This window comes from Gasterosteus aculeatus, chromosome 14, assembly GCF_964276395.1.
Source record: "Gasterosteus aculeatus chromosome 14, fGasAcu3.hap1.1, whole genome shotgun sequence".
NCBI classification, from domain to species: Eukaryota; Metazoa; Chordata; class Actinopteri; order Perciformes; family Gasterosteidae; genus Gasterosteus; species Gasterosteus aculeatus.
Genome location: NC_135702.1, coordinates 66412 through 206619, shown reverse-complemented (window position 1 = coordinate 206619; position 140208 = coordinate 66412). Strand labels below are relative to the sequence as shown.

The 140208-nt window shown below is 45.2% G+C and overlaps 10 protein-coding genes and 1 pseudogene across 39 annotated transcripts in view; 7 read left to right on the top strand and 4 right to left on the bottom strand.

Annotated features, from left to right (window-relative positions):
* ppp3ccb (protein phosphatase 3, catalytic subunit, gamma isozyme, b) overlaps nucleotides 1–4007 on the top strand; it is a 9913-nt gene extending 5906 nt beyond the window's left edge. The window contains exons 9-15 of one of the 7 annotated variants that reach the window (XR_013452587.1): nucleotides 1–67; nucleotides 153–230; nucleotides 738–822; nucleotides 1577–1674; nucleotides 1991–2017; nucleotides 2805–3612; nucleotides 3704–4007. The exon at nucleotides 1–67 is cut by the window's left edge and continues 59 nt beyond it. Coding sequence is in view for 3 of the 7 variants with exons in the window: in XM_078088527.1 (XP_077944653.1) it covers nucleotides 1–67; nucleotides 153–230; nucleotides 738–822; nucleotides 1577–1674; nucleotides 1991–2017; nucleotides 2796–2980 (540 nt within the window). In the remaining 4 variants the exon portion in view is untranslated. Of the gene's footprint in view, nucleotides 68–152; nucleotides 231–737; nucleotides 823–1576; nucleotides 1675–1990; nucleotides 2344–2795 lie in introns of all 7 variants that reach the window. The other 6 variants (XR_013452586.1, XR_013452589.1, XR_013452588.1 and 3 more) reach the window with 6 other exon arrangements.
* Nucleotides 4008–4378: 371 nt separating this feature from the next.
* Nucleotides 4379–12885, bottom strand: dmtn (dematin actin binding protein). Of its 11 annotated transcripts, none has more exons than XM_078088517.1 (14): nucleotides 12700–12885; nucleotides 10199–10272; nucleotides 9656–9799; nucleotides 9203–9247; nucleotides 8168–8276; nucleotides 7220–7264; nucleotides 7000–7128; nucleotides 6749–6846; nucleotides 6563–6668; nucleotides 6427–6482; nucleotides 6238–6283; nucleotides 5154–6131; nucleotides 4999–5079; nucleotides 4379–4907 (listed from the first exon to the last, which is right to left on the bottom strand). In XM_078088517.1, the coding sequence occupies exons 2-14, from the start codon at nucleotides 10253–10255 to the stop codon at nucleotides 4849–4851; spliced, it is 1953 nt and encodes a 650-aa protein (XP_077944643.1). In that variant the 5' UTR covers nucleotides 10256–10272; nucleotides 12700–12885; the 3' UTR covers nucleotides 4379–4848. The 11 variants fall into 11 exon arrangements, with proteins under 11 accessions (XP_077944643.1, XP_077944640.1, XP_077944650.1 ...); XM_078088514.1 differs by having other exon boundaries at nucleotides 10199–10307; nucleotides 12700–12841; XM_078088524.1 differs by having other exon boundaries at nucleotides 5154–5221; nucleotides 10199–10307; nucleotides 12700–12841.
* Nucleotides 12886–14335: 1450 nt separating this feature from the next.
* Nucleotides 14336–18134, top strand: pbdc1 (polysaccharide biosynthesis domain containing 1). The gene is made up of 6 exons (XM_040197737.2): nucleotides 14336–14903; nucleotides 15393–15458; nucleotides 15935–15994; nucleotides 16875–17015; nucleotides 17695–17806; nucleotides 17887–18134. The coding sequence occupies exons 1-6, from the start codon at nucleotides 14874–14876 to the stop codon at nucleotides 17997–17999; spliced, it is 522 nt and encodes a 173-aa protein (XP_040053671.1). The 5' UTR covers nucleotides 14336–14873; the 3' UTR covers nucleotides 18000–18134.
* Nucleotides 18135–18776: 642 nt separating this feature from the next.
* Nucleotides 18777–38302, bottom strand: xpo7 (exportin 7). 4 transcript variants are annotated; one of them, XM_078088511.1, is made up of 28 exons: nucleotides 37990–38302; nucleotides 31638–31784; nucleotides 31440–31533; nucleotides 30920–31086; nucleotides 30584–30649; nucleotides 30395–30499; nucleotides 29457–29622; nucleotides 29250–29323; nucleotides 29058–29177; nucleotides 28835–28981; nucleotides 28465–28637; nucleotides 27971–28164; nucleotides 27722–27827; nucleotides 27406–27541; nucleotides 25291–25364; nucleotides 24574–24654; nucleotides 24030–24093; nucleotides 23836–23944; nucleotides 23656–23762; nucleotides 22067–22155; nucleotides 21666–21773; nucleotides 21504–21586; nucleotides 21183–21397; nucleotides 20979–21117; nucleotides 20739–20896; nucleotides 20516–20623; nucleotides 20206–20333; nucleotides 18777–20031 (listed from the first exon to the last, which is right to left on the bottom strand). In XM_078088511.1, the coding sequence occupies exons 1-28, from the start codon at nucleotides 38020–38022 to the stop codon at nucleotides 19938–19940; spliced, it is 3285 nt and encodes a 1094-aa protein (XP_077944637.1). In that variant the 5' UTR covers nucleotides 38023–38302; the 3' UTR covers nucleotides 18777–19937. The 4 variants fall into 4 exon arrangements, with proteins under 4 accessions (XP_077944637.1, XP_077944638.1, XP_077944639.1 ...); XM_078088512.1 differs by having other exon boundaries at nucleotides 20516–20614; XM_078088513.1 differs by lacking the exon at nucleotides 37990–38302 and adding an exon at nucleotides 37281–37456.
* A 19727-nt stretch (nucleotides 38303–58029) lies between these two features.
* Nucleotides 58030–93091, top strand: gfra2b (GDNF family receptor alpha 2b). Its single transcript, XM_040198242.2, has 10 exons — nucleotides 58030–58732; nucleotides 60564–60860; nucleotides 70588–70665; nucleotides 78115–78314; nucleotides 78933–79120; nucleotides 86840–86949; nucleotides 87331–87471; nucleotides 87820–88004; nucleotides 90279–90326; nucleotides 91336–93091. The coding sequence occupies exons 1-10, from the start codon at nucleotides 58693–58695 to the stop codon at nucleotides 91459–91461; spliced, it is 1413 nt and encodes a 470-aa protein (XP_040054176.1). The 5' UTR covers nucleotides 58030–58692; the 3' UTR covers nucleotides 91462–93091.
* Nucleotides 93092–101039: 7948 nt separating this feature from the next.
* dusp11 (dual specificity phosphatase 11 (RNA/RNP complex 1-interacting)) lies at nucleotides 101040–106214 on the bottom strand. Of its 6 annotated transcripts, none has more exons than XM_040197239.2 (10): nucleotides 105794–106214; nucleotides 105593–105646; nucleotides 104490–104565; nucleotides 104282–104413; nucleotides 104091–104214; nucleotides 102554–102614; nucleotides 102439–102485; nucleotides 102285–102360; nucleotides 102111–102200; nucleotides 101040–102032 (listed from the first exon to the last, which is right to left on the bottom strand). In XM_040197239.2, the coding sequence occupies exons 2-10, from the start codon at nucleotides 105616–105618 to the stop codon at nucleotides 101372–101374; spliced, it is 1293 nt and encodes a 430-aa protein (XP_040053173.2). In that variant the 5' UTR covers nucleotides 105619–105646; nucleotides 105794–106214; the 3' UTR covers nucleotides 101040–101371. The 6 variants fall into 6 exon arrangements, with proteins under 6 accessions (XP_040053173.2, XP_040053174.2, XP_040053170.2 ...); XM_040197240.2 differs by having other exon boundaries at nucleotides 101040–102029; XM_040197236.2 differs by having other exon boundaries at nucleotides 102111–102215; nucleotides 105794–105912.
* Nucleotides 106215–107380: 1166 nt separating this feature from the next.
* Nucleotides 107381–111146, top strand: LOC120831648 (caspase-3). Of its 2 annotated transcripts, none has more exons than XM_040197248.2 (5): nucleotides 107381–108848; nucleotides 109726–109965; nucleotides 110206–110369; nucleotides 110467–110593; nucleotides 110731–111146. In XM_040197248.2, exons 2-5 carry the CDS (start codon nucleotides 109770–109772, stop codon nucleotides 111006–111008), a joined length of 765 nt encoding a protein of 254 aa, XP_040053182.2. In that variant the 5' UTR covers nucleotides 107381–108848; nucleotides 109726–109769; the 3' UTR covers nucleotides 111009–111146. The 2 variants fall into 2 exon arrangements, with proteins under 2 accessions (XP_040053182.2, XP_077944635.1); XM_078088509.1 differs by having other exon boundaries at nucleotides 107638–107941.
* A 602-nt stretch (nucleotides 111147–111748) lies between these two features.
* Nucleotides 111749–118255, bottom strand: LOC120831649 (transcription factor 7-like 2; annotated as a pseudogene). Its single transcript, XR_013452585.1, has 12 exons — nucleotides 117073–118255; nucleotides 116801–116870; nucleotides 116522–116664; nucleotides 114279–114356; nucleotides 114043–114160; nucleotides 113890–113962; nucleotides 113740–113814; nucleotides 113487–113600; nucleotides 113232–113394; nucleotides 112559–112666; nucleotides 112432–112480; nucleotides 111749–112343 (listed from the first exon to the last, which is right to left on the bottom strand). The product of XR_013452585.1 is annotated as a transcription factor 7-like 2 (transcript).
* Nucleotides 116549–128098, top strand: LOC120831650 (drebrin-like protein B). 4 transcript variants are annotated; one of them, XM_040197256.2, is made up of 14 exons: nucleotides 116549–116690; nucleotides 121059–121114; nucleotides 122259–122371; nucleotides 122474–122548; nucleotides 122626–122766; nucleotides 123649–123726; nucleotides 123803–123924; nucleotides 124087–124141; nucleotides 125891–125984; nucleotides 126083–126247; nucleotides 126881–126934; nucleotides 127073–127137; nucleotides 127636–127705; nucleotides 127886–128098. In XM_040197256.2, exons 3-14 carry the CDS (start codon nucleotides 122276–122278, stop codon nucleotides 128020–128022), a joined length of 1152 nt encoding a protein of 383 aa, XP_040053190.2. In that variant the 5' UTR covers nucleotides 116549–116690; nucleotides 121059–121114; nucleotides 122259–122275; the 3' UTR covers nucleotides 128023–128098. The 4 variants fall into 4 exon arrangements, with proteins under 4 accessions (XP_040053190.2, XP_040053188.2, XP_077944632.1 ...); XM_040197254.2 differs by having other exon boundaries at nucleotides 127070–127137; XM_078088506.1 differs by lacking the exon at nucleotides 116549–116690 and adding an exon at nucleotides 119957–120165.
* Nucleotides 128099–132029: 3931 nt separating this feature from the next.
* LOC120832139 (cytochrome c oxidase subunit 5B, mitochondrial) lies at nucleotides 132030–133715 on the top strand. Its single transcript, XM_040198204.2, has 4 exons — nucleotides 132030–132298; nucleotides 132969–133039; nucleotides 133143–133242; nucleotides 133319–133715. The coding sequence occupies exons 1-4, from the start codon at nucleotides 132202–132204 to the stop codon at nucleotides 133429–133431; spliced, it is 381 nt and encodes a 126-aa protein (XP_040054138.1). The 5' UTR covers nucleotides 132030–132201; the 3' UTR covers nucleotides 133432–133715.
* A 3613-nt stretch (nucleotides 133716–137328) lies between these two features.
* Nucleotides 137329–138954, top strand: LOC120831899 (cytochrome c oxidase subunit 5B, mitochondrial). Its single transcript, XM_040197777.2, has 4 exons — nucleotides 137329–137504; nucleotides 138179–138249; nucleotides 138353–138452; nucleotides 138529–138954. Exons 1-4 carry the CDS (start codon nucleotides 137372–137374, stop codon nucleotides 138639–138641), a joined length of 417 nt encoding a protein of 138 aa, XP_040053711.2. The 5' UTR covers nucleotides 137329–137371; the 3' UTR covers nucleotides 138642–138954.
* The last annotated feature ends 1254 nt before the right edge of the window (nucleotides 138955–140208 follow it).

Below are 140208 nucleotides of genomic sequence, written 5' to 3'. Positions count from 1 at the left end.
CATCCCTACTGGCTGCCCAACTTCATGGACGTCTTCACCTGGTCGCTGCCCTTCGTGGGGGAGAAGGGTGCGTCGCCGTGGTTACCGTGGTCACCATTGACCGGTCAGGTTGTCTCGCGGTTGATGTTTGTCCTCTGCTCTGAACTCCTCAGTCACAGAGATGCTGGTGAACGTGTTGAACATCTGCTCCGACGACGAGCTGATGTCAGAGGGAGACGACACGTGTGAAGGTAACAGGAAGTGACATCATCGTTGTCTTTTGTCTTCAGGAGCAGCCGCCAACCCAACCTCTGCGTTCATGATGACAGTACATTTCCTTTAATGAATTAGTGTCCCAACACGTCACCAATGGGAGTTTCTATAGTCAATGATGGTTAAACCTCAGTATTCGGCGCTCGTGTCATAACGGCCGGGCTCTGCTGATGGCAGCGTTTAGTGTAAAACGTGGTTCGTTGCCATGGTGACCTGTAGTGGAGCAGCAGCCTTTATCACTGAATATGAGTGTGACGTGTTAACGGGACATGAAGAAGAAACGTTCAGCTCCAACAGACAGATCATCAAAAAGAGAATAAAATAAGAGGAGCAGGAAAACAAACAAGTCGAGGTTCAACCAATAGTTAGAAAGTCGACCCGACAGGTTAGAAATGACCAATGGATTCCTGTAAAACCCCCAAATAGAAGTTTGGAGTAAGAATAAGAGTCTGTCAGTAAGCAGCTCCTCTGCTCTGCTCTTCCAGGTGGAACTCCGGCCGTCAGGAAGGAAGTGATCAGAAATAAGATCCGGGCCATCGGGAAGATGGCTCGTGTGTTCTCTGTGCTCAGGTCAGTGGGGCTGTGAGGCGGCTCGCTGCCTGCAGCTCGTCTCTTCTCTCCTGCTGCAGCGACAACATAATACACACTAAGACTATTGATCACTGCAGGGGGCGATTTACTCTCTACTAGTTACTAGTGTGTGTATTAACTAGTGTGTGTGTGTGTGTGTGTGTGTCTCTGTGTCTGCGTGCGTGTGTGTGTCTCTGTGTGTGTGTGTGTGTCTCTGTGTGTGTGTGTGTGTGTCTCTGTGTGTGTGTGTGTGTCTTTGTGCGTGCGTGTGTGTGTGTGTGTCTCTGTGTGTGCGTGTGTGTGTGCGTGTGCGTGTGTCTGTGTGTGTGTGTGTGTGTGTGTGTGCGTGTGTGTGTGCGTGTGTCTCTGTGTGTGTGTGTGTGTGTGCGTGTGTGTGTGTGTCTGCGTGTGTGTCTGCGTGTGTGTGTGTGTCTGTGTGTCTCTGTCTGCGTGTGTGTGTGTGTGTGTGTGTGTGTCTCTGTGTGTGTGTCTCTGTGTCTGCGTGCGTGTGTGTGTCTCTGTGTGTGTGTGTGTGTGTGTGTCTCTGTGTGTGTGTGTGTGTGTGTGTGTCTCTGTGTGTGTGTGTGTGCGTGTGTGTGTGTCTCTGTGTGTGTGTGTGTGTGCGTGTGTGTGTGTGTGTGTGTGTGTGTGTGTGTGTGTGCGTGTGTGTGTGCGTGTGTCTCTGTGTGTGTGTCTCTGTGTCTGTGTGTGTGTGTGTGTCTCTGTGTGTGTGTGTGTGTGTGTGCGTGCACAGAGAGGAGAATGAGAGTGTGTTGCAGCTGAAGGGTCTGACCCCCACAGGGACGCTGCCGGTGGGAGTTTTGTCCGGCGGTCGCAGAACTCTGCAGAGCGGTGAGACAAACATGAACTAACTAACTAATGAACTAACTAGAGTCCAGCTGACCTGACTAACCCACAGTACTGTTCACTGTTCTCAGTGTTTACTGGTTATAAATAGAAGTGATTATAATGATATTAGTATTAAAAGCAGTAATGACAGTATTCCTAATAATATCAGTAGTAATATAGTACTGATACAGTACTATCAGTACCAGCCTGTCTTCATGCTAAGCTAGGCTACATGTCATGATAATTACTGCGGTGACCTCTGACCCCATGATGCATTGATAGATGACGTTGTCTCTCTTGTGGTTTTGGGCTCAAACAGCCACCGTAGAGGCAGAGGAGGCACAAGGTACGCAGCCGTCTACTTCCTGTTTCCTGTCTGATGATGTCATAGCTCTGACTGTTATTACACCCGATTCATATTATTACTAGTAGGATTATTTGTGATATTTATTACCATTGTAGGGACAATGATTAGTATCGGTTGTACTGCTGGAGTTAGAATTATTCTTACAGCAATAACAATTATTGTTATTTAAAAACATAGTTATTGTAGTAATAATAGTAATCATCAATGCTGCTAAGTATTCATGTATTATAATAATACTACTGCATATAATTGACCCTTTAATGAAGTCTGTTTCTCTTCTTCACGCCTCCTCCTGCTGCTCTGAAGTAAGTTCCCTCTGGTCCTCCCAGTCCCCCCAGTCCTCCCAGTCCCCCCAGTCCCCCCAGTCCCCCCAGTCCTCCCAGTCCTCCCAGTCCTCCCAGTCCCCCCAGTCCCCCCCAGTCCCCTCAGTCCTCTGCTCATTTATTACACTTTATTCTTCATACAAACACCAGCTTTATTGCTTCTCTACTCGTTTTATTAAGACGTTTCTGTCCAGCTGCTCCCAGATGAGTCGACCATGATGTCATAGTTTCAACGCTTCCTCTTAAATTAGACGTGATGAATAAAACATACGAATGAAGGCGATGCGTTCAAGGACTCTCGGAACGTTTTTAGAGCTTCTTGTCTTTATATCACAGCATTTCTTCATGAAAACGTCCCATATAATATATTTCTCCACATTATGATACTTGGTCAGTGTTCTGACCCCCCCTCCTCCCTCCCTGTCTCCTTGCAGCCGTTCAAGGCTTCGACCCCCAGCATAAGATCCAGAGCTTTGAGGAGGCTCGAGGTCTGGACCGGATCAACGAGAGGATGCCCCCCCGCCGGGACAGCAAGCAGCAGGAGCCCCCCCCCTCCCTCAACAACCTGCCGGCCAGCACCGGCCCCCCGGACAAGAACGGCACCAACGCACAGGCCTAAAGCCCCCGCGCCCTCCTTCCTCTCCACTTGCTCCCTTTCCTCCCCCTCATCCCTCCTTCTGAGGAGGGGGGCGGGTTCGGACTTTCACGCGCTTAATTTATTTCATCTATTAAATATCATCAGGAGACTGAACGGGGTGAAACCGGCCCGCTGCTCCACCGCCGGGTCCAGACCCCCCCCCTCCCCCGGGTCCAGACCCTCGCTCTCCCTTTGTAGTGCGGTCCGGTCCTTTGTGGTCGGGTCCAGTACGATGAACCTCTTTAGTCTGTTGGTTTCTGGGACGACATCTTTCTTTCTATCAGCTTCTGATTTTGGTGAAGGAGGAAGTGACGTGCGCGCGCACACACACACACACACACACACACACACACACACATTGAGACACTCCATCAGACACACACACACACTTTCTTATGCCAATGGTCATGTGACTAAGCAGCGAGTATTGACCTTATATTATAAATGTACATTTTAAATGTTCCCTCTTTTCAATGTGATGCTTTTGTTTAGTTTTTTACAGCATATATATTTCGGGTTAATTAAGGGGGGGTTTCTTTTCGAGGTCACTGATCTCTGCGGAGGAAGAAGACCATGACAACACGTGGTCCAAAGCAGGAAGCGAAGCTTGCGTGGTGCGTTCAGGGGCTCTTTTCTGACTTCATATCTCACAGAATGTACAGAAGAACTTTCCATTTCAATCAAATGTGTTTTTTTTCTTTACAGCTAAATTTGAGAAGACATAAAGAGAGAACTTTCCTGTGGAGGTTCTCCTGGTTTCTGTAGATGTTTCACTCCATTCAAATAAAATCCAGACCAAGAGGCCTGCGTCTGTCCCTTCATGCTCTCGGGACGGCCAATCAGAGGCGCTGCTTGGCGAGGACCGATCCCCATCGGGTCCATTGGTTTTAACAGAGAGGATTAGCAGAGTTTAATAAGAGTGATTTAGATACAAAACTCAATTATGCCTTTGATATGTCGCATGTTTAAAAATAACATGCATCACATAATAAATGTCCGCGTGTACAAAGGGAAGTCCATTCTGTTTTCTTTGATTTGGATAAAAAATGTTTGTCTTGAATCAGACTTATCATGACTAATTATTGATCAGCTCACATAGTCATGTGTTCAATAATAAGTTGTATTGGGTTTAACATCAGTAATCCGTCATGTTACATCACAGGTCATTTAGCAGAAGCTTTTATCCAAAGCGACTTACGTTACACTTTAAACTTTCACATTGTTGCCCGGGGAGCAATTAGGGCTCAGGTGTCTTGCTCAGGGACACCTGGAACATGGGGCAGCCTGGACTCAAACCACCAACCTTCTCTAAACCCTGCGCCACGACGATCAATAACTGATGTCATCGATCGGTTAAGGAACACAACATTAGGCACAATCTGTGTCTCACCGATTTATTTAACTTTGAGGAGGACGACGTTCGTCCCCGTCAAGTTCCTACAGAATTTACTGCTCATAATTCCAGTGATCTGATTGGTCGGTAGACCTGGTAACCATGGTGATGTGATGTAGTTAGTAAGTTAGCCAGCGCCATGAAACCAAGCCTCTAGAGAACTAAGATGATGAAGGTTTGCTGTAGTGGTCAGAAGTGCAGCACAGGTATGATATAAAGTGTGTGTGTGTGTGTGTGTGTGTGTGTGTGTGTGTGTGTGTGCGCGTGTGTGTGTGTGTGTGTGTGTGTGTGTGTGTGTGTGTGTGTGTGTGTGCGTTAATCTCGTGATGTCATCCAGACACGTGATCGCGTAGTTAGATGGAGGGCGTGCGTTCCTGTCTTCAGGGATGAGGTCACTTCCTGTTAGAAAAGCGAGGCTTTCTTCTTCAGCTCGTTCCGTCTCCACAGAGACAGACGGTCAAACTCGGCCATCGGCATCCCGAAGAGCTGCAGGAAACACTCCGGGGACAGATGCCTCTGCAAGGACAAGTCCCCCGTCAGACAAAAGGACATTCAGCTGGAGACTTCAGAGATATCAGCCCAGACAGAACCAATGTCACACACACACCTCCAGGCGAGTGCGGTCGACTCCCGGCGGCAGCCTGCAGCGCCCCCTGTGGGTCACAACCAGCGCTTCGTAGGGATGAATCTGGACACAACGGGAGTCGTTTATTGTTGTGTGCTTCATGCAGCAGCTTCATCTCATGAGCATCTGTTACTCACCTTCTGCTCGAGGATACTGGGGAGAGAGTTCCCTCTGTCCATCCTCTCCCTCCGAGCCGCCCCGCCCTGCACACGCACACACACCTTGTGTTAAACATGCCGGTTTAACAGCACACGCGTGTGAACAGAGACGAGAGCAGGAGCACTCTGTGAAGACTAGACGACAGTCTGAGCAGGAGACATGTAGACGACACGTAGGAGACATGTAGGCGACGCGTAGGAGACATGTAGACGACACGTAGGAGACATGCAGGAGACATGTAGACGACACGTAGGAGACATGTAGGTGACACGTAGGAGACATGTAGGCGACGCGTAGGAGACATGTAGGCGACGCGTAGGAGACATGTAGGCGACGCGTAGGAGACATGCAGGAGACACGTAGGAGACATGTAGGCGACGTGTAGGAGACATGTAGGCGACACGTAGGAGACATGTAGGCGACGTGTAGGAGACATGCAGGAGACATGTAGACGACACGTAGGAGACATGTAGGCGACGTGTAGGAGACATGCAGGAGACATGTAGACGACACGTAGGAGACATGTAGGCGACGCGTAGGAGACATGCAGGAGACATGTAGACGACACGTAGGAGACATGTAGGCGACACGTAGGAGACATGTAGACGACACGTAGGAGACATGTAGGCGACGCGTAGGAGACATGTAGGCGACACGTAGGAGACATGTAGACGACACGTAGGAGACATGTAGACGACACGTAGGAGACATGTAGGCGACGCGTAGGAGACATGTAGGCGACACGTAGGAGACATGTAGACGACACGTAGGAGACATGTAGGCGACGCGTAGGAGACATGCAGGAGACATGTAGACGACACGTAGGAGACATGCAGGAGACATGTAGACGACACGTAGGAGACATGCAGGAGACATGTAGACGACACGTAGGAGACATGTAGACGACATGTAGGAGACATGCAGGAGACATGTTAAAGACACACTTACCTCAGCAGCTGCAAAGACACAACAAAAGGAAGTCAAATCAGTCACAACAATACTTGTGTCTCAGAAGTCCTTTTTGTGATGCATTTGAGTAACTCTGTCCGAGTTGAATCCGACCTGCTTGCTCGTTATCTTTGTCCGTGGAAAACTCTGCCGACTGCATCTGCAAACACACAAAGAAAATCATTTCACACGTCAAAATGTGTGTTTTGTGCTTCCTATAAATAGAATGATGGAGATTTAATAATTCCGTGTCTCCGTCATAATTAAAGGGGCTCGTGAAGCTCTCTGCTCTCCGTCACGTACTCTGGTCAGACCTGGTCCCGAGTGTGAAGGAGACTTTGACGCACTCGCTGACACACCTGCAGACAAACAACAGGAAGCAGGTTGAGATGTGACTCCTCCTCTGGACACCAGGACTCCGCCCACACAGGACTCTTACTGGCGTGCATGTGCGTCCTGTCCGGCAGCGACTGCGTCTTCCTCCGGAAATGAACGTTCTTGTCTTTCTCCTCCTTCAGGATCAGGCGGCCCAGGTTGGACTTGATCTGTTTTCACAGGAGCACAAAGACCTCCGGTTAACTTCTGGAGATTCTGTGTGTCCAACACAGAGGTCCAACCAACCAACCTTCTCCAGAGCTTGCTCCTGCAAAGTCTCAGCTTCTCCCGTCAGGTCCTCAAACTTGTCCTCCTCCTGTAGCTCCTTCCTCTTCCTCCACTCCATCTCTACGAGGGTTCAAGCTTAAAGTCAGGCGGAGCTACGGACGTCTTCCTGTGTGGTGTTTTTAGAAGTCCTGAGACCTGATGTCGTACCAGGACAGCTGAGCAGACAAGTTAATAGCAAAGCAAGTTGTATCAACATGTTTCATGAACTGGTACCCATGGCAGCCAGAGAGGGGGGGCAGGGCCAGAACTCCGTCTCGATCTTCGACGGGACGTTCGGGTCTGGAGGCTGAGCGGCCGGAAACTTTGCTGACTGAACGACGCCTTCAAAGTGTTTGTTGACTTCTGAAGACACGAAGAAAGGAACGGCATGAAGAAGAAGAGCAAACACAACGTGGAGAAGAAGAGTAAACTGTGAGGAAGAGGAGGAGCTCACCATGTTTGTAGATTGGAGGCCTTCCGTAGATATTTGCTCCGTTATCTGAAAACATGATTCTCAAGTATCAAAACATTAAATAATGACATTTGTGTGACAATATTTAGATTTAATACGCTGTTACCTGCTATGTAATGGTAAATGGTAAATGGTAAATGGACTGTCCTTGTTTAGCGCTTTTCTAGTCTTCTGACCACTCAAAGCGCTTTAATACTACATGACATCATTCACCCATTCACACCCATCCACACCCATCCACACCCATTCACACCCATTCACACCCATTCACACCCATCCACACCCATCCACACCCATTCACACCCATTCACACCCATCCACACCCATCCACACCCATTCACACCCATTCACACCCATTCACACCCATCCACACCCATTCACACCCATCCACACCCATCCACACCCATTCACACCCATTCACACCCATCCACACCCATCCACACCCATTCACACCCATCCACACCTTGATGACAGGAGAACCACACACAGTGACACCTGCCCATCAGTCACTAACATCCACACTGTAGTCGCAGCTACAGGAGCATGTTGGGTAAAGTGTCTTGCCCAAGGACACAACGACATGCGGGTTAGCAGAGCCTGGGATCGAACCGACAACCCTCTGATTGGAGGACGACCTGCCCCCCACTCACCCACAGGCGCCCCTCCTATGTGTGTGTGTGTGTCCTTGTCACCTGGCCTGTGTGTGTGTGTGTGTGTGTGTGTCCTTGTCACCTGGCCTGTGTGTGTGTGTGTGTGTGTGTGTGTGTGTGTGTCCTTGTCACCTGGCCTGTGTGTGTGTGTGTGTGTGTGTGTGTGTGTGTCCTTGTCACCTGGCCTGTGTGTGTGTGTGTGTGTGTGTCCTTGTCACCTGGCCTGTGTGTGTGTGTGTGTGTGTGTGTGTGTGTGTGTGTGTGTGTGTGTCCTTGTCACCTGGCCTGTGGAAGTGTTGGTGGTTCCCGCTGACTGTGCGTCCCACATGCAGTTGCAGCATCGATCCACCAGGTGAACCACTGTCGCTCTCCGCTCGTTGCTCCTTCACCTGACAAAATAATACAGAGAATTATTAGTTGTGTCTGAGGCCGCCTCCTCCTCATGAGGCCGCCTCCTACTCCTCATGAGGCGCCTCCTCCTCATGAGGCCGCCTCCTACTCCTACTCCTCATGAGGCCTCCTACTCCTTATGAGGCCGCCTCCTCCTCATGAGGCCTCCTACTCCTCATGAGGCGCCTCCTCCTCATGAGGCCGCCTCCTACTCCTCATGAGGCCTCCTACTCCTTATGAGGCCGCCTCCTCCTCATGAGGCCGCCTCCTACTCCTCCTGAGGCCTCCTACTCCTCCTGAGGCCTCAAATTCCATTTGAGATTTTCGACCAATACGACCTCATTTAAATGACCTGGTTTCTGACTAGAAATAAATAAAACGTGGTTAATGGTCAGAGTCACAAAATGAACATTTTTAAACCACTTCATTGCACCTTTTGTCTCCCCAGGTCCAAAATGATCCCCAGAGTTCACATTTCTCTGCTTATTGGATCTTTTAAGGCAGCTGAGCCGTGTGTGACAGCAGCGCGGGGGGCTTAGTCTGTTCCTCCGTCCTGGTCCCACCACGTCCAGCTTTATCTAACGCAGCTGCAGGACGAGTCAAGAAGTTTTCTCCTGAGACCTTCTATCATGTCGAGGACGTTTCCCTCATCGCGCCGCTTTCTGCACTACGGAACTTATTCAATTCAATAAATCACCAGTAATTCAATCATCAACTCCAGGTTTATCTCAACCATTAAGGCCATAGTGTCGAGCAAACCTCCATTACTTTAAGATCCTTCGCTTAATAAAAACACATTTTGACTGCAAAATATTTCATTTGGGGTCAGAAAGACCTGATACGATAAACATGACATGATAAATATGATAAAGCTTTAAGAATCTGTCAGAAAAACAGTCATGAACATTAAAGCAGGAGGTCTTACCTCAGGAGACGTGGTGGGGGACGAGGGGGGAGGAGACAAAGACCTCTGCAGACCAAAAAGAGACCCAGTGGGACAGAAAGAGACACCAAGAAGGAGAATGAGAACCAATGAGACGTTGATATAATAATAACTTATATATACAATATGTTAAAACACCTGTTTAACTTAAACATCATAATGTGAGTGTCCTCAGGCCGCCGCGTGTTTCTGCGTCTTTACGCGTCGACGCGCTGGTTTCACTTCCTGGTTGTAAAGTCGTGCGTGTGTTGCAGAGCGATTCACCTCCAGAACAACATCCGGCGTCCTCATCGTCCGCCAATGACGGCTTGTACAAGCGCTCATATTTAAAAGCTCTTCAATCTGATCCGTTCTCTCGTCAACGTTCTTCCTTTCGTCTGTGTGTGTGTGTGTGTGTGTGTGTGTGTGTGTGTGTGTGTGTGTGTGTGTGCGTACTTGTCTGCGGGGGAGGTCGAGGGGGGAGAAGGTGAGGTGGGGTTGGTAGGTCATCAGGTCGGGTCTCTCCACCTGCAGGATGGATTTATCTCTGGGAAGAGCAGCAAGGTCCCTGTAACCCACCACCTGGTCATGGACCCTCGCCTACACACACGCACACACACGCACACGCACACACACACGCACACACACACACACACGCACACACACACGCACACACACACGCACACACACACACACGCACACACACACGCACACACACCCACACGCACACACACACGCACACACACACGCGTGTTTTAGGCCGTTATCTCGGTGGGTTTTGGGTCGTGTGTCTGTAAGTATGTCTCAAGTGTTCCAGGTGAGCTTCAAATGTGGTTTGTTTCAGGAGTCAATCAGATGTGTCTCTCATGTTTCATGTTTCATGTTTCACGCGTGTTTCAGGTGTGTTTTGGTGACTTCTATCGTGTCGAGGTCAACCTGCATGTCCTGAGGGCTTCAGGTTTCTCAGGTGTGTTTCAGGCGTGCGTAGCAGGAATTTACCACGATGGCAGCAGCAGGAGAACCCGGGGTGCTCGTCCCTCTAGAGGATGGATGCATGTTGACCGTCCCTCCACCTGACACCATCACACAGCTTAATCTTAACTTTAATCTTTCAGACCAAAACACATGAAATAGATCAAATATGTCTAAAAACATTTTCAGAAAACAATTAAACTTTCTGTATTAAGTCATTTGGTGTTAAAAAGGTTTTGTATATATATACAAAGGGCTGTCAACATAGATGCGTTAACATATGCGATTAATGTGGCCGAGATTGGTGAGACGATATATGTTAACGCAGTTAATCTACCTTTGTTCAGCGGAAGGAAGCGGCGGCGTGCTGCAGTCAGGTTGATCGGACAGAACGTTTTGCATTGGAAGTGAAACTGCAGAGGAATTCCTCCACGTGTCAAACTGAAAGGGGACGAGCGGCAAACGGATGCTAAGCTAGCTGCTAGGCTAAGCTAGCTGGAGTTGCTAGTTCAACATGTCCACCAAGTGGAATTCTGCCTCCAAGATGATCAAATGTGTTTAAAATAATATTAACAATTAAACAAACTAGTAATGTAAACAAGTGTTTAAAGTTTTCTAAAGTGATTATTTATTACTCCTCAGATTTAGTCTTTAGAAGAAAAACTAACATTCATTAAAAACTACATTGTAAAAACAACAGCAAAAACATTTATTATAAGTCGTGAATTGAGATTAATCAATTTCAAAATGTGCGATTAATTAGTTAATTTAAAAAAAATCTATTGACAGCCATAGTAATAATATATTAGTTTTGTTTAGTCGTATCTCTAAGGGCTAATTGATACATATGATTATTGATTACCTTCTGCATGGAAACCTGTTGGTTTTTACCAGCTAGTTCAGAACCAAGCAGAGAAATATTATATACATTTCTAACAAAAAACCGAAGAGGAGGAAGAAGAAGAGCAGGATAAGGATGAAGAGGTTTTCGTTGTCATTTAACTTTCGTGTAGGTAACCTTAAGCTGTTTATCAACCAACGCCCTGCTGGTCCTCAACAGGCGTCTCCATGGTAACGCTCCTCCCTCCGGAGTCACAACAGAAACATCTCACCTGCTGTGTCTGACCTCATGTCTGTAAGCATGTTCTGTTAGCATGTGCGTTTCTGTCTATTAGTATGTTCTGCTAGTATGTTCCTGCATTTTAGCGTGGTCTGTTAGCATATTCCTATCTGTTAGTATGTTCCTGTCTGTTAGCATGTGGCTGTTACCATGCTCATGTATGTTTAGCATGTTCCTGTCTGTTTGCACGTCAGCTGTAAACATCCTGTTGGCTTAGCTTCTTTTTACTGAGACAACATACATGTTAAATCTCACTGGTTCGTCTTCTCACTTTTAAATCAGTGAGATGACGTTAGTGTGGATTGGGTTTCACTAGGCAGAGGCAGGCTAGCAGTTTCCCTCTGTTCCCAGTGTTTGTGCTAAGCTAAGCTAATCGGCCTCCATCTGAATGTCTGACTGAGAGAGAAACGTGTTTTTAGTTTTTTATTTCACTGACTTCATAAGTGATGAAAACAGAATAATATGATTTCATTTCAAAATAATATTCACTCGTCATATATTCTATTTCATTTCTTTGGGTGTATTTTAAAGGGAATGTTTTTGTGTCGAATCCGGCGTCTGAGAGCTTTGTGTCTTCTGATCACTAAGAGCTTCTGGCTGCCACAGATCATCAATATGTGTGTGTGTGTGTGTGTGTGTGTGAGAGAGTGTTCCATTAGACCACACACACACACACACACACACACACACTTAAACACGCGATCAGAGGAGTCCTCCACATTTATTCTGTAATAACAAACTAATATTTTCATCAGAGTCAAGACAAGAAATACAATTTAATATAATCTGTATAATATCTGTTGCTTGTTATTGTTTACTGTTTATTGTTGAAATGTTCATATTTAAAGGACCTTAAGAAGCAGAATTACTCAAACAATTCCTTTATGCAATGAAACTTCATTGAGCACTTTAAGCAAAAATATATATTAGTATTAGTATTACAGTGGTGTTTTTGAGGCAATCAATCAATCACATTATTCGATATTTCATTCATTCAAGAAATCACAATAAACTGGAAGTATTTGAGTTTTGGACCATCTTTTAATATTGTATTAATAGTGTCATTATATAATGGTATATGGTAAAGTAAAATGCTATTGTCTGATCTTTAGAACATATAAATGTAATGAAATGAAACTTGTGTTTCCGTATTGATCCGCACCGATAATCACAATAACGCCGATTATTATTCTCTAATAAACAGATGGAATGTTAAAGATAAAGATTTGATCAAACAGTTGGTTTGACGTTAAAACAGAGAATCGCGTCTCCTCAGATGATGGGCGGCGGCGGGGGGGGGGCGAGGGGGGGGGGGGCGGGGGGGGGCAAGTGCGTCTGCAGCAGCGCGATAACAACACGGCGTGAATATCCCCGTTAAACGCGCAGAAACACCGGGAGCGACTCTTACCTCCAGACACAGGGAATCACCGAGGTCCACCAGGGCCACAACCAGGACCAGGACCACAACCAGGACCAGCACCACAACTAGGACGAGAACCAGGACGAGAACCAGGACCAGGACTACCGGAGAGCGACGGTCCGCTCGAGCCGAGGAGGGCGGAGGAGGAAGGGCGGAGGAAAGGAGGAAGGGGGCGTGCTATGATGACTTCACATAATGTGAAATATTAATATCAACACTATTAGCCGTTCCACTAACATTACATTTATTGATGGGAGAAAAGAATCCACACGTTTCCTTTTCATTCAAACAATCCGAGCAGTATTTCTCTTTATGGGTTTTATTTGTACTTGTATTTGTAACTATGCAAATATGTATTTCTCTTTTTTTGTATCTTTCTTTATTTGTATCTTTTCACGTCAACGACACCATCATTTTATTTGTGAAGTAAATAAAAGAAGCAGAAATCCGTTTTAAGGTGAAGTTCACGTTTTGTCCACAAAGGGGCGGAATAAACATCAATCCTTTGATTCCTGATGTCATTTAAATGTGGCAAAGAAGAAATCCGACACAATGAACATTTTATTTATAGAAAATAATTATATTTTCTATAAATTATAGTAGTTTATTTAATTATATATATATTATTTTATTTTATCCAACTATTTGAACATTTATCTTTTGACTTATTTATATAAAAAAATATTTTCGTTTTGTTTAGAAGTGCTCAAACAGCAAAATGACAAAAGACACAACAATATTAATTCAAATGAATTAACACAATAAACAATGGTGAAAGACACAGAATAGGATACTTCAATTACATACAATCCGATTGACATTTTAGTTCATTATTTTTCTGTTGAGTTTGATGGCTTAAAGTATTGAATGTTTAAATTCAAATATTGAAAAATCTGTTTATTTGAATTTATTTATATTTCTTATTTATCGATGCGTAATATAATTGATCGAATAATCTCTTTATGTTTATAATATTTCATAAGATATTTCATATGTGTCCACAAAAGCTAGTTGAATACATTTAGTGTAAAATTCGATGTAACGTGCTTTGTGAATTTGACGTGTTCAATAACCAGTGTTGGGCAAGTTACTGAAAATGTGTATTTAGTTACAGTTACTAGTTACTTCTTTTAAAGGTAATTGAATCACTTACCAGTTACTGGGTAAAAGTAATTAGTTACTCTAGAAAGTAACTTTTAAGTTACTTTTATGTCTGCTTTTTAAATGTAATGAATATAAATAGTACTGAACAGTCAAACACAATAAACATATTTTTTTGACCTATTTATTGTAATCAACAGGGCAACAGGCCTCCAAATCAAGCAATAGTACAAAAGTCCTTTTTAATAATTAACTTAATAGAAAATAACAGTTTGAGGCGTTTGCCTGAAGGCAACTGACTGGACAGTTGACAGGATGCATCTCATCTCCAACACAGCGATCGATCGATCAGCTCTGCCGGTTCATCGGCTGCTCTGCAGTCCGTGTGAAGAGGAGCGCTGGTTGTTTGCGTGGAGCGACGCCTGCAGTGTGGTACATTGGATCGAGCACTCAGGGCTCGATTGTGTTTGACTGTCACTACGACGGAGTTCTGTGATTGTTTGTTCATGCCTGCCGGTTGTGTGATTTGAGCGCCAGTAAATGACCTAACTTGTACTGCATCCTCGTCTCCGTGCATTTGTATCGATTTAGATAACCCACGTATAGTAAACGACTATAACAGTGATCATACATGTAGCATAAAGTCACAACATGCAGCATCTCTGTCCTCATGAGCGACGCGATGCTGTTTACGTGCACGTACGCGACTATTCTGTGACACACAACTGTTTAGTGCTGACAGGCAGCTGTTTACTTACTATTTTCCGGCCCTCCGCTTCGCGTCACAACAGAACAGAGAGTAACGCAAGTAACGAACTTATTTCAATTTCAGTAATTGTAACTGCGTTAATTTATTTAAAAAAATACTTCGTTACATGCTCGTTGCCGATAAAAGTAATAGAATTACAGTAATGCGTTACTTTGTAACGCGTTACTCCCAACACTGTCAATAACGTAGTATTCAATAATTGAACTTTATCATCTCTGTTGCTCGTGGATGACAGTGAAGGAACTGCGCATGCGCACATCGTCACCTGATAGACGATCTTTGGTTTAGCAAAATGGCGTCTGAAGACGTGCTGGCTTCTCTGGTAGGACTCAAACTGTCTCTAACGTTTAGATAGGGACTCGGTTTACACTGAGCTGCTTCCCCGGACATTGTTGCACGTTCGTGGGATCCATAAGAGGAAAGTTTGTAGGTTACCGAAGCGCGGCAGTGAGCTAGCTGTGCTAATGTTGCTAGCTTAGAAGAAAACACGTGTAGAATGGAGCCGTGGATAAACACTGTGACGTGTCACGTGCTTGATTTATGACATCAGATGGGATGTGTCGCGTGCTTGACTTATGACATCATTGTGTAACAGAGTCCCGCACCATGCCATTACGTCACAAGCTAGTTGGTTTGTTAATCAAGTGTTTTTTATATTATTTCACGTGACGTCAGCATGCTTTTTCAGATTAACGAAGTATTTTCAATTTGAACAAATAATATGTATAAAATAGAACTCTTAGTCAGATAAGTAAAATTAAGTGTAATATTTGTAGTTCCTGTTGTATCAATGTCTCTTCCGGGCTCACAGGGGGTGGAGGGAGCCTCAGCAGCCGCGCATGCGCTGTCTCTCCCTGCAGACGCATACGGAAATGACGTAAGTATTGGTTTTATATTTCCAGCCTTTAATGTTTTCTCTAAGTTGTGGAGAGAAAGAAAATTAAAATGACTAATACCACACCATTGTAAATCTACTAGTTTTCTTTCTGAGGAAAAACATACGTGTATATAATGTGACAACAATATTAATGATTTGATTCATTATTCTGTAAATTCAGATATTCAACTAACTTTAGTTGATAATTGTCATTAACCTTAATGAGATAAATACAATGAAGTAGAAGCTTAAGTAAAGTAGAATCAACTCAAATGACTTTTTTTGTTACTTTTGATTAAATGTATATACGTATTGATTCTCTCAGGTTCATTTTAGCAGTTATGGCTCAAGTAAATGTATTAATTTGATAATTCTTTATTAATTGCTCATCCGAGATGTTGGGCAAGAGGATAAATCTCCCAGAATGCACTGGGCTCGACAGCAACACCCTGTAATGTTCCTTCTTCTGCTTTCAGCCGCGGCTGGAGGTCATGTGGGCAATGAAGGCCTACAACCACGCAGAGGTGTACTTTAATGTGAGAGGCCTGTTAGTTATGTTAGCTGTCTCCTGACCCGGACAGAGAACGCTAAGATTAGCCTAATATTAGCCTGACCCGGACAGAGAACGCTAAGATTAGCCTGACCCGGACAGAGAACGCTAAGATTAGCCTGACCCGGACAGAGAACGCTAAGATTAGCCTGACCCGGACAGAGAACGCTAAGATTAGCCTGACCCGGACAGAGAACGCTAAGATTAGCCTGACCCGGACAGAGAACGCTAATATTAGCCTGACCCGGACAGAGAACGCTAATATTAGCCTGACCCGGACAGAGAACGCTAAGATTAGCCTAATATTATCCTGACTCGGACAGAGAACGCTAATATTATCCTGACTCGGACAGAGAACGCTAATATTAGCCTAATATTAGCCTGACCCGGACACTCGTAATCTGACGCTGTTTCCCCTCTTTTTTGTTTGTTTGTCGCCCGCAAAACATGCGTATGCATATGTGCAGTGTTTCCCACACAGACTCATTTGTGGCGGTGGCCGTTTTTTTTTTAATGCTATTTAAATCACGCAGCGTATTTGTTCAGCTGCATTTCCTTTCCCTGCTCTCCATCAGTCTCTCTCTCTATATATATATAATATATATATATATTATATATATATAATATATATATATACCATATATATATATAGTATATAATATATATATATATATAATATATATATATAATATATATATATATATATATATATATATTATATACTATATAATATATATATATATAGTATATATATATATAATATATATATATATAGTATATAATATATATATATGTGTGTGTGTGTGTGTGTGTGTGTGTGTGTGTGTTGATGTATGTAGATGATTCATCTCCTCTTCTGTCTCCAGCTCATCTCCTCGGTGGATCCACAGTTCCTGAAGCTGACAAAGCTGGACAATGAGATCTACTTGAGCTTCAGAGAGACCTTCAGAGACCTGGACCTGAAGCTGCTGAGGGCCGAGGACCTCAAATCGGACCAGGCCAAAGAGGTGTGTGTGTGTGTGTGTGAGAGTGTGTGTGTGTGCTGTCAACAGATTCAACAAAATGAACTAATGCACATTTTGAAATTCATTAATCTCAATGTTCTTGTTACAATGTTGCTTTTTAATGAATGTCTGTCGGTTTTTCTTCTGAAGACTAAATCTTAAAAGTAATGAATAATCACTTTAAAAATCATTTTAGACACTTATATATATATAATAATAATTATATATTGTTTAATTGTTATTTTAAACACACAACTCATTTGATCGTCGTGGAGGCAGAATTCCACCTGGTGTAACTGTTGAACTAGCAACTCTTCCCCCACATTTAGCAGGACGTTTTCAAACGTCTTTTAGGGACACGGCGGTGGTCCTCTGCAGACTGTGTCGCAGGGTAACGTTAGATGTTGGGATGGAAGTAGCCTAGCAGCTAGCTTAGCATAGCAGTGCTTTAAGTGGTCCGCTGGCCACTCACCCTTCTGTTTGACACGTGGAATAATTTCCGGTCAGCTTCCGGTTTACTTCGGTAAACAAACGTATGTAAACTACGTTAAAATATTTTGTTGCATTAATTCGGCCACATTAATCGCATAGATTAATGAGTTTCTGTTGACAACCCTAATTATATATATATATATATATACTGTGTTATTGGAGGAGCGTTTAAGTGGCGTTGTGCTTGCAGACCTGGCGTTCGTTCTGTAATAAGTTTGAAGGACTCATCGAGGACTTCAACTACGGCACTCTGCTTCGTCTGGACTGTGAGAAAGATTACACAGAGGAGAATACCATATTTGGTAAGTTTGAATCTCACTGTAGAAAAAGTATAAATACACTACACGTGGAAAAAAAATCAATTCAGTTTTGGTCTTTCCAGCCACAAGGACTCAGTTCTTTGCTGTTGAAATTGCCCGAAACAGAGAAGGCTTCAACAACGCGGTGTTCCTGTCCAAGGGCTCGAAAGGAACCGGTTACCGGCCCACCCAGTGACCGGCCCACCCAGTGACCGGCCCGTCCCACCACTGCTTTCATCTTCATTGTGTTTACTGTAAAGTTGTATTGTTTTTTTAACGAAGTTGCCTCCAAACGTGGAAACCAAAAATAAAGTCTGAATCTTGGTTATTATGTTACGTTAGAAGTCATTTATACTTAGTAATAAATGAAGCACTGTATTTCGTAAAAGTACTCTTTTACAGTGACAATTACAAGTTATTATTCTGTTTACTTATTTAGTTCATCCAGTTCTCAACTTATTTTGAAAATGAACTGGATCAAATAGAACTCTTCAAATGAAAGATTTTTGAATTAAATCAACAGCACCAAATCTTCACCATATATTATTGATCCGCGTGTCAGCTGTGGTCCTGATGACATCATTGCTCGTGTCAGTCAGTTTGCTCCGATAACGCATCTTTCTCTTTGATCAGAATGTGGAGCCCTGTGATTGGCTGAGAAGATTCATAGATGACCTTAAACCATCTGATGTGGCTGTCAGTTGCCTGGGGGGGGGGGGGGGCAAACCTACCCGCCCCCCAAGAATGAGTTTCTTTCCCTTAATGAACGTAATCATTCAAGAACTGAGTTTTCTATTCAGACGGGTTTGTTTGATAATCTAAAACATTCACTTGTGATAAATATGCAAAAGATAAACCAGGAAGGGGGCAAATACCCTTTCAGGACTGAACACACATCAAACCACACACAAAGCAACCGTGTGCAGCACGTTCATCTCTTATCGGATCCTTTGTGAAGAAGACGAGCAGCAGGTAAAAATCCACCAGGTTTATTTGCAGTCACAAGGACACAGGACAGACTACCGACAGGCTCCGCCCCTTTCCTACAGGTGTGTGCGCACGCACACACACACACACACGCACACATACACGCACACACACACACACACAAACACACGCAACCCCTCCCTCAGGGGAAGGGGGGGAATCCCAAAACCTGGTCCGAGGAATCCAGAGTGTAAACAACATGGTGGACGTGCAGCCGGCCATCCGGAGGGGAACATGTGACACGCCGCCGTGCATGATGGGAAACTGACGCTTCTCGACCTCGTCAAACGTGGAAATGATCAGCAGCTACTTTCTTCATTTCATTACTCTATGAAAGAGAAATAAATACTCAGAGCTTCTCCTTCAGTGAACTGAATAAAAACGATCCTTTACACCCAAAGAGAGATTTACTGTCATTTTAGATTGTCAGACAATCATTTGTGTTACAATTGTTGATACGTTTTAGATCATTAAATGTCATCTGTATTTTCTTGAATTTATCGTTAATTGTAGATATTTTTTAAATGTGAGGAAATATTAAAAAGCAGGTTTTGTCTTTGTGAATCCAAAGATATTCAGTTTAGTGTCACTGAGAAAAAAGAAACCACAGAAGAAGAACCGGAGGTCTGAAGACACTTGGCTGATATTTACATCACTTCAGACTGGAGATAAATGTACAACATGGACGCTCCCTTTGTGTTAGTGTGTACCTCTTCTTCATCTAAGTGCCCCCCCCCCCCCCGACCAACTCACTACACTGTAAAAAGCTCAATCACACCGGTTAGTTTTTTGTAACTTTTTCTTCGACTCTTTGTGTTGAAATTGTTATAAACATTGTTCAAAATGTTACCAAAAGAAATGTACACGTGGTTTTCTGTGTTCTATACAAGGCAGGCAGAAGCGGATTACTACGTTTGCAGGCGTTCACCCCCGCCCCCCCTTCCAGCCCCCCACCATCGCTTTAAAATAGATCTATATGTATTTATATATACTTATATCAAAAAGGAGGCGGATTTAACCAACAATTCTGTACGACATGACCCCCCCCAGGCATCCGGGCCTGGGGGGAGAGGGGGTCTGATGCAGAGGGGAGGGTCGAGTCGGGGGGGGCTCTGTCTGCAGCGGTAAGACTCCTTTCTGTGGAATGTCAGCTCATCATGTCGTTGCTGTTGACGCCGTACGTTGAGTTCTTCATGCTGTCATTCACCTCCCTCCTGAAGACAGACAGGTTCTGAGTAAACCTGCACACAGACAGGTAGAGGGACAGACAGGTAGAGGGACAGACAGGTAGAGGGACAGACAGGTAGGACGGTCAAATATTAGCATCAAAGTAAAAGTTGATTTTTTGCATTTAGCATTTTCTCTGGTGTAACAGATCACATGGTGCGAGTCCATCGCTATGGTAACACACACACCTGTCCCGGTTCTTGGTTAGTAGATTCCGTTCGATTCCCTCCATCAGGTTCTCAAAACATAAATGCATCGCCTGCTGCTTCTCTGGAGGCTGACTGTTCACTATGCTGTTCCTCAGGTCAGCAAAGTACTACAAAGTACACAAAGTACACACAGGTGAACACACTACACGTATGCTGACTGTTCACTATTCTGTTCCTCAGATCAGCAGAGTACACAAAGTACACACAGTACACACTACATATATGCTGACTGTTCACTATTCTGTTCCTCAGATCAGCAAAGTACACAAAGTACACACTGACTGTTCACCTTCTCGTTGAGCAGGATGAGGCCCAGCAGGGGGCGGGACATGGACCACTGGTTCCTACAGTCCTCAAAGATGATGATGTTCAACACTGTGGACAGCATCTGCTCAACCTCAACAACAACAACAACAGGGTCAGTTCTCTTCGTCTGTGTGCCACCACGGAGCAAGCTAAGCTAACAGTAGCGCCCTGCGTCCCGGCCGCGCCCCGTGTCTCGGGGGTCTGACCTGCTGGATCATCTCCGGGTGCTGCTGCATGATGTTGAGGAAGCGGTCGTCCGTGGCCATGGGCGTGCGCCTCTTCTTGGTGGAGCGAGACAGCTGCTTGAACAGGTAGGTGACGATGTGGTCCAGACTCGAGCAGCACCCCGTGCACACCATGGTATCTGAAACAGACGCAAAGGGGGTCATGGAACCGCTCCCTGACCCACAGGGGGCTGCGGTGAACCGGGCCTGCGGGGGTCTCACCGAGTGCAGTGAGCCCCTCGGAGATGGAGGACAGGATGTACATGACGACGTGCGGCTCCAGGCTGGCGATGAAGTTCATGTGGTCCTGGGTCAGGACCTCCAGCAGAGAGTAGAAGGACTGGCTGAGCTTGGGGTAGTCCTGCAGGGACAGAGCGGGTCAGGGTGCGGCACCAGAGGACAGAGAGCTGCCGTGCCGGGACTTACCAGCAGGTCGCTGTGGGGGATGGAGAGCAGCAGCTTGATGAAGGTCTGCAAGGCGTTGTCCAGGGCGTCGTCGCCGTAGAGACGGAACACCCCGAAGTTGACGTAGTTCCCGCTGAGCACCGCCTTCAGCATGGCGAAGCACACGCTGACCCCCTTCAGCTTCACCCCGTAGACCTGGTCCTTAGGGACCTCCCCCAGGGTCAGGATGCGGTTCCCTGCAGGAGCACCAGGGTTCCATCATTAGATCATGTGACATATCAGCTATGACATCACGTATTACACGACTATATGCAAGCGGTCGGAGTGATGGGGTCACAGTACCGTAGGTCGTGATCATCTTGCTCGTTTCTCTGAACAGAAGGATGCCGTTGGGTGACGACACGTCAAACTGAAGCCTTTGTGATCTGTGAGGACAGACGAGGGTCATCAACAACCAACATCCCGCTCGCATTCACACTACGAGAGGAACATCTCTTCATCTACCTATTGTGGACGAGCTCGGCCATGAGCTTGAGGACTGGAGTGGTGCATGCTGGGTCGTGGTACCAGAGCTCGATGGCTCTCTGCAGGATGGGCATGTAGGCTGGATACCTGCGGCGCTGCGTTAAGCTCCTTAAAACAGCATTTATTCTTCTATGAACACACATAGTAAAACTGTCGCGTTAATCCAGGAGATCATTGTGGCCCAGATGAATCCTCCACGGGGCAAACAGACCGTGTGTGAATAGATGAAAACAGGATTTCCTCTGCTCAGTTCATGCTAAAAGTTCTCCTGACTGACCGCAGCACGCGGTGCTTTTATTGCATTAATCTCGGCCACAATAATCCCAGATTAACACGTTAACTGACTGCATGTCAGCAGCCGCACGACAGCGTGAGGATACATCCAGTCAAACAGCATCATGAAGCTGGTCTTGGCGTTGAAGGCGAAGGCGATTCCTCGCAGGTCTCTGACCAAACCTACCAGGGTCCTCTACAGGAAACCAGAAGAGGAGGAAACCGTCACAATAAAAGCCTCTGGAGGAAGACATGACTGAGACAACACGGGGTGAACAGAGACGGACTGTGTGTACATGTGTCATGTGGCGCTGTGCTCAAAGGTTCAACACATGAATTCATTGACTCGCTCGCAACTGGCCAGTGAGTTAGCGTGTTAGCTCGTTAGCAGCTTGTTGTGGTTGCTAGTTTGCCACCAGAGGAAAAACCAGCAGCTCGACAACCTTCGCAATAAATTGTTTCAGGTCAGATTTTGCAGACTTGGTCGTCTTGGTGGGTCTGTGGTGTCTTCTGAGGGGGCGGGTCCATGTTTCAGGTACCAGGGTGCTGCTCAGGTCTGGACCTCATCCTCACCCAGCAAGTCAAGTTCCTTGTACGTCTGACGTATTTTGGTAATAAATGATTCCTCTTGTATCTTTCCCGTGTTTTCATGTAGCAGCAGTCATGCAGTTCGGCGGCTCATTGTTATAAAGTTAGAATGTCAACACATTAAGACAAGTAGCTCCATGACGTGTAGAAATAGAAGAGCAACACGGTCAAACGTCGACACCTTCTCGGTGGAAGGTTCTCCAGGAGTCTTCAAGCAGCTCCACGGGGGAGTCACCTGGAAGGTTCTCCAGGAGTCTTCAAGCAGCTCCACGAGGGAGTCACCTGGAAGGTTCTCCAGGAGTCTTCAAGCAGCTCCACGAGGGAGTCACCTGGAAGGTTCTCCAGGAGTCTTCAAGCAGCTCCACGAGGGAGTCACCTGGAAGGTTCTCCAGGAGTCTTCAAGCAGCTCCACGAGGGAGTCACCTGGAAGGTTCTCCAGGAGTCTTCAAGCAGCTCCACGAGGGAGTCACCTGGAAGGTTCTCCAGGAGTCTTCAAGCAGCTCCACGAGGGAGTCACCTGGAAGGTTCTCCAGGAGTCTTCAAGCAGCTCCACGAGGGAGTCACCTGGAAGGTTCTCCAGGAGTCTTCAAGCAGCTCCACTTGTTGGCTGCTTTGCCTTCACTCTGCAGTTCAACTCCTCCCAGACCCCCTCAAGTGGGTTTAGGGGGGTGATGGTGGAGGCCACTCCTTCTTGGTAGCCCTCACAGAGCCTGGAGGTGTGTTGGGGTCTTTGTCCTGGTCCGCTAAGCTCAAACCAGGTGGCATGACGCTCCTTAAGTAGGCCTTAAATCACCAACAGTGTCTCCAGCAAAGCCCCCGCACACCGTCACACCTCCACATGTAGAAACCATCTGCTCCCCTGCACTGCAGTTTACATGGTGGGTGGAACCAAAGATGTTTAATGTAGTTCCATGAGCTCCTGGGCCCAAGCAGGTCTCTTCTTAGCAGCCATTGGACCTTGTGGGCCTGATTGGGTTCTGAGAGGCCTTTCTGTGGGTTCTAACCTGAGCTTTGTGAGGCTGGTAACTGGACTAACTCTTAGTCTCCAGACAAACCATTGAAAGAGAAGGTGTGGCCTGACCTGACTAGTCCTGTGCATGTGTGTTACCTTGGCCTCCTGCTCGTTGAAGGTGTTTGTGCTCAACATCTGAGCAACAGTTTCAAACGCAGCCGTCAGCGGGAGCATGAACTGCTCAAACTGGTCCTCGTCTTCTCCTGCACACACAAACGATTCATTACTGTCTTTATACAGACGCGCCACGTGTACCATCATTCAGTGTGTGTGTACCTAGGTCCACCATCAGCAGGCGCCCCAGCGCGGTGTAGAAGGTGGTCCGACACCTCATGTCGCTGAGGTTTGATTGGTTGTTCACCCCGAGGAAGGAGAAGTGTTCGCTCTGAGTGGCGTCAAACACACGCGTCACTTGCCATGAATACATTGTTATATGGATCATAGAAGCAGGTCACGGGAAAGGAGCTCACCGTGTGGTTGTTCAACATGAACTGCACCGCACTGAGCTTCACCAGCTTCCTCACGCTGCTGTACGTGAAGAACAGGAAGTCAAGGAGCCAACGGGACGTCACCTTCTTATATTTAAGATACACACCAGTGGTCAACCAGTCAGTCAGTGATTCAACGAATAGACATGATACATTTACTTTTGCGTGATTTTAAACAGATCGATTAATTTACTCTGAAATAAGACTGCAGTATTACTTCTGGCCATGAATTCACGGCTCAATCGATTTGGATTTAAAATTATGTCAAATCTTCTTCTCTCGACATGAAATGAATCTTGCTCCAGGTGAAGCACATCTTCCTAAATTTAATTAAATAAGAAGCAGATGATTAGACTCTGTATCAAGCGCAGCAGGTTGCTAGGCAACGGGAGTGGTGGAGGAAAAAGATGATGAAGCAAGCAGGAGGTCCCCTGTAGGCCAGACCGCCTCCTTTCAGCGGACCGGGTCCTCTGGAGGACAAGAAGTCAATGAATCTAAGGTGGACATGTTGCGTAATGAAGGATATCCCAAGGACAGGTCGTTCAGCAGCTGGAGAGTCTTGGAGGTGATCGGTTCACACTGGCCCCAGTACTTCAAGTTTGTGATGCTGAAAGAGACAAAAGACACGTTCACTCTCACTATGAAGCCCAGAGGCTCCCAGTCATTGTTACACACAACTAGCTGATAAAACACTGGACACGGCTTCGTCAAACCACTCACAACGCGTCTGGATGCATACGCTTAGCTATGCTAAGCTAAACAAACGAAGCAGACCGTTTACAGCGAAGAATCTGCCAGATCCTCATTCCTGTGTGTCGGCTCTGAGGATGCTAATGAGGTGTGAATTATCTTAATCAGCCACAGAGAAACAACCCTGCGCACTCACAGGCTTTTTTCTCAACATCTTCTAAAGATTTTGGCTCATTTTTTTGTCTTGTGTAACAATCTCTAAAAATGTGTCCTTCACTTTATCTAAATGTGATTTTGAAGCTGTGACAACATCAGTACAGAGGATGATTATCCTAAAGTGCTTTTTATTTTATTATCATCATTTACGCTTAACCAGCGACATATATACTGAAATGTAACCATCTGAGCAAAGCCTTTATTATGTACACAGACTTTGTGCTTCCAGAAATATAGTCTTTCTTTTAATTATGGGCATGAAACATAAAGCAGGGGCGTAAGAAATGAATACAAGAAAAACGTCCTGTTCAGATGAGACAACATCTCTATTACTCACATTTTTCCTATGAAGACACTGAGGACCATCGTCTCGTCATTCAACCCCAGAACTTCTGATAGTCGTCGGTAAAGCTGCAAATAACAGAGACACAAACACACATTAATATATTAATAATAATAATATATTAATCTAGGTTTGTCACCAAAGAACCATTGAAGACTTTAAGCGAGTCCAATCAGCGTTTGTGTAAAACGCCGCTTCTCCAGAGAAAAGAACCTTATCTGGCTGTATTTCATACGTTTGGGGCGCCAACTAACGAATATTTTGATAATTGATCAATTATTTCTTTGATTAATCGGATTTAAAAAAAGAGCATTAAAAAGCTTTCATTTCATTAGAGGCTTCTTAGTTTAATTGATCAGTGTCTCCTTTACAGGCACAACATCAACTGCCGTATAACCCACAGTATGTGCGCAAGCTCACTGGACTACCGTATATGACATTAAGAAGTACACATACAAATATATTTGTCAACAATAACCAAAATGGGACAACAGATTAAAAAATGAACGGTCCAAAAAAAGGCGAGTAAATAAAAAGGTGTCTAGTCTTACTGCTTTACTGCTGGTCTTAGCGGGCTAACGCTGGAGGCTCCTTATGTTGCTCACGTCAAAGCGGGACAACGTGCCGCGTTACGTTGACATTTTGCCATTGACACCATTTTAGTTTATTTAGTGTGAAACGCTCGCACACGTTGGGCGACTTAACTTGAACAGACGTATAATATAATAATCCATGTTATTGATTTGTTGCTGCAGCCCTATTTGCGTTACAAGGCTTTTACTGTCAAGGTCAGCGGGTTGCTAGGCAACGGGAGCGGCCAACAGAAAATCTCATTCTCATTTCGGAGACGGCTCCGCTCTTCAGGTCCTTGAAGGACCCGACCCACGTAGACCACACTGAAATGAGACGCAGCGCGTGTGTGTGGACTTCTCATTATCAGAACCCGACCCACGTAGACCACACTGAAATGAGACGCAGCGCGTGTGTGTGGACTTCTCATTATCAGAACCCGACCCACGTAGACCACACTGAAATGAGACACAGCGCGTGTGGGTGTGGACTTCTCATTATCGGGACCCGACCCACGTAGACCACACTGAAATGAGATGCAGCGCGTGTGTGTGGACTTCTCATTATCAGAACCCGACCCACGTAGACCACACTCAAATGAGATGCAGCGCGTGTATGTGTGTGGACTTCTCATTATCAGGACCCGACCCACGTAGACCACACTGAAATGAGACACAGCGCGTGCATGTGTGGACTTCTCATTATCAGGACCCGACCCACGTAGACCACACTGAAATGAGACGCAGCGCGTGTGTGTGGACTTCTCATTATCAGGACCCGACCCACGTAGACCACACTCAAATAAGACACAGCGCGTGTATGTGTGGACATCTCATTATCAGGACCCGACCCACGTAGACCACACTGAAATGAGACGCAGCACGTGTGTGTGTGGACTTCTCATTATCGGGACCCGACCCACGTAGACCACACTGAAATGAGACGCAGCACGTGTGTGTGTGGACTTCTCATTATCGGGACCCGACCCACGTAGACCACACTGAAATGAGACGCAGCGCGCGTGTGTGGACTTCTCATTATCGGGACCCGACCCACGTAGACCACACTGAAATGAGACGCAGCGCGCGTGTGTGGACTTCTCATTATCGGGACCCGACCCACGTAGACCACACTGAAATGAGACGCAGTGTTCTGACGCTAAAGGTCAGAACACGGGTGATATGGCCGTACCCCCCCCGCCCCACTACATGCTTACTACATGTCCTACAGGACGACACCATCTGGGAAGTTCTCATGTGTGGTTACTGCCACAAACAAAGAACTGACTGATCAGTCAGCAACGATGGCAGAGCGTCTCTATTAGGGCAGGCAACAAATTCTAAATTCAATTTAATCATTTTTGTGTAGGTAATATGCTGTTAAACTAAATAAATGAGCTTTACAAGTGGTTATGTCTCGCTGTATTCATTTGTACTGTTACTGACGTGCCTAATGCACAAAGCCAATATGACAGCCCTCGTCTCTATGGAAGCAGCAGCAGTGAGGACAGAGCGGGTCCCCGGGGGGGGGGGCGTTTACCTTTGATGATTTCTGCACCTGGTCTCCGATGTAGATCTTCCTGAACTGCTCAAAGAAGCTGAGCATGGCCAGCTCCAGCCTCTCGTTGCCGGCCTGAGCGAGCCGACTGTCTGTGAGATTCATCAGCTGGAGCACCCTGAGGTGCACACAACAACACATGCGTGTGTCATCACAGTGCAACACGTTACAATGTAAATCTACAGGGCTACAAAAGCTGACCAGCTGCCTCCTCAGTGGATTCATTGTTAGGGTCTGAAGTGAAGGTGGAGTCCCACAGGGCGCTGTTTGTCTTGTTTATGGATCAATGAGTTCTTACCGACAGACTAACTCTCCGTCCATGGCGTCCTGCTCATCTGTGCTCGCAAATGACACCCGTCCACCGATGACCGCCCCGATTATATAGACCAGCCACGTCAACCGGCCTGCAGGAAGAAGGAAGGTTACATGTCCTGAAAACGGGAGGCTCTCACTGGGAGTCATCAAGGTGTTGAGGATTCCCTAAGGACGTTGCCCGTAAACCTGATGTGAACCTGAGGCTGCTACAGCGCGTCTGAGTGGCACGTACCCTCCTGCACGGTGATGTCTGCGGGGCTGGAGTTGGTAGACTGCAGCAGCTCCTGGTAGGTCTGAGCCGCCTGGTCGAACAGCTGCACCAGCAGAGCGCAGGTTTTCTCGTACTCGCACCTCCCGATGGTGGACAGCTGATCCAGCTGCTGTTGGACCAGGCCAGCGTCGTCCAAAGGGTCTTCTAGTCCGTCTCTGAGGAGACCATCAGCACATCGAGAAGCTGATGTGATTTATTGATTTATCACGAATCCACAGAGCATCACCTGTATCCTCACTTATCGGATCAATAACACTCTGATGCTGCTCTATAATATAGCGTAGCTCTATACGTAGAGATTCAATCACATTTCGTATCTGAAGGAAAACTGAAGTTGTGGTTTGATGATGTCACTTCCTGCTTGACACTATCACAAGAGGAACTGTGGACCATCACAGTTTGGGTCATTCTCTACAACTTTGGTCCTTTGGTCACATGATCCTCAGCGAGCTCACCTGAGGATGACATGGACCGACTCCAGCCGGGAGGTGATGTAGGCCTTGGTGACCTCGGGGGTGTAGGTCTCTAGCAGGTGGGGCTCGGTGGCTTTGACGTACGGGACGGACGCCGCGAGGCGTTGCCACAGACTCAGCAGGTAGTGGACACTGTTGGGGGCAAACTCCCAGTGCTGGGGAGGGGTGGGAGGAGGGGGGAGGGGTTAAGGTTTACACGCGGCTTTACTTTGACACGACACGTGCAACAATAATAATGTATCGTTCATGAACAAAGAAATACTTTAGAAACCAGACAATCAGGTTCCACCTCTTACTAAACAAAGCTTGTGTTCAGACACATTGCCCACGTTAGCCCCCGCTCTGAGCCCACCTGCAGGCTGGTGACGGTGAAGTTGGCGATGAGGCGGATGACCTCGGGGTAGTTCTCCACCTTCACCAGCTCCCCCAGCTGGTAGTTGCTTTTCAGCCTCGCCAGCAGTCGGCAGAACTCGTGGTAGTTGTTGGGATCCGGCAAACACTGAAACACAAAGGGCATCAAACACCGGACGCCCCCCTGGGGGGGGGGGGGGGGGGGGGGGGCGTCTGGAACAAACCTGAGGGTTGGCTAGAATCCTCTTCACCCCGTCCACCAGGTGAGACAGGAACTTGGCTCGCTCTGCGTTGTTGAACAGGGACCTCCGGACCGAGGCGATCTGCACTAAACATGACAGCACCTGCGCACACACACACACAGGTTCAACCCGTGTCCCCGTGTCCACGCGTCCTCGGGAGAGCTCATCACTTACCAGCGGGGAGAGGGACGGAGGGATGGAATGATACAAGTTGAAAAAGAGCTGCAGAGTGGAGGAATCGAGAAACGCTGCAGAAAGAAACAGAAGTCAGATGCTGATCCATCGAGGCGACATCACAAACTCATCTCACACAGGGGCAAAGGTCAACCTGCTTTACCTCCTCACAGGTCCCACTGACCCCCCCGTGCTCCCGGCAGGTACCTGATCTCCAGGAGGTGGGGATCTGGACGGTGCAGAGGTCGTCCGATGACTCGTCTGTGGAGGTTCCTATGAAGTCGTAGTTGAGGCAGTTGTAGCTCAGTTTGAGAAGCTGCATCAGGAGGCCGTGCTGAGACTCATCGTTAAGGTTCAGGTTCTTCCCCGACGCCTGAGGACACACAGCGAACGTTCACCCCCCGCGTCTCCACTAGAGCTGCAACCAAGTCGACGCGTCGTGTATTCTAAAAAGACTCTTTTCATGCGGCATTGCAATACACTACAGAAAGTGCTGGGGGCGCTATGGCTTCTACGTCCACATGGGCCCCGGAAAAGAAGACGTTTATCAAGTTGATCGTGGGAGTCGAAACAAGCGAGACAGAGACCTTCAAAAGTCACCACGCACGCTTTACTGAGAAGAGGACGTGTCGTGGATGTTTGCTACACTTCTGTCACATGAAGGGTAGTAAATCAGTCTGAAGAGTTAACATTAACCTCCACTTAGCTTCAAACTTCAAACAAGACTGTGGAGAAAAATGATTCCATATCAACACAATTACGAGAGATCTACTCTAGCATAATGATATTAAAGCCACAACGGGATAATTAAAGCTGCTTTTCTCTCTTCAGTACTAAGGCTCGTGCACTAACCACGGTGACATGGGGGGCAGGAAGTGAATGTGTGTACTGGATGGAAATAAACGCTTTAGCCAAAAGGAATACTTGCCTCTTTGTTGGTCTCCACGCTGCAACATTATCGTTAGATTAGCCGACTAATCGAAAAAATAATCGGTAGTTGCAGCCCTACTCTCCACTAAAGCTCAGCTACGCGTTCTTACGTCGTCGCCATGGAGATGTTTGATTACTTTGAGAACTGACCTTAACTACACACAGATACACAATATGTAGAATGTATGTCAACATGTACACATGAATAAACAAACCTGCTTGAGGAGGTTGCAGGAAAGAGTGAAAATGTCGAAAAGTGAAGAATCTCTGAATGAAGAAGCGATCTTCCTGTGTTTGGTCAGAGGGTGCGTCGTGTCGGCCTGAAGACAAACACAATGTGTAACACCCGACACACACACCTGACACACACACACACACACACACACACACACACACACACTTACCTGATTGATCTCATTGGTCAGCTGGGACAGAATGGTGACACCTATGATGCAATGTTCAACACTGTCCTGTAAACACACACACACACACACATTTCCAATGGTCCTTGAATTAACGTTTCCATTGTAAAAAAACTAAAACAAAGCTAAATATTCTTATATCTTATATAATATATCTTTTCTTAGTGTCTCATTTTAAATCTCGCCACAAATAGAATCTGATTACAGCAAACGATTTATTAAAAAAACATTCAATTCTGAACTGTGATGTCATGATTGATTCATCCATTCGACCAACAGTCACGTGACCATAAAGCGGCGGTGGCCCCGCCCACAGACCTGCAGGAAGCGCGTGACGTCGGCGATGACGTTCCTGAAGACGTAGTCGTCCTTCTGGCAGTCGAACCAGCCCAGCTTGGTGATCCGGGCGTACAGCTGGATCAGCGCCTGCGTCACGAAGGCTGCCAGCTTGGGCCGCGTGGCCAGATAGTTCAGGACATAGTTCCCTGTGAAGGAGACATTCAGGCACCACCATGGGAGACGAATGCATCCGTATACCACGTCAGATATGAGAGAGGATGATGGTTGGTAGAGAAAAGAAATCCTACATGATGCTTCCAATTGATATTTCAACTCAGTTTAAAAATATATATATATTATATATATATTTGCTTTCACATTACTAGTCTTTATTATCTTTAAATGATTGTAAATTGATAAAAGGCAGAACAACGTCTGAGAAGAAAACTAATCATAAAGTTGGTGGACGTCAGACAACCACAGAAGAGGACACGACTCCTCGCTTCAGGGGGTCTCAAGTCCCTGAGGGTGAGCCGTTGGTGTAAAGAGGAGAACTCACGGATGTCGATGCGTTGCTCAAGGGGCAGAGGGTTGCTGGTTCGAGACACCAGCTTAGACAAACAGGTGGCCGCGAGCAGCTGAGAATACGACGACTGCAACGAGAGAAGAACACAAGTTTATAGAAAGCCTGATGATGTCACACAGCGCGTGGGAGACCCTCTCAACCCCCCCGGACCCCCGCTGACGTAGTACTCACGCTGCCTCGCTCCAGCAGCAGCTGACACTTGCTGAGGCAGTCGGGGCTGTTGGTGAACTCCACCAGAGCTTTCTCGGCCTGGTGGCGGACGGTGGTGTCGGTGGTCTCATACAGCTGCTTGCACAGGATCTCCAGCTGGGCCAGGCCCTGGACCAATCACAGGAGAGGAGGGCACGGCATCAAACGCCACGCACAGGCTCCACTCTGATAACAAGCCATGACGTTAGCACCAAATGTAATCTGGGCGCCGTTCCTCGTACGTGGATAACTGAGTTAGCGCGGCTTCATCTGAGCTGCTGGATTAGTTCATCACGCTCTTCCTCAGTGATGAAGGATCGACATCAGTTAGATTAACGTTTTATAGGGAGAGACTTCTATGACATCACAGAGACCCGTCATGACATCACGATGACGTCCTGTACGAGCGCCATCGATGCTGGAGACAGGAATCATTTATTTACAAGAAGGTTTTCTGGTTACGTGGCGAACGCCACACGCTGCAGCCGAGCATCTACAGGCCGTCCCTCTCTCTGTCTCTCATGCTGTCTCACACACTGTCCTGTCTGTACAGTGTTGCGATGCAGAGAACATCTGGAAAGCCGCTGCATGTCGTGCTCTTTGTAAAGTTCTGTTGGTTTATTTGTCGCTTAATAAACTTCTGGATGTTCAATTGATCAAATGTCTGATTATAAACAATGATCACATAATAAACTGCTAGTTCTATATGGTCATTACATACATATGAATCATCAGCTGATACGAATGAATAGGATACATGAACTGTATCAATTAGACTCTTTGGGCTTTTGCATATTTAAAGAAATGTACTGTGATTGATTAATGACGAGGCAAATGAGCCGATGCATTAAACACTTACGCATTTAACATGAACTTGTTTGCAATACTGGCAGGGGGGGTGTCAGGTGCCATGATTGTGTCTGCAGAGTCTCTGGTGGCAGCACAACAAGCTAACACGCTAACAAGCTAACTCGAGGGCCACACGTGGACATGTGGTTGGCCAGCGGGCGGCCCGGTCCTTTTCGGGGGTCAATGAATGAATGCGTTTACCGTACTTGAAAAAGCAATACCGTGATATGCTGCAACAGTCAGACTCTTTTTTACTAGCGTGACATGGATTTTTGGCCACAGCGTGCAGCCTGCTAGCATTCATTTAGTATCGCACATTAGCCTCATGTGTCTTTACAGTCTGTACACATGTGACGTCCTCTGTGCAGAAACACTCAACACAGGAAAAACCCCAAACAATGAAAAGTATTTGATGGGGAGAATAAAGGGAAGAAACCTTTAGAGAGACAGAGGACGATCCTCCAGGGACGGACAGACTGCGATGGACGTACAGAATGAACAACGTGTACAATACAACGACTCTTCGGCCTTCTGACGTAAGACGCGCGATTATCATCTGGTTCAAACTAAGGAGACTGATCAGCGCGGATCAGCCTCTGAGGAACAGAGATAGATGTCAATCGTCATGGATAAAGGGACATTTACTCAGTTGAACCACAAACTCCTGGACAATTTTAACTTTTTGGGGAAAAACTTCAATTAAATCTGCAGACAATAATAAAACATTCAAAATACTGGCAACGTATTTACATACAGATAAAAGTAATAAATACAATAATGTTATTAATATTATTTAAATGGTAGAGGCTCATTTCCAGTGCCTCAATTAAAACAATGTTTCCCCACGCACGGCAGTTCCACACCGACACAAACATACGCGCAAGTTGTAATAGAAAAATACAATATATTCATGGACTACGATAAAGCAATGAGTACGGCACAATAAATGAATGAATACACAATGATAAATCACAATTTATAAATGAAAATACAAACATAAATATAGAAATATACCACGATTAAAAGTGTCAGCGTGGAATAAACTCACAACAATTGAGCCACACTAACTTATTCTCATAAGCAAGCTCAGGATTTCTGATCAAAAAATTTGAGCACTTGGGATATTAAAAGGACTCAATAAAAGGTAATTGATTTAACCGTAAAGGGTAAATCAGTTATAGAAACTTGAATTATTTTTATCCAACTGACCAAAACATAAGACAAAAAAGACGATTATTCCGGCGACTTTACACGTCGACGCACTGGTTTCACTTCCTGGTTGTAAAGTCCTGCGTGTGTTGCAGAGCGATTCACCTCCAGAACAACAGGTGGAGTCACGTGTTTTGTTGAAGACGACCTGGAGAGTCACGTCTTTGTGTGTGGAAGTCGCTGGTTGCTTTATTTATTGATCATAGACTTTATTGCCCCGTGCATCCACACTGCTGCTTTCCATCAAGGACACATTTGTCCCGTATTTTCCTCCACGACTTTGTTCCCCTCGTTTGTGGAGATCTCCCTCCATGAATCAGAGGCCATCCGGCGTCCTCATCGTCCGCCAATGACGGCTTGTACAAGCGCTCATATTTAAAAGCTCTTCAATCTGATCCGTTCTCTCGTAAACGTTCTTCCTTTTAATAACGGCCGTATTGTGCTGTGAAAACGGAGACGTGAGACTCCGTAAAGGACGTAGTCAGAGACCAATCACAGCCTGCTGCTGCAGGACGCTGCGTCGCTTTACACGCTAGTCTACAAAAATGGGTCGACGCACGCAAGGAGGCGTGAAAAGACACGCAGGGGACACGCAGGGGACACGCAGGGGACACGCAGGGGACACGCAGGGGACACGCAGGGGACTCTTGAGTCTGCGTTTCCATGCGTCGGTCTGAATATGCAGAAGCATAAACTCGGCTTAACCCTAACCCGACTAAAAAACGAACTAATGGCACGTTTCCACCGAGCGGTACGGTACGGGTCGGTACGGGTCGGTACCCTTTTATTTGTGTCTCCACTGCCAAAAGTTGAGAATGGTACCAAAAATCCAAACGGTACCACTCTTTGGGTTCCCTTCCGTTGAGGTACCTGGCACAGTGGTTTGGCACTAAAGGGCGGAGCTAGACTCACTGCAGAGCGTTGATTGGTTGAAAGAGTGTCGTCATTTGCGCGTGCCGCAAGGGGAAAGACAACACACGTAACACGCCTGCAGCGTGTAGCCTCCTTGTGACAAACAGCCACATATGGAGAAGCAGGAACAGGATCGGCTGCACGTCCGACATTGTTGTTTGCGGTTAGCTTTTCAGCGAATCACGTCAATCTACTTTCCGTCATACACCACGCCTATCAAGTGACGTTATCACTACTTTCTGAAATACACCACGCCTATCAAGTAAGGGTACTGTTGGCGGTGGAAACGCTCGCCAAATCATGGTTAACAGACCCGACCCGTACCGCTCGGTGGAAGCGCGCCATTACTGTAGCACTTAAATTGTACTTAACGTCACTTATCTATAGCAAATTGTAAATTGGCTTATTTGAGGAAATTGCAAAATGACATGTGATGGAAAAAACTAATAATAAACGCAGTCTTCACTTTAACATTACAGGTTTTATCTTAATATATATGAGTAAATGGAAAATGTGCAGGTGAATGGGAACAAATTGCTGTTTAGGTTAATATAAATATAAATGTTTTTTATAAATTATTCTCTGGTTCCAATTCAGTCATTGTGAAGATGTTTATGCTTTTCTTTGACATCTTGGTGGACGTGGACTTTAGTTCTGTAATGGACATTTCTCCGCGATTGTGATTATACTTTCAATAAAATGAAGGGAACAACCTACAGCCTGCATTGAGGCTCATGAGTATTTAACATTTGGGGCAGATAGTCCGACGCACATTTAAAGAGGCCTTTCACAGGGCGGGAGAGAAAGCGCTGAGTCATAACTACCCCAGTCAACATGGGGGGGGCCGGCTTCAACCACAAGATTAGAGGAGAAGGGTGGAGGTCTGCATTTGGAGGGTAGGGGGTCTCCTCACTAGGTGTTGCATTCACATGCTTACATGAGTATGGGAAGTTTAACTTGTAGCAGGTATGAGCGTGAGATCACGAGACTATTGGATTTAGATAAGATCCAGACTGAGGACAAGCTTTAAAGGTCTTTACAGGAAGTAGGAGAGCAGACAGTTGGGTTCAGAGGTCATCATAGGGAGTAGGAGACGAGGCATTTAGGTTTAATGTCAGTTGGTTTAACCTTAAGCCACCTCATGGGGTCTACCCATGATAAAAGGTGTTATACACTCAACAGTTCTGTCTATCTAAACCATTTCAGTGGGAATAAAAGGGAAGCCCTATGAGTGTTCTGATGTGTAAAAATACATGTATACGTTACTGATGATGAAATAACCCAATATAACACCTTCAAAACCCTTCAAATTTTGACATTCGCCTGAAATAAAATCCCTAACAGCCATATAAGTCCTATAAAACATGGAGATACCGGGCTGAAACCCTACGTGACAGCACAGCGTGTGCACACCGTAAGCACAGGAAGCTTCTCCTCTAGAGGAGGCTTTTGTTCAGGCATCTCTGCTGACAAACACAAGTCAGAATCTGGATTTGTCCGGCTCTGGTCGGCCGGATCACGTCCTTCAACCACTTTATGGAATCATTTGATCCTGTTGGATTTGATTAACCCGCGAGGAAATGATTGAGTTTTGGTGATTTTCAAACAAGACTGGAGCGGTGTGAAGCATTCTAATATTCGCTTGTGACGAGTACACAATATTCTGTTGGAAGTGGGTTCTGGCTCGGTTCTTCCCCCAAGATGGGACTCTTGGGTGCAACAGGTATGTCTTTACATGTAGGAGTAGGAGAGCACTTCTGAAGCATCATAGATCCAAAAACACATTCAGGTTTTATTCAGCACACGTACAATAAGGCCTCAAAGCTTCATGATTAGGAAACAAAAAACAATTAGTCAATTAGCAGTAGGCTCTAACTGTAATATTATATTTATAAACCGCAATATGACTGAGTTACTTGCACACAAATAAAAACTGAAAGATACGTTAAGTTATTTTAAAACTATCTATTTAATGAAAACGCAATATACATTTATTTAGGTTTTATTAGAATCATCTGACATTTTAAAACCTGGTCCCGGTCAGATCAATCGCTTTACTGCTAGAATGAAGTCTCTGCGGGATCATAAGCTTCATAGCAACAGCAGCAGCTTCAGCGTGGGGACGTTATGAGGACTAACATGCGGGAGAAGGTTCGGCCCATTGCTCCTTTCTGAACGTGTGTCCGAACCACGAAGCATCAGCTAGCTTCACGTGCTAGCTAAACAAAAACAGCACTGCTTAGTTACGCTCATCAACAACGCGGGTGACCCTTAAATACTGAGTTTATCCTCCGTTAATCGCTTCCGGTGACGGACGCAGGGACAGCCCCCCCCCCACCCAGACAAACAGTTAAACCAGAACCATGTTTTTAAAACGGACTCGGGCGGGAGAAGTGGACGTCTGGGCTAACGTTAGCATAGCTTTACCAACGGGCTCTGCTATCTGTAGCATAACAAAACAGCAAACAGAACAGAATGTCAACATTTCAGCTCTTAGCGCCAAACAATGAGTCAAAGTCTTCCGTTTATAACAATATGTTCACATTGTGATTCTCAATGCCGCTAAACTGACCACCATCATGTTCGCCGTGTGACAGTGATCTTTCCGCGCTTTATTGTTTACTTCTCCCAAAATACGTCAATAAAACACTTTACTTATCCCGGTGCGTCCGTGGGTTCACACGACGGAACCACCGGGAAAACCTTGACGACTCTCCGACTCCTGATTCTCTTCTAAATACCCAAATGTACTTTTCTCCGCCTGCTAACACACGGGTAATCACACATGCTAACATGGACGATAGCTCACATCCAAACACACGAGCTAGTATACAGGCTAACACGGGCTACTGTGCATGCTGACCCATAAGCTAACACACGGGCTACTATCCATGCTAACCTATAAGCAAACACACAAGCATTCATGCTAACCCATAAGCTAACGCACAGGCTACTAGCCATGCTAACCCATAAGCTAACGCACAGGCAGTAGCCTATCCATGCTAACCTATAAGCTAACACACTACTATACATACGAACATATAGGCTAACACACAATCTACTATCCATACTAACCTACAAGCTAACACGCATGCTATTATCCAGGATAACATACACGCTAAAACACAGGCTTTTACCCAGGCTAACATACAAGCTAACCCTGCAGCCGAGCAATGACAGCGGGCCACAAGTCAACACAAGCGGGCGCATCCTTTCTTTTCCCGCCGGCAGCTGAAGACGGACGTCCCATCCCGGCCTCACACGGGCTCCGAATCCGCGACACGCGCACCCGAATCCGCCATCACACTCATCTTCGCGCCTGTGGACGCGTTGTCGTTTACGAAAACATGAAGCCACTGCTCACCTGCACATGATCCGCCATTTTTCTCCATTTCATGCACCTCTCACTCCCCCGCTTATGGGTATGTAGAGACAGCAGCGCCCCTCACGGCGGCTCGGCGGTACTGCAGCTCCAAGCCTCCCGAAGGTCTGAGGAGGTCTGAGAGGGAACGACCATCCCCATGGTAACTGTATCCAACACACATGGACAAGTTCACCTTCATCATCCTCACTGTGAACATCTGAGGGGGACCCGCGTGAAGCCAACACCATGGTAACTGTGTTTAACACATCTGGAAGATGTGCCATAACACGCTGTAGAGTGACTTATTATTGGGATCCTGTTCATGTTTCAAAATTATTAGCTGATATATTTGCAGCACTCTGGACAATATAAATACTTGTTATTGTTCGTATTGGGAGGTTATACAAAATTCAAAGGTCAAGCGATATGTATCAATATATATTTACATAATATGATGACTTAATGTTCATTTCTGCTCTCCCATTGCTGAATATTACAAACGATCACATTTGTAATCCAACCTTGTGATCACAAGAGATAAAACAAAGGGGGGGGGGTCATTTCACCCTATAATGGTTGGGGAAACACTCTCTCTCTCTCTCTCTCTCTCTCTCTCTCTCTCTCTATATATATATATATATATATATTCATCATAAATACATTTTTGCTTATATTTGGCTGCAGGTTTTCTTTTAATTTGAATTTTTTTAAGTTACACCTTTTAAAGATGTTGAATATTCTGTAAATAAAATGGGATTCTGTGGGAAACATTTTATTAACACTTCAATAAATAAATTAAATGAATGAATGTACAGTATTTGCTGCACATCTTAATTGAAGTGAATGCTTTAATACAGATGTTCTGTAAAGAGGTTCTGTAGACAGCGAAACCCATGAAGCATGTTTTAAAATGTTTAAAAAGAACACAAATGTTACAGATGTAAATTTCGGTGACAAGTTATTAATTAATAACTTAATTGCCAAGGAATCAACGTATGAGGTATACCGTGATGGTGGATTAACCATAAACTAGGCTTTACATGCACATGGCCGAGTCCATTTTAGTTAAGCTTAGTCACGCATCGATGACACAATTTAAATAAATCCTATGGGCTTGGTTCTCTCCAACCGAGGTACTGTTGTTGACCCTAATCAGCTTTGGAGGATTGGGACGCTACAGGTAACTTACCTGTGCCTGAACCAGGGGTCCGTTTCAAGAAGCGGGTTTAGTGGAAACTCAGAGTTTGTTCACCCTGAGATGAGGGAAACTCTGGCTTGTTTCACAAAGGGAGGTAACTAAACACAGTGACAGTATCAATGTAATGTTTAAGTGTAATCATTTGATTAAACAGAACAAGACAATTATTTAGAACTGTTGCCTCACCTTCCCTACAAGATACCACTAACTAAGGTAACATATCTATGTAGTTGGTAATGAGTCCTCTTTGGAGAATCTTAAACATTACAGTAAAATCATTTTAAAGTCCCGTCAGCAGACACCGAGCGCCCAGTTGAAGCACCAATAAAAATCCGCCCCGCCACGTACAAACATACGGACAAGTTTTTGTTCCAAAACCAAAGCTCTTTTTTTAAGAGCAAAAGGTTTTATTTTGCAGCCAAAAAATCTATTTTGATAAGGAAAACTAACAAATCATTTATTCTCAGTTTATATATTTTTACTTACAAACTTGATTTTTGTTTGCAATGCAGGAAATGTGCTGTCAAAACAGTTTTTTTGTTTGCATAAGACACAAATCTACCTACATAGTTTACTGGCATCAGCAGTGATCTGTGGTGCGTTCAGGGACCCTCAGACAAACAGACACTCCCACACACAAACTATTAATTAGAAGTTTCTCATGACACTCGTATTTTTCAGGGTTTTCCAATAAATATGATAAACAGTTAACAGTCGGCAGTCGGGCTCATCAACAGAACCTGGTCCCCCACTGACTGACTCTGACATCCCACCGGACACTTTCACTTGTCACTTTCTGTTCGCTGGTGCACTTTAGTTTTATTTTTTAAATATTTTTAACTTTTTAACTTTTAGCTTTTATTCCTTTTTTCAAATTTATCCATAGCATTATATTTTATTTTATTCCTCGTGCATTGTTGTTTTGTCGTCCATTATCGTACCGTCTGCTGTTGCGCACCAACTGCCAAGTCAAATTCCTTGTATGTCTGACATGGCAATAAATGTTTCCTGATTAATAAATCCTGACTCGGTTTCTCTCTCTAAGGGTTCCTTCCTCTGTCAATTTGAGGGTTAAAGGTCACAGGATGTCTTATCATATCTGTACAGACTGTAAAGCCCTCTGAGGAGAAATTGTCATTCAGTCTTTACAAAATTCAATTAACTTAATTAAATTGGGTGAGAGGATGTAGTGACATATATTGTCCTACAGGGGGCGATGAAGGCTCAAATGTGTCAATGTGATGCAATTCATCAATTCATTCAAGTCCATGTTGCTGTTTGCCAGCAGATATTTATTCTCTCTAATTTATCAATAAAGAGAAGCCGAGAGACGGGAGAAGAGAAAACTCCGTAAAGGACGTAGTCAGCAGACCAATCACAGCCTGGTGCTGCAGGAGGCTGCGTCGCTTTAGACGCTAGTCTAGAAAAATGGGTCGACGCACAAAAGGAGGTGTGAAAAGACACGCAAGGGACACATTACATTAAAGTGTAATGTAAGTCGCTTTGGATAAAAGCGTCTGCTAAATGACCTGTAATGTAATATAATGACACGCAAGGGACACTTGCGTCTGCGTGTCCTTGCGTCGCTCTGAAAACGCAGAAGCATAAACTAGGCTTTAATCCGAGCTCTGCATACGATGACGAATGGCATTTACTTGCTTTACATTACATTTCTGGTTTCATGCACCACACAGCAAGACGCCACCTTGTTGACTGACTGCGACACAGTGTGCTTCCCATCCACACCTGTCCTCATTAGCAGGCCCTTACGTTACCATGAAATGCATTAAAGTATCACCCTGTGGTCAAATGTAGCAACTGCATGTCCCAATTAACCCGGCGTTTCCCTCAAACAAAACAAAAGCAACAAAACCTGCATAATGACTCCAATAAACACGGCGACTTCCTGTCAGACTACATGAACACGGCGACTTCCTGTCGGACTACATGAACATGGCGACTTCCTGTCAGACTACATGAACACGGCGACTTCCTGTCGGACTACATGAACACGGCGACTTCCTGTCAGACTACATGAACACGGCGACTTCCTGTCGGACTACATGAACATGGCGACTTCCTGTCAGACTACATGAACACGGCGACTTCCTGTCGGACTACATGAACACGGCGACTTCCTGTCAGACTACATGAACACGGCGACTTCCTGTCGGACTACATGAACACGGCGACTTCCTGTCGGACTACATGAACACGGCGACTTCCTGTCAGACTACATGAACACGGTGACTTCCTGTCGGACTACATGAACACGGCGACTTCCTGTCGGACTACATGAACACGGCGACTTCCTGTCAGACTACATGAACACGGCGACTTCCTGTCGGACTACATGAACACGGCGACTTCCTGTCAGACTACATGAACATGGTGACTTCCTGTCAGACTACATGAACATGGTGACTTCCTGTCGGACTACATGAACACGGCGACTTCCTGTCGGACTACATGAACACGGCGACTTCCTGTCGGACTACATGAACACGGCGACTTCCTGTCGGACTACATGAACACGGCGACTTCCTGTCGGACTACATGAACACGGCGACTTCCTGTCGGACTACATGAACATGGTGACTTCCTGTCGGACTACATGAACACGGCGACTTCCTGTCGGACTACATGAACATGGTGACTTCCTGTCGGACTACATGTCCGACTACACTACACAGTAATGCATCACACTAATACAGTAGTGTATTTATCCTGAGACGTTGCACCAAATCTAATAATTATGTGACTTGAAAACCTGTGAGGGCAATTGGTTGACCCAGATCTTTGTCAGGGTTTGTTAGTAAAATCCATATGGTGGACTGTTTTGTGTTGGTCCATTACATAAAATGACTTATGCAAGGCGCTGTAAATCTGTTGTAGTTTATGGTCCTTCAATTGTTCTCGGGCGCACTTCTTCAGTCTGATACTCTAACTGGAGGTGTAACAGTCACAGGTGAACTTTGACCTTTTACAAACAGAGCAATTTGACCTTTTCCTCTTTCACTTTCACTTTCACAACCAATTTGTTGTCAGTGAGGCGGCAGCAGATCAATACATACCGAGGAGCATATGAATCAATACATAATGAGAGTCCCTCTCTCCACCAGCTGGACTCTGCATTCACTCACCACACTCTCCTGGACTCGACCTGTCCCTTTTTCACCCCCTGCTGGACCCCCACTGTCCTCGGTTGTCCTTCCTGCCGTCTCAGTTGTGACCAGTGGAGGTCTTCTCTGGACCTCCGGGTCCATGGCGTCGTTTAGCACGCCGACCAGCTGCAAAACGTCATCGCTCTCAGCGCCACTCAGAGAGAGAGTGTGTCATTGAACACATGTAACACAATAAGTGATAATCGAAAACGATTTTCCCAGTTCTCATTTAGGGAGTCACTGGTTGAGGAGTGAAAGGTCAGAGGGCAAAGCAGAAAGTGCCAACCAGGCAGACACAAGTTGTAGTGTCTTCAAAAACATGTTTTCACGATAACGACGTGATTCAAACTGCCTCTAAAAAGTCCACGAAGGCTGTAAAGTTTAAACAGCTTTAATGTAGTTACGTAAAACAGTACGTCTTCTAACAAGTTTTCATTACATCAAAGTGAAAGTGTGTGTGTGTGTGACACAGAGAGAAAAGAATTAAAAGCTGCAGACTCAGATTCTCTTAAATCCTCTTTTGTTTTCCTGCTTTCATTTCAGACGTCTTCATTGTTTGTTTTCTATCACCTCAAGATCTGCTTTTATGAACGGAGGAGACACACACACACACACACACACACACACACACCTCTGCTGCCTGCTTCAGGATTCATCAGTGTGTTCAGAGGTTCACGTGTTTGCATCAGAGAGCTTTCAGGTGGGATCAACTAGCTGGAGGAAAAGATGTGTGATTTTTGAGGGAATGTGTGTGTGTTTGAGTTGGTGGGGAGGCAGAGAGATGAAAGAAGAATGCTGTTTCCAATTTCCTTCTCAGGCAGAGCCCTCGACATGACAAAACAAAGTGTTGCTCGCTCGCCCACACACACACACACACACTTATATTTCTGTAATTTTTTCTTCTTGAGCACGTATAGAGGCTGAATCTCAGTATTTACACAGAAATGTGATCAAAACAGCTTTGAAATGGGGAGCTCTGCCAATATGGCTTCAGTCCACTAAATAAATGCATATAAATACATATCTGGCTCTTATGAATAAACATGTTTGGAGGAACATCCACCGGAGACTCCAGGGGAAGCTGTGACTAAAGGAGAATGTTCCCTCTGTATTATAAGATGATTATTACTTTATCTTTTTACCATCAGACTTTAATCTATCAGATCATTTTACTGTAAACAGAACATGACGTGCATGAAGAAAATATTCACTTCACGAGAAGGCGTTTGAGTAAGGTTAAAAAAAATCAACGTGGTCAGAGAACAAGCTGACTGTTCACTACTACTAAGCAGACAACAGCAGAAATCTGAGCCAACTGTGAACCTGAGCCAGCCCTGACTGAGAGCCTCAGCCAGACCTGACTGTGAACCTGAGCCAGCCCTGACTGAGAACCTCAGCCAGACCTGACTGTGAACCTGAGCCAGCCCTGACTGAGAACCTCAGCGAGACCTGACTGTGAACTTGAGCCAGCCCTGACTGTGAACTTGAGCCAGCCCTGACTGTGAACTTGAGCCAGCCCTGACTGTGAACCTCAGCCAGCCCTGACTGTGAACCTGAGCCAGCCCTGACTGTGAACCTGAGCCAGCCCTAACTGTGAACCTGAGCCAGCCCTGACTGTGAACCTGAGCAAGCCCTAACTGTGAACCTGAGCCAGCCCTGACTGTGAACCTGAGCCAGCCCTGACTGAGAACCTCAGCCAGCCCTGACTGTGAACCTGAGCCAGCTCTGACTGTGAACCTGAGCCAGCCCTGACTGTGAACCTCAGCCAGCCCTGACTGTGAATCTGAGGCAGCCCTGACTGTGAACCTGAGCCAGCCCTGACTGTGAACCTCAGCCAGCCCTGACTGTGAACTTGAGCCAGCCCTGACTGAGAACCTCAGCCAGACCTGACTGTGAACCTGAGCCAGCCCTGACTGAGAACCTCAGCGAGACCTGACTGTGAACTTGAGCCAGCCCTGACTGTGAACTTGAGCCAGCCCTGACTGTGAACTTGAGCCAGCCCTGACTGTGAACCTCAGCCAGCCCTGACTGTGAATCTGAGCCAGCCCTGACTGTGAACTTGAGCCAGCCCTGACTGTGAACCTGAGCCAGCCCTGACTGTGAACCTGAGCCAGCCCTAACTGTGAACCTGAGCCAGCCCTGACTGTGAACCTGAGCAAGCCCTAACTGTGAACCTGAGCCAGCCCTGACTGTGAACCTGAGCCAGCCCTGACTGAGAACCTCAGCCAGCCCTGACTGTGAACCTGAGCCAGCCCTGACTGTGAACCTGAGCCAGCCCTGACTGTGAACCTCAGCCAGCCCTGACTGTGAATCTGAGGCAGCCCTGACTGTGAACCTGAGCCAGCCCTGACTGTGAACCTCAGCCAGCCCTGACTGTGAACTTGAGCCAGCCCTGACTGTGAACCTCAGCCAGCCCTGACTGTGAACCTGAGACAGCCCTGACTGTGAACCAGAGCCAGCCCTAACTGTGAACTTGAGCCAGCCCTGACTGTGAACCTGAGCCAGCCCTGACTGTGAACCTCAGCCAGCCCTGACTGTGAACTTGAGCCAGCCCTGACTGTGAACCTCAGCCAGCCCTGACTGTGAACCTCAGCCAGCCCTGACTGTGAACTTGAGCCAGCCCTGACTGTGAACCTCAGCCAGCCCTGACTGTGAACCTGAGCCAGCCCTGACTGTGAACTTGAGCCAGCCCTGACTGTGAACCTCAGCCAGCCCTGACTGTGAACCTCAGCCAGCCCTGACTGTGAACCTGAGACAGCCCTGACTGTGAACCTGAGCCAGCCCTAACTGTGAACCTGAGCCAGCCCTGACTGTGAACCTGAGCCAGCCCTGGCTGTGAACCAGAACTCCCACAAGCGTTGGATGTTTGCTTTCAAAGTGGCACATTCATTTTGACGGCTTCAATGCTTTGTTGGAGAGCGTTAGTCCACACTCTACACACTGGGCTCTCGGCTCCGCCTCATTACCTCCGTTTACGAAGCCGTACTTAATAAAGTCAGGACGGTATTTGCGCACAAGTTTGGACTTTTGATGGCACAGAATATCGACATCCATTTGTGCATCCGGTGAGGGGTAAATGGGGGACATTACGGCAAAGAGAAAGATACCCCAGGTCTAAATCAGGGTCGCCCCAACCCAACAGAATCCACAATCATTTATCACTCTGCCATTTCCTAAAAGGAATGTCATTCTGCGGGAAATCAAAACAAAATCCCAAACAAGCCTCTTCTCTGGCAATTTTCATCCATTTACTTGTCAGGCTGAGCTTTTAAAGACGCCAGACTTCAGCTGACACTCTTCAGCAGGCAAACAAATTACAGAGCAACTCTTCAGCTGAGGACACAAAGACAATCACAGACTCACATTCACGTTCATCCTTCAGTCAACAAACGCTGCCTTCGTGGTTGGCCCTTCAGCTGGTAAATATGAGCGCACGAGAGGGGGTCTTTTGGTTTAAACGCGGCAGCTAATGAATCTTTTACTCACCTCAGAGTGCTCAAACAAGGGACAAGAAGACTGGCAAACTGGTCAATAATCAGATATAAAATATGGCGAATAACTCTCTTGAAAACCCGGCAATCTCCTGTGAAAAGAGCAAAGATATTGTGTTTATAACTTTGACGTTTAATTCATTTAATTCAATTCATTTTATTTTGTGTAGACCAAAATCGCAAATTACAAATTTGCCTCAGAGGGCTTTACAGTCTGTACACATACAACATCCTCTGTCCAGAAACCCTCCATCGGCACAGGAACAACTCCCCAAACAATGAAAAAACCTTCCAAGAGGGAAAAAAAGGGTAGAAACCTTAGTGAGAAGGTCAGAGGAGGGATCCGTCTCCTGATGGACAGACTACAATGGATGCCATGTGTACAGAACAATGTATAATACATGCAATTACATGACATTGTGTTCATCACCATGGTTTGTGATGGAAGATTTGCACAGACAATCGGAAAATCTCTGTGGGAAACATTTTATTAACATTTTATTAACACATTAACATTAATTAATTTCTGAATCAAATGTCTTTCTCCATTTATTTCCTTGCTAGGAGACAAGGGTCACAACAGCTACGTGCTCAGTAGACTGTTACACATTTTTGTCCCATCACGTTATTTTACATTTAGTTTCTAGGCTCGTCTTAAAGGGAAGAGAAGTTTAAAGCAAGATTAAAACTAAAGTGAATGCAAAGAAGCAGGTAAACATGATAGAAGTGTTCCTGACTGCCACGCCCACCTGTGTCAGCGGGTCAAAGGTAGCAAAGGAAGCAAATAGAGGGTAAACTAAATCGGTCCAAGCCCAGAACCTTCTGGGACTCTGTGACCAACATTGGTGGTCATCGCTGATCGACCATTTACAAACACCAACTGGATCGATCCAATAAATACGACTAAAACCAGCTGAGGGCGGTTTGTTTAATACCAGTCAAATGTTCTAGTCTCTGCAACAGGATAGAACGATCAATTGTGTCAAATGTGGCACTGAGGTCCAGTAAGACAAGAAAAGAGATGAGTCCTTGGTCCGATGATTGAAACATGAAAGAAAAAGTCATTCAAAAAACAACGTTAAAAAACTAAAAATAGAATAAATTCTGCAGTGTAGTTTAAAAGTACCAAAATACTAAACGCAGTAAATTAAAAGCAGCATCCAACAGAAGTCTTTAATCTAGATTTAAAGGAGCCGAGGGACTCCGAAAAGTACAGCGAGAACAAAGTGATGTTAATATATTTTAATGCTGTGTTTATGAATACACATCCAAGTTTGCCGATCTTTGTTCTCTATTTGTGTTTGAAGCAGAACAGGAGGAGATCCTTTGTTCTTCTGAAGGGTTGGAAGATTCTATGATATAAATAGCTCTTACCCACAGACGTTTGTCATGGACAACTTGATCTCCAGTTGTGAATACTGAAGGTCACAATAATCTCACTTTTGTAGGACACCCGAGGAGTTGAAAGCTCCTGCTGAAGTCACTCTGGAGACTGAAGATGACTTCCTCATCATCGTCCTCTTCCTCTCTCGTCACATCTGAGTCTTCACAGGTAACTCTCTTCTGTTCCTTCTTCCTTATTTGAGTCTTTTTTTAATGAAGTAGAGCGTTGCTTCTCTTACAGCTGGACCTCCGTACTGGAGAAGCATCTGGAAACTCTAACAAACACCTGTCACTAAAAGCAGTAAAACACAGAGTGGGAAAGCAACTAAATGAAGCTTAGGCGAAAAAACGGTTCTCCTCTCTTGTGCCGTCAGTTGTCATTTCAGCTCGCTCCAAAGGTGACCCGCCACCACCCCCAAAGGTGACCCGCCACCACCGCCAAAGGTGACCCGCCACCACCCCCAAAGGTGACCCGTCACCACCGCCAAAGGTGACCCGCCACCACCCCCAAAGGTGAAGCCGCCACCACCCCCAAAGGTGACCCGCCACCACCCCCAAAGGTGACCCGCCACCACCGCCAAAGGTGACCCGCCACCACCGCCAAAGGTGACCCGCCACCACCCCCAAAGGTCACCCGCCACCACCGCCAAAGGTCACCCGCCACCACCCCGGACACCTCCAGTCTACAGCAGAACCTGGCGTAGCAGGAGAATTATGCAACGTGGGCTCTACCACCACCACCAGTGTCTGGACTCCCAAGGGGGGGATGTGCCTCGTCTCGGCTCGAGATCCCGGCCCCGGCTCTATTCTGCGGCAGGATGGAGTCCAAGCCCCAAACAACTTGCAATATCATATTATACCTGTTATAATAAAGCATTATTCAAATTTCAACAAGTCTCTCCGGATTGAATTACATTTACTCAAAGGAGGACCATTATGATGTACTCTTCTGTTTTCAGCTTCCTCCTGCCAGACATAACAAGACAAAATTATGTCAAAAAGACTGTAATTACGACAACAGGATGTCCTGAAAACTGTGACAAAAACAACAAGATGTTCACCAGACTGTGATGAAGACAGAGCGTTCTTGAGAGAGGAGGATGTGCCCTCAGGATGAAGACCATCGGGTGTCAGGGTATTCAATGGTATATTACTAAAGCTCGCTCAATCACACACGCACCCCGCGCACACACACACACACACACACGCACACGCACACACGCACACACACACGCACACACACACACACATGCACACCCCCCGCGCACACACACGCACGCACACACGCACACACATGCACACCCCCCGCGCACACACACACACGCACCAATGCACGCACCCACACACACACGCACACCTACACACCACCCCGCACGCACCCACACACACACGCACACACACACACCACCCCGCACACACACACACGCACACACACACACACACACGCACCCATGCACGCACCCCGCGCGCACACACACACGCATGCACCCCGCGCGCACACATACACACACACACACGCACCCATGCACGCACCCCGCGCGCACACACACACGCATGCACCCCGCGCGCACACATACACACACACAGACGCACCCCACGCACACACGAACGCACCACACACAGATGAAAGGAAACAGGTTTAATTGTTTCATGTGTAATTCTTTTGGTTGCAGAACAAAAACAGCTCATGTTCTTTTGAGGATTCATGTTTTCAGTCAGCAATGTTCCCTTTAGCATTATATTGTATAAAAAAATATTCCTATCTTTATATGTATAGAGGTTATATATCTGTATACTATAACACGGGTAGATGCAATCCAGTGTTCTGATTGGTTGAGAGTGAGTCATGGGGGCTCTATAATTGGGCGATAATGTACAGTACCTGTTCACATTGACCGAACGTTCCACATCACTGCGCACTCAAAGTAACAGGTTAGCTTTCGCGCGACTGATTGACATTTTAGCTTTTAGCTCGGTGCCGATCGCAGAAAAAAGACCGAAAAAAGTCCCACAAATGATCAGTTTCAGGCAATGTGAACTTTTGCAACCGGACAATTAAGGTGGACGTCATCGAATGAACCCAATGCGGTTTACATGCACGTACAGGGAGTATTTTTCTGTAGACTACTGAAATGAGATACACAATGTTTGGTGGCTACAACTATTTTGTGCTAAAAGGCAGCTATTTACTTAATATTTATAATTTCGCTGGTACCGTATTATAAAGGCAACTTATTGCTTAAATCTACAGAGGTTATATATCTGTATATCTATAGAGGTTATATATCTTTATACCTACAAATGTCATATGTATACCTACAAAGGTTATATATCGGTAAGGTTGTATGTCGTTATGTCACAAAGTTGATCGCACTTTTTTTTCATCTTACCTGCATGTTTTCTTACTCTTGTTATTTCAGATCATCCCACATTATGAGCTCATTACGCACACCTGGTTCTCACCTGCAGCACATCCACTCATCAGCCACTCGCCAGTTTCCTACCAGTTCCCTACCAGATTCTGTGTGTTTTCCAAGTTATCCAGCGTTCTCCCAGTGAGCTCAATATACTTTTGTTCTGACCTCGCCTGTCTTTTGACCACGGATTCCCCGCCTGCCCCTTCTTGATTTGATCTGCCTTATCGCCCTTCTATTATATCAATCTTTACATATATCTTTAGAGGTTGCACACGTTTACATAAATCTAGTTTGTATATCTTTATGAGTGAATAATAACATGTCATATTAAAGCACTTTAAGTGGTTAAAAGAACAGAAAACGACCCCCACCAGACATGAATCAAACTACCCTTAACTGACAAAGTAGACAGGCAGACAGGCAGACCGGTAAACCGAAAGGTGGATAGACCAACAGGTAGACTGGTAGTGGGACAGGTAGACATACAGGGAGACAGGTAAACAGACAGGTGGACTGGTAAACTAAAAAGTAGACATACAGGTAGTGTCATGATCCTAAAGATGCGGACGCAGATATGAGAGTGAAAACAGAGTTTATTATGTCAGAGTCAATAATTGCAGTCCCCAAGCGCCCGAGATCCTCCTGGTGGTGGGTGGCGCATGGACGGGGTGGTCAGCCCGTAGCCCGGGGAGGAGGAGGAGGAGGAGGATGATGATGACGATGATGACGATGAGCCCAGAGGCAGAGATCCGGCGACCAGGAACACGGGAGACATCAAATAACGATCTGACAGTGAGAGGAGGGACACGTGAGAGTCTTATAGCGAAACCAGCTACAGCAAAGTGTGATCAGCTGCCCTGTTGATTATGCTGGGCTGCTGACTCCGCCCACTTCACCCCCCCCCCCCCCCCCCCCCACATAACACAACAAACACCCGAGACAAGGAGGGGCGCTGGATTCATGAACCGTGACAGGTGGATAGGTCGACAGACAGGTAAACAGATAGGTAGACATGTAGACCGAAACAGGTAGACTGAAAGGTAGACAGACAGACAGACAGACAGGTAGTCCTGCCTCATAGATCTCTACATAAAGCAGGAACAGAAGCGCAGTGTTTAAAAGTTAAGAGAAAACCTCATTAATGTTATCTCAGCGTAAAGAGTCCAAATTAAATTAAAACAAATCAGTCTGCTTTGCAGAGGGAGAAAAAAGTCCCCAATTACACATCATGTTGCTCATTGATTCGCCCCTCAGGTGTGTGTATTTGTGTGTCTGTCTGTGCAAGTATCATAAAACAGAAACCAAAGCACAGAAGGAAGTAATCACTCGGCTTGTGAAGAAAGAGACCAGAATGTATCTTCTGTGAGGAGAAGTTGTTATTTCTCACACAGAAAGACATGAGTGTTTGTTTGAATGCAGCAGCGTGTGTAGTTGTGTGTGTGTAGAAAGGAGGGAGATTTTGTCGGGAGTAACCAAAGTTTTACTGCGTTGGTGGGTGAAATATCAGGGAATTGGAATTAACTTGGCGCGGTAGCCATGTTGTGCCCTGCAATCTGGTGGGGCCCAAAGTCGTTGATAGCGGCGGCCTACTGGAGATGGACAACATTGGTTGAATTCAAGCAAAGACATTAAGGTCCACCCCAGGACATTTTGGTTTAAGTAGATGTTACTTCCTGCATTCTAGTAGATTTCTGGGTGGTATGCTAAAGGTGCAATACCTGAACTAGGAGCTTTAGGTATTGAAGAGGAGCTTGGCAGTATGGTGTTATAAGCTCCTTAAAATAAGACGGTGCCTCATCAGCAGATGACGCTGGAGGGACGCGAATCTGCGATTCAGCACGTCGAGTTTGGGCGAAGTCGCGTCAAACGCAGCAAACGCGAAAGTTGAAATATTCCATCTTTGCCGACAAAACGCCATGACGCTCTATTATCTTTTGGACAGATAGTGAACGTTAATTGGGAGATTTAGTTTTATTAGACGTCAGTCAAACTGTCAGCAACAAGCTCTTTTAGCTCCGGAATAGCAAAATGGTAGAATAAGCTTTACTTTGAAAGGAGAAACTAAAAAATGTTTTGAAGACATGTAGCTTGAAACAGTTGATTTGATTTGAAGAAGGTTGGATTGTTGGACTCAGGGGTATTAAAGCTTTCAGATGTACTTCAGTCCACCTGCTGCTAGATCAGAGGTCTTCAACGTTTTTCAGGCCAAGGACCCCCAAACTGATGGCGAGATGGAGCAGGGACCCCCTATTCTACGGAGTTTGGTCCCTCATCGTTTATTTTTGAGCTTTGTGGTCTTTAGACGTGAGCATAAACGCGATCTGATTGGCCGGTGCCTGTGATGTCGTATCAGCATGAAAGTAGCTGTGAGTGAAACGGTGAGCAGCTTGGGAGCTGAAAGATCTCCATCAATGTATCCGTCCGCTACAATATGTTGGATTCATGTTAATGTGTATTTAAAGACAATAAATACAATTCTGATTCTGAAGACATTTCAATTTGTGGGAAAAATATTGTTTGAAAAAAAACAAAAACGTATCAACCAAAAATTTCACGACCCCCCTGCAGAACCTCCGCGGACCCTCTGTTGAAGACCTCTGAGCTAGATGATGAAGAGAAGTATGATTGTCTTCCTCTCAGTCCTAACTTCTGATTTGTTTTATTCCTCCACAGCTCAACGGTCCAATCAATGCGTCCGTGTGCTCCGACCTTACCTCATTAATAAGTGCTACTCATAATCAACTCTTCTAGTGCGTCCTGTTATTCAATCAGTGGTAACAAGGTGAAGGAGGTCAGTGCAGCCGGAGATTCACACTCACTGATCCTGGATGTGCACTCAGTGGACGACATCCACACATCAGTTCCCCTCCCCATATCAAACAAACCTTCTCTCTCTTTTAATATCATCATTACAGGTCATTTAGATGATGCTTTTATCCAAAGTGACTTACATTGCAATTTAACCTATGGTCATTTTTGCCCAACATCCAAACAGCTGCAGAAACATGGTGACAGTAATTTCAGCAGAATGTTATGAAGGAATGATTATTAACAACATGTGAGCATGAACATCAAACTGAGAGGAAGAAAGGAGCGGCTGCTTCACACATTTATACTCCTGTAGAACGCAGAGAAATATGTGCAAAAATATGTCAATCATGTGACAGGTTAAAATACTATTAGTCTTAAAAGTGAAAAAAATGTTGTTCATATCTAAAAAGACTCTAGAACAGCGGTTCCCAAACTCAAGAACGCCGCGGCCCACTTTGAAACGTGAAAATCTTTTGCGGCCCACCCAAACCTTTAATCACAACTCTGATCAAAACATAAACTAGGGATGATTAAATGACCTTAAGAATTTAACCGATTCAAAATGTATTAACCGACAATGTGTGTTTTGTGTTCCATTTTCTCCGGACTCATGTGCCGTGTTTTCCGCACAATAAGGCGCATAAGATACTGCAGTCTATCAGCGCAAATCACTGTCAGAATTCCAGAGCGCAAATCAGGTTGATGCGCGCGCGTAAATCAGACATCCGCCAGCAAAAGTCCTTAGCGAGGTATTTGCTCGCTCGCGGAGCGTGAACTTCGTTGCTCGGAAGGTTAGTCTCTGCTCAGGGTCCGATCGATGCGTCCGCTCCCGCCGCCCCCCTCGCCATCCACGCCTTAAATCTTCGGCTGCTTTTAGAATAACTTATTTTCCCCGTTAAGATGGTTCAGCTGCTGTAGAGAAAAGGGCGCCGTCTCGGCTCGGCGAGAACGACAGCTTTGTTTCTCCGACGCGCCCTGAAAGCAGCTCCGTATCTCACTCAGCATCTCGCCGTCGTAGACGAGCTTTGGCGTGTTTGGCCTTGAGCGCCGTGTGCAACCAGTGTGGATCAACCCATTAACCAATCTGTTCGTTTAAATTGTTTGTGCTTCATCAATTAATGTTTCACATAACTAATGTGCCGCATCATACATATTTTTATATTAATTTCAAACTTTTCAAAATTGAAAATTAAAAACGTTTTATTTATTTATTGTAAATGACCTCTTGCGACCCACCCGCAGTACCTTCGCGGCCCACCAGGGGGCCGCGGCCCACACTTTGGGAATCGCTGCTCTAGAACATCTGGTTCCTATCTCAGAATCAGGATCAGAAGCCATTTATTGCCACATAAGTTACACATAGAGGAATTTGACTAGGCGCATTTGCTGCAATATACGAGTCAAATAAGATAAAAGTATACAAGCAGAGTCACTTGCTGAGAACTGTGGTTGGAGTTTCTCAGAGTACAGACGTTTAGCATCTCTCACCGCCTTGCTAAACTTGTATTTTGACTCTGTACAAGTCTTTGTCCCCACTCCTAAATGCCTGATCACCACGTATCTCTAAAGATTTACTTTATTACAAAGTTCAAAGTATATTGCAGGCAGCTGTGGTTGCCAGAATATCATTGCAAAAAAAAGTAGTTTGGAATAAATTGTAACTTCTGCTTTTAATCAAATAACAAAGGAAATATAACAGTCAATTGCAAATTAAGATAGTCGTCCTGAAGAAACAGCATGTGTCCATAAAGGTTAATCCATGAGTAAACATTATTAGTCCTTTGCCCTGAGTTGATCAAGAGTAATGAATCATTCAGACTTGACTGAAGAGGTCACACAACCTGGTGTAGAGTCTCACGTGTACATAATGTTCAGGATCAAGCGGGTAGTTTCACTAGTTCTACGTGAGGAGTCATATGTTGCCCAGTCAGTGTTCAATGTGGACTGCAATGATCCTCTGCAGCCCACAAACAGAAAGAAAGGGAAAGTTAAAATAAAGTCAAATTTTAGTTTGAGGATTCCCAAATCAATCTTGTGTTGGCTGGGAACGGGCATGATCCACTCCAGAATAATATTAACAACAATACCAATAACATAACTGTGTCAGGGGAGGTGCGAGGAAAAATGCAGACATGAACCAGGAACACTCTGACAAGGACTACCGGACATTCAACAATGACGCGACAAGTGACAAGTGACACACATGGCGTAAAGACACTAGGGAGGTGCAGGTGATTGGACACAGGTGGAAACAATCATGACAAGGCAGGAAGTGAAGTTACTCAGAGAGACAAGAAGCAGAAAACTACAAAATAAAACAGGACATGAACCCAAACCGAGACAAACTGCACAAATGTAATATGATTCCCACATAGTTCACACAAAACCTAATCCAAAAGAATAACAACAGACACAGAACATTAAAGAGGGTTAAACAGAACAAATATAAAAAGGGGAACAGAGTATGGTAACCTACAAATATGATTTATGACACAAAACAGCTTATAATTCATGTCTAAATGAAGTCAAAACAGGTATTACCAGCAAGTAGAACCCACATTGGATTATGCAAAGTCTAGGTTTATGTAGTGCTCAACATCAGCAATAATGTTTAAACATGAAATGATAACAGTGCTTACAGAAATAGAATACCCTAAAGCCATACGTTGTTAAGTTATAATACACTGAACTTTACAACAACTTATTGTTGTAACTTTTTATCCATGACAAAACTTGCATCAGATCATAAGGTAATACCAGTAGGACAACAAACAGGGCGATGAAGTGAACATTAAGTATAACATAGTTATTATCATACCTGAATGAGAGAGTAAGGGAACGGGAGTGACAAGAATCATCTTTAAAAGTAAAAGAAACTGCTTGCTTTTGGCATTTAAAATTCTCAAATCGTACCATTTTCCTGGTTACCCAAAAAGTTGTTCCCATTCAAGTCCCCAACCACTTGAGTTTGAATGCCATGTCTGAAAGGTTGCTGTATTAAATTAAATTATTATATGTCCCTAATAGTGCTGTCTGCATAATCCTTGTGTTTCCGTGACATATGGGAAGATTTCACCAGGAAAATATTGTTTGCTTCCCCCCACAAGTCAAGATGCACCCTTCCACAAGATGTTTGCTTTTGTTTTGCTGTTTTAGTAAAAGTTCTTTACAATTAACAGTGACGAACTGTTTTCGTTACAAAGCATGACTGTAAACAACACAGTGCTGGCGAGGATATGTTTTATCTCGATTGGCACCATGATGGTCCGTATATTTAACACTAACAAAATATATTTTTAGAAGTAATTCATGTAAAAATCACAATATTGAATGATTTCCATATAACGGTGCATTTCTGTTGTGAGTAAAATTTCTAGTACAATAAACAGTGATAAAATGTATTAATGCCCAAATCATTTTCTGTGATGGCATATATATTTACGGTGTTTCACTGTCAAATAAACTAAATTTAACCAATTTCAATTTAACAGCCTGTTACTGTTTTCACCATAAATTTTGACAAACTCACCGAGAGAGAGAGAGAGAGACAGAGAGAGAGAGAGAGAGAGATTTTTTTGATTTTTGAAAAACCTTTATTTTATATAAAAAAAACAATTACAATCATTTCATCTCATTTGCCCGTCTTCTTGCTCAGGATCCTCCTCCGCCGGTCAGACGCCTCACTCAGCCACATTTCCTCCATCCCTGGTGATCTTGAGGTTGATCTTCCTTAGTCGGAAAACCTCCTGCTGGGTGTAGTCTGCCCCACCCTTTTTCGTGCAGCCATGTCGAACGGAGCGCGCAAACTTCTCCAAGTCGGAGAAGTAGTCCTCCAGCTCCACTCCTCTCTGGTTCTTGGTGGTCTGCAGGAACGCTTTCATCTGCCCCACCCCGTGCCTGCTGGTGACCGTCCCCCCTGAGGAGACGCTGTCTTCAGAGGCCCACCCTGAAGAGGACCCTGACTCCACACCTCCCACCTTTCCTCTGCGCCCCCCTCTTTTTGCCCGAGAGCCTCCCCTGTTGGCCCTCGTCTTCCTCTTCAGGCGGGGGGCCTTAAAGTCCACCCCCCCCTCTTCCATATATTCCTCGCTGTCCGAGGTTCCACCTCGAACAGCTCCCCCACTACCAAGTGCCCCCATCCCCTCTTTCACTCGGTCACACACACCTGCCCGCTGGGCTACATTCAACCCCCCATCCACTCCGACATTCATCCCCTCTGACCCCTCACCCACCTGACCGACCGGCTGGCTCTCGCCCAATCCCACAGTCTCCCCCTCATCCACCTGGTCGCCCGGCTGGCCTTCACCCAATCCCACACTGACCCCCTCACCCATCCCCGCAGACACCCCCTCACCCACCTGACCGACCGGCTGGCTCTCGCCCAATCCCACAGTCTCCCCCTCATCCACCTGGTCGCCCGGCTGGCCTTCACCCAATCCCACACTCACCCCCTCACCCATCCCCTCTGACCCCTCACCCACCTGACCGACCGGCTGGCTCTCACCCAATCCCACAGTCTCCCCCTCACCCACCTGGTCGCCCGGCTGGCCCTCACCCAATCCCACACTCACCCCCTCACCCATCCCCACAGTCACTCCCTCACCCACCTGACCGACAGGCTGACCCTCACCCGTTGCCACACTTACCCCCTCAGCGACCGGTTGGGCTTCACCTATCGCCACACTCACCCCCTCACCCGTCCCTACTGTCACCCCCTCATCCACCTGACCGACCGGCTCGGCCTCACCCCCTCCCACACTCGCCCCCACATCCAGCGGAGCGGACGAGGGGTTCCTCTCCGGGCAACCCCTCGCCAGGTGTCCCTCTCCGCCGCAACGGAAACACCTCCCATCGTCCGATGTGGCGAACATGGCGTAGTCAAACCCCTCGATCCTCGCCTTAATCACCAGGTCGAGGGCCTGGGGTTTGGTGAGGACCATGTGGAGTTGTCTCCTGTGAGACACCACGTGCCTCATTAAAGGCGACTTGCACCCCGAGGACAGCTTTTTAAGCGGGGACACCACCTTCCCATGTTTGGCCAGCTCCTCCAGCAGCACTCCGTCAGGGACGAACGGCGGAACGTTCGCCACCGTCACCCTGACGGCCGGCACCGCGAGCGGAAGAACGGGCACGTGCGCCCCGCGGACCACCACGCCGCTCGCCACCACCTCGCGCGCCTTCTCCACGCTATCTACAAAAATGACCACCGCGCGGTTCATCCACGCGGCGGACTTCACACTCCCGTGCCCAACCAACCCCCCCACGGCCAGACCGCAGTCCTCCACGGAGCACGCGAAGCCCGGCGCGAGCTTCACGCCGTGCTTCCGCGTCAGCCCCGTGAGGTCCGACATGCCGACCGGCTACAAACGCAGACAAAAACACATAAAAAGAAAGAAAAGTCACACGTACACACCAACACGCATTCACCCCACAACGCACACCAGAAACCACGCCGAAAAACACACGAGATAACAGATAGGAAACACATCCAAACAATTCACCTCACGCTCCGCACACTCAGCACTCCTTCCGCTCAGAGAGAGAGAGAGAGAGAGAGAGAGAGAGAGAGAGAGAGAGAGAGAGAGAGAGAGAGAGAGAGAGAGAGAGAGAGAGACACAGAGAGAGAGAGAGAGAGACTATAAGGAGACGCCAGCGACGCACGAGGCATCGGATGAAGCTTAAGGAAAGAGACGCGCGAGCCTTTGCGCATCAGGACGCTTCTTTAAGGACTACGTCACTGTGACGGCGGGATTTATTGTTGTTGTTATTAGTATTGTTTTTGATGTCCACGAGGAGCGACCGCGCGCCCACTGGGCACCGGCGAAAGTTGGAGTAGCGCCGATGGGCGGAGAAAGCACGAGCTCCCGAATTCCGCCGGTTTACAGCCACCGAGCCCCGGACTGACTCCTCCGGTAACACCGCGGACCGTCACCGGGAGACAGACAGAGACACGGAGAGACACAGACAGAGACAGAGACACGGAGAGACACAGAGAGACACAGACAGAGAGAGACAGAGACACGGAGAGACACGGAGAGACACAGACAGAGACAGAGACACGGAGAGACACGGAGAGACACAGACAGAGAGAGACAGAGACACGGAGAGACACGGAGAGACACAGACAGAGACAGAGACACGGAGAGACACGGAGAGACACAGACAGAGACAGAGACACGGAGAGACACAGACCCAGGTGAACCAGGACCGGAGGTTCTGTTCAGCCTTTAGAACTCGTCATGATCCTCATTAATGCCGTCATGGTGCTGTTTCTGTTGGGTGAGTAATTCTGCCTCAAACTACCAACTGCACGCACACGCACGCACGCACACATGCACACGCACACACGCACACGCACACACACACCGATGCTCCCGGTCACACGGTTCATACCAAGTGAAGAAGTGTGTGTTTGTGGGTGTGTTACTGTGTCACGTGTTAGGGTTCATAATGTATTATTATTATAACATAACTGATATTACGATCTAAGCGTGACATCATCAATGTTTCTGAGGACAATACTTTCTATTGTTGTTGATTAACTATTTCAAACATATAAAATATGAATAATATATTTATCAGCTTTCTCAGCTGAGGATGAAACAATTGAATATATAATGTGATGATGGTATGTTTATTTTTAACTTTATTTTAAATCATTATAATTGTAAGATATTTGCAGGCCATTCTGATTATTTTATTTTCCCTAAATTATTTCTTCCTGTGTCCTTTTTTGTTAATGAGTGAGCTGTCATTCAAAGCATGTCATGAGCTCTTCTCCTTACTGGTCTGGTGTGTGGACCTGGTCTGTGTTCCTGGTTGTTGATCTATGATCCTGATCCATGGTAATGAGCGGTGGTGCTTGTTCATTGTGCTGGTCTGGACTGGACTCTGGTGCTGATCTAGTGCTGGTAGGTGGTAATGATCTGTGATGCTGGTCCGTGATGAGGATCCGTGGTGCTGATCTATGGAGTTGGTCCGTGTTGCTGGTCTGGTCTCTGATCCTGAAACCAGTCATCTAAAGAACCGTTTGTTCCAGTCTTGGAAACACAACTGTTGTTGTGAAATCATGAGAGTGATGACGCAGCAGAAGTGTGATCAAACAAAGCGGCTGATAAAATATTGCTTTATTAACCTGATGGAGGTTCTATCTCAGGTTCTAGGTTATAATACAGGTTATATTGTTCTATGTTCTCTCAGGTTCTATATTTCTTTTTCTTGGGTTCTAGGTTATATTACAAGTTATATTAAAGATTCCAATTTCTTTTTCTATTACAGGATCTATCTTATGTTCTACATCAGGTTCTATCAAGGGTTCTAAGTTTTATCTCAGATTACGTTCTCTCTGAGGTTCTAGGTTATTTAAAACAGGTTATATTTCTGGTTCTATATCAGGTTCTATCATAAGTTGTAGGTTCTCTTTCAGGTTCTATATCAGGTTCTCTCTGTTTTCTAGGTTCCATGGCAGGTTTTTTTGCAAGTTGTGTTTCTATTACAGGATCTATCCTAGGTTATATTTTAGGTTCTATGTTCTATCTCAGGTTCTCTGTTATTTTACAGGTTCTCAATGATTTCAATCATCAGTCACTCATTTAAGAACAAGCAGCAGCTTAGCGTGGAACACGCCATGTCTTGTGGATGACTGTAGGTTCCACATGTTCTATGAGATCTCCTATGTTTATGTGGAATAATTACAAAGAGGATGATTGAACTCTTCAGTGTGGGATGTGGGCCTCAGGAATATTCCTCTGCTCCTCGATGTTCTGGGATTGTCTTCTCTTATTGGTAACTGGATTCATTGTGTTCTGTGACTTGTTGATCTAGAAACATCTCTTACACTAAAACCTTTTATTCTCCTGCACCTCCTTTTACCTTAACGTAACTGAATGTCACATTGAACCAGGAATTTAAAGGAGAAGGTTTTCTTCAAAATAAAGGTATCTTCTGAGTCCTCAGAAGATAATGGAGACAATGGAGATGACAGATGACTTGATGATGTTCTTACGATGTGACTGTTTGTTAGATGAATAAAGTACTTGGAGTAGAAGATGTGGACTGCTTTGCGCCTGATGAACATCATCTCACTCCCTGATCCTTCTCTTTCCTCCAGACGTGTGCGAGTGTGACTCTGAGCTGTCCCCCGGCCGGGAGGAACCTCTGGACTGTGTCAGAGCCTCCGAACTGTGCAACCAGAACAGCCAGTGCAGCTCGAGGTTCCGCATCATGCGCCAGTGCCTGTCCGGGGGGGGCAAGGAACGCAGCGCCATGCTGGCCTCCAAGGAGTGCCGTGGGGCACTGGAGGTGCTGCAGGACTCTCCGCTCTACGACTGCCGCTGCAAGAGAGGCATGAAGAAGGAGGTGCAGTGTCTGCAGAACTACTGGAGCATCCACATGGGTCTGAGCGAGGGTGAGTCCGTCCAGGAGGTCAGAGTCCGTCGTGAGGTAGTGGTTTCCAAACAATCATTTTGTCGAGGCCCCCTTATGATTATATAGGAACAGTGAAAGAACATATACTGTATTTCTTAGTGTGAATATGTTTGTAGGTTTGTAAGTGTGTGGTCAGTTACACACTGGGGTCTCTCTTCTTGTAAAGCCCGGGGACAGAAATGCCCCATATATTTTAATACTTACTTACCACGGACAGCAGCTACAACAAATCAGCTTTTCTTGTGCACAGTTTGCTTGATTTATTTTCCTTTCTTATGTGTACCTATATGATATAGCGTCCAATCTTTACATTGTCTTTGCAATTGTATTTGTTAAAATTTTAATGTTTTACCAGTCTGTGTGCGGGTTCATGATGAAGTTGCGCCCCCTGAAGTTTCACTATGGCCCCCCAGTGACGAACACCACATGAAACACCCCTTCAGATGTGCTGTGTTTGAGTCACCTGGCTAACGTCTTTGATTGGTGCAGTCCCTCCGCTGGTCACACACACACACACACACACACACACACACACACACACACACACACACACACACACACACACACACACACACACACACACAGGACTGGTTGGCTGGCCTAGTTTGGGCAGAGCTCATTAAGAGCCTCTCTCTTTGTTCTCTGTTCCACTAAGGATGTCTCTGTAGTGCCAGCAATTCTTGCAAAGCTTCTGCACACACAGATAGAAGGACGTACACAGAGACACACACACACACACACTTGGCTGACACACACAGGACATACATTTCAGCCACTGAAAGTCATTGTCTCAGACGTCTGTAACAAACGGCAGTCGGTTCAAGGACACCTGGTGTGTGTGTGTGTGTGTGTGTGTGTCTCCCAGTGTTCAGACAGCAAATTCAAAGTATTTTTGTCTCATTATGTCATGGTAGAAGGTTCCGGATGTTGGGTGTTAAGTTTTCTCCTAAGCTTGCATATTAATTGTATATAGAATATTTGGCTTGATGTACTTGTACATTGAGTAAAGTAGCAGAATGCTTTGGTACTACATCCTAATACACTGCGTATTTTACACTTTTGTCTCCTTGATTGTTTTTCTTGGACTTGGTGTTATTGTTTGTTTGAAAAAGCGATTAATAAAATATTATTGTTGTTCTGTCAGGAAGTTGCGGCAGGACTCAAACGCAGAGTTTGCAGGAAACAAAAAGGGACTTTAATAGTCAAAAAACTCCAAAACTCCAAACTCCAAAAAAGGCACGAACAAGGTCAGGGAACAGGAGATAGGAACCGAGAACAAGGACAAGGACATGGACATGGACAAGGACAAGGAGAAGGACAAGGGCTTCTAACAATCAACAAGGAACAATGACGCAACCAGTGACAACAGACACACACGGCTTAAATACACTAGGGAGGTGCAGGTGATTGGACACAGCTGGAAACAGTCATGACACGACAGACAATCACAGGGGAAGACAGGACAAGGCAGGAAGTGACGTCATCAGGGAGAACAAAGGCAAGAAACTACAAAATAAATTAACCCAAACCGTGACATGTTCTTATCATCATCATGATGACACACTGCTCAGTCAATAATTCCTTGAAATATTTCTCGTTAAACCATCACACTAAAAGTAAACTAGCATTTTTAAAACTTTATTAAGGTAATTTATATCGGTCAGATCTATAAGCTAATTTATGATAGATAATATCTAAATATGTCGTATGTGTACAGACTGTAAAGCCCTCTGAGGCAAATTTGTAATTTGCGATTTTGGGCTCTACAAAATAAAATGAATTGAATTGAAATAGGGAACTATATTCTATACTAGAAAGCAGTCCTAATACATCAAACAGCAGCTTGATTACAGAGCAGCTTATAAAGATCTGTATTTCTTTAATCACGTTATTTAATTATTTTCCACGTTGTATAAAAACCTTAAGTTGAATTTCCAGATACATTTTTACTTTTACTGGTCCGTAAAGCTAACACAGGTCCAGCTTGATGCACCCGTGTTAGCTGCATCTGGAACCGGGCTCTGAAACTAAGTCCCTAGAGTAGCTAAAGGTGAACTTTCTATATGTTACAGGTTCTCTGTTTGCCCTTGTGGGGTCACGGTTCTTTAAGGGCTCTTCAGGCATCTGGAACCGAATACTGCACAAGCAGAAGTTATTCTGGACTTTACAGGAGAGGCTGGACATCCTGCACATATTCACCTTACAGACCAGAGACAATGTAATGAAACAGAAAAGCTACGGACAATGAAATGAGGACAATAAGTGACTGAAAAACGTATTGACAAATACTCATTACTCCAAATTAAGAGGTTCATAACTCGCTGGAGACGAAGTGTGTGTTATATGAAGTTATCTTGACGTCTTCAAGCCTTTAAACGGTCTCTCATCAGCCAATCAGCAGGCCTGTAGTTAATTAAGAGAGTCGTTACTGATGGCAGGATTCTCAGTATGTGATTACCCAGAAGCCCCTCTGAGAGCAGCGGCGGAGGTGTTAAAGGGGACGGAGTACGGGACTAACGAGCTGAGGGACGGAACATCGGAGGTGTTCCTGTATGCTTTTCTTCTTTGTTTCTGTTCCTTCTTCGTTTGAGGACCCTTCCTCGGAGACTCAGCTGAGGAGATCTTGTTCTTCAGAGTTTGTGTCCTTATGGTTGAAATGCACTTATTATAAGTCGCTTTGGATAAAAGCGTCAGATAAATGACATGTGATGTGATGAGATACACTTGACTCAGGTTAGTATGCTGACTAGAAAGGGAGGCAGAGAGACACAAGACCATAAAGAGACGTACTACTACCACACAGAGACCAGGTGAACCCCATCAAGAGACACAGAGACCACAAAGACACACAAAACCACCTCAAAGAGCCGCAAAATTAAGACAGAGACAAAATAAGAACAACACTTTGTCTCCTAATTGAGTGTACATCACCTCCAGTGTGCCGAACAGATTTTATGCTCTTCTTCCTCAGAAGACTGAGCTACACAGAAAGAATGTGGCATCTGGATTAGGAGGTGTGAGACGCTGCCCTACTTTGTCCTCCAGCCCCTTTTAAATCCACCCTCCTTGTTCCTGTTCAAACACGTGACCATCTGAGTAATAACACTGATATGTCACATTCTACACTTCTCATTGATGCTTTCACAACTTCCTGTAAATTACATTACATGTCATTTAGCGGACGCTTTTATCCAAAGCGACTTACAATAAGTACATCAATAATGGTCTCAGGAGCAGTAACCAAACAGAAAACAGCAAATCTATTAATCATCTGACGAGAAGGCCCAGCTGAAGACTATCACCCTGTAAATTCAAGAGCTTTATCCTTTATTTAAGTTGTCTTGCCATCACGCTGCGCTTGGTTAATCATCCTGAGAGTTCGGACCTCGCAACAAATAGACATGCAATCATAAAGACATTAAGACCACAAATGGGGAGAATCAGAGGTCAAGCAAACAGCCTTCTAATTATGTTAATGTGATCGACTTGTTAATCAGACAAAACATAAACACTGAGTCAGTGTGGAGCTCACTGATAACTTCCTTATCAACAGTTTCCTTTGAAATCATTATTAATAGCTTTATTATTTGTAGACTGGTTAATCTTTTAAACATTCATCATCAAATTTATTCATTTTGTGTGGATCAACTGAATCTCAAATGCGTTAAAATGTTCCTGTACTATTTTTATGAGTTTCTCCATAAATATAGCTGCAGCCGCAGAATAATTGTATTCCAACATGTTTACTGATATCTGGCCCTGTTAATATTTTACAGATTTCAATTAATTTAAAATTTCATTTTATTTTGTATAGCCCAAATTATAAATTTGCCTCAGAGGGCAAAGACGTCCTCCGTCCCGAAACACTCACATCGGCAGAGCAAAAACTCCCCCCAAAAATAAAAAAGCAGTTTGATGGGGAAAAAGGGATCTTAGTAAAATATGTAAAATATATGTTCTCCTTTTATGAACCCTGTCAATGGATCGATCTGTTGTTGTGTGTTATTTATTTTCTATTTATTTCCGTTTGTTAAGAAAAACGCTCTGAGTGGCCGCTCGCTTCGCTCAGCGGGGCATCGCGGCGGGCAGCAGGCCGACGAAGCAAAGCAACACGAAAAGCTCCATGAAAACCCCCCTTGGCCGTAGAGTCCAGCGAACCCCTCCAATGTCTAAACATTACATTACATGTCATTTAGCAGAGGCTTTTATCCAATGCGACTTACAATAAGTGCATTCAACCATAAGGACACAAACTCACTCAAACAATGTGTTAGTCTTTTAGTGGAGGTAGAGTCTGAAGAGGTGTGTCTTTAGTCTGAAGATGTGAAGGCTCTCTGTGGTCCTGATGTCTTCAGAGACCTCCTTCCACCATTTAGGAGCAGGACAGCAAAGAGTGGTGATCTAGTCGAGTGTTTTGCTCTCAGTGAGGGAGGAACAAGCAGTTTATCACATGCAGAGCGGAGAGTGCGGGTCGGGATGTCGGGTTGGACCAGGTCCTGGATGGAAGCTGGACCCCATCCATTCACAGCACGGTACGTGAGCACCATTTTTAGAACTGGATAAGCCACCGGTACCAGTGAAGAGAGCGGAGGAGTGGAGGAGTGAGGGAGAACTTAGGAAGGTTAAAGACCAGTGGAGCTGCTGCATTCTGGATGAGCTGCAGAAGTGGAATGGTGGTAGCAGGAGACCTGCAGGAGAGAGTTACAGTAGTCCAGGAGGGAGACGACAAGAGGCGGAGAAGGAGAGAATTAGTTGGGTGTCATCAGCATAGCTGTGGTAGGAGAAGCCATGGGAATGAATGACAGCGCCGAGAGAGTTGGTGTAGAGCGAGAAGAGAAGGGGACCCAGGACGGAACACTGAGGAACTCCAGTAGTAAGATGTCACGGCTCCTCCTCGGCCTTGCAGGGGCGGTTCCTCCTGCAGGCAGAGGAGGGTCTTTAGCGATTGGAGCCACCTGGGCTCTAGGTATAAGAAGGCCTCTAACCACTTCTCTCTTGCTCTCTGCTCCTCCAGGTATGTTCCTGTTTTGTTTGTTCCTCTGAAGGTTTTACGTTGTTCACACTCAGTCATGTTTACACATACAGATTCACTCAACCATGCACCTTACATACACCTTACACTATGACATTCGCACACCTCATTCCTTTTCTTTGTTTAAAGTTACTAGTTTTTGATTTATAATAAACTCTTCTTTTGATTGGCCTATACTTGGTGTTTGTGTCCCCTCATTCTTGCCACAGGCTATGAGCCGGCCTGTGACAAAGAGGACAAGGTTCCGACACAGATCCTCGCCAGGTTCGAGGTAGGACGAGAGAAGGGAGAGAGCGGAGCCTGAGACACAAAGTTCCTGAAGGGAGGAGATAAGGATCTGGTGGTTGACTGTGTCAAATGCAGCAGAGAGGTCCAGAAGGATGAGGACAGAGGAGAGAGAGGAGCTCTAGCAGTGTGGAGTTGCTCTGAGACAGCGAGGAGAGCAGTCTCTGTGGAACGGCCTTGAAGCCTGACTGGTGGGGGTCAAGGAGGTTGTTACGGTGGAGATTGTAGTATGACCCTCTGGACGCCCCGTACCGTATCTGTGTTGTCGTGCAGGTCAGTTCAGTAAATATGCCAGCAGGCTGAAGACATGCCGTTGTCCGTGTCCATTTGTAACGGCAATTACCACATGATGTCAGACGTGTTTATTGTTAAGACTAACTCAGCCTTCGACAAGGACGTATAGTTGACAGAAGAACAAACTCAACTTCAAGAAAAGCAGATTTGGACGTAAGTTAAATCACCGCATCGGATCGAGTGAGATGTCCGAAGGAGACGGAGAACGCGCAGGACTTTCTCCTGCAGCGCACACCGGAGGAGTGTTTCAGATTAGCCCTCCAGAGACGTTTGACTGCAGAGACGTCCAGAATTGGCCTAAATGGATTCGGCGATGCGAAAGGTACAGAACGGTGTCGGGATTGGATAAGAAGGATGAGGCATTCCAGGTGAACACATTGATATATTCCATGGGAGATGGGGCTATTTTACATGCGTCAGCGATAGAAGAAAGGGACAAGCTAGTCTACGAGAAAGTAAAAGACTGTTTCAATACACATTTCGTTGGAGAACACAATGTGATTTTCGAGAGGGCCAGGTTTAACATGCGGAAACAGGAGCAAACGGCGGAGTGCTTTATTACTGCAGTGCACAAGTTGGCGGAATATTGCAAGTTTGGAGCCCTCAGAGAGGAACTGATACGTGATCGTATAGTCGTGGGCATAAGTGACATGAAACTTTCCGAAAAGCTTCAGTTGGATTCAAACTTGACTCTGTCTACAGCTACGAACTTAGTTAGACAGAGGGAAGCTGTTAAGCAGCAGCAAGTGGTACCGCACAGCGAGCCCAGTGACGACGTGCACGCGCTTTCGCCCGCTCAAAAGAACAAGTGGAATTCAGGACGAAGAGCAAAACATAGTGCTGCTGGAACATCGGGAAAGTGCCATAAATGTGGGCGAGTACCATATCATAGTTGGAAAGACAGTCCAGCCAAGGAGGCTGAATGTAGGAAAAGTCACCGAAGAGGACACTTCGCTGCTGTCTGCAAATCCAAGCAGCCTGTGCATGAGATGGCAGACGAGGAGGAGCAGCTTTATCAGGACAGCCTTTTCCTGGGTGAGGTGAAGGCAGACAGTGCTGGTTGGTACTCATCAAAATGAATGGAGAAGTTGTTTCTTTTAAACTAGACACCGGAGCAGCAGTGACTGCAATACCCACTAAATTATATAAGTGCAAAAGAGATGGTCCTCTACTTCACACCTCAAAAAGACTGTATGGCCCAAATAACAATGCACTGCCTGTAGTAGGACAGATTCAGAGTAAGCTACAAAGTAAAGATAAAAAGAACACTCAGTCTGTGTTTGTCATTGACAACCTAGCCAGGCCACTGCTGGGCTTACCACTACTTACAGCACTGCACCTCATTGAACGAGTTGATGCAGTTGAAGAACAAGGGGAGAAAGAAGATCCAGGGGAGGTCTTCAAAAAGAAGTTTCCAAAGGTTTTCAGTGGATTAGGGAGACTTGAAGGCGATTACCAAATCCGCCTGAATGATAACGCCGTCCCTTATGCTCTGTCCACCCCTCGTCGCATACCCATTCCCTTAACTGACAAAGTCAAGGACGAGTTGGAAAGAATGGAAAAGATGGGAGTCATCTCTAAGATAGAGAAACCGACTGATTGGTGTGCAGGAATAGTATTACATTACATTACATTACATGTCATTTAGCGGACGCTTTTATCCAAAGCGACGTACAATAAGTGCATTCAACCATAGGGTACAAACTCAGGAGAACAAGAAACAAGAAAGTGCAATTTCCTCAAATAAGCCAATTTACAATTTGCTATAGATGAGTGACGTTACAAGTACAATTTAAGTGCTACAATTTGTTAGTCTTTAGTCGAGGTAGAGTCTGAAGAAGTGTGTCTTTAGTTTGCGGCGGAAGATGTGAAGGCTCTCTGCGGTCCTGATGTCTTCAGAGAGCTCCTTCCACCATTTCGGCGCAAGGACAGCGAAGAGTCGAGATCTAGTCGAGTGAATAGTAGTGGTCCCAAAACCCAATGGTAAGATAAGACTCTGCGTTGACCTTACCAAACTCAATGAGGGAGTGTGCAGAGAAAGACACATATTACCCTCAGTGGATCATTCATTAACACAGCTGAATGGGGCGCTGGTGTTCACAAAGCTGGATGCATGTTGTGGGTTTTGGCCAATACCCTTAGCACAGGAGAGCAGGGAGCTCACAACATTTATCACCCCCTTTGGCCGATATTGTTTTAACGTCCTCCCGTTCGGAATTAACTCCGGACCTGAACATTTTCAGAGACGCATGTCCCAGCTCTTAGAGGCGCTAAGTGTTGTGATATGCCACTCAGATGATATCCTCATATGTGGAGAAAATAAGGTACAACAAGATGAACGTCTCACAGCTGTGTTGACACGTCTCCAGGAGGTCGGACTAACACTAAATGAAAAGTGTACCTTTGCACAGCCGGAAGTTCTGTTTGTGGGAGACAAAATCAGTGCGGGAGCCATATAACCTGGCCCTGAGAAAATCAGAGCTATCACAGACATGCCCATCCCACAGAATGCAGCAGATGTTAGGCGTTTCTTGGGAATGGTCACATATATTGCAAAGTTTATCCCTAACTTTGCAGACACCACCAAACCGCTCAGAGACTTGCTATCAAAGAGCAATGAAGCAATGAGCTGGCATCACAGAGAGTGTTGGCTCAGTACAGACCACACGCCAAAACAAAAGTGTCTGCAGACGCATCATCCTTTGGCCTGGGTGCTGTCCTTACGCAGAGACAGGATAACATGGAGTGGCGTCCAATCGCATACATCTCTCGAAGCCTCTCTGAAACAGAGCAACGTTACACCCAGGTTGAAAAGGAGGCGTTAGCTGTCATCTGGGCATGTGAAAGGTTGAGTACATATATCATAGGCCTATCGTTACAAGGCCTACCCACAATAGAGACAGACCATAAACCACTACTGGCTCTATTGATGACAAAAGCATTGGATGATTTACCTCCCAGAGTGCAGCGATTCCGCCTCAGACTGCTGAGGTTCACATACATGATGACTTACGTGCCAGGGAAGGCACTCATCACAGCTAATGCACTCTCCAGGGCTCCTGTGAGACGCCCACTGACCAAAGAAGAGGCACAGCTAGAAGGGGAAGTGCAGATATTTATCAATATGATACGTGAAAACTTACCGGCATCCCAGTGTAAACTATAACAGATAGCAGAGCACATGTAATGTAATGCTTAACTGAGTTTCCACTAAACCTGCTTCTTGAAACGGACCCCTCGATCAGCCTGATGTTTGGTCTGGTTGTTTTATTGATAAAAAACAAACAAATACTGAAGGGAGCGAGTAGGGCACACAGGTAAACCCCCACCCTCCTGCAGTAAGGCTGCACTACTTCTTGCTGAGGCTCCTCATGTTAACAAGTAGCAGCTCGTTCACTTAGGTGACGCCGGTAATTGTGGCCACAGGGAGTCCCTTTTTGTCTTCTTTTAATCTCCCCTCAGCACCAATCATCAGACACTAACCTGATGATCACGTCTCTCTGGTGAATCTCTGTGGGTCTGGGAGGAGGAGCTGAACAACAGAAAGTTGTTGAAGTTGGTTGTGGAGAGATATCAGATAGTAAGCTGCCCCCTGCTGAGTGTTTATCTGCAGGATGAAGGGGAGCGTAACCCTCAGCCCATTTCCTGTTCGGGTTGAGGAGAAAAGCAGCCCTGTGATCAAGCTGAGCTCACGTCCGCTGCTAAAGCCTAGTTTATGCTTCTGCATTTTCAGAGAGACGCAAGGAAACGCAACTTTAACTTAACAACTGGCACTAAAAAACAGAACTAAAGCAAATCAGCAATTAAATGAACCTAAAACAGTAGAATGAACAACACATTTAGCAGACTAGCTTGGTTTAAAGAAAAGATACATAGTCCGATTCCAGGTCGCCTGGATGTCTGATGACCTTGTAGTCCAGATGACGGAACTATGCTCAGATCTAGACTGTCCTCATTAGCCTAGCTTAGCATAACAAGCTTGCTGTTAATACCAATGTCCCTGTACCAGAGTTACACTGTGTGTGTGTGTGTGTGTGTGTGTGTGTGTGTGTTTGTGTGTGTGCTGTAGCTGAATCTTTTTTTCTGTTGTTTTCAGGAGAAGAATTTTACGAGGCGTCTCCCTACGAGCCGATCCATTTCGCAGAGGAATTCCGACATGCCTCCATCATCTCAGGTATGAGGGTGTGTGTGTTTGCAGCAGTGAGTGATGTATTTGGGGGATTACGAAGAAGATGAACCAAACATCTCTCTCCATCTGTGAGTGGGTGAATGAATGCCTTTTTGTGTGTGTGTTACTGTGTGTCTCTGTGTGTGTGTGACACAAGCTGAAGCAGTGCTTTCATAAGAGCAGCTCTTTCCTCCTTTCATAAAAGGCAGTGAGATGTTCCATAATGTTTGTGTGTCAGAGGCTCTGGTTAGAGGCGGCGTGGTGGCCCAGCTGTCAGCAGCAGTCCTCTGGTTAGAATCCAGCTTCCGCCCTCAGGCCAAACACACGCAGGTCAGATTGTATAATATAGACCATTTAATGTACTGTAGTAAGAGTATATAATAATAATTAATGGCATGATCGGCGTAGTCATTTTTTTCTCACTTCGATCCTCTGACTTCCTCATCCTCTCTTCCTTTCATCCTCTTCCTCACCTATCTTCTCTTCCTCATTCATCCTCTCTTTGTCTCTTCCTCACCTATCTTCTCTTCCTCATTCATCCTCTCTTTGTCTCTTCCTCACCTATCCTCACTCATCCTCTTTCTTTCATTGTCTCTTCCTCATTCATCCTCTCTTTGTCTCTTCCTCACCTATCCTCACTCATCCTCTTTCTTTCATTGTCTCTTCCTCATTCATCCTCTCTTTGTCTCTTCCTCACCTATCCTCACTCATCCTCTTTCTTTCATTGTCTCTTCCTCATTCATCCTCTCTTTGTCTCTTCCTCACCTATCCTCACTCATCCTCTTTCTTTCATTGTCTCTTCCTCATTCATCCTCTCTTTGTCTCTTCCTCACCTATCCTCACTCATCCTCTTTCTTTCATTGTCTCTTCCTCATTCATCCTCTCTTCTTCACCTCACTCATCGTACCTAATCAACTTTGTGAAATAACCTTGTGCCCATATCAGCCAGGTGTTAAACTAATAAAACATTAACCATTTCTGGTTTTAATATCTTTTAACATCTTTTAGTTTTCTTCCCGCTTCTAACTGCGCACGTCCGGCTTTCCTACCTTCAGAATAAGAGCGCAACCGGAAACACACCAACTTCCGTAACAAAATGCCTCAAATAAAATGCAATAAAAAAGTAAAAATCTATTAAAATACTCCCCACTCTCAGAGGTCCTTTACACTCTCTTCCTTTCTCATCTTCTCTTCCTCACTAATGCCCTCCTTCGCTCCTCCTCACTGCATCATCAGCCCTTTAATTGGTCACACTACATAAAAGCTGTTCTTGTGACACCTTTCTGAGGAGTGTTTAAATGTCACGAGCCCTGAGCACAGTGTGTGTGTGTGTGTTAGTGTGTTTGTGTATGTTTGTATGTGTGCTAGAACAGCTGTGAAATAGACTCACAGTTCTGTAAATTGGGTTCTGCGCTCTCAGATAAACACAAGTAGAAACACGGTGAAAGCAGGAGAGCTTTAACCAATACAACTTCAAAAGCTCCATATCTGTACCTCACACACACACGCACACGCACACACACACAATCACCGCCACACACGCATGCTAATAGAGTTCAGCCAATGTGTGACATCTCAGTTATTTCCAATTTACGACCCACAAAACATGAGATCCATCTGCACATGTGCGTTGTCATACATGTGTGGGTATATGTGTGCGTGTCTGTGTTTGTGTGTGTCTAACATCACCTGTCTGCTGGAGTCTAGCTTGTGAAGGCTGACTGCTAAGAGATAAGAGGACAATAAAGAAAGAGAGGCGGAACATTAAAGGATGTTTCAGACAAGACAAATTGATTGGAGGGAAGGCGAAGGCGTGACCGAGTCAGTGTGTGTGTGTGTGCGAGTGACAAAGGAAGTTTTGTGTTGATGATTTGAAATTGAGTTTCAAATCTTTAAACACAAAACTTCCTTTGTGAACAGTGAGAATATTGAACTTACCAACCGGTAACATCAACAATCACACCTCGTAGAGGACCACCACTGTGTCCATGAAGGACACACACATAAACACTTCCTCCCTCCACTTCTGCATCGGACCTTGTTTGATCGTGTCTCAGCACTGTGTGTGTGCGTGTGTGTGTGTGCGTGCACTAGGACCGTGCCTTGTGTGTGTGTGTTCCCCGTGGCTGTGCCTTGTGTGTGTGTGTGTGTGTGTGTTCCCCGTGGCTGTGCCTTGTGTGTGTGTGCGTGCACTAGGACCGTGCCTTGTGTGTGTGTGTGTTCCCCGTAGCTGTGCCTTGTGTGTGTGTGTGTGTGTGTGTGTGTGTGTGTTCCCCGTGGCTGTGCCTTGTGTGTGTGTTCCCCGTGGCTGTGCCTTGTGTGTGTGTGTGTGTGTGTGTGTGTTCCCCGTGGCTGTGCCTTGTGTGTGTGTGTGTGTGTGTGTGTGTTCCCCGTGGCTGTGCCTTGTGTGTGTGTGTGTGTGTGTGTGTTCCCCGTGGCTGTGCCTTGTGTGTGTGTGTGATAACAGGAGGACCCGGGGCTGCTAATTGGCTGCAGTCATCGTTTTCTCTCTATATATGTGTTTTCCCTTTCGTCTTCGTCTACCCTGCGAGGTAGAACCCTGTACTGCGGGATGGGGGGTGGGGGGGGTTCCGGTCGACAGGATGCTCTAGTTTGTTGATATTCTAAAACGCATTGATTCTGTCTGCTGATCACCTTTAATACTTAATATCTCTGTATCTATTTGTGCTAATGGAGCTAATGATGACATGGAGGTACATTTAGCTTCAGTACAACCTGAACACAAGAGCAACACAGTAACACACCCACAAACACACACTTCTTCACTTGGTATGAACCATGTGACCGGGAGCATCGGTGTGTGTGTGTGTGTGTGTGTGTGTGTGTGTGCGTTCAGTCACACAAGCACAAAGGTTATCTGCAGCAATGTGTGACTGAACACACTGATACTGCAGACACACACAATTATGTACATAGGTTCCAACTCAGTCTCACAGCAAAATGTGTAATAGCTACGTTGGTCCACAAGGGAAAACAGTGTCACAATTTGCCCCAAAATTCTGACAATACTACGTTTATTTGGCCTATTCATTTACATTGCCTTGCGACTAGGTCATGTGACTATCAAGTTTCCCTCAGCTAAAATAAGAAAATGGCCTATTATCTGTGAAAAACAGATATATAAATATTTTAAGAAAGCATCAGCATTTGGATGCATTTCGATGGCATTTCTAGCGAGAAGTATGCGTTATATTTTCGTAATCTTCTATCACAGAATGTAGAAGACCTTCCGTTTATTAGTTGCTACAAAAATTTTAGGGTCTCTTTAGGAAAAGGCGGGAATGCAACGGTTTTTACCGTTGCTGCTATACTGCAGTCATATTTAGGTATGAAGATTCTAAAGGTTCTACTCTAATATGCTGTTGGCCTCAGCTGCAGGGAATCAAGGATTGTGTTTGTCTCCCTGTATTTCAGTAGTGGCGAGCCGGTGAGAGAGACGAGGAGGCTGGACGCCGGGAGCCCACTCTTTTGTGAAAAGTGTGCAAAACAAAGTTTGTTCCCGAAACGATCTGGTGTGTACTCCTCATTCCGGGACCCCCCAAGGATCACCACAGTTGCTTAATAAACTTCTGGATGTTCCATATTTCACTGCTTCAATGTCTGATTAGTGGCGCTGGACGCTATTGCTCCTCTGGAAAGGAGAATAGCAACAAGAAGGAAGTCTGCTCCGTGGTATAACCCTCAAACACGGAACCTAAAGCAAACTGTGCGGAAACTTGAACGATTATGGCGTTCCACCAAATCAGAAGGATCTAGGCTAGTTTGGCAAGACAGCCTTAAAACATATAAGAAGGCTCTCCGTAACGCAAGAGCATCTTATTACTCATCATTAATAGAGAAAAATAAAAACAACTCCAGGTTTCTCTTCAGCACTGTAGCCAGACTGACAGAGAGTCATAGCTCTGTCGAGCCGTGTATTCCTTTGGACCTCACTAGTAACGACTTCATGAACTTCTTCAATGATAAGATTCTGACTATCAAAGACAAAATTGATGGTCTCCTGCCTTCAACCAGTGCCGACCTGTCCTCCGATCTAGGAACCTTGGATGCAGCAGTGGGCCCTGATGCCTGTTTTGATGCCTTCTCTTCCATCAACCTTGATCAACTGACTTCTATAATAAGTCTAAATCTTCTACTTATCTACGTCTCCTGGATCCGATTCCGACCAAACTGCTTAAGGAAGTTTTTCCTTTAGTTAGCACATCCTTATTAGATATTATGAATCTGTCTTTGTTGACAGGACATGTACCACAGTCCTTCAAGGTAGCTGTAATTAAACCTCTTCTTAAGAAACCTACTCTTGCTCTAGAGGTGCTGGCTAACTACATACCTATCTCTAATCTTCCCTTCCTCTCTAAGATCCTTGAGAAATCCGTTGCAAATCAATTATGTGACTTTCTACAAAACAATGCTTTGTTCGAGGATTTCCAGTCAGGATTTCGAGTGCATCACAGTACAGAAACAGCACTGGTGAAAATAACGAATGATCTTCTACTTGCATCGGACCAAGGACTCATCTCTTTTCTTGGACCTCAGTGCCGCATTTGATACCATAGACCATTGTATCCTGTTGCAGAGACTAGAACATTTAATTGGTATCAAAGGAACTGCACTCAGCTGGTTTAAATCCTACCTATCGGACCGATCCCAGTTTGTGCTTGTAAACGGTGAATCCTCAAAGACCACCAATGTTGGTCACGGAGTCCCACAAGGTTCTGTACTTGGACCGATTTTATTTACCCTCTATATGCTTCCTTTGGGCGATCTTATCAGGAAACACCGCATAAACTTCCATTGTTATGCAGACGATACTCAACTGTATCTGTCGATCAAGCCAGAAGAGACGGACCAGTTAGTTAGACTTCAAGAATCTCTTGGAGACATCAAAACTTGGATGACCGGCAACTTCCTGATGCTAAACTCAGAAAAAACGGAAGTTATCCTGATAGGCCCAGAGCGCCTTCGAAGCCAGCTGTCACGTAATACAGTTTTTATGGATGGAATTGCTCTGGTACCCAGCAGCACCGTCAGGAATTTCTCTTCGACCACGATATTACCTTCAACTCTCATATAAAGAAGACTTCAAGGACTGCCTATTTTCATCTACGTAACATATCAAAAATCAGGAACTTCCTGTCTCAAAGTGATGCAGAAAAATTAGTTCATGCGTTTGTCACTTCCAGACTGGACTACTGTAATTCTCTGTTATCGGGCTGCTCTTGTAAATCTCTTAAGCCTCTCCAGTTGATTCAGAATGCTGCAGCACGTGTATTAACAAGAACTAAGAAAAGGGATCATATCACTCCTGTATTGACTTCTCTGCACTGGCTCCCTGTTAAATGAAGAATAGATTTTAAGGTACTTCTCCTCACCTACAAGGCACTTGCTGGTGAGGCACCGTCGTATCTTAAAGAGCTTGTAACACCTTGTTGCCCTACAATGCAGCTGCGCTCCATAGATGCTGGTTACTTGTTGTTCCTATGGTTTTAAAAAGTAGGCTGGGGGCCAGAGCCTTCAGTTATCAAGCTCCTCTTTTGTGGAACCAGGTTTTACTTTCAGTACGGGGGGCAGATTCGGTTAGCTCTTTTAAAGTAAAACTTAAAACGTTCCTCTTTGATTGTGCCTATAGTTAGGGCTGGCTCAGGTTAGCCCGGACCAGCCCTTAGTTAAGCTGCTATAGGCTTAGACTGCCGGGGGAATTCTTAGGACACACCGAGCTCCTCTCTCACGCTCTCGTTCTACCATAATTCACGTTTTATTAATGCACATGATTAATTCAGATTCTTTCCGGGAGTTTTTTGCGCTTTCTCCCCTAGCAGGTCTCCGTAGATCGTAGTTCCTTCTGGACCCTGGTCCTGACACCTACCGTGGCCCTGCTGACGCCTGCTGCGGCCATCATCATCATCATCGTCATTATTATTTTAGATATTAATCATATCACTGTACTCGTAAACCAACATTACCCTCTCCTAAAGTCTATGTGCTCTCCCTCCCCACGGGCTTCTGTGGATGGTGGTTCTATCTGATGGTGGTTCTATGTGATGGTGGTTGTCCCTGCAGTGGTCCTGCTGTGCGCCTGGCATACTACTCACAGTTACTGTGTTTTCTTGAATCATTTCTGTCATAGGAATTGCATGTATTATACATTGTTCATTCTGTACACATGGCATCCATTGTAGTCTGTCCATCCCGGGAGTGGGATACTACAGTTTTTCCTGTGCCGATGGGTTTCGGGACAGAGGATGTTGTATGTGTACAGACTGTAAAGCCCTCTAAGGCAAATTTGTAATTTGAGATTTTGGGCTATACAAAATAAAATTAATTGAATTGAATTGATTATAAATAATAGATATATACTTTTAACTTGTCTGCAATACTTTTTGTCATGATTATTTGATTCAATTAATTTTATCTGGTATAGCAGCAAATCGTATCTGCCTCATGTGGCTTTGTCCTCTGTCCCTCACATCGGCACAGGAAAAACTCCCCAAACAATAAAAAAGCCTTCGATGGGGAGAATTAAGGGAAGAAGGCTCCTCCTCTGGGACGGACTGCGATGGACATACAGAGTGAACCACGTGAAAGATGTGCAACACCTTCAATTCATATGACACAAAGGATTCAAATATACAGATTATAGTCTTGAATTCCTCATATGTGTTCATGATCATCTCCTGCTCGTCTTCCTTTGAGTTTATTTGCCGTTGTGCTGTTAAAAAATCCTGGTTTCGGTAATTGACCCTTCCACCTTCTGCCGATTATCCTGACAGCATTATCTCCTCATATGTGTTCATGATCATCTCCTGCTCGTCAGCGCAGAAAAAAACGCTCTTCCTTTAAGTTTATTTGTCGTTATGCTGTTAAAAATCCCGGTTTCGGTGATCGGCTCTTCTGCCTTCTGACGTAAGACGATTATCCTGATGACATCTGGTTCAAACTAACGTGACTTGTTTCAGCACGGATCAGCTTTTAAGGAACCGAAATAGCCTGACATCAATCATCTCGTTAATTTGAGGTGGGACAATTGATCGAATTGATCGAGGAACAGGGCCCAGATCTTTGTACACTAACTCCTGTAGAAACATCACGGTAGAAGGTCCAGGGAGCTTGATGGCCCTTTTCTCTCAAAATCATTTTGTTTGTCAATCAATACATTAATCCTATTTGTTGGCCCAACCATGTTAGCATATTCCCAATAAATGCTTAATTCTTCATAAATAAACTTACCAGAGAGTAAAAATATGACTCGAAGGTCATTGATATTCCCCTCTTTCTAAACCACATGACAGGAAATGCATCGAGTGCAAAGTATTGTGGGTGTCCTAGGACTGTGGAGGAAACACACATGCCTGTGTGTCCATCATCTCAGTACTTTTGTTGTAATGGAGACCCTCTCCATCAACTCAGTCCTTCTGTCTTCCTTTTCTTGTGCAGATTCTTCTTGGTCTAAGAGGAGCCCCTGCTCTGTGTCAGGGAAACCCTGTAACCCGTGTCTGGACGCGGTGAAGGCCTGCAACCTGAACGAGACATGTAAACGCCTCCGATCCGCCTATACTTCCATCTGCAGCAAGGCCACGCCCCCTCAGCCCTCTCTGGCCAATCCGGAGCCCTGCAGTCGGAAAAGATGTCAGAAGGTCAGAGTCAGAGTTATTTTAATTATATATTTCCTTTTTGTCTTTCTGTTGAGAGTAATTATGTTTTTACCAAAAACTGCATTCTAAGAATATGTTATAACAACAATACTTTAATACTTTAACAAACACAGAACAAAAAGAAGAAAAAGAAGGAAATAGAACAAACATTCAGTAAAAAGAGAAAGTGCACGGAAACGGTCATGTAGTGGAGGGTTAGCAGTTAAGGGGGAGATTATGTGAGAGGGTTTGATGTAATCTTCAACATTCACCATCTCCATGATCTTCATCTTTGCCTTTACCCCCTTCATCTTCTTTTTCTCCACCATCTTCTTCTTGATCTCCTTCCTGATATCGGAATCACCATCCTTCTTCTTACCCTGCCTTGTCATCATCTTCACCATCTTCTTCATCATCATCATATGATATGATGATGATATAACATATCATCTTCTTTAGTCACAGTGTGTGAGCTCCCACAATGCATCTGCATGAACACATGAGGTACTGCGTTATGGGGACATTGTGGATAGATCACTGCATACTAAAAGTAATATATCTATCTAAATATATCTGAATATAAGTATGTGTGTGACTCCATCAGTGGCCCTCTGTCCTCAGGCCCTGCGTCAGTTCTTCGAGCGGGTCTCCTGGGAGCTTACCTACCCCCTGCTGTTCTGCTCCTGTCCCGACCAGGCCTGTGCCGAGCGCCGCCGCCGCACCATCGTCCCATCTTGCTCCCACCAGGAGAGGCACAAGCCCACCTGCATGGACCTCCGGCACACCTGTCGCTCCGATGCCCTCTGCAGGTGAGGACCTAAACCCGCTGGGTCACGCTGTCCCCGCTCCGGAGGAGCTTCTGCCTGAAGCTGTTCTTCTCTGATTGTCATCAGGACTCAATCAGGGAAATCAGCTGCTGGAGGGTTTAATTAGAGAGGAACGTTAAACACTCAGGCTCAGAATCGCACTTCTGATTGATAATGGACGACTGTAAAGGTTACAGGAGCTTCAAGTGGAGGTGAATTAGTAACACATCCCCTCACCGAAAACAGCTGAGCTGCCCTTCAGAGGAGAACAGGGCTGGAACAAGACACATACTGGTTGTTAAAAGTTGCATGAAAAAGTTTAATTTGAATATTCATTTATGGAGGGAGAAGGAGAAGAATAGGTGGAGGAAGAACCTTTGTTTTCACGTTGACGTTTTCATAATAAAAATAATGGGAGGTGATGATCAGCATACTGGGCTAACGAGACCGGTTGCCATGGTAACCAGGAATCTCCTCTCTGCGGACAGTGATGAGATGTTAAAGTATGAATTGCAGTATGAAAAACACATACTGTGTCAAACTGTGTTTGAATGTGTGACCAGGAGAAGGTTCTGCGTTCGAACCAGCCCAGCGGCCTTTCTGGGTGGAGGGTGCATGTTCTTCCTGTGTTTGCATGGGCTCTCTCCGGGTCCTTCAGCTTCCTCCCACAGACTGAAGACTTGGAGGTTGACTGATGGGTGTGTGAATTTGAGACTGGATGGCTGTGTGTCTCCGCCTCAATGTTAGCTGGGATTGACTCCAGCCCTTGACCCTCCTAAGGATAAACGGTATATTGGACGGTCGATTGAGGTCAAACTGTGATTCAGGGTTCAGGCCCCTCAGAGACATGTGATGACGGGTCGGTAAGGACGGGTTAGTCACTGATGCGGACACCTCCTGTGACTTCCTGTGAGCGGCTCTCAGAGGTCTGGGGAAGGTCAGGACAGCTTTATTCAGAAACAAGAGTGTTTCTTCAACCTGGGCCCTATTCCTAACTAAGTCAATCAAATGCCCCATTATCCACCTCAAATTAACAAGATGATTGACGTCCGGCTATTTCGGTTCCTCAAAGGCTGATCTGCGCTCAAACCGTCTCGTTAGTTTGAACCAGATGTCATCAGGATAATCGTCCTACGTCAGAAGGCGAGCAGGGGATGATCATGTGAGGAGATAATATGTGAATTTGAATCATTTCTCTCGGATAAATTGAACGTATTGAACATCTTTCGCATTGTTCATTCTCTACGTCCATCACAGTCTCTCCGTCCCGGGGAGGATCCTTCTCTGTCTCTCTAAAGGTTTCTTCCCTTTATTCTCCCCATTGAAGGTTTTCCTTTTTTTCCCTGTGCTGATGTGAGGGACAGGGGGTGTCACATGTGTACATACTGTAAAGACCTCTGAGGCAAATTTGTGATTTTGTGCCTTTCTGCATCGCAACGCTGTACAAACGCTCACACGCTGACAGTGTGTGAGAGACAGTATGTGAGACAGTGTGTGAGACTGTATGAGAGACTGTATGAGAGACTGTATGAGAGACAGTGTGTGAGACTGTATGAGAGACAGTGTGTGAGAGACAGTATGAGAGACTGTATGAGAGACAGTGTGTGAGAGACAGTGTGTGAGAGACAGTATGAGAGACTGTATGAGAGACAGTGTGTGAGACAGTGTGTGAGACAGTATGAGAGACAGTGTGTGAGACAGTATGAGAGACAGTGTGTGAGACAATATGAGAGACAGTGTGTGAGACTGTATGAGAGACTGTATGAGAGACAGTGTGTGAGACAGTGTGAGAGACTGTTTGTGAGACTGTATGAGAGAGACAGTGTGTGAGACAGTGTGGGAGAGACAGTGTGTGAGACAGTGTGGGAGAGACAGTGTGTGAGGCAGTGTGGGGGACAGTGTGTGAGACAGTGTGTGAGAGACAGTGTGTGAGACAGTGTGTGTGAGACAGTGTGTGAGAGACAGTGTGTGAGAGACAGTGTGTGAGAGACAGTGTGGGAGAGACTGTGTGGGAGAGACAGTGTGGGAGAGACAGTGTGGGAGAGACAGTGTGTGAGACAGTGGACAGCTTGGCTACAGCGTGTGGTGTTCATCGCGTAATGTTTGAATGATTCCTCTCTTCAGCATCGATGGCGCTCGTACAGGAAGTGATGTCATAGCGGGTCTTTGTGATCTGGAGAATTCTCTCCTATAAAACGCTGATCTAGCTGATGTCGCTCCTTCATCAATGAGGAAGAGAGCGGCCCTTTTTTTCTATGGAGAAAACTAATCCAGCAGCTCAGATGAAGTTTTTGGATGTGACGTCTCCTCGTGGTGCCTGTGACCTCCATCAAGCAGAGATCTCTCTCTACGCAAACACACGGCGGAGCAGCTGAACTGCTTCTCAAACCCCCGGCGAGGAGGCCAATTGAGCGCGGCGGCGCTCCATTACACGGTCAGTGAGGTGAGGTAGAGGCTTGATGGAGAGATCACACAGGACAGCGGCATCGCAGCAGGCCGTCTCACTTCTTCTCAGCGAGGGACAGGTTACACAAACTCATCTCATTTCCTCTGCCTCATACAGGTGAGACGAGTCTGCGAGGGGAAATAAGGGCAGTGAACCCGATGAGGAGGAGGTATAAACCAGGCTCCTCTCTCTCAGCTCATTCTTGTATGCAGATATGTGCATATGTAAATGAGCTGTCCCACTTAGGGAATGTTAATTACACCGAACACAGACAAAATAAAGCAGCTATCACCACAAACACCAGCCCATTTTCTGCAAGTGGTTGAAGACATCTCGACAGAACGCTTCAGTGGCAACATGATGGCTTATGAATCAAAGATCATCTCCCCAAACACACGTCACGTTGCATTGAGGTCTTCATTTCAGTCTGAAGCCAACAGAAATCCAGCATTTATTGTTTCCCTTCTGTGACGGCACTCATCAAATAACGGAATCAAGTCAGCCTTCATTCAGCGTGCGACATACCTCTTTGAGAACATCCTTGGTTTATAGTCTCCACCATCTTGGGTTTTAAAACATCATCATTTTGGTTATTTAGTAGTCACCATCTTGTGTTTTTTGCTACCACAAGTCTACCACATGCTGTCGATTAAAATCACTCATCAAAAACTAATATAACAATGTTAGCAGCAGGAGAACAATCCGAGCCTGGGCTACAATGCAAACTAAACAGTTTGGAAATGCTCCCAGCACCACTTAAACAAAGATTAAGAGTTACCAAAATACAACATCCACATCTCGCCAAAACTGAGCACACTCGGTGCATTTCAGGACCTCGGTCGATCAAAGCTAGATGCTAACAAACAAACTGAAACGGCAAGAGTAATGAGCAAAGAAAGACAAATTGCATCATGGCTCCAATCATATGTGCTCCTCACCTGTTACACACAAATCGTTCCTTTCCGTTTCATAGTTATTTCTGAGGCTCTGGTGAGGAACTAATCTTGAAATTTCTTTCTCGTCAGCGTCATTGAGCACACGTTGTTAATTCTCCCCTGCTAACAGAGCTGTCGCTCTTCTCCATGTGCGCCTGGCGAGATCCTATTGCTTCTGACAATTAAAACGAGGTGCTTTCAAACTGAAAAAAAAGATATCCAAATTCTGATTTTGAAAACCTCTTCCGTAATTCTCCCGTAAGACCTGTACTAAAAGCTCTCTAACTTTGTTCACTTCATCAAAGTAAGACAAAGCCTGACATCTCCATGTTTTGAAGGGCTGCATACCTTCTAAGTGCTTTTTCTCAGGTGAATCTTTAACCAGTGACATATACTGATATTATACATCTCTACAAACTGCTGCACAAGTGTTTCATTGTGGCACCAAAATGATTAAAGTATGCCTTGTAGTAGCATAGACACAGCCTTTTAGAATGTGCATGCAATGTTGGAGCGGAGGCCCAACATGGGGCTGCACCATATTCTCTCACAGTCTCTGTTTGCAGATGGCGTCATCGGGCAAAAGACTGGAGGGTCGCCAGTCAATCGCAGGACTGTGTCATCATTAATGATGGTAGTGTAAATAGTGTATCTATGTTATTAGACAAGATCAACACAGGAATATATACATCGACTGTGTGTGTGTGTGTGTGTGTGTGTGTGTGTGTGTGCCGTTTATACCCATTAAAGGAGAGGCGATAATTGAATAACATTTTCTGTTCCACCATGACTGACAGGTCAGGGTCAAAAAGAGACTCACACAGTGTGTGTCACTATGTGTGTGTGTCAGAAAGACAAAGTGACAGAGAGACACTGGAGGAAAGTGTGTGTGTGTGTGTGTGTCAGTGTGGATTATGATTCTGGCTTTTGCCTCAAGCTGACAACATTTGCAAGATTACCACACACACACACACACACACACGCGCACACATGCACACATGCACACACGCACACTGACCTCGGTGTGAAAGTCAGAAGCACAGCACTCAGATCTGTCTCTCTTTTCCTTCAGCCGACAGACGAGCAAACGCAAACACTCTCAGTGACACATTCATGAGTGAGTTGTGTTTGTGCAGAGCATCACACACAAACACGCGCACACACTAAACAATGATGATGATACTTTCTCAACACCCTGCTGATTGAACCATATGACGTCCTTCATCTTCCTGCGCCTGGTCATCTCAGCAGCCTCACACACTTCTTCTTATGAGTTTAACACCAATAAGGTGAAGAAGGAGAAAAAGCGTCCTCCTTTGAAAAGGACAAAGAGAGATAGTAAAAAGACGACATTAAATACATTATTGTTTATATGCGAGATACATTGTGTTTAACATAAAGGTACTAATAATTCAAAAATCTATATCAAGACGCAGACAAGGATCAGGACCTCACAACACACTGGACCGAGGTTCCGAGTCAGACATTCCATGACGTGACAAGAGACTCCATCCATCCATCCATCCATGGTCGCTGGAGTCCATGCCAGCCAATTGCTTCGAGCAATAGACAGGCTACACCCTGGATTGGTCGCCAGCCAATCGCAGGACTACACAAAGACACACAACCATTCACACATCTATAGGCAATTCAAAGTCCCCAATTAACCTGATCCCCGAAGCCAGAGTACCCAGAGAGAACCCACGCAGACAACATGCAGACTCCACACAGAAAGGCCACTGGGCGGAGTGGAACCCAGGACCTTCTTGCTGTGAGGCGACAGTGCTAACAACCGCGCCACCGTGCCGCCCGACAACAGACACACATTTCTTAAATACGCCGGGAAGGTGCAGATGATTGGACACGGGTGGAAACAATCATGGACACGGCAGACAATCACAGGGGATTACAGGACAAGGCAGGAAGTGAATCTAACCCAGGAGCACCATGAAACTACAAAAATAAAACAGAAAATAAACCCAAACGGTGAGATATAGCCCCAAATCACAAATTAACCTCAGAGGACTTTACACTACACAGGGCTGTACACATACAACATCCTCTGTCCTGAAAACCCTCACATCGGCACAGGAAAAACTCCCCAAAAATGAAAAACCTGAAGAATCCTTAGTGGTGGATCCGTCTCTCGGGATGGACAGACTACAATGATGTCACGTGTAAAGAATGAATAATGTATAATACATTCAATTCCTATGACAGAAATTATTCAAATAATTGCGAGTAGTAAACAGGTGTATGGCAAGACCACTGCAGGGACCAGCACCTTAGCTTTAACTTAGCTGAAGCTCTGTGTCAGCGGTCCAGTAAAAAAAAGCACTTAGGCAGTCTTTTAAATGTAATCAAACATCAACTAATTCAACTAACAAAAATTGGTTGCTAATAATTTGTCAGAAGATATATATATAATTTTATCACTTAGAATTTATCTGCCTGGTCCCTGCTGAGCCGAGCCAAAGACGACCTTCCTCCTCCAAGTTCAGAACATTTAGACGAGGAGAGGGAGCAGCGTGAATGGGAGATGGATGGAAGAAGGTGGTTTTGTGATGTGCTTGACGTGACGTTCCAAGGAGAGGTTTGGAGGGAGAAGTTTTGGTGTGATTTGTTGAGTGTTTTGGGGCCGATGATGAGGCTTTTGGATTTGTCGCTGTTGAGTCTGAGGAAGTTGACGAGCAGGGCATGACATTAACATTTTTGCATTTTGCAGCCACTGGGGCTACTGGTTTTCCAAAGTTACTAGTGTCAGGATCTCCGATCCCCCGAGTTGGTTGATGAGAAGGATCCAACACGTTGATCAATTAAAGTCAAAAAGTTAACATTTATTTAGAAGATAAAAAGATTACATGAGCAATTCTCCGCAGATATCTGGCTCTAACTATTGCTTGCAAGCAGGAGGTCCAACACACCAGCACGTATTCCAGCGCTCTGTGTAATGACGTCCCCGAGCAGTAAAAACGCTGAGTTTTTATACACTTGAAGACAGTTCTTAGCGCCAGTTTCGAGAAGCCACAAATCAAGTTGAGATAAGAACTCAGGTGAAGCTGAGGGTACCACACCATGCTCCTCTGATCGAAGGTCCGTGAGAGCGAGATGACCCCCTTCCCCAAACACATCTCAGGGTCAACCACTGAGACTTGGCTTTTAGCGCCGGACAAATGTTTACAACATGTTTTACCACTACATGCATCTCACACTAGCCACTCAGCAATTTCATTAGCCACAATTTTTGTTGTTGGGAGATTTTGTTTAATTTAATTTACTGTTTGCTACAATTTACTTGAAGACCTAGATTTATAATCCTTTCACCATTGAAAACACCCATATATATATATAGTAGTCGGTTTAAATGAAGCAGCGCTGTCACCAATGTGACTAAGCGTTCTGGGCTAATGGATGATGCACTCATGACACATTAATCAGGAATCAGGAAACATGTATTGCCAAAATATGTCAAACATACAAGGAATTTGTCTTGGCAGTTGGTGCGTGACAGTAGACAGTGTGACAATAGACAACAAGACAGCAGTGCACAAGTAATAAAATAAAGTAAAATGAAATGCTGATGCAATGGGTCAGTAGAATAAGGCTATGGGTTAGTATAAAACAAGAGAATGAAGTTAAAGTTAAGAATTTAAAATATTAAAAAGGTTAAAAAATATTAAGCATAAAGTGCACTAGCAAACAAGTAAGTGGCGACAAAGTGAGAAATGACAGTAAAGTGGCGTGTGCAGTATGAGGGGGAGTGACCGGTGGGATGTTATAGTCAGTCAGTGGGGGACCGGCTCTGTTGATGAGCCCGACTGCCGACGGGAAGAAACTGTTCGTGTGGCGGGAGGTCTTAGTCCTGATGGACCTCAGCCTCCTGCCAGATGGAAGGGGCACAAACAGGTTTTGTCCGGGGTGAGAGGGGTCGGCTACCATCTTTTTAGCTGCTTCAGGGTCCTGGTCCAACCACCATTTTGCCTCTATGGCAACACTGGAGGGACATGCAAAAGCATCCCAAAAATAGAATTGCACCCACCAAAGTGGCCAGTAAGAGTGAGTACTTTACCCGCCACAGGCTTGTATCGAGGTCTTTATATTTGTGAGGCAGTTGGTGATGGTGGAGTAGCTGGTGAGTGTGAAAGATTTAATGGAGATTCAGCAGCTGCAGGAGGGGACCGAGTACTGAACCTTGGGGGACACCTCGAGAGACTTGGTCTGAGACAGACTTGGATTTTGATGGTGCTTTAAAAATTATGACTTGAAACAGGAGATGGATGTGCCAGTCTAACGCTTAGAGCTGCTCTTCCTCTGCTCCTTCCTCTTCTTCCTCCTCTTCAGGTCTCGGCTGGCTGACTTCCACAAGAACTGCCATACAACGTCTGAGAGCGTCACTGGCTGTCCTCACAATAACTACCACGGCTGCCTAATGTCCTACGTCGGCCTCATCGGTGAGTTCCTCCTCCTCATCCCATTCATTTTATTATTTCTTCATGAGGTCGTGACTGTGAACTCTCACCTCTTCTCTAAACCGCGGCTTATTTTTAATTAGCATATTTCATCATATTTTGGGAACAAAGGGGACTTTTTTCTTCAGATAATTCCACAAACTTCATTATTCTTTGGGTATTATTATTACAATGAGAGGATTTGCAGTTGACGGCTCTTTGTTGGAGAAACCCATTGCAGGGGACTCACTTCCTCGCTGGAAATCCTCCGCACATTCAAATCCCAATTTCCCAAAATCCTCTCCTGCTTGCTTTGGTGACTAATCTGCATTCTGCCGCTTATTCCTCTCCCCAATGAACTCCCTCTCTCGGTTTCTACCTCAGGCTCTGACGTGACGCCCAACTACAGCGACAGCAAGCCGTCCAACATCACCATGAGCCTGTGGTGCACCTGTAGGGGGACAGCCAATCAGGTGCACCAGTGTGACGCCTTCCACCGGGACTTCACTCACAACACCTGCCTCAGTAAGTGCTGACAGAGTCGAGTTCGCACTCCTCAGCTAATTACAAACTCCACACATTTTATGTTTATTAAATACTTTGTGTTTAGTTAGTATGTGAACAGTGTTTAATGGATCAGGATATTTATTATTTCAAATATCCTGTAAAACGAAGGTTGTAACCCTGGTTCTGGCTCAGGACATCCAAAGTCACACATGACCTTGTTGGTATGAAGACTCGACCTGCGTTGGATGGAGACAGAAGATGTCCAGCGTTAAGCGTGACTCGAGTCAACTAGCATAGAATAGAATGTTTGATAAAGTGCTTCACGTGGAGATGAATTGAAGAGTTTCTCACCCTGATGATTCACAGAAAATTCTATCCAGTCGTTTGGCTACGGAGGAGAAGGAGGAACTCTTCCTGTGACGGAGCCGTCGTCCACCTTCTTGCCCCCTGCCGGGCCCCCAATCATCTCTAAGCCTGCCCCCCCTTTCCACGCTGACGCCCTCAAACCCCTGGACGGCGCCTGCGTGTTCTCCACCTGCGCTAACCTGCAGGCGAGTTCTCCAAAACATTGCATTGTGTGTATTTGATGTATTCTATACAATAACATTCTGAGATCATGTGATCTGTAACTTCCCCCTTCTGCTGGGATCAGAGGCTCATCTGGAGCAACCGAGTTTACAATAAACTAAGAAGCTTCATCCATACTTCAATAACAGAATCACAAACTTTTTGATCTTCCACCAACAAGTGAGTAGTTTCCTGTGAACTTTATTTTAATAAGACCATTTACAAGAGAAGAGCGTTGCTGGACTTTATTATAAAAAGGCCAAAAAGATGGAGTAACTTCTATTAAGAAATCTTAAGATGGATGTTTTTGATACTCTGGTGACGATGTCATTTCATTTCTACTCACGTTCAGAACTAAAGACAGCTCAGTGGCTTTGATTGGCATTCATACATATGGATTCTTGTACTAAACAACATACTAATGTACGAATGTACTAACTTACCTGTTATATGGTGTGCTTCATCTCCTATTCTGCATATGGTGCAGAAACATCTGTTTTATTAGTAGTGTTGTCAGTTCCGTCTCCTCTAGTTTTCTTAGTCATGTAAAGTTCTAGATATCTGTGTCAGAAAGAGTGAGAAACACATCATAGAGAACGAAGAAGATGATGTTTATTACCCTTCACACACATTATTCCTCATCCTGCCTTCCATTACCAACAGGAAGAGGAAGGCCACCATCATTATGGAAGAGATTCACAGCATGAATTACAGAAGAGTATTTACATATATATATATATATATATATAATATATATATATATATATATATATTATACACATATACATATACACATACATACATATCTATGGCTGGTACAGTACATATTCATCTCTAGAGGACGTGGGTTCTAGGGTCCCACAGCAGCAGAGATGGAGCTCCGACAAGCATCACTATGTCCCTGACGCATTCATTCTTCTTACCTCGCAACTTGTTTTTTTGAATTGAAATTGAATTGAATTTCCCACGGAGCACATGAGCATAACATCGTGTTCTGAAAGCTTTGCTGAGCCGTCAGTTTACAGGAAACGACCTGCAGAGGCGTGAGTCAGGGGAACTCTGACATAACAGTCAATGTGAAAATTGTTGGCATGTCTTTTTGCGGAGGCACACGCGTGCATTTCAGACGAGGTTATAATGATCACTGCTCTCACTTTTCCTTCTGGTGGAGCGATACGATTCCATCTGGCAGGAGGCTGAGGTCCATCAGGACTAAGACCTCCCGCCACACCAACAGTTTCTTCCCGTCGGCAGTCGGGCTCATCAACAGAGCCGGTCCCCCACTGACTGACATCCCACCGGTCACTCCCCTTCACACTGCACACGTCACTTTAACTGTCATTTCTCACTTCGTCGTCACTCGTCACTTGTTCGCTAGTGCACTTTATGCTTAATATTTTTTTACTTTTATTAACTTTATTCCCTTGTTTTATACTAACCCATAGGCTTATCCTACTAACCCATTGCATTAGCATTTCACTTTATTTCATTACTTGTGCACTGCTGTCTTGTTGTCTATTGTTTCACTGTCTACTGTCGCGCACCGACCGCCAAGACAAATTCCTTGTATGTTTGACATATTTTGGCAATAAATGTTTCCTGATTCCTGATTCTGATAAATGTTGTTTTTCATCGTTGAGCTGCAATCGAGCTTCAGACAGTGACTTCATTTCATTCATTGTTTGATTCTTCTCTACGGAAAGTGTGGATGTCAAGAGTCTTTAACCACGCATTGCAAGTCGATTCAGAAAGAAAGCTTGAGAGGGGGAACTCACGGTCCACAGCGGGACCCCAGTGATGTCTGTGGCTTGACCAATCAGATTTCAGAGCAATTTCACCAAGAGAGAGAAAGCAAAGCATTCAAAAGTCAGCCTTGGTTTTATGCTATAGTGGGAGCCCAACACTATTAAATCCAAAATTCAAAAAACAAAACACCAGGGGGGAAAAAACAAAGACACGGAAAAACGCAGAGGGGGAACAGGAACTTACACAACAGAGGGACGAGGTTCAGCGTAGACATTCAAGATGTTCATGGCTCAAAGATTCAGGTTTAACATGCAATGACGTGACAAGAGACACAGGGCTTAAATACACCGGGAAGGTGCAGGTGATTGGACACAGGTGGAAACAATCATGGACAGGCAGACAATCACAGGGGACGACAGGACAAGGCAGGAAGTGAATCTAATCCAGGAGCACCATGAAACTACAAAATAAAACGTGAACCCAAACCGTGACAACGACTTCTTGTTTTACAGGACGGAGGCCTAAAGTGCATCTCCTCTGAGGACTTGGAGTGTGAGGAGGTGAGGAGCTTTGATTATGGAAATAACAACTTATAGAACATTTCGATGCATTCATGTGACCACACACAAACACATATGGATCCTCCCATGTCCGCTCTTCTTCATTGGTATTTGAGTTGATGGATGATGTACCATGTGTCAGATCCAGGTCTCTGTGAAGTGAAAAAGCTTCAGGATAGAATGATAATATTCATATATATTTTAATAATGTCAGAATCAGCTTTATTTGCCATGCATGCTTACGCATACAAAAACACACATACAATAACATGAAATGTACACTCAACATTATGAGGGAATGAATATAAGATATATATATATATATATATATATATATATATATATATACACAGTGCCAGTAAAAAAAAATGAAGGCACTTCAATTCAATTGAATTTACTTCATTTGAATACACCAGTAAATTTACGTAACTTAAATACACCATTCACACCGGCGTCAGCTACAGGCTCATTGAGTTAGGGTTAGTATGAGCTGGAGGCGAGACAAATAAAAACAGAAAAGGTACAAAGGAGTACCGAGGCTGTCATCCACCTTGCATATCGAGGATAGACAATGATCAGTGGAGGCACAGGACCGACTCTCTCTGAGCTTGTGTTTCTCTTCGACCGTCACAGCCAATCAACACTAAAACAATCAAATTCAGCCTCCAGCTCCGCAAATATCAATTCTCTGTCCCCACTGTGCTGTGAGCCCCAGCACCACAGCAAAGGTTCCTCCTGCAGAACTTCCATCTCCAAACAGGCCCTCAGGAGCCAGAGAGGTCTGTGGATCCAAAGCTCGGATCCAGAGCCTGAGAGGTCTCAGGTTCTGGATCACACTCATTGGGAAAGCTTTTGGATATACTTGTCTCTTATTTGATCAGTTTGACCCCATGAAGAGTTTTAGAGACAACAAAACATATTAAAATACATTTGTGAATTTAGAAATCTTGACACTTGTGGTAGAGTGATTATGAAACATGACTTGATCTGTATTAATAACCCCCCACAGGCTCTTTTAGCTCGGGACTCGATCAATGCTCAAGACTCTGAAGGACCGAAGAGCAGCAGCCGGGAATCAGCTACTCTCCTCCTCTGTGTGTGTGTGTCCATCCTGATTCTACTCACGGTCTCATAGACACAAACTCACACACACACTTAAATGTCAAGACCCAGAGAACGTCACGTGACTCGATGCCCTCCGCTACGAGAAAATGCCAACCAGCAGACGTCCAAACATTAATGAGAAAGCTTTCGAGGACGTTCGGATTATCCGTCTCTCTCTACTACACACACACACACACACACCCACACACGCAAACAACCACACACACACAGAAGAAGAAACTGTGTTTTGTGTGAGAGACGGAACAAGCTATGAATCACTGCGTCCAGTGGTTATGGATTTGAAACAATTGAAAAAAGCACACAGACACACATAAAAACACACACATAGACAAACACTCACTCGCACAACGAGTGTTGAAATGGTGAGACAGACAGAGGACAGTTGTTTTTCATGTATCACTCCTCTGGAAGACATCTGTACTTCACACACGCACATGTACACACACCTACACAGCCAAACACACACTACCCCCCCTCCCCAAGACATCGCTAGCAGGTCGCACACCATCGTGCTGTACACTACGTCTCTATCACCAGTTTGTTGTTGTCATTCTGTACAAACTTCCTTTAATATGAACTGGGATCTTTAAAGGGATTGTGTGTATCTCACATAGATGTATCGTTGTGTGTGTGTGTGTGTGTGTGTGTGTGTGTGTGTGTGTGCGCATTGTGCAATGTGTACTTTACCTCCCGTCATTGTGGGGTATTTTCTATTTGTCCGAGCAGGATGTGACCTTGTACGAGGGGGGGCAGGGAGACCCAAAGAGAGGGAGAGGTTTGTGTGACTTTAGTGTGGCCTCTCTGCCCTGTGGCGTCTCACACACTGGGAGGAGATAGAGGGATTATTGGCCTGCTAGTTGAGAGAAGATATTATAATGTCCAACACTTAAAAAACAGTCTGATTAGACAAGTTGTGAGTGTGAGAGACTTGATACTTGATAAACACCCTAAACCCTGGGAGAGAGGGACCTGAGCCGCATATAAATGACAATACAAGTTATATGTATTATTATTTATAGAATATTCACAGAATTCACAGAATATCTGTTCTGCCAACCAAATTATATTTCCTCTTAATCAGGAAATTGGATTGACATTTCATTTAGATTTTATTAAGAATGTTTGCTCATTTAAATCAATTTAGAGATTTTCTTGATTCAAGAAACATTTTTATAGTGGGATAGAAAAGAGATTCGTGGTCAGTAAAATGTAACAAAAAAAAATACTGAGGACAAAAGAGGGCACCACAATAAATTATTTTGGGACGCCACATGTTAGTCATACTAAATCTGATTTATATTTATAAAGTTTCTGACCAGTGAGATCATCTGACACCCTAATCTGAAGACTGAATTAGCTAACCAGTGGAAACATCTACATCCACAACCACGTCGGGATGAACTCTTCGTTGTAAACCTAACTAAGACCAGATTGTCTGGCTAAACGATCACCGGAGGATCGAGGCCACTAGCTGCGCTCGGCGCTTTCTGATCTATAGAAATGCAAAGACGAGTAGAGGAAAAACACAAAAGTGAGGTTGTATATCTGCTGATATATTTGGAAACTTAAACAACGCTGCAGGAGGGTAAATGAAATATGTGTCTGGAGATGTAAATAAAAGCAACAGCTGTCGGCTTCTCTGTGTGTGTATTCTCTCTGTTAGCATCTTGTATGGCTAACAATACTACAACATAAGTGTCCTTCCAGAAAGACCCCACCCGAACTCGGTTCAAGAGCGCTCATGCCCGTTCTGCCGCTCGCCATGCCGGCTGTCAGGGTGACGGTATCAAATGTTCCGCCGTTTGTCCCAGGCGAAGCACTGCTCTGGGAGCTGGTGAAACACGGGAAGATGGTGTCCCAGTTAAAGAAGGTGTCCTCGGGGTGCAGATCTCCTTTGCTGAGACATGTGGTGTCTGGTGTCCACATGGTCCTCACCAAAGCCCAGGCTCTCAGCCTGGTGATCAAGGTGAGGATCAAAGGGTTCGACTACCCGATGTTTGCTACATCGGATGACGGGAGGTGTTGTGGTGGAGAGGGACACCTGGCGAGGGTTTGTCCGGAGAAGAACCCCTCCACTCGGGACCAGAACCGGGGGGAGGCCAGGAAGGAAGAGGGGGCAGGTGAGGACCAGCGGATCGGTCTGGTGGGAGAGGAGATGGGGAGGTCCAGCAGGTGGGTGAGGAGATGGATGAGGAGGAGAGTTTGCGGCTGGTGAGTCCAAGCCGGTTGGTCAGATGGGTGAAGGGGTGAGTGTGGAGCTGACTGTGGGGATGGGTGTGGCCTAGCCGGTCGGTCAGGTGGGTGGAATCTCGGACAGCGAGGAGGATATGGAGGAGGGGGGGTGGGCTTACCTGACGAGGAAGTCTAGGGCCAGCAGGGAGGCTCTCACGCAATGAAGGGGGGGCGGCGAGCCGAGGGGAGGCGGGAGGTGGGGAGTCCGAGTCCACTTCGGGGTGGGGCTCTGCCACCAGCATCTCCTGAGGTGGGACGGTCACCAGCAGGTTGAGACGGGGCAGGTGAAAGCGTTCCTGCTGGCCACGAAGAACGAGAGAGGAGTGAAGCTGGAGGACGACTCCTCCGACGTGGAGAAGTTCGCTTGCTCCGCTCGACATGGCAGCACCAAGAAGGGTGTTGGAGACTACACCCAGCAGGAGGTCTTCCGACTGAGGAAGATCCTTCTCAAGATCAACAGGGAAGGGGGGAGCAATGCCGGGACTGAGTGAGGGGTCCGTCCGGCTGAGGAGGATCCTGAGCGGAGGTGGGGCCCACTGACGGAGAAGGGGATGCTGGAGGAGAACGGCGGAGTCCAGATCGACTGATTGATTATACTATATATATTTTATATTATATACCATCTATATTGTCTACTTATTGATATTTTTTAATGTAAAATAAAGGTTTTCTAAAAATCTCTCTCGTTCCTGTACTCCACCTACCACCAGTGTCAAGCCACGGGATTTACACTGTGACCTGCCTACCTTCAGTGTTGAGCCACAGGACGCCGTGTTTTTAAAAGACTAACAAATTGTAGCACTTAAATTGTACTTAAATTGGCTTATTTGAGGAAATAGCACTTTCTTGTTTCTTGTTCTTCTGAGTTTGTGTCCTTATGGTTGAAATGCACTTATTGTAAGTCGCTTTGAATAAACACGTCAGCTAAATGACATTTTAATATAATATAATGTAATGTAATTCTCCTTTAATAACTAGAAATATTCAAATATCTACTTCATTTTTTTAAGGTAGAACCTGAGAAGTTCAGGAGTAGAATCAGTTGTCTGGTGATCAAACGTGGATTCAGCGGTACCTTGTCTTATTTCAGCTGTTACACGCTTTCATATATAAGAAATGTTCTTTGACATTCCGTCACGTTCAAAACTAAATCCAATTAGAGACGCCCACAGTGTGAACACGCAGAGACACACACACGTTTTTGTGTGTGTTTAGAATTGTATATGTGTGTGAGTGTGCATATGTTTACTTTCACATGTACGTGTGTGTGCATTTTTGTGTGTGTGTGTGTGTGTGTATGTGCGTACATGGGCGTGTGTGTCATTGGTGGAAACTAGGGTTACTACAGCCAAACAACATTGTTTTATTCAGCTCACAATCTTTAGCATCTCCTAACACTACTGCACACACACACAAACTCACTCACAAACTCACTCACACACACACACACACACTCTTACAAACACATACACGCATAGTCAGACACGCACATCAATCACGATCAGGGTTTGTTTGGAATTCAAATACTAATGCCAAATATAACTGTTGGGATGTAGAGCAAACCGGTGTAGAGCAGATTATGTAGAGCTAGACTAAAAACAATAATACATTGTAGCACTTAAATTGTATGTACAATATCTTATCTATAGCAAGTGAAAGTCTGATGCCATCAAACTTTCACAACTCTAGCTAAACTAAGTTGATTGTGTTGTGATATTCGTTCAATCGTTCAAGTTGTTTAGACGTTGTTTAGCGTCAACATTAGTTCTACTCGCATTAGCTACATTAGCTTGGCAGCTAGCCTAGCGATGTCTTCCCTCCCTACCTCTCCTGCTCTTTCATGTTCGGTGTGTCACATCTTTAGCTATTGCCAGTGACGTGCGGTGATGTCAGTAAAAGGGTAGGCACTGAGTTATGAAAGTCAGTTACCTGATTTGTTTTTTAGGCTCGTAGAATTGGTAAACGTTACACACAAGCGCGGCACATAGACAGATCCTCTCCAGGTTACCCGGTAGGTGGGGCCATCGAGGTAGGACGAGAGAAGGGAGAGAGCAGAGCCTGTGACACCAAGTTCCTGAAGGGAGGAAATAAGGATCTGGTGGTTGACTGTGTCAAATGCAGCAGAGACGTCCAGAAGGATGAGGACAGAGGAGAGAGAGGCGCTCTAGCAGTGTGGAGTTGCTCTGAGACAGCAAGGAGAGCAGTCTCTGTGGATCGGCCTTGAAACCTGACTGGTGGAGGTCAAAGAGGTTGTTACGGTGGAGATAGGAGGAGAGTTGGTTAAAGATCACACGTTCAAGAGTTTTGGACAAAAAGGGAAGAAGAGAGACCGGTCTGTAGTTGTTTTCTTCAGAAGGGTTGAGGGTGGGTTTCTTCAGGAGACGGTTGACTCTTGCCTCCTTCAGAGAAAACATCCAGATAACAGAGCGTTGTTGATGAGACAGGTGAGGAACGGAAGAAGGTCAGGTGCGATAGATTGTAGAAGATGTGATGGAATGGGGTCAAGAGGGAAGGTGGTCGGACGGGCAGAGGTTACTAGGGTAAGAATTTGGTTAGGAGAGAGGGCGGTGAAAGAGGAAAGTGAGGGCGAAAGAGGCGAGGTCGGTGCGACGCGAGAAGTAGGAGGTGGGTTTGAGAAAGAGGAGCGGATGTCAGCTATTTTCTTGGTAAAGTAGTTGACAAAGTCTCCTGGAAGAAGGGTGGAGGAGGACTAGGGGGTTCGAGGAGGTTGGAGAAGATAGAAAATAGTTTTTTGGGGTCAGAAAATGAAGATTGGATTCTTGATTGGTAGAAAGAGCTTTTGGCAGCAGAGACAGAAGCAGAAAAAGAGGAGAGAAAAGATTGTAACGCAAGCAGGTCATCAGGTTGTTTATATTTACGCCATCTCCTTTCCGATGCTCGCATGGCGGCTCTCGTTGCATCGGTTCAGGTGCCAGGGGATTTGCCGGAGGGGATTTGCCAGTCCGTCAGGTCGTCAGAGGACTCTGGAGAGGAGGACAGAGTCTGCAGCAGCGTTCGGATGCAAGAGTGAGAAGGAGTCAGTGGAAGGGAGAGCTGATAGAACAGAGGAGGAGAGAGGAGGAGAGAGGGAGCGAACAGGTACAGAGTCAGTTAGTTACAGAGAGTAAGGGATGAAGAAGTGGTCAGACACATGAAGTGGAGTTACAGAGAGGTTAGTGGTGGAGCAGTTTCTAGTAAAGATGTAGTCAAGGTGATTGCCGGCTTTGTGAGTAGGAGGAGAGGGACTGAGTGACAGAGCGAAAGAAGAAAGTAGGTGTAAGAGGTCAGATGACTTCTCTGTCTGGATGTTGAAGTCACCCAGGAGGATGAGCGGAGGGACATTTTCAGGGTAATTGGACAGGAGAATGTCCAGTTCTTCCAAGAAGTGAGCCAAGGAGCCTGATGGACGGTAAAGGACAACAATATTTAATTGTATCGGGTGAATAACTTACAGCATGGAATTCAAAAGACAGTGGGGTGGATGGTGGAAGAGGGTAGAGAGAAAAGCCCCATTTGGGTGAGATGAGTAGACCTGTGACACCACCCCTACGAGTGCGTCTGGGTGTGTGGCTGAAGCAGAAGGCGGAGGAGAGAGCGGCTTCATCATAACAAAACCAAGTTGTTAACCCTGTCGATGTATAAATATATCTGTGTTGCTCTCAAACAAAGAAGCCTGCCACTGGATAGTCCATATATAGCTGTTGCAGACCTCTTCTTCCTTGCAAGAAATAAACGGAAAATAACATTGATTCACAACACTTTATACCGATTGCATGAGAAACTCTTCCATAACAATCTGCTCGCCAGTGCACTTTATTTTTAACTTATTTATTTATAGCCTTCTGTTTTATACTGTAGCGTTAAATTGCTGTAATTTGTCTTGTTGTCCATTGTCTCATTGTCTTACTGTCCAATGTTATGCATCAACCGGCATGTCAAATTCCTTGTATGTCTAACATGTTTTGGCAGTAAATGGTCCTGATTCCTGAAAAATGGGCAGAGAACATCATAGAGTCGGAAAGTCAATAGAACTCTACAAAGAGAGAATCATTCATCTGTTTTTAACAAGAGTTTTACAGACATGATACTGCCCCTTTGTTGCAGGCGGTAGGTAATATCTTTGCTACCAAAAATAGAAAACTTGCAAGAGTGAAATAATTAATAACTTAATAATAAGCCGTCCGGTGTGCCTTCTCTGCTCAAAGACAAGATCCTGTCCAAAGCGCTGGGAAACAGAGAGAAGTGATGGACCTGGTTATCGACCAAGACCAGACCTATTGCTGCTAGGAGCATTTTGACTAGGTTGAACACCTCTGTAAGACTTGAGAGTTTTGGACCAGGTCTCATAGCTATGATTAAGGTTTTGTACCGGGACATTAAGTGTACTGAAGATGAATGGAGGGCCCTATTTAGAGCAGTGATTCTTAACCATAGGGTAGTGCCCCCTAGAGGGCCACGAAAAACATTCTATTTGTACCTGCAGCTCCAATACGCAGAAAAAAGACTGCAGCTATCTATGTCTGTAAGGGAAAGACATGGAAAAGTATTTTAAAAGAAAGAATTGGTGCCGCACCACAAAGATCTGTAAACTGCCCTCTATGCCCTCTTATATGCAGACTTTGTCAGCAGCAAGGGTTAACTGGGCAAAGCAACTGCAGTGGCAGTTTGTCCTGTATGGTGTGTGTGTGTGTGTGTGTACATTTGTGTGTTGTGGTGTGTTTATACGTGTGTCAGAGCTCAGACGGACAATTACCTTCACAAAGGCATGACGGACAGGGAGAGGGGCTTTGATTGAGTTTCTCCTGTCTCCTGTGAGACACCACATGTCTCCGAGAGAAACCTCAGCCCTGAGGACACCTTTTAAGCAGACACCACCTTCCTATGCTTGGACAGCTCTGAGCAGAGCCTTGTTCTTAATGAACAGAGGAATGTTACGTGACTCTGAGAGGCAGTACGAGTACGAGCGCCACTCGCCACCACTTTGCATGCCTTCTCCACAAAGATCGCCAACTACGTGGCCAACTTTAAGCTGCTGTGACCCACCGACATGGAAAAATACTAACAATTCACTTCACACTCCTTCAACAGTGTGACATACAGACAGATCTGTACTTTTATAAATGTAAGTCATATAGAGATATGTGTTAGCAGCTGATGTTTGTGGTGAGTTCCGGAGCCGAGTGAGGCACTGGGGGTGGACATCTTTGTTAGCATTCAGCCTGTGACCCCCCCCCAACTTCTACGACGGAGAGGAATGAGATGTCTGCGTGTGAGGGGTCAACACCCGCCAGCATCAATCACAGTTCTCCAGCTGAACACTCACATACACCACAAGGTTCTATAAGAAAATCTACACGGTTCTATAAGAACCGCAGGATTCTATATTAAAAACCACAGGGTTCTATAAGACAGAAATAATGACAATTATAAAGATAACATCCATGTTGTTTGTTACTGAAAGAGAGGAAATAGAGGATCCTTGTTGACACACTGTCTCCTTGTCTCCTCCCTCTTGTTGTTTGTTCTCCTCACCCTAATGTCCCGGAAGGAAGATCTTGCTCATGTTTGAAATGTTGAATAACCTCCAACATGTTCACATGTGTGCTCATGTATTTTTGAGAAGCTCTTGGGAAAGCCTGTTAGAAGGAAAAGCAGGGGGAAGCTTGTGTCCTCAGATCCTTCTATCCTCAACTCCTCTTGTGCTCGTCTCCTCGTTCCCTAAGGTTTTCAGATTGTCGTTTCCTTGTTCCCTTGACTCATCTTTTCCTTGTTTCCTTTTCTTCAGGAAACATGGATAGAGCTTAACTCAGGAGTCACAAACATTCAAGTAAACACACACACAGATGTTTGGTAGACACAATAACTATACCTGTCACTTTGCCCCACTTGGGTCTCTGAAGCGTGACATAGTGAGCCGACTGGCGCAGCCACAGCTCCCCCTAGTGGCCACCTGCAGATCTGCAGCTTCACTTTATAATCATTCAAGCAAAACTCTATTTATTTAACTTCTTCTCAATGTACTTATCTGTATGTTATTAGAATTGTTTAAAAAAAAGGGTTGCTTCATCACATCTTTGATGTACAGAAAGCAAGTAGTAGTATAACTAGTAGCACCCTGGTTAGAAGTAGTACTAGTAGCAGACATCAGGACATGAATACATCAAGACTTAAGGCCGTCGCGTGTTTCTGCGTCTTTACGTGTCGACGCACTGGTTTCACTTCCTGGTTGTAAAGTCCTGCGTGTGTTGCAGAGCGATTCACCTCCAGAACAACAGGTGGAGTCACGTGTTTTGTTGAAGACGACCTAGAGAGTCACGTCTTTGTGTGTGGAAGTCGTTGATTGCTTCATTTATTATAGACAACAGTGAACAAGGAATAAAATCTAAATATAAGGCTATGGGTTAGTTTAAAAATAAATGATGGCTTGTACAAGCGCTCATATTTAAAAGCTCTTCAATCTGATCCGTTCTCTCGTAAACATTCTTCCTTTTAATAACGGCCGTATTGTGCTGTGAAAACGGAGACGTGAGACTCCGTAAAGGACGTAGTCAGCAGACCAATCACAGCCTGGTGCTGCAGGACGCTGCGTCGCTTTAGACGCTAGTCTAGAAAAATGGGTCGACGCACGCAAGGAGGCGTGAAAAGACACACAAGGGACACACAAGGGACACGCAAGGGGCTCTTGCAACTTTGGCAACTCCGTGTTAACGTCCACTTTGACTGCAGGAACCTCGGCGTAACATCGAGAGCAGACTCTCCCTGACTCCAACATCACTGACAACACCATCCTGTAGATACTCGCTCTACAACATGAGGAGAACACGTCCTCTTCTCACTCAGAAGGAGGTACTGATTCAGGCTCTTGTCATCTCACGCTTGTTTGATAAAATTGCACTTTCTTGTTTCTTGCTCTTCTGAGTTTGTATCCTTATGGTCGCTTTGGATAAAATCCATCCATCCATCCATCTTCAACCGCTTATCCGGGGTCGGGTCGCGGGGGCAACAGCTCCAGCAGGGGACCCCAAACTTCCCTTTCCCACATCTACCAGCTCTGACTGGGGGATTCAAGGCGTTCCAGGCCAGTGCAGAGATATAATCTCTCCACCTGGTCCTGGGTCTTCCCCGGGGCCTCTTCCCAGCTGGCCGTGCCTGAAACACCTCCATAGGGAGGCGCCCAGGGGGCATCCTCACCAGATGCCCAAACCACCTCAACTGGCTCCTTTGACGCAAAGGAGCAGCGGCTCTACTCCGAGCTCCTCGCGAAGGGCTGAGCTTCTCACCCTCTTTGGATAAAAGCGTCAGCTAAATGACACGTGATGTGATGGGACGTTAACAAACAAAATGGCTCCAACAGGGTCCAAGTCAAAAGATTTGAGTCTTTTATTAAGCACATTTTGATGCCATATACATATACAAGCAACTAATCAATGGAGAATAAAACCGGAATAATAATTGTGGCAAAACCAGTAAACTTATTAAAAGGTATGAAGTCTAATGTTGATATTTCATGTCTTTTTAGATGACTTTTAAAAACTCTATTAATACCTTCTTGGTGTATCATCTCTCACTACAGCAAAGTACACATGAAGCCCTCATATTGTTTATGGACCGACATTTGGACTTGAGTTGCGTTCATCAAGAGAACCATGAAGAATGACACCCTCTGAGGAGAAGCACCTTCTCTCCCCTCACAGTTTGTGTGGAGTGACGCCTCCTTTCAGGTTTAGCCAACTCAGTTCAGTCTCAACCGACTCATTAGTCCAGCAGGCTGAGTAACGAGGGAGACAAGTGGGATCTATCAGTCTGTTCTCCTCTGGTGGAGCATATCTAGACCCGCGGCCCTCTGGAGGAGCATATCTAGACCCGCGGCCCTCTGGAGGAGCATATCTAGACCCGCGGCCCTCTGGAGGAGCATATCTAGACCCGCGGCCCTCTGGAGGAGCATATCTAGACCCGCGGCCCTCTGGAGGAGCATATCTAGACCCGCGGCCCTCTGGAGGAGCATATCTAGACCCGCTGTCCTCTGGAGGAGCATATCTAGACCTGCTGACCTCTGCAAGAGCATTCCTGGACCTGCTGTCCAGTGGCGAAGCATATTTTAACCTCCTCGGATCTGGATGAGCATTCCTGGACCTGCTGTCTCCTGGAGGACCATATCTTGCCCTCCTGTGATCTGGATGAGCATACCTGGACCTACTCCCCTCTGAGCAAGGGGGACTCCTCCACTGACTGTCAGCATGAGAGGTCCTCCATTGATAGGAGGGGGGAGGGGCTCCCATAGATGGACTGGGAAAGTTTAGATGGTGTTTGTGTGAGCGCTGGCTTGCTCCTCTTGGAGGGAAAGGTCTGCTGGAAGACAAGCGCAGAGAAATATATCAAAGATAGATGTCAAGATGTTAGAAGCATGTTGCCCGTTCTGCTAACTACCTGTGGTCTTTTAAGGGCGGTGCAGAAAGGCGGCGTTGTGAAGCGAGACCTCTCATTGGCTCTTGCTCCGCCTCCTGCATCCCCTCATTGCTGTTAGAGACTGATCTGTTAATAACGAAGTCTCAAACCCCACATAACCATAAAAAAGAACAGCGGTATGTTGAAGACGATCACCTTCTCTTTGGGCCACGTAATAGGTCGTCCAAATAGTTCTGTCTTTCCATAGCATGTCCACGGGAGGAGTTGAATACTGAGAACAGAAAAACATCTGAGAAGCTCTCCTTTCAGAAACCATGCATGGAAATAAGACTAGAAGAAGGGGACTCACACGCTACTGCCTCTTTAGGATCCATCCCATCAACATCTATCAGGTACCTGCACGTAGGACACAGCTGTTACACATGTTCACTGTCCAGGTCAAAGGTCGCGTGTGTGCTACTCACCTGCAGATCAGGTAGCCAGTACGGTTCAGACCGTGAGTACAGTGGACTCCAATCAGCATGTCTGAAACAGAAAGGAGGGGAAACTGTCATGATGACGGCAAAGCTTCTTACACGTTTCTCTCTCTGCGTCACAAGTTATTAACAGGTAATAATCTTTGCTCTTCTGAGTTTGTGTCCTCGTGGTTGAATGCACTTGTAAGTCGCTTTGGATAAAAGCGTCAGCTAAATGACGTGTGACGTTGCATGTGATTGGATCTTGTGTTGCGGCGAGAGGACCTGCTCCTCAACGCCAGTTTAGGGCCAAAGGAAATCTTTCCTTTTATATCTAACAAGAAATATAAAACATGATGTCATGATGAACATGATGTCAGTCAGCTGTTTTTCAGGCCTGCGGCCGACAGAACTAGCGTATTCTCCGCACTATCAAGCGCACCGGATTATAAGGCGCATAAGATACTGCAGTCAAACGTTTGACGCCGGGGCGGGTGGATGTGGGGAGGTGGAGACGGTGCCTTCAGGGTCCGATTGATGCTGCGAGGTTCACAGCACAATACGGCCGTTATTAAAAGGAAGAACGTTTACGAGAGAACGGATCAGATTGAAGAGCTTTTAAATATGTGCGCTTGTACAAGCCGTCATTGGCGGACGATGAGGACGCCGGACGGCCTCTGATTCATGGAGGGAGATCTCCACAAACGAGGGAACAAAGTCGTGGAGGAAAATACGGGACAAATGTGCCCTTGATGAAAAGCAGCAGTGTGGATGCACGGGGCAATAAAGTCTATGATCAATAAATAAAGCAACCAGCGACTTCCACACACAAAGACGTGACTCTCCAGGTCGTCTTCAACAGAACACGTGACTCCACCTGTTGTTCTGGAGGTGAATCGCTCCGCAACACACGCAGGACTTTACAACCAGGAAGTGAAACCAGCGCGTTGACGTAAAGACGCAGAAACACGCGGCTGCTTTTAGAATAACTTATTTCCCCGTTAAGATGGTTCAGCTACTGTAGAGAAAAGGGCACGTCTCTCGCTCTTTAATCTCATTATCTCGTCTCTCCGACGCGCCCTAAAACAAGCTGCATATCTCACGCGCCTGAGCGGCGCTCAGCATCTCGTCGTCGTAGACCGATCTACCACAACGAGAGAAGTTGTTTGGCTGAATTCTTCCAGATCCGGAACAGAGCTTCTTTCTCTCACAGGTTATTCAAATCTTAAGTTACTAACATCTTAGTGACATATCAGTAACAAGTTTGTAATGAGTAATAACTTATTTGCCCTATAATAAGTTAGTCTCAACTTGATATAATTTTAGTTGGTTGCTACTAAAACAAACGTGTTTAAAATGTTATCAACTTAGAAACTTGCTTCTAAGAAGTTAATAACGTATTTCAAAAATGTAACAAGTTGGAGACACATTAGTAACTTGTAACTAACTTATTAGTATAATGCTATTAGCTTGGTAAGAAGTTACTAACTGGTCGTGAACCAGTTGCACTGGGAGGAACGCCGGCCTCAGAAGCTCCGCCCCTCACCGTTGTCTGCGTGGTCTCGTAGAAACGCGCCGACGGCTCGTTTAAAGCTCAGGATAGTTTTGTTGCTGGGAACCTCGTGACCGGCAGTGAAGATCTTCATGACGAGCAAAGAGTCTGGGACGTCCTGTGGACAGAACAGAGAGCTGGAGTCTTCCTCCCTTGGAGGTGAGGCAGTAGATCGCTGGTCCTACCTGCAGGCTGTAGTAGCGCGTCGTGAACGTCAGGTCGATGATCAGACCAAGCTCCTGATCTTCCCTCTTCAGAGTGTCTAGCAGCTCCCACAGGCCAAAAACATCAGAAGACGGAAGCTGTTGGTTCAGAGACTGAAGGAGCAGGAACAGGCGTTAGTGAGCGGACGCTTGCTCCACCAACACTACATGAAGACCTCGGACTTCTGACCTGCTTCAGAGGAACTTTGAAGGCGATGAAACGCGTCCCGTTCAGTCTTTTTCCAACTGCTGAGTAATCCAGCCATCTGTAGAGAAGAAACAGCTTTTACTGTGAAAACAATCCTCATCCGCTTCCTGTCCACTGAAGACCACGGATCTTCATGTGTTGGTTCTTTGTAGAAAAATCTATCGACGAAGATTTCATAGAAGATGAAGCATTTACAAAGACTAAATGAGATATAAAGAAGCTAACATGCAAATTAAACATGAATCCAGGAACATCACATAGAAAATGTTTAACTGATCAATCATTCTGTTTACTGATACTTGCACTACAGGGAGGTTATAAATGCACAACTGATACAGAGGGTGAACCTGTTGCCTTGTATATATCAGCATGGGGAAGACAGCGGATTTAATGTGGATGCTTGTTGGTGCAGACCACAAACTGCTGATCTACTGGGATCTAAACTCACAACCAAACCTCTAAGGTCCAGAGGAGGGTCCCAAAAAGAGAAAATATCCAGTGAGCGGCAGCTGTAGGGACGAAAAAGCCTTGTAGATGTGTGAGGTCAGACTGGTTCCAGATGATAGAACGGCAACAGGAACCCAAGCCCTGACCAACCCTAAGGAACCCTAACCAACCCTGACCAACCCTAACATTACATTACATTACATTACATTACATTACAGGTCATTTAGCAGACGCTTTTATCCAAAGCGACTTACATTACACTTTAAACCCATGGCTTTTTCACATTTTTTAGGGTTAGGGGTCTTCCTCAGGGACACTTCGACATGGAACATGGGGCAGCCTGGAATCGAACCACCAACCTTGTGCTTCCCAGCACACCTTCTCTAACCCCTGTGCCACGACCCCCCCTAAGGAACCCTAACCAACCCTGACCAACCCTAAGGAACCCTGACCAACCATAAGGAACCCTGACCAACCCTAAGGAACCCTCGCACTCGATACAACACGGGGAACCTGCAGCAGCAGAAGCATCTGAAGAAGAACGGGCTCCGACCTTCTACCAGCAGGTGGACTTGATAAAGTATACATGAAGATAACGTTTACATGAAGTGTACGCGCATTACAGATTAGAAACCCACCTCAGCGGGACCCCGTGGCGCGGCATGTCCAGCTTCTTTCTCCTTTGAACCAAACTATAAAAGTGACGTTAAACGACACATGGAAGTTACGCGTGTGCAGCTGCCACATACGGACAGCGAGGCTGTTTAGAGAATTTGTAATAATGTACTACGTTATAATACCTCATACTACATACAATACTACATACAAGTTATACCTACGGTAGACAAAGTAAAAGGAGTATCTGATCAATCAAACGTGCGATCTCCGAATAAGCGCCTCCATTTCACGCGTCCAGCCTCCCGATGGACACAGACAGGAGTCGCGCGTTGATGACGTGTGCAAACGGAGCCTTCGCTGAGGGCCATAGCGTTAACCTGGGTTAACCCGGGTTAACCCGATAGTCAAAAAGATACCTCCTAACGTGTATTCCGAACCACGTTGTCTGGACCTTTGTCCAAAACGTCACAAGGTCAAAGAAACTCTGTTAGAATTCATGAGGGTTTGGAAAAGAAACCCGCATTGTTTAGGCTGGATTCAAATAGTCTTCTTCCTTAACTGAGGGAAATGACGTGAAGTGCAGGTGGCCGCCATGATGTCAGCTGTGGAATGTTGTTGGAATCACTGTTAATTTTGGCAGCTATTTTTGATTTAATCTTAGTCTTTAGACGAAAAATACATGTTAGTTTTAGTCACATTTAGTCATTTTAATCCTTTTTAGTTTTAGTCTAGTTTTCGTCGACGAAAACTCAAAACATTTTAGTCTAGTATTAGTCGACGAAAACTAGACTATAATGTAATTAGTTTTAGTCCCATTTAATATCCATATTAAACTCCTTTTCTTCCCTTCTCAGGCCCAGGGACCCTGTGTTGCGTCTACAGTTGCATAATAGTCCAGCTTGCAGTACTTGGTTGTCCATTAGATGTCCCTCCTAGGACAGGTCTATAGACGTCCCTCCTAGGACAGGTCTATAGATGTCCCTCCTATGACAGGTCTATAGATGTCCCTCCTAGGACAGGCCTATAGATGTCCCTCATAGGACAGGTCTATAGATGTCCCTCATAGGACAGGTCTATAGATGTCCCTCATAGGACAGGTCTATAGCAGGTCGGCAAACTTTCTGACTCGCGGCCACAATGGGTTGTAAAATGTGACGGAGGAGCCGGGCCAAGAACAGATGGTGGAAGTGTTTGTATGAGCTGATATAAATGACGTGTGAAACATCATTACATGAAAGGATTTGGATTTTAACAAATAGCAAAGCATTTATTTGCAAGGCAATTTAACAAATTGGCAAAGGTGTAACAACTTCATGAGGACCAGGGACCTAAACACTTTGTTGTCTTTGTCTAACCCATTGCATTAGCATTTCATTCCACTTTATTTTATTACTTGTGCACTGTTGTCTTGTCTGTCTACTGTCGCGCACTAACCGCCAAGACAAATTCCTTGTATGTTTGACATATTTTGGCTAATAAATGTTTCCTGATTCCTGATTTACTTGCAATGCTTTTGACACTTCATGGTCCTTTATTGTTTCCACTGTCCCAACTAAAGAGACCTTAACGTCCTACAATCGCTGCAATACATTATTTTCTTGGCTGCATCATAAAGCAGCCGTTCTAAACTGGACCCCACTTTTCATTCAAGTCTTTGTCTCTTTATTTGTTGGTTTCATGACCAGTTCTTCTCTCTTGTGTCCTGCGGGTTTTCCTCCACCTGCTCTGCGCACTTCTATCAAAAGGATCCACCTGTGACGTGTGCGCGCCTCTGCGTTGCTTAGTAACGAGCGTACGGTGGCCGAGACGGTTTAACCGCGTGAACTATAGTTGAAGTGCGTGAGGCTTCAGAACCTGCAATGACTTTATTGCGTTAGACTGTTAAACGGGTCTTCGTGTTTCTGTGAAGCAGCGCGGCTTCAGCCCGCTAACAGGCAGCTAACCAGAGACAGCCGCGCTAAACTAACAAAGCCACGTTCAAACTCGCCGAAGCGTAAAATAGTCGTCGCGGTCTGTAGTCGGTGCACAAGAACCACCGCTGCAGCGCTGCGCGCGTTCTGGGTTCGTGGATGACGTCATCATGACGCGTTAATATCCGCCGTACTTTGTTGTCTGTCAGCTGCGTGCGAATTTAGGGGGGAAAGTATCGTGACTTCGTCAACCACCAACATGTTCGTCTCGTCTCGTTAACGAAAGTTAGAATAGATTTAGTCATAGTTTTTATTTTTTAAGATCGTTTTCGTCACGTCTTAGTCGAGGAAAAAAAGGTCGTTAACGAAAAATGTTCGTCATAGTTTTCGTCGACGAAATTAACACTGGTTGGAACTCATTCAATTCTTTAGGAACTACTGGATCATCCTTTACGAAAGGCAAGGAGATTAAATTACATTACTTACAATAAGTACATTCAACCATAAGGAAACAAACTCAGAAGAACAACAAACAAGAAAGTGCAATTTCATCAAATAAGCCGATGTACAACTCGCTGTAGATAAGAACCATTATAAGTCCAATGTAAGTGCTACAGTTAGTTAGTGTGTTAGTAGGTAGAGTCTGAAGAGGTGTGTCTTTAGTCTGAAGATGTGAAGGCTCTCTGTGGTCCTGATGTCTTCAGAGACCTCCTTCCACCATTTAGGAGCAGGACAGCAAAGAGTGGAGATCTAGTCGAGTGTTTTGCTCTCAGTGAGGAGGAACAAGCAGTTTATCACATGCAGAGCGGAGAGGTCAGAGGTCGGGGTGTCGGGTTGGACCAGGTCCTGGATGGAAGCGGGACCCCATCCATTCACAGCATGGTACCTGAGCACCATGTTTAGAACTGGATGAGCCACCGGTACCAGTGAAGAGAGCGGAGGAGTGGAGGAGTGAGGGAGAACTTAGGAAGGTTGAAGACCAGTGGAGCTGCTGCATTCTGGATGAGCTGCAGAGGCTGAATGGTGGTAGCAGGAGACCTGCAGGAGAGAGTTGCAGTAGTCCAGGAGGGAGACGACCAGAGCCTGAATCCGTACCTTCTGAGTGAGAAGAGGACGTGTTCTCCTGATGTTGTAGAGTGTGTATCTACAGGATGGTGTTGTCAGTGATGTTGGAGTCAGGGAGAGTCGGCTGTCGACGTCACGCCGAGGTTCCTGCAGTCAAAGTGGACGTTAACACGGAGTCTCAAAGTTAACCGTCAGGTCCTGTGAAGGAGAATCTTCTCACATAAGGAGAAGTAGTTCAGTCTGTCAGGGTTGATTTTCAGATGGTGAGCGGATCCACTGAGAGACGTCAGAGGTTACTAAGGTGAGAACTTGGTTAGGAGACGGGGGGTGAAAGAGGGAAGCGAGGGCGATAGAGGTGAAGTTGGTGAGCTAATTCCGTCCCACAATTCCTTGCGGTGACGATTTATTCTCACCATTTGTAACGTTATCATTTAGAAAGTGATATTTCAGGTTCATAACTTTGATCCATTTCTGTTCATAATATGAAACTAGGTATGAAGGTTTATAGTTGAGGCATTAAAGTAAACTTTTCACTAACAACTACGGGTGGATGCAGGCCGACAAGTGTGTATATATATATATATATATATATATATATATATATATATACACACACACACTTTAGATGAGATAAAGTGGTTAAAAGTTACACAACAGTTACTGTGAGGCACTTATGGGGGAAAAAAATGATGAAACCTTTTCCATGGTCAGTGGACGAGCATTGAGTCACCTGCAAGAGCAAACGCACCTGAGACTAACACACCTGAGACCATGGGTGCCCAATAGGTCGATCGTGACTGAGGCAGTTCTGGTAGATCGCCTGCCATTGTAAAAATTCAATCGCTTGCGCGGTCGACCACGGGAGCTGATAGAAAACTAATCACCATGACTTGGTCGGTTTAAAAGTAGCTTGCGAGCCGTAAAAGTGTGAGCACCCCTGCCTTAGAATAACACACCTGCAGATAACGTCTGAGATGAACGCACCTGATGAAAGGCACGCGGAGACGTTGCACAATGTCTTTTCCCGGCTCATGCAGAAGATAACCCAGGTTACATAACGCTTGTGATCCTTCCTGTTGTAACTGCCAGAGGAGGTCCTTATATGGTCGTTCAGGTGTGACTGCAGGTTTACAGCCTGACCGACATAACAGACAGAACTTTACCCCCTCGGTGTAAAGAGCAAGAACGGAGAAAGAAGCAGAAAAAGGAAAAGGGAGGACTGATGGATCACAGGAGGGACACCAACAGGGCCGTGCTGGTCTCTGTGGAGCAGTTTGATCCAGGCGTGGTTCTGAGAAGGAGACCCGGAGCCAGCAAGGACGCCAAGAAACTTCACCGCACCCTCAGCCAGCTGGGCTTCAAGGTGGAGATCCACAGCGACCTGAGCGCGGAGGAGATCTACCAGCTATTCCTCCAAGGTGAGACCAGGATACGTATGGAGCTGTGAGCTCAGCAGAGAGACACAGGAAAAGACAGACAACACGATTATTGTGAAAAACAAACCAATAAAACAGCAGCGAGTGCTGAAACGTGACTCAGTTTCTACTGCATATTCTCACCTCAGTACTTACCTGAGATATCTGTGTGCATACTTTCTGAGCATATTTGTGTGTCTCTTTTGCCGATTGTCGCTCTGATTGTGTGTCTGCGTTCGGCAGAGAGTATGCGGCCTGTGAAGAACTGCTTTCTGGCGGTTTTGTCCTCCCATGGAGACCAAGGCTGCATCTTTGGAGCAGACGGGAAAGCTGTCAAACTGTCTCGTATCTTCTCATATTTTGACAATGAATGTATGAAGAAAAAGGCCAAAGTGTTCCTCATCCAGGTAGGAGTGTTTCCTGACTCCCACATACACACACAGACTGACCGTGGTGATGAAGATGGGGGTTGGGGTGACTGACAACTGGTTGTGGTCTCTGCAGGCGTGTCGGGGAACTGGTCTGGATGATGGTGTCGAGGTGGATTCAGCTAATGACACCAGAGAGTGTAGCGTGTCCCAGTACCTCTCTGTTCCCATGGACACAGCTGTGATGTACGCAACACCGCCAGGTAAACACCAGAGAGAACGTCTTTAACTGGAGCTGTGACGTAGACCAGCTACACTGGTGAGATGGTCTCTATCTAGAACAGGACTGGTGTGTTAACGTTCCAGCTTTCACCCAGGTACCCTTCTGTCGTCTCCTCAGGATACGGAGCCTTTATGCACCCTCTAGGGTCGGTCTTCCTCCAGACATTCTGCACTTTACTAAGACAGGGCGACAACCGCAACCTGGAGCTAACCCGCCTGATGACCCGCCTCTCCCACATGGTGGCCTACAGCTTCCAGGCCAGAGGTGGTGCACTGGGGGGGAAGAAGGAGATGCCTTGCTTCCTGACCCGACTGACCAGAGAAGTGTTCCCCTTCGCTGAGCCGGGTGTGGACCCATCTGCAATGTCCCCGTGTCAACGTGGACTCCTGAGTTAGACTGCAAGGAGCTGATGGAACGATGAGATATGCTGCACATGTTGTGCAGATGTCAGATATTTATATAAATACATAATATTTACATGTACCTGTGTTTATGAAAAGAATTGTCATTGTCATTTAATAAACACTCAAAAAGACACTGCTCTACTTTTGTCACCATGTTCTTCTCGTTGTTGCTAGCGAAGATTTGGACAGTGGACAATAATACTAATATATATATATAAATATCTCAGGTTAGTCTCCAACCTTTGATTAGTTTAGTGTCCACTGACAGAGCGAAGCAGAGCTTTGATGAACTATTACAAGACCTCCAACACCATGTGGTCATCATGCTGAGAAGGTTGTTTAATCTTTCTTTTAAAACTATTCTAGTTCCCTCTGGACCTCTTTTAAAATATAACACTTTCACAACTTCAAGTCCGTTGATCATCGTCCAGGTTGAATTTAATTGATGCTTCAGTGCAGCATCACCTCCTTCCTTTCCCTTCCCAAGGTGGTCTAGAAACCCCTCCACATGAGACCCAGACCGTCACCATCACAGAGGCACGACTCAGTGAATATTTATTAACAGGAGGAACCAGAAAATAGATTTACATTCAATACTAACAGGTAAAAAGCAGCTTTCAGCTGAAAACACAGTGCCTCACCTAACAAGTGGATTGTTCTTGGAATTAGAAAAAGTGAAAATAAGTTTGCAAGAAAATAGGGTTTCATAAAGTAAGAAACACAGCCAAATATTGACTAGCTATTTGTCCATTTCATAATAAAAAATGTTTCTATATACTTTAAAAGAAAGACTTTACAGCATTAAAAAAAGTTAGATTTGGAGATTCACAGGCGATTGGTTCTTCTGCAAGACTGACTTAAGGCACCGTGGGAGCGCTTGGTGAGCGGCGGTAGGAGGTGGGACGAGGAAAGGTGGAAGAGGGGGTGAACACCTGGAAGGAGCCTGTGGGGAGGAGGTGGGGGTGTCGCAGGAGGAGGTGGGGGTGGAGGTGCTGCGGCTCAGAGGATGGAGGGTCCGGTGAGGTTTGGTGGTGAGGGCCAGCGGCTGCAGCTGCTCGCCGTACGGTGACGCCTGTCCACTGTAGGAAGAGGAGTGCGTGTGCTCGGTGTGAGTCGGCGCCGGGGCAGCCGGCGAGGCCAGAGCGGTGGTGGGCGTCGCCGGGGAGTCCAGCGAGGAGGCGGGGCTGGCCTGGGACAGGTGTGTGTGCGTCAGGTGGGAGACGGTGTAGGGCTGCGTGTGTGTGTGTGCAGTCCGCGTTAGCAGAGAGTGTGTGTGAGGCGTCTCGTCACAAGCTCTCTTCAGCTCCGGGGGAAAGTCCTCTTCATCTGAGGAGCACGCAGGTGAAGGCTTAGACCCCAAACACAGAAAGGACATTTATGTGTTTATGTTTATTATATTGAAGCATCCTCTTACTTTCAAACAGAGTCTCACTCTTTGCCCTCTTCCTCTTCTTCTTTTTACCCTGCACACAAACCAGCATGTAAGCTCATTAAAGGTGTGATGCTGTAAACACGTTGCAGTGCTGTAAACATGTACTCACGTAGTTATCTCTGGCTGACCAGCCGGGGTAAAGTTTGGAGTGGACGAGTCGCTCTTTGCGAGCCAGTTCGTAATATTTGGTTTGTTCGTCTTTGGACAGAGAATGCCACTGCAGACGGGAAACATCTCACGGTCAGTATGGCAACAAGCACACCCACCCACTCAGTCACCCACCCACTCACTCACCCACCCACTCACCTCACTCACCACCCACTCACTCAGTCACCCACTCACTCACTCAGTCACCCACCCACTCACCTCACTCACCACCCACTCACTCACTCACCCACCCACTCAGTCAGTCACCCACTCAGTCACTCACTCACTCAGTCACCCACCCACCCACTCACTCACCCACCCACTCACTCACTCACCCACCCACTCAGTCAGTCACCCACTCAGTCACTCACTCACTCAGTCACCCACCCACCCACCCACCTCACTCACCCTGTCACCCACCCACCCACTCACTCACCCACTCACTCAGTCACTCACCCACCCACTCACTCACTCACCCTCTGTCACCCACTCACTCAGTCACCCACCCACTCACTCACTCACCCACTCAGTCACCCACTCAGTCAGTCACCCACTCACTCACTCAGTCAGTCACCCACCCACCCACTCACCTCACTCACCCTGTCACCCACCCACCCACTCACTCACTCACTCACCCTCTGTCCCAGTATCTGATTGATGGTGGCGCTCTCTTTAACTTTGCATTGAGACACCACTTTGGGCCTCTCCTCTCTCATGTACAGCATGAAGGCGTTCAGCGGCTTCTTGATATGAGGCTTCTTCTCGTCTTTGTCCTGCAGGACGTCTGACGTGGATCTTCTACAGGAACATGTTACCGTGGTGTTACTGTATAAATATTCTATATTGTGATACATTGTGATATATGATGGGGTTGAGTAAAATGTTGATACCCGTTCTGATTGCTGCATCCAGGCTCTTGTTTCACCCTCGAGGGGACAAAGGGGGAGTGAGAAATGGTGGACTGGGGGGTTTGTAGACGTGGAGAGAAGTTACCGGACACCAGGCTACCAAACAAACACACGTCAAAGGTTAAAGTTTGCTCCTCCTCTTTAAAACAAAAGGTGAAATGTTCTTTCTTTAAGAACTCCACCTTAAGCCCCGCCCCCTGTGAAAATAAGGATGTGTGAATAAAACGAGAGTTACCTGGACATGGAGGCGTTCATAGCTAGAGCAGCTGGGGAGAAGCCTCCTGCCAGTGGGTACACAGCCTGTCCCTGTCTGCGTGGACCAGAGGACAGCGTGATACACTCCATTAAAAGGTCCACAGTGAAGGAGTCATGAGGAGTTACTTACAGCCATCCCAGAGGGTGAGGGACCTGAGCCATGCCTCCAGGAGACACCGGGTAGCAGGGGCTCCTCGACATACCTGCTCAGGTGAGTCAAACAGGTATCAGTGATGGCCATCAGGCCTCAGCTAGATGTGCTGGTGTGTTAGCGGAGACTCACCAGTGTCAGGGGAGAAGCCAGGTGAAGCCCTCTGGGGTGAGAAGGCCTCGGGGCTGTAGGACAGCAGTGGGTGGAGGTGGGTCATGTGAGGGTGCTGCACCATCGACACATTGTTAGACTGGAGACAAACACGGAGAACAATGGAGTCATCCACTCACCAGGGGTCTGCATCCCCCCCTTCAACCTAAATGTTTAGTGTGTCTCACCAGCTTGTGTTCATCTAACGAGTGTCTCACCAGGTTTGCCGGAGCAGCAGAGTCCCTCATAGCTGCTCTTCCTGGGACGTCCAGCAGAGGCCACTGAAACGGGAGATACTGAGGAGACGGATGCTGTGATGAAGAGCTTTGATTGGTCAGAAGACAAGTTGATTCTAGTACAAGAGCATTTAGCTGCTACGTCCTCATACTTCATGTAGGGTGAGGTGCACGTCCATGTGTTTAAGAGGTTGTTGTTGCTAGATACATCATCCTTGTGTTATTTTAGGACTTGAGACAATGTAGAGTAAAAGGAGGTATTGTGGGATCGTTTAGCAGCTCAGTCAACATGCCGAGTGAAAACACCACTCAACCAGAGAGCATTCACTGGTGCTCAGGTGGGACATGTTGGCACTGCCGTCTCCACAAACGAGGGGAACAAAGTCTTGGAGAAAAATACGGGACAAATGTGTCCGTGATGAAAAGCAGCAGTGTGGATGCACGGGGCAATAAAGTCTATGATCAATAAATAAAGCAACCAACGACTTCCACACACAAAGACGTGACTCTCTAGGTCGTCTTCAACAAAACACGTGACTCCACCTGTTGTTCTGGAGGTGAATCGCTCTGCAACACACGCACGACTTTACAACCGTGTTGGAGATCTCCCTCCATGAATCAGAGGCCGTCCGGCGTCCTCATCGTCCGCCAATGACGGCTTGTACAAGCGCTCATATTTAAAAGCTCTTCAATCTGATCCGTTCTCTCGTAAACGTTCTTCCTTTTGATAACGGCCGTATTGTGCTGTGAAAACGGAGATGTGAGACTCCGTAAAGGACGTAGTCAGCAGACCAATCACAGCCTGCTGCTGCAGGAAGCTGCGTCGCTTTAGACGCTAGTCTAGAAAAATGGGTCGACGCACAAAAGGAGGCGTGAAAAGACACGCAAGGGACACGCGACGCACACGCATGGGGGTCTTGCGTGTGCGTCGCTCTGAAAACGCAGAAGCATAAACTAGGCTTAAGTCTCTCACTGAGGAGGCTGACGAGGACACACGGCCCCATTGTGGGTAGAGAAATGTGAGGGAGGAGCTGAGAGACCTGTGTGTGTGTGTGTGTGTGTGTGTGTGTGTGTGTGTGGCCAGAGGCAGAGTGTTGGGTACAATGGGATGGAACCCCCCCATGAAGTTATGCATCAGCAGCATTCACACACTGCTAATGACAACAATGGGCCACTAACGAGGGGTAGTGGCGGGGGGGGGGGGGGGGGGGGGGGGGGGGGTAGTCTAGCTTTACGTACAAACAGAAAAGGAAAAAGTCCCACATCTGAGCCACTGTTCCCATATTTACTAAAGATGTCAAAATTAACGTGTTAATCTATGAAATTAATGTGATGAATATTTTAACACAATTGATGCAGCTTTGTTCCCTCCCAGTGTGCGTTGACCCCTGACCTCTGAAGGGGCCGCGTGCTGCAGTCAGTTAGATGAAGAGAGCGAGACGCTGAAGATAGAGAACTTTTTGCATTGGAAGTAAAACAAACAGAAGAACTGTGCAGAGGAATTCCTCCACATGTCAAACAGAAGGGGGACGAGTGGCAAACAGACCACTTTAGGACTGCTAAGCTAAGCTAGCTGCTGGGCTACTTCCATCTCAACATCTACCTGCAGAGGACCAGCAGGGTGTCCCTCCTGGCTAAATGTGGGGACATTGTTGGCACGTCAAATGATGAAGAGTTGAGAGCAAAGTGCACGAGGACAACAAGAGTTCAACATGATGAATTTGCACTTTCTTGTTCCTCAGAGTTTGTGTCCTTATGGTTGAATGCACTTTTTTTAAGTCGCTTTGGATAAAAGCGTCGGCTAAATGACGTGCAACATAATCCACCATGTGGAATTGTGCCGTGAAGATGATCAAATGTGTGTAGTTTTGTGTTTAAAACAAACAATTATACAACCGTGTCAAAAATACACTTTCTGAAGTGATTACTCATTTCTTGTAAGATTTAGGCTTTAGAAGAAAAACAAACTTAAGCGCGATAAATGGATTTTAAAATGCGTGACTATGTCCTTAATTTTAAAAATATATTGACAGCCCTAATTATATTGTATGGAATGTACTACATTTGAATATCATTTATTAATGTAGGTTAATTGCTCTTGTTAATAGCAACTGCTATACTGCGTGACGTCATGAACACACACACATTAGCTATCAGCATCCCCACAGGGAGATGGACCCTGTCCCACTACTGCGTGACGTCATGAACACACACACTGGACTCACCGTCCTGGCGCCGGGGGCCAGCGCTCCGTTGGAGAGGTAAGGACTACAGAAGTTTCCCAGGTCTGGGATCATGAAGAAGGGATATCCAACAAAAGGAGAGGAAGAGACCTGGAAGAGACCTCCATCCTGCTGCCTCCTCAGGGCTGAGAGAGCAGGTCCACAGAGCAGAGTGAGGCGCACACACACATCTATTGGCTTATCGTTATGGGTTTGCATTTTAAATCTAAATAGTCTGTTAATGTATATAGATACTTAAATAAAGGTTACAGAAATATTTACCTTCTTGAAACAGATGATTGTGTCGGATCCTATTCTCCAGATCTGAGTTGGCCCTAGACTGTCTGTCAGCCTACACACACGACCACCACAACAACAGATAACACACGGACATACAAACAACAGCAACACAGACACACACATACCAATAACCCAACACACAATAACAAAACAACAACACGCACACCCACGCGGAAACAAAGCACAGTGTGGTGTAACAGCAGTGGGTCTGCAGCAGAGAAACCAGAGTAAAGAACTGACCCCAGACCACTTACCTCGGAGTCTGAGCTGGACTCGGACTCGTTGACCAGAGAGGACTTGACATCGTCCAGGTCTCGTTCAGAGGAAGCATTCCTCTTCTCCTCTTGCTCCCCTTCATCTTTAAAGGCGATCAGTTCGTCGTTTGCTCCCAGATCGTCTCCCCCGCTTAGCTGCGGCATGTCTGCCCGTTAGCCGCTGCAGCTAGCACGAGCTAACGGCTGATGGACAACCTACACTGCCCGTTAGCCGCTGCAGCTAGCACGAGCTAACGGCTGATGGACAACCTACACTGCCCGTTAGCCGCTGCAGCTAGCACGAGCTAACGGCTGATGGACAACCTACACTGCCCGTTAGCCGCTGCAGCTAGCACGAGCTAACGGCTGATGGACAACCTACACTGCCCGTTAGCCGCTGCAGCTAGCACGAGCTAACGGCTGATGGACAACCTACACTGCCCGTTAGCCGCTGCAGCTAGCACGAGCTAACGGCTGATGGACAACCTACACTGCACGTTAGCCGCTGCAGCTAGCACGAGCTAACGGCTGATGGACAACCTACACTGCCCGTTAGCCGCTGCAGCTAGCACGAGCTAACGGCGGAGTTAGCCCGAGCGATGGCTATTTACAGTTTGTAATGGAACAGCCAACCAGAGCTGAAATCCTTTGATGTTGTCGGAGTGTTTCACAGTTCGCATCCAGCCAAAGTGATTATATTGTCTTTTGTGGCGTCAAAACTCGCTTATTAAACTAACCTGCTAGCTATCGTTAGCTACCTGCGGCGTTCACTGACGCGTATGTTTGTTCCGCTGAATTCCTGAAGTCTGGAAGTCTTTGGGTAGTCTTCCTGGAATCTCCTCCACCACAAAGACATTCCATACAGAAGTGCAAGCGCAGGGAGAGTTGTACTGACAATATAAGCGACTCAGAACCAACTCGGGACCGCTGCCTTCAAGAACCCGGACTAAAAGTTTAACGTGCAGTTCCTCCAGCGGGAAAAAGTAAAGGCCCGTTGAGATTTTATCCAAATGTCCGGAGTCCGGTTTAAAACAGGCATCGTTCTACGGACGAGAACTCAGATCCAGACCTTTGTTTGTGTGGCAACACTTCTGGTACCGAGAAAGGGACTCTGCAACTGTTGGGGGGTACCTAGACCGGTACTGACTCTGGACCAGTTCAGCTAAGCGCGCTAGTCTTCAGCAGCCAGTTGAACTGATCCTGGACCAGGCTCAACAGGTTGATCGCGTTCGTTTGAAAAAACAAAGAGGTGGGCGGAGTTTACATGGACAAGAAAGACACTTTTCAGGAATCAGGAAACATTTATTGCCAAAATATGTCAAACATACAAGGAATTTGTCTTGGCGGTTGGTGCGTGACAGTAGAAACCTTACAGCAGTGGTCCCCAAACACCGGGCCGCGGACCGGTACTGGGCCGCACCACAGAATGCTTATATATATATTTTTCTGAAAAATGTTTTATTTTGAAAATTGACCGGATTTTCTACTAATTACGTGCGCTCGTCCCTCTGACAGATTCCCCACGCGTCACCAGGCGTTTTTCTTCACGTTTACAATTGTCCTCTTACCGCGCACGGCAGTTTCGCCCACCAGCGAACACAGGCCACATTTACACATAGCCGGGTATTTACGGCCCCGGACGCCATCATAACTACGCCAAACCTGTAGTCGGCAGTGTAACGACAAGGATAAAGACATGCAAACCAATTCTCAAAACCAACAAGCCAACAAGTCGCATACTGTGGCGTTTGACAACCTAAAACTCCGTTGGACCGAGTTCACACACAAACACAAACACGGAGTTTTCAGAAATCTCCACTTTGGCGGAGTTTTTAGAAATGATCGTTTTCCGTGATAAAATCTTCCTTTTTGTGTAAATGAAAGGCCAAAACGCATGAAAATATACGCGTTTTCCCATCGTGTAAACGGGGTCACAGAGCGCGCGACTACTACCCCCCCCCGTCGGACCTTCTCGACCGGTCCGCGAAATATTGTCTGACATGAAAACGGTCCGTGAGGTGAAAAAGGTTGGGGACCACTGCCTTAAAGGACCAGTGGGACACCTTAATGACGTCATGGCCCGAACAATGTTATCATCATAAATCAGAATATTAACGTTATATAACTTGTCTCCAGGTCAGTGCAGCAGACTGAGAACATTTAGTACATACAGTTAAAGGTAAAATATATCCTGAGATTAGGACATTTATGCATATAAGGTTAAATCTAAAGAGTCTACAGGTCTAAACTTTAATTAAACTAGTCTACAGGTGTATAGTCTAATCTCTTTAGATCTATACACCTGTAGACTAGTTAATAGTGAACAATTTGTTCTTTTTGAACGAATCCTTACAAGGACTCGGGAGTAACGAGTCCTCTCAAAGAGAGATGCGTCCATCTAACGTTAGTCTGCAGAGGACCACCACTGTGTCCCTAAAAGACGTGGGTTGAAAACATCCTGCTAAATGTGGGAACATTGTTGGCACTTCAAACACAGCCGTCAAATGAGTTGAGAGCAAAGTGCACGGGGACAACAGGAAGAGTCGCTAGTTGTGTTTAAAATAACATTAACAATTAAACAACGGTGTCTAAAATACACGCTTTCTAAAGATTACTACTACAATTAATTTGTTTTTAATCAACTGACAGTCCTAAAATAAATAAATCACCGCTGGGCACGTTAATGCTTAATTTACAATAAGGTTTTTAATGCGCCCTAAAATAACTCTGCATTATTAGGGTGTTAATAGCTTGTTATTATGGCATTATTAGCGTTAACTAACACAAACACACGCTCAAACACAGGACAATGATTGTAGTTGCCTCACGAGGGGCAACGTCATGCTTTTCAACAAATGATAGCACTGGGACGGGCCTAAGGGAGCAGCTACTGAAGGAATGAGGCTCATCTAGTTTCACTAGTTTCACTCTTCAGAGCGAAGGATCTGCTGTAACGAGTAAAGTAGAGTTAATGTTACTGGAACCTCTTCGTTGAGGAAAGCTGAAGACAATGGCAGTGAATTTGAGTAAGAATGGCCCTTCACTCGTGGAGGCGTATAAAGAAGTAGTGGATGGAAAGATGGACACAAACTGGTGAGTTATCACTGGTTCTGAAATGCTAACCTACCAACATGCTAACCCTCTGACACCTTCTGACATGCTAATCTCCTGACATATTTTTGGAACAGTAAATCACACACAGCATGCCATACAATATTGCAAGTGTCGACCAAACTGAAATAAAGCATGAATGGCAGAGGGGTTACCCCTAATGGGTCGCGTATTTTCCTAGTCGATCCAGCTTGTCCAGGCAAATGTCATCGGAATATTCAATTAAAAAGATACATCATAATAGGGGTCGATCTTACTAAGTAAATGTCCATCGGAAATCGTAGGCGTGTCCATTTTTCCATACAATTCCCAGCTTGGAGCATCTGGTCCCACTGGTGTAGGTGGGTGGGGCCTGATCATACAGTTTGTTTTTCCACAGCCCCCTTAAAGGTGCACTTCTGTTGAGGGTCAATCGAACTGTCATGTTCAAGATTTCATATATCTCCCTCTTCACCTCCTCCCAGAACTTCTCAATTTAGGACAATCCCAGAAAATGTGATGAAAATCCCCTATTAGACCACAACCTCTCCAGAAGAGAGGTGGAATACTTCTCGTCACATTCTGACATTTTAAACCATATTGAATTACCGACCTGCTAACCTACCGACAGAGCAACCTATCAACATGTTAACCTGCTGACAGGGTAACCTGACACGGTAAAATGATAACCTACCAACAGGCTAATCTGCGGGCATGTTAATTAACCTGTTTACACGTTCATGTGCTGACATGCTAACCTGGTGACATGCTAACCTGTTGAAGAGTTCACCCGTGGACATTTTGACATACCACCATGTTAACATACCAACATGCTTACCTGCTGACATGCTAACCTGGTGACATGTTATGCTACTGTGCTCACTGTGTGTTTGTAGGGCGCTCTTCACTTATGAAGGGAACACCAATGACATCCGTCTTGCACAGAAGGGAGGTAAGATCTGATAAACACATTCTGCAATATCCACTAATAGAAGGTTAAACTGACTCTGAGAGCGCCGGGTGTCCGGATTTATGAGGGGCCATTTAGGACTTAACTATTGAGACACTCTTGCATGCTCATATATAAAACATTATACATACTCATCTGAAAGTGAAACTGATCAGTAGTGTGCGCGAGAGCGTTTCAATAGCGAACGTGAGTGTTTCATTAGTCCGCGTGAGAGTGTTTCAGCGGTTTAGTCCTAAAACGGCCCCTCGTACGTATTGTCTAATACCTCATGAACGTATGATCTTCCTCATTGTTTTTGTTGAAAACACATTTAATGTGTTTGCTCCCTCAAGTTGTTTCAAGCTCCAGATATAATTTTGAAATATGGTAAAAATAACCAACAGTATTAATCACTTCAGAATGCTGCGTCTTTTATATGAGAATCAGTGGCGGGCCGTGCATTTCCTACCTGGGCCGTCTATTACTACTACTGAATAACCTAATGACTTCATTATGACGTCACAGTTACACATTATTTGATTTTGTGGAAACACCTCATATTCACATAACACTAACATTTATAGTGAATTAAAATGTTACACGAAGCTCAATTCAAATACACTAACTGCAGATACATGAATACGCCATGACGGGATGCTGCATGATTAATAAACAATACATACAATAAAATCATTGTAATATATCAATGACTATAGCAAACTCACAAGACCCAGTCACATTTATTTAAAACAAAGCATGACAAAAAAACCATTAAAACCGATGCACTAATACAGCACACAGACTCAAATACACGGCCCATTCAAATATTATTTACATCAGAGGTAATGATGGACAAATTAACACACTGCTGCAGATGTAAACACACAAAAGCAGTACAATTAGGAAATGCTGTTCACGATATATAAAGTTCAACCTGAACTCTTCCTAAATACTAAGATCTGCTTGCTAGCTTTCTGTTTGACAGAAGTCACGTGGCCCACTGACCAATCAAAGTGATTAATGCTTAGCGTGAATGCAGCGGTATGAAGCTAGCTCGATACTACTGGAACGAAGAAGAATGTGATTATTTTATTATTGCAGTTATATTTGCTGTCAAAAAGTGGTATTTCTCTGTGTCTGTGTGCAGATGGAGGGTTAGAGGAGATGGTGGAGGAGCTGAACAGTGGGAAGGTGATGTACGCTTTCTGTCGAGTCCAGGACCCAAACTCTGGTCTGCCAAAATATGTCCTCATAAACTGGGTGAGAAAAACACACACACAGACACACGTTCACAAAAAAATACAGAAATATAGATACAGCACATTGAGGCTCAGTTGTTTGGGTTCACGTCTGTGTGCACAGACAGGTGACGGTGTAAAGGACTCTAGAAAAGGAATGTGTGCCAACCACGTGAGCTCGCTGTCCAGCTTCCTGAAGGTGTGTGACCTGATCAATGTGTGTGTGTGACACTAGGGAGCCCATGTGACCTGATCAATGTGTGTGTGTGACACTAGGGAGCCCATGTGACCATAAATGCCCGTGGAGATGATGACGTGGACCCGGAGACGATCTTGCAGAAAGTAGCCAAAACCTCTGGAGCCAACTTTCACTTCAACAAACCGAAGGAACACAAAGACACTACGAGAGGATCTGTTGTAAGAAACATGGACCTCTGGAATAAATAAAAAACTAATATGTTTACAGGAACATGATGTTGGGAAGGTTAGGGGTTAGGGGTTAGGGGTTAGGGTTAGCCTTACGCGGGGCATCATTTTGTAGGGCACGGTGTAGGTGTTGGTTAGCTAATGTGAAATTAAATCATTCACATCAATAGACTTATTAATAATCGCTAAGATAATTCACAAAGTAAATAAAAAACACCCTGAAAGGGACTAATAACCAAACTATAAATCAATTGATATTCACTCATTAAGAGTAAGGAATTTAAGGTTTGAGTTTGTACACTGGCTGTGTTTCCAGCCAGCATCACAAAGTATATCCTAAAGTATAACAGGGATTATTAACTTCCAATAATACAAATCTGAATTTGAAATCAACAAAAGCTATGATACAATATCCTATTATCTAAACAACAAATACAAACATGAATTCATGTGTGTGGAGGGGGAGGTGTGTGTGTGTGTCTGTGAGATAAGGAGGGGAGCTAGCTGGACGCTGAGCTACCAACCACATGGCAGGTAGCAGGCTGTGTTTGTACACCACGTGTGTTCCCCACATAGTTAAACCTCTGTCTGAAGGTAACTGTGTATGTGTGGAGGGACAGAAATCAAAGAAAGGACTCAAAGCAAAGGCACAACAGCGGTTAACTTCATCACGTCACACAGTTCATAAACATAGACAATCTCTCGTTAAACAATACAGTAAACATCAAAACAGAAATAACGACACATGCTAATCTAACTTCTGCTATGAATGAGACTGTAAAATCATATAATCTTTTTTTAATGGTAAACACAACTGAACTCGAGTTATTGGAGTAACGTGAATCATAACTCATACCTTCTCTGCTGTAACAGGGTTCTGTGTATCGGAAGGTCAACGCTGTGGAGGAAATACAACAAACTAGAAAAGACGACTTCTGGGGTCAAAATCAGGTGTCTCTTCACATTACTTAGAGGATGTACAGTTTGGCTTGATTTCATCTGGAAATAACGTAAGTGTCTTCTTCAGAGGGACGAAGCACTTCGTCAACAGGAGGAGGACCAGCGGCAGGTGGAGGAACAAACGGAGAAGCAGATGAGGGAGAGGGAGAAGAAAGCCAAGGAGAGAGCTCAGCAGATCGAACAGGAGAAGTGAGTCTTCATCATCATCAACCACGTCCACGTCAGCTGATTGGTGCTTTTTGTTTGTCCTCCGGGACTCATCAGAGAGAAAAATAGGAGCTGGTGTTCATCATCATCAACCACATCTGTTCACATCTAACAGCTGATTGGTGCTATATGTTTGTCCCCCAGGACTCTTCAGAAGCAGAGAGAAGAAGAGGAGCGAGAGATGGAGCAGCAGAGCCACGTGAGTTTAATAGAACATTCTTCATCTTCACTTAAGGTTCATCCCTTTCCAGAACCAGGAAATAGATCTGTGAATACCTCTGGAATCTGACCGTGACTCCAGTGCTGTACTTATGAGGGTTCAAGTAGACTTACCATTTAAAAGATGACACTGTTTTATATAACATTTAAATATTAAAACAATGTGACAATAACACAATGTGTCTGATTTAGGACCTGCAGGAAGATGTACACACGAAGTCTGGGATTAATTTAGCTGTATCTGTGCATAACTTATGTGGCGCAGGGGTAGAGAGGGAGAGCTGGGAACCACAAGGTTGGCGGTTCGAGCCCCGGCTGCTTCATGTCGAAGTGTCCCTGAGCAAGACACCTGACTCCTAATTGCTCTCTGGGCAAAAATGTAAAAAGCCATGAGTTATAAATGCAATGTAAGTTGCTTTGGATAAAAGCGTCGGCTAAATGACCTGTGATGTAATGTAATAATGTTACACATACAGGAACTTGTCCTGGTGATTGATGGGATATAAGAATGAAAAAGGATAGAAGTAAAATGAAAATATATATAAGTCCATTAAAACATGTATGTATATACATATATTTCCATCCATCCATGATCTCCTGTATTTCACTATATTTAAAATAAATCTAATCTGATTGAAATTAAATTATGCCTGAAAAATAAGGTTTACCCATATTCATCAAAGATTGAATATCATTAAACTACAGATGTTAGAACCTGTTAGTGGTTTTATTTAGTATAGCTCAAAATCACAAATTACAAATTTGCCTCAGAGGGCTTTACAGTCTGCAACATCCTCTGTCCCGAGACCCTCACATCGGCACAGGAAAAACTCCCCCAAAAATGAAAACCCTTCTATGGGGATAAAAGGGAGCACGTGCTGCAGCATTCTGAATCAACTGGAGAGGCTTAAGAGATTTACAAGAGCAGCCTGATAACAGAGAATTACAGTAGTCCAGTCTGAAAGTGACAAACGCATTAACTAATTGCATCACTTACTTACTGCATCACTTTGAGACAGGAAGTTCCTGATTTTAGATATATTACGTAGATGAATAAAGGCCGTCCTTGAAGTCTTCTTTATATGCGAGTTGAAGGACATATCCTGGTCGAAGAGAACTCCAAGGTTCTAATCTAGACGGTGCTGCTGGGTACCAGAGACATTCCATTCAGAGAAACTGTGTCGGCTGGCTTTGAAGGCCATGTGGCTATAACTTCCGTTTTTTCTGAGTTTAGCTTCATGAAGTTGCAAGTCATCCAAGTTTTGATATATCTAAGACATTCTTGAAGTCTAACAAGCTGGTTAGTCCCAGATAGACAAGAAAAAAGGTTTGGTCCAATGCAAGATCATCCCTAGTTTTCACCAGTGCTGTTTCTGTGATTAGATTCAAGTTTATTGTCATTGCACAGTACCCACAGTACAGGTACTGAGACAACAAAATGCAGTTTAGCATCTAACCAGAAGAGAGCAGATACAGTGCAGAGTATATATAAATAAATCTACAGTGTGAAATATACATGGAGCAGTATATACATAAGAAGCAGGGTTGTAAATATGAATGGCGTGGTCAGAATCACACAGGTTTGTATTTACTGGTCAGGGAGTGGCATTATGGGTAATGTCATGCCCTGCATTGATTGAGCGTGACTCCCCAAATTGTTTTAATGAGATACATTAAGATAACCCTTGATTAGTCTTAATTCCCCTTTAAACCCTGTCTATATTCACAGAAGGCCAAGTCACACATTCCCCAGAGGTCCTTAAACCCCAGAGACATGTTCAAGCAAAGGGAGCAGAGCTTTGAGTCTCCTGCTTCCAGACCTGGTGAACCTGCACAGATCAATAAGCTCAACCAATCATATTGATAATGATATTACAGATTCATATCATGGCATAATTAATGGTCTCATTCTGTGTCTCAGGGAAACTTTTATCTGAGTCCTTTGAGAGAGAAACTCCGCTACAACCTGAGTCTCGTCCTGCTCCAGCTTTGCTCCCCTTGTCTCCTGTCTCATCTATCTCACCTGTGAGGTCTCACTCACCTGCCGCACCACCACAGACAACTGGTTCACCTTTTGCAGCTGCAGGTGAGACACATCAGATCCATCACCTCAACAGGCTGTTTGATAGGTGAGGTGATGGATCTGATGTCACATTGTGTTATTAAACATTAAGTACTTGGGCTAAAACAACGTCATTTCCTGACAAACCTCCACTTGACTTAACTACTGAAGGTTTATTTGTCCTTACATGACCTTCACTGTCAGGACCTCCATTCTGATGACCTTCCTTCTGATGTGTTTCAGTCTAACAACCTTCATTCTGATGACCTTCGGTCTCAGGGCCGTCATTTTGATGACCATCAGTCTCAGGACCTTTCAGTGTTAGGGCCTTTAGTCTCAGGATCTTCAGTCTCAGGACCTTCATTCTGTCGAACTTTAGTCAACTTTAGTAATTTTGGCGACCTTCAGTCATAGGACATTCAGTCTCTTCAGACGTTTTATGTGGACTGGAAACGCTTTTACTGCTAATAATAATTAAATGACTTAAATGTACAACAAATTCATTGTATTTACCCCTAATAACTTAAGGAATAACAAGAAGAATACATAACATTCATTTAATAACCTTTCGTTAATATTTTATTCCACCAAATGAAACTAGTGTAAAATGAAAATATGAAAGAAGATAAATCGCTAATATGTCTTTGATCCACACAGAACAAGAGTGGTCTGACGAGTTTGAAGACGAAGATGGAGATGAAGCTCCTCCTGGTACGACTACATGTACATAATTACTGCAATCAGTACTGGTGACAAGTATTAGTTGTACAAACCGGCAACCAGTACTAGTGACTCTGTGGATGATCATAATTGTCGCCATAAGCTTTGTTTAATGTCTCCAACAAGAAGACGTGTACGAGGCAGAGACTGAGGAGGACCTGTACGAAAATGTTTACGATCCCACAACCCCCTCGGTGAGTTCTACCATCTTTATTCAGAAATGTACCAAGTACTGTTATTGCTGCTTGTTTTATATCAAAATAACATTTATGCTTATGTGATACAGCATGTTTTGAAACTGTATTAAATAAGCCTCTCTTTGTTAGGGTTCCGCCCTCCAAACTTCATGTGGTTTTATTTCAATAAATATTTGATCAAAAGCGGAAATATTTTCCTCAGTCGGATAACACCGATGTGAGATGATCATCTGAATTTACTAATATGGAACTCTTTCCTATATTAGAACTGAATAATAAAATCACTCAAATGTTTTTACTAAATAATGACCTCATGTTTATATTATTAGTAATAATACTGAATAATGAAATCAGTAATGTGTGAGAAGGACTAATATGTTATTACTCAAAATGAAATTAATATTATACCATTGCTAAATTAACTCATTATTATGTTATTACCAAATAATTAATGAGTGGAGTTGCTCTTTGATTGATTATTGATATGAATGTAAGGGCGAAGACGTTGATGTGGACACGAGAGGACAGAGCATTATGGCCAGAGCTTTGTATGACTACCAGGCTGGTGTGTATACACACTCACACACATACATGCACAAACACGTACACACACACACACACACACAAACAGGCACATGCACAAACACGTACACACACACACTGTCACAAACACGGGCATACACACACACACAGGTACAGGTATACACAGACACACACTTGCCTCACCATGAACTCTTGTCCACAGTGGACGACACTGAGATCACCTTTGACCCCGGTGACATCATCACAGGGGTTGAAATGCTGGATGAGGGCTGGTGGAGAGGATTCGGGCCTCAGGGAGGCTTCGGGATGTTTCCCGCTAATTATGTGGTGCTCCTCTAGAGCCTTTGACCCTCCTTCTGGTCACCTGACGGGAAGTGGACTAAGACAATAAAAGATATTACTTAACTTATAGAAATCTGTGGTCATTATGCATTGAGGGTTTGTCTCAACATTCATCGTTAGTAGATTAAAAGATATTAGATAGTTATAATAAACACAGTTCGTTAAAACTTGAGTAATTGGTTTCATTAAAAAATGTATTACTAGACATCAAAGATTGAAAAAAAGAAATATTGTTTAGTGTGAGTTGATAATTATAAAATAGAAAGAATGTGTTGATACAGTATTGATTAACTAATAAAATATATGTAATGTCGTTTGCGTCTTTAATTCAAACTAGAGACCTATATGGCATTATCTACAATTACAGAATATTTAAATTAGTTTCTTTTAATAAAAGTAAACCACAAATGCATTTTTTGCCAAACTTTGTGTTGCATCCTAAACAGTTCTTCACATGTAAAGATTTATTGAAAAGTGATATTACTGACTTAAAATAACTATCTGTCAAAAGTGTCACGGTTTGGGTTTAGGTCCTGTCTTATTTTGTAATTTCATACCTCTTGTGTCCCTGTGTAAACTTCACTTCCTGCCTTGTCCTCTCATCCCCTGTGATTGTCTGTCCATGATTGTTTCCACCTGTGTCCAATCACCAGGGGCCTCATTTATAAAACCTTGGCTAGGATTTGCGCCAGAAGTGGGGTACGCTCAGAAATATTCAGACTTATAAAACGTCCTACGCAGTTTTCCCTTAATAAATCACAATCACTTCTAAATGCAGCGCAGCTTTTGCGGCTTCATGTCACGCCCATAGTTGCCCATATATAGTCTGTGGAACGCCCACAAAATAATATTCATCGATTGCGAAATCATGACAAACACTGAGAGGAAAACGAAGAAACGTAACTTCACTCCGTGTGAAGTGGAAATGATCATTGGGAGGTGGAAGGAGACGTAAGATGCTCTTTGGAGGACACAGTGTGGATCACTGATGCCAACAAGGCACCTGAGGGGCAAAAGGCTGCAGAGCAACGCTGCAGCCTCACGACACCGGAGCTGTCCCCTCCTGATGAGAGACAGTATTGGCATTTTTGGGGTCGTCGTGGCGCAGGGGGTAGAGCGGGTGCGCTGGGAGCCGCAAGGTTGGTGGTTCGAGTCCTGGCTGCCCCATGTCTCAAGTCGAAGTGTCCCTGAGCAAGACACCTAATCCCTAATTGCTCCCTGGGCATAAATGTAAAAGGCCTGGGTTAAAAGTGTAAGTCGCTTTGGATGAAAGCGTCTGATCAATGACCTGTAATGTAATGTCATTTAATTTACAACAGTCTAGTTTTACACACTTTCACACGTTTTTGTGCGTACGCATGGGTCCGAGCTTGCGTGAAGGACCGCACATTTTTCCGTCATGTTTGCTTTTTATAAACACCAATTATTGCGTAGAGAGCGGCGTATGCCTTTTTTTGTGCGTACGCAACGTTTATAAATGAGGCCCCTGGTCCCCGACTTGTCTGCGTTTTTCCCCTCTGCGTTTTAATTTGGATTGATGAAGAAGTTTTTGTTGTTCGCACTCTGCATCTGAGTCCTGTTTTTGGCAACCCCACCCCGAGTCGTGACAAAAAGCTTAACCAACAGTTGAACTCAGTCTACTGAAAGGGCATGACATGAAGTAAAAAGACATCGTAAAGAAATGGATTAACAATATGTCAAACAAAAATATCAAAGACAAAAGAATTAATTAATTAAAAAAGAAATTATTTTGGCGACGAGAAGTGAAGGTTAAGAGAGCAAGTGGGGTGGAAAATGATGGTATAGTCTGGTCTGCCCCACGGACACACTTATCTAAGTTAAAGGTAAACAACCGAGGAGTTATAGTAAATAACTTAATTAAAGTTAAAACTAATAATGCAATAGTGCAACAAAATAGGATAATTAAAGGGGGTCTTTTGAAGATCACATCTCTGTCATCTAAAGCTGTTTTGGTAAATTAACTAATATCAGATCACCATGTTGATGTATTTTGTCTTACTGAAACGTGGTTGTTGAATGGGAAATATTTCTGTTTAAATGGAGCGACTCCTCCGAGTCATGTTAATACTCATATTCCCCGAGGCACAGGCCGAGGGGGGGGAGTGGCAGCTATTTATGACTCCTGCCTTTTAATAAACTTTAAACCTAAGGTGGATTATAACTCATTTGAAAGCCTGGTTTTCAGTCTTTCGCAACCGACCTGGAAAATAATTCAGCCGGTTCTCTTTGTAATAGTGTACACGGCCCCAGGTCCTTATTCAGAATTTCTTTCTAAATTTTCAGTTTGGTCCTTACAACGGACAAGGTCATTATTGTGGGTGACTTTAACATTCATGTGGATGTCGACAACGACAGCCTTGGTACTGCATTTCTTTCATTGTTAGATTCAATTGGTTTCTGTCAGTGTGTAAATAAACCAACTCACTGTTTTAACCACACTCTCGACTTGGTTCTTGTGTATGGGATTGGGATTGAACATTTAACAATTTTTCCATAGAACTTTCTCCTGTCGGACCATTGGGTTAGGGTTAGGGTTACATTCAACCAGTGCCGACCTGTCCTCAGATGTAGGAACCTTGGATGCAGCAGTGGGCCCTGATGCCTGTTTGGATGCCTTCTCTTCCATCAACCTTGATCAACTGACTTTATTATTTCGAAGTCTAAATCTTCTACTTCTCTACGTCTCCTGGATCCGATTCCGACCAAGCTGCTTAAGGAAGTTTTTCCTTTAGTTAGCACATCCTTATCAGATATTATGAATCTGTCTTTGTTGACAGGACATGTACCACAGTCCTTCAAGGTAGCTGAAATTAAACCTCTTCTTAAGAAACCTACTCTTGCTCCAGAGGTGTTGGCTAACTACAGACCTATCTCTAATCTTCCCTTCCTCTCTAAGATCCTTGAGAAATCCGTCGCAAATCAATTATGTGACTTTCTACAAAACAATGCTTTGATCCAGGATTTCCAGTCAGGATTTCGAGCGCATCACAGTACAGAAACAGCACTGGTGAAAATTACGAATGATCTTCTACTTGCATGGGACCAAGGACTCATCTCTTTTCTTGTCTTGCTGGACCTCAGTGACTAAGATGACACCATAGACCATTGTATCCTGTTGCAGAGCCCATTTGATTGGTATCAAAGGAACTGCACTCAGCTGGATTAAATCCTACCTATCGGATCGATCCCACTTTGTGCTTGTAAACGGTGAATCCTCGAAGACCACCAATGTTGGTCACGGAGTCCCACAAGGTTCTGTACTTGGGCCGATTTTATTTACCATCTATATGCTTCCTTTGGCCGATCTTATCAGGAAACACCACATAAACTTCCATTGTTATGCAGACGATACTCAACTGTATCTGTCGATCAAACCAGAAGAGACGGACCAGCTAGTTAGACTTCATGACTTGCAACTTCATGACGCTAAACTAAGAAAAAACGGAAGTTATCTTGATAGGCCCAGAGCGCCTTCAAAGTCAGCTCTCACGTGATACAGTTTCTCTGAATGGAATTGCTCTGGTACCCAGCGGCACCGTCAAGAATCTTGGAGTCCTCTTCGACCAGGATATGTCCTTCAACTCTCATATAAAGAGACTTCAAGGACTGCCTTTATTCATCTACGTAATATAGAGTGGGACAACAACAGCAAAGGAAGACACTATCACAGGATACAGAAATCCATCAATATGAAGCCATTCAAAGGGAGGTTTCGGAGAGAGGGGGGTCATCATATCACGACTAAGACTCTGACACGCAGGGCTGAACTCAACTCTGTTCGTAATGGCAAAGACAGGATTAGACAAGTGTAATAATTGCAACAAAACTGAAGATGTGGAACATAATATTATGAAGTGTCAAAATACAATAACGAAAGAAACCGGTTGAAGGCTAAAATTTGCCAGCAGGGACGGGAGTGGAGTGTGGAGGGAGGCGTGAGTGCTTTAGGGCACTGTTGCAATTCATAAAAGAGACGGGACCAGGATGTAGGTAACAGTGATCGGCTGAGCAATAAACCCTGAATCTGCACACTCCGGTACAGTAGGTGGCGGTATGCACCCACTTAAGTTGGCTGCGATCCGCCAGCACAAACCTAAAGAAGAACGTCTGACGTCATAGCGCCGCGACAAGCAACAAGAGAGTAACGAAGGAGAAATGGCTGCAAGGTTATTACTCCGCTCGGCCTTCAGAGCCGCTACGACGTGCCGGGCGGCCCCGGTACCGGCTGTGACCCGCGGTATGGCGGCTGGAGGTAAGAACCGAACCGACCCCGCTGTAGAGCCGCAGAACAAAACGATATCCGCTTTATGAGAGGACAGACAACGCTACCGGCGAAAGTCCCCCGGAGAACCTCATGAAACGTCTTTAATACATCAGTTGAATGAGAAGCTAGTTCTGCGTAAAGAAGGTCGATTTCTTATGATACAAGATGTTCACACAATATAATCCATATTCATCACAATAGACTATTGGAACACGTGTGTGACGACGTTTAGCGTTTTTTAAGGCTTGTGTGTAGTTTGTTGTGACTTTTGGTTCAGTTTCTTCATTTTCACTAAAAACAGCGTTAAATTCATATTCATTATAATATATTATATAATAAATACAAGACTGCAGATATTATGACCAATAAATGTGTAGTATCCAATCACATTTTTCCATCTGATAATAGGTACACAGAATTAAATGTAGACAGGCAACACAGGGGTCAAAATAAGGGTTTTAGTTCGAGGACGTGTGACACGGAGGAACGATGTCATTGAGTTTATAACAGTTAGAAACAAGGATTTCTCCCAGTGTTTAACGAGAAGGAACCATGATGTCTGCCAATGTTGGTGTTTAACATGAAGGATTAGTGAAAAGAGAATATATATGTCCACATGTAAGTATTGGATACTTTCCAATGTTCTGGTCTTCTTCAGGGATTCCTACTGATGAGGAACAAGCTACCGGACTGGAGAAGGTCATCATGAACGCCATGAAGGAGGGAAAGGTACAGCCCTTTGAACAATAACTGGTCTCCAAGTAGCTCTCGTACCACAGTGAAGGACGTCTATTGCTCCCGTCCCTCTAACCTGAACCGTCCTGTCCTCCAGGACCCCTACAACATGATGAAGCCTAAGGAGTACGCCGGCTCCAAGGCCGACCCCCACCTGGTTCCCTCCATCACCAACAAGAGGATTGTGGGATGTGTCTGTAAGTGGTTTGTCCTCTTGGTGCTGTGAGTCTTTTCATGTGCGCAGCACTTTAACTGTGTGTGTTTACTGTGCAGGTGAAGAAGACAACACGGCCGTGGTGTGGTTCTGGCTCCATGAGGGCGAGGCCCAGCGCTGCCCGTCCTGTGGTTCCCACTACAAACTGGTGGCCCATGAGCTCCCCCATTAGCTCCCCCATAGCTGTGTTCTGATAGATCAGAATGCTGCTCTTCATTCTTCAGGCTGCATGATGTTATTTGGCTCTTCCCTCTTCTTGGAGCTGCGAGTCCTCTTCTAGTTGGTCCTTGTTCTGACTTGCTGACCTCATCAGTCTCTGCTTTACAAGGTAGCAGTTAACCAGGGACCACATCTGCTGTGTTTGGACCGCTTCCATTCAGAGACAGTTTACTCCTGTTCTGCCCTACTCTCTCCACTTCCCTCCTTTCATCTACCAATAAAACCCTGAAACTTAAATATTCACGTCTTTGACTCTTTACACTTTCTCGGTTTTTAGAAGTTTATCATGTTTACATTCAAACACCCTTTACAGATGAGGAGGTAGAAGCTGTTTGGAGCGGATTCATGGATTGTGACTAGAAGAACTAGTCACAAGTAGTGGTTTTATTACTTCACCTACAGACACACTTCAAGTACATTTAAAGTTACGTTAGATGAATTCGAAATGAATTTAAAAACATTTAAATGAAGTTCATTCAAAATGAAGTTTGCATGTTTCCCCCTCGTGCCTTCTTGGTTCTCATCAGGTACTCCGGCTTCTTCCCAAACTCCAAAGATATGGAGATTAGGTTAATTGCCGTTCCTGTAGATGGGAGAGTGAATGGTTGTGTGTCTCTTCTGTCCCCCCATCTCCCCCATCTCCCCCTGCCTCCCTTTAAGTATTTAGGCCGGCGCGTGTTTCTGCGTCTTTACGCGTCGACGCGTCGGTTTCACTTCCTGGTTGTAAAGTCTTGCGTGTGTTGCAGAGCGATTCACCTCCAGAACAACAGGTGGAGTCCTGTTCATAGAACAACAAATGCACCTCAAGGCCACTCACTCACATATGATTTTATGAAAACAAAACTCGTCAGCATCAGTATAATCTGCAAAAAGTGACTCACTACATAGAGAGGGAAGGAGGTTAAATCCATTTTCTCAAAAAATAAATAAGCAACCACTTTCAAAGCATCCAATATTTACTTAACAACAGCTATTCCCAACACAAATGTATTGAACTGATAGAGCGATCACAGAGGAAGACAAGGACAATCAAGTTATAGTGCAATATGAACATTTTGAAATCTGCCTATCTTGTCTGCCTAACAACAATAAACAATTTAAATTTGAAATGCTTGGTTTCATTTGGCAAACACATCTTACAGCGGCATTTTTCTGGACTTTGAATGTGCAAACTGGTGTAATATCTTCAAAATCAAGGTCACTAACAAGTTCATGTTCGATGGCCAAGAGAGAAAGTGCAGCGAGCCGTGTCTGTGACATCGTGGTCCTCAGCTCATGTTTGACTCTCACCCTCACAGTTAGACACAGGCAAGGTTTAAAACGTTCTTACCCGAGCCCTGCAAAGTGTTCTCGTAGAGTGCCAACATTTGAATGCAGTGACCACAGAAGGCCAAGAGCAGTAGCTAAATCCATATGGCTTCTTTGGAGTTGGTCACTTGTTGCCTTAAATCTATGCAGTACACGGCCCCACAACATAGTCATTATTACTCTCTCAAGTTTTGTGACCAATGCAGCAGCTTCGAGTTTGGTTTGTGTTTTCTCATCCCAGTGTGAAGCTATTTTGGCTGATATATCTCTGATTGCCTTGTACCTTTCATTGAGAGCTTGTGTGGAGTCTTCTCTGCAACTCCATCGAGTGCTGCTGAGGGATTTTAGAGTGTCTAATGTAATATTCGCTGTTATGGAAAACTGTATTCCAGCGATGTGTTGATGTGCTGCAAAACGTATAAAGGGACTGTACAGTTCAAAAAAGGAGTTAATCTCCTCACAGCCATTATCAACGCAGTTAACACCCACGAGGTTCAGCGAACGGGCAGCACACGGTGTGTAATGAATGGTTTTGTTTATTCAAGTGCGCCTGGAGCCCTCTGTATTTGCCAGACATATTGCTAGCATTATGAAAACTTTGACCACGACACTTTGACCACAAGTCTAACCCCAAGCGTCGATTCAGCCAGCTTGCACCTGTGTGGCTGTGGACGGGCTCAAACCCAACGGATCGTTCCACCACTCTGCCATCTGCACTGACAAAACCAAAAACATATGTGAGCTGATCCATGTGTGCTAAATCTGCTGTTGAATCAACGATTACAGAGAAATATTTAGCGTGTCTGATTTCGTCTGCTATCACTTGCTTAGTTTTGTCACCCATTAATGAAATAAATTCCTCACACACAGTTGAGGACATGTAAGACGGCTTACCTCTTCCCTTCAACAGCTTCTGAGGATCTTTTGGTCTACTTCACTTGGTCAGGCAGGTACTATTTAAGCGATTTCTTGATAGAGAACAGTGTGGCTAGAAAAAGATGTGATAAACTACAGCTAATTTATGTTTTAACAGGGGGGGCAATCACTTTTCATACAGGACCATGTAGGTTTAGATATTTTTCTCCCATCATAATAAAAACCTTCATTTAAAAACTGCATTTTGTGTTTACTTGTGTTATCTTTGGTTTATCTTGTTTGATTATCTGAAACATTTAAGTGTGACAAACATGCAAAAAAATAAGAAATCAGGATGGCTGCAAACACTTTTTCACACAACTGTATCTGCACTGGCCAGGGAACGCCTTGGGATCCCCCAGTCAGAGCTGGTAGATGTGGCCCGGGAGAGGGAAGTTTGGGGTCTCCTGCTGGAGCTGTTGCCCCCGCGACCCGACCCCAGATAAGCGGTTGAAGATGGATGGATAGAGAAGGGTCAGCTAGGCCCAATTCCAAGGTGCCTCCTAAATCTTGACACCTAATCCCTAATCGCTCAGGGACCTAATTGAGGTCACCTACCAGGTGGTTAGTTTAACAGTCTGTGAGGCCTTTAAATGGTGTAAATATGAAGGGACAGCATTCTGCTGCCACATGCCACTTCCCCATTACAACTTTAGAAAAATATGTTTACAATTGATCGTATTCATTTAATACTTTTTATTCCCTGATTTAAATGTCTTCAAAAGGGGTCTTTCTTCATAAACTGAGAGGTCATTTTAAATAATGGTTTATATTTTTTGTTAAAATAGTTTGAATATGAATATTTGATCAGAAAATATTGACTGTTTTCATGTTTTTTTCCATCATCAAACCTTAATGTTTTAAATGTACGTGTTTTAATATGATAGTCTGAACTCATGTGCTGTTCTCTTTGTTTACCTTTTTTGTCTCCATTTCTTCATTGATTATCATGGGTTTAACGTCACATTGCAAAAACCTGAGGGTAATTCCCTTGGGCAAAGTCAGCCTCCGATGAGTAAGGGTGCATGAAGGCATGGTAATTATTCCACGAGAGCATCAAACCCTCGGCGGTTGACAGTGGGATGTAACACTTATTCAGTTGAGGCGAGAGCGAGTCTGTAAGGGTGGAGACTGGTATTGGGCCTGACTGACTGACCTTAAATGGGGGGAAAATGGAAGTGAGAGAGAGGAGGATCCCTCTCCCGGGATGGAGGGAATGCAATGGATGTCATGTGTACAGAATGAGATGAAACTATGTATTGAATTATTATTTGGAATAATTAAAATAATATAGGTAGAAATAAATGCATATAAATATTACCGAATTGGAAAAATGATTAGGGGGACACTTAGGCACAAACTCTGTCAAGTCATATATTACATGTAGTGCAGGCCGTTACTGTTCTTATGTCTTTTTCAACAGCATTCAAAGGTTTTTAAATACTTTTCAAGCGGAGACACAAAAAATGTTTTTTTTTTGTAAACTCACATTTGTGAATACATGATCAATATATTGATGATATGTGCCCTTTTCTCATTTATATATCAACGTGAGATAAAATCATTGTACAAAACAAATGAGCAGCATGTTACCTTTGCAATTAAACAATAAAAGACGCCCTATGACTTTCAACCATGCGACGCGTCAGTAAATCCCTGACGTCATCAGCATGCGACCAGTGTTTGCTGACAGCAAAGAAGGAGAAATGGCTGCAAGGTTATTACTCCGCTCGGCCTTCAGAGCCGCTACGACGTGCCGGGCGGCCCCGGTACCGGCTGTGACCCGCGGTATGGCGGCTGGAGGTAAGAACCGAACCGACCGCGCTGTAGAGCCGCAGAACAATACGATATCCGCTTTATGAGAGGACAGACAACGCTACCGGCGAAAGTCCCCCGGAGAACCTCATGAAACGTCTTTAATACATCAGTTGAATGAGAAGCTAGTTCTGCGTAAAGAAGGTCGATTTCTTATGATACAAGATGTTCACACAATATAATCCATATTCATCACAATAGACTATTGGAACACGTGTGTGACGACGTTTAGCGTTTTTTAGGCTTGTGTGTAGTTTGTTGTGACTTTTGGTTCAGTTTCTTCATTTTCACTAAAAACAGCGTTAAATTCATATTCATTATAATATATTATATTATATAATAAATACAAGACTGCAGATATTATGACCAATAAATGTGTAGTATCCAATCACATTTTTCCATCTGATAATAGGTACACAGAATTAAATGTAGACAGGCAACACAGGGGTCAAAATAAGGGTTTTAGTTCGAGGACGTGTGACACGGAGGAACGATGTCATTGAGTTTATAACAGTTAGAAACAAGGATTTCTCCCAGTGTTTAACGAGAAGGAACCATGATGTCTGCCAATGTTGGTGTTTAACATGAAGGATTAGTGAAAAGAGAATATATATGTCCACATGTAAGTATTGGATACTTTCCAATGTTCTGGTCTTCTTCAGGGATTCCTACTGATGAGGAACAAGCTACCGGACTGGAGAAGGTCATCATGAACGCCATGAAGGAGGGAAAGGTACAGCCCTTTGAACAATAACTGGTCTCCAAGTAGCTCTCGTACCACAGTGAAGGACGTCTATTGCTCCCGTCCCTCTAACCTGAACCGTCCTGTCCTCCAGGACCCCTACAACATGATGAAGCCTAAGGAGTACGCCGGCTCCAAGGCCGACCCCCACCTGGTTCCCTCCATCACCAACAAGAGGATTGTGGGATGTGTCTGTAAGTGGTTTGTCCTCTTGGTGCTGTGAGTCTTTTCATGTGCGCAGCACTTTAACTGTGTGTGTTTACTGTGCAGGTGAAGAAGACAACACGGCCGTGGTGTGGTTCTGGCTCCATGAGGGCGAGGCCCAGCGCTGCCCGTCCTGTGGTTCCCACTACAAACTGGTGGCCCATGAGCTCCCCCATTAGCTCCCCCATAGCTGTGTTCTGATAGAGCTCTGCTCCTCAGCTCATCTCAGATATTCCTCGGACTATCAGAACACCGCTCTTCATTATTCAGGCTGCATGATGTTATTTGGCTCTTGTCCTGGAGCTGTGACTCTTCTAATTGCTCCTTGTTGTCACCAGCTGACCTCATCAGTCTCTGCTTTACATGGTAGCAGTTAACCAGGGACCAAATCTGCTGTGTTTGGACCGCTTCCATCCAGAGACCATTTACTCCTGTTTTGTTCTACTCGCTCCACTTTCCTCCTTACATCTACCAATAAAGTCCTCCAGTGAATTTGTCTGTTGTGGATGTGCTTCACTCTCTTCTTCGTTAGGGCTCTGCATTCATCCAAGATCTCCTAATTGGAAACTTCAGAACATTTTATTCTGAAAAGTAAAATTGAATCAATTATTCTCATTTAATTGTGTTTGATTGATATCTGAGTTTGAGGAAAGTCTCCAACAATTAACCTGCACCCTGAAGGTTCACCCTAATTAACTAAAGTAGCATTCAGACTTGTTAAACCATCAGGTGATCTACTCATCAGCAGGAAACATCAGAAGAGGTCGTTAGATGTAATTTATAGAGTAGGATATATATGTGTGTGTGTGTGTGTGTGTGTGTGTATAATATATATATATTTTCATGGTCTGTTCAGTCTCAATAATTGCAAATGCACACAGTACGACTCACAAATGCAAACAGGAAAATTCACCAATATATTCCATTTACAAATACATTTCAATGCACACATAAATAAATTACGATTTATATACGTTTGTGGACTGCTTCACATTTGTGTGCGTGTTTTTTGAGACTCGTCTTACGGAGTAGATCCACAATCTTTCTACAGTGCGCTCGCTTTCCCATAACTTTGTGTTGGTAGTGGTACATGTACTTTAAATAATAACTTCACATTTTCAACCGATTTTTAAACGGTTAAAGAACTGCTTTGTTTGAGTGGGATCAGCAAACATGGGTGTTCGAACCGGTACCGATCCGCGGGCCATTCGGTTAATCATGTTTATCCACCGGACTTTCAAGACCGATCCATGAAATGTTGTCTAACATAAAAACGGTCCGTGAGGCAAAATAAGGTTGGGGACCACTGCAATAGAGAACACCCATGTTTGCTTATTCCACTCAAACAAAGCAGTTCTTTAATTTCTTCTGCATCATTAACTGGTCACAATTGGAAATATCTACATGGAACCTGTTAACCTAACTTTAGCCTCAGTTAGCTTCAGCTTCGGTGTCTCTGCACTTTTTTTATCATCTATGTCCCCATCCAGTGCATATCAGGAAACATTTATTAACAAAATATATGTAAAATATATAAAAACCCTGTTCTGTTTTGCTTTTTGTAATCAGGACTGGAACACATCCATTCCTGTCCCGACAGTGATGTAAATGAGCTCCTTGTCTGTAGGAGGAAAGATGTGGAACACACACTGTTCCAGCTGCCAGCCATGACTACCTGTTGTTGTTGTTGTTAGGTTTTAGCTAGTATTGTTTGGACTGGTAATTCTGAGCTGATCTCAGGTCTGA

Coding starts and splice junctions, on each gene's coding strand:
- LOC120831650 (XM_040197252.2), top strand. CDS start 120,083: ATGGCAGTGAATTTGAGTAAGAATGGCCCTTCACTCGTGGAGGCGTAT. Junction 120,166..121,058: donor GGAAAGATGGACACAAACTG/GTGAGTTATCAC, acceptor GTGTGTTTGTAG/GGCGCTCTTCACTTATGAAG. Junction 126,935..127,069: donor TGGAGATGAAGCTCCTCCTG/GTACGACTACAT, acceptor GTCTCCAACAAG/AAGACGTGTACGAGGCAGAG.
- dmtn (XM_078088523.1), bottom strand. CDS start 10,282: ATGGTGTCAGGTGGAGGGACGGTCAACATGCATCCATCCTCTAGAGGG. Junction 8,277..9,202: donor CCCCCACCACGTCTCCTGAG/GTAAGACCTCCT, acceptor TTATTTTGTCAG/GTGAAGGAGCAACGAGCGGA. Junction 7,265..8,167: donor CCAACACTTCCACAGGCCAG/GTGACAAGGACA, acceptor TCATGTTTTCAG/ATAACGGAGCAAATATCTAC.
- dusp11 (XM_040197236.2), bottom strand. CDS start 105,618: ATGCCGCGCCACGGGGTCCCGCTGAG. Junction 104,215..104,281: donor CGCGCTACTACAGCCTGCAG/GTAGGACCAGCG, acceptor TTCTGTCCACAG/GACGTCCCAGACTCTTTGCT. Junction 102,361..102,438: donor TCCTAAAGAGGCAGTAGCGT/GTGAGTCCCCTT, acceptor TTCTGTTCTCAG/TATTCAACTCCTCCCGTGGA.
- pbdc1 (XM_040197737.2), top strand. CDS start 14,874: ATGGCGTCTGAAGACGTGCTGGCTTCTCTG. Junction 14,904..15,392: donor AAGACGTGCTGGCTTCTCTG/GTAGGACTCAAA, acceptor CCGGGCTCACAG/GGGGTGGAGGGAGCCTCAGC. Junction 15,459..15,934: donor CAGACGCATACGGAAATGAC/GTAAGTATTGGT, acceptor TTCTGCTTTCAG/CCGCGGCTGGAGGTCATGTG.
- LOC120832139 (XM_040198204.2), top strand. CDS start 132,202: ATGGCTGCAAGGTTATTACTCCGCTCGGCCTTCAGAGCCGCTACGACG. Junction 133,040..133,142: donor ACGCCATGAAGGAGGGAAAG/GTACAGCCCTTT, acceptor CCTGTCCTCCAG/GACCCCTACAACATGATGAA. Junction 133,243..133,318: donor GAGGATTGTGGGATGTGTCT/GTAAGTGGTTTG, acceptor TTTACTGTGCAG/GTGAAGAAGACAACACGGCC.
- LOC120831899 (XM_040197777.2), top strand. CDS start 137,372: ATGCGACCAGTGTTTGCTGACAGCAAAGAAGGAGAAATGGCTGCAAGG. Junction 138,250..138,352: donor ACGCCATGAAGGAGGGAAAG/GTACAGCCCTTT, acceptor CCTGTCCTCCAG/GACCCCTACAACATGATGAA. Junction 138,453..138,528: donor GAGGATTGTGGGATGTGTCT/GTAAGTGGTTTG, acceptor TTTACTGTGCAG/GTGAAGAAGACAACACGGCC.
- xpo7 (XM_078088510.1), bottom strand. CDS start 38,022: ATGAAATGGAGAAAAATGGCGGATCATGTGCAG. Junction 23,763..23,835: donor CCTGCTGATGGTGGACCTAG/GTACACACACAC, acceptor TTGTGTGTGCAG/GAGAAGACGAGGACCAGTTT. Junction 20,334..20,515: donor TCATCCTGCTCAACGAGAAG/GTGAACAGTCAG, acceptor TGTACTTTGTAG/TACTTTGCTGACCTGAGGAA.
- LOC120831648 (XM_078088509.1), top strand. CDS start 107,854: ATGTTCGTCATAGTTTTCGTCGACGAAATTAACACTGGTTGGAACTCA. Junction 110,370..110,466: donor CCAAAGTGTTCCTCATCCAG/GTAGGAGTGTTT, acceptor TGGTCTCTGCAG/GCGTGTCGGGGAACTGGTCT. Junction 110,594..110,730: donor GATGTACGCAACACCGCCAG/GTAAACACCAGA, acceptor TCGTCTCCTCAG/GATACGGAGCCTTTATGCAC.
- gfra2b (XM_040198242.2), top strand. CDS start 58,693: ATGATCCTCATTAATGCCGTCATGGTGCTGTTTCTGTTGG. Junction 58,733..60,563: donor CATGGTGCTGTTTCTGTTGG/GTGAGTAATTCT, acceptor TCTTTCCTCCAG/ACGTGTGCGAGTGTGACTCT. Junction 86,950..87,330: donor GTCCTACGTCGGCCTCATCG/GTGAGTTCCTCC, acceptor TTTCTACCTCAG/GCTCTGACGTGACGCCCAAC.